Source organism: Zonotrichia leucophrys, chromosome 19 (assembly GCF_028769735.1).
Source record: "Zonotrichia leucophrys gambelii isolate GWCS_2022_RI chromosome 19, RI_Zleu_2.0, whole genome shotgun sequence".
NCBI lineage: Eukaryota > Metazoa > Chordata > Aves > Passeriformes > Passerellidae > Zonotrichia > Zonotrichia leucophrys.
Window position 1 is genome coordinate 303477 of NC_088188.1, and position 136232 is coordinate 439708.

The window sequence follows — 136232 nt, forward strand, 5'->3', positions numbered from 1 at the left end:
ACAGGACAGAACAGCCCTCCACCAACATATTCCCTGGCAAAAGGCACTCAGCCAGACTGGCTTTTCCAGCAGCACCAACCACTCTTTTTAGGTGTTACTGCTGCCTTTCTGCAAGTGCCTGGCACTGACATACAGAAGAGGGTTCATATTCAAGGGCTGCTTTGTGAGCTCCAGAGCTGAGGACAGCATTGCTCCTGCCTCAGTACACAGTGCCAGGAAGACAGCATACACTTCTGGGAAAAATCTAATGCTTCTGGCAGTTTCAAAGGAAGAGCATCATGAGGGCATAGACAAGCATTAGTCATGTTCTGGTGGGGTGGGGACATGACTAAAAACTAGCAGGATAGTCCTGAACTCAGCCTGTGGGGAAAGAGAGAGTTCATCTTCAGGGCTGTTCATTTATTATCTCCAAGATGGCAAGAAATTCACTTTCAATGAATATTAGTATTGTGCACTGAAGTACACGCAGCTTGCTGAAAATAACCAACACATCTTAAAGGGAATGAAAATCATACTTATTGAGAACATTACCAGCTGGATCATCAGTCAACTGTATTTCACTGGATTTGAGGTATTTTAGTAGCCCCCACATCCCTGTTCTCACCCTGATCTGCTCACAAGTCAGGACACATACACCAAAGAAATACATGGAAAGGGTGGATGCTTTGAGCTCCTCACTTGCAGCTTCTGGGCCTGAAAAATGTTTCAAGCTGTTTTCTCCACATGCGTTTTCCCAAGTCACTTATTAACCCAATAGTTTGGGGTTTTTTTGAATATTTTAAATATTTTGGAATGGGTATTACAGCCTGTCCAAACACTCTCTCTTCCCAGGTATAGAAAGGAGGGCTCCCACCTTGCTAACTTCTTCAGCTCATTGTTGATATCACGGTTGAAGGGTTGGATGCACTGAGCTCTGGCCAGGAAATCCCGGGATTTGCTGTACTCCCTCATGTAGAGACAAGCCTATCATGGAAAGAAGTTAGATGCATCACAAGATAAATACAGACCTTCTGCCCTTCTTCAGGCCTCGTACCAAAACAAACTTTCCTGCAACAGAGAAAAGTAATTCAGGAACACTCCAGGAAAAGCTCCATGTGACACATTTCCAGAGAGCCAGACTTTGCAAAAGGGCAGATGCAGACAAACCACCTTGACTACTGCAGCAGTCCAGAATTCAGAGATTCCCCTCAGCTCATTCTGGGCTCCCTCTACAGACAGGCCAGGATGTTCCATGATGATTTATTTGCCCACCTGGCCACACCTGAAGAGCGCTTTGGCATTTCCTTGGTCCATCTCCAAGGCCAACTCCCCGTATTTCAAAGCTCGGTCAGCACGTTCCAGTTTCAGGTAAGTGAGTGAGAGATTCAGGAACAGCAGCAGTTTGGAAGCGTTGATCTGGCTCTGCTCTGCCTTACTGGAAGAGCTGCGGCCCAGGATGGAGAGTGCCTGAGCAGAGAGGGAAAATCAGCCAGTGCACAACAAATCCATCATGGAAAGTGAGAAATCCATCTCATCCAACAGCTACACCCATATTTCTGGTCACCTAGGTCACTAAAATGTAGTAACAATCAAAACTCCAAATACAGGGCATGGCATCCTCAGCATGACTAGTCATGCTGACCATATGACCACAGGCTTAGAAACTTACCATGGAAAGCAGAAGAATAAAATAAAAAGAACCCAGAACTCAGATTTAATATGGATATCTTACAGGATAAATATGGATATCTGGGAAGAAGGCAAGTCAAATTACTTTAGTTTCAAAAATTCAAGCAAAAGCAACTTTGAATCATCTCTACCTCTGAAAAAGTAGCAGATGCCTTCCAGTTTGAGAATAACTGAGCATTTACCCTGCCAGGAGAGGCTCAGACTAGGAAAAAGGATTAGGGGGGATCACCTTCTCACTCTCTACAATTCCTGGACAAGAAGGTGCAGCCAGATAGGGGTCAAGCTCTGCCCTCCGGTAGCTGGACAAGACAAACAGCCTCAAGTTGCAGCACAGGAGGTTCAGGTTGGATACTGGGGAAAATTTCTCACTGAAAGTGTTGTGCAGCCCTTGCACAGAGGCTATTCAGGGCAGTGGTGGAATCCCCATCCCCAGAGGGACTTAACAGCCCTGTGGATGTGGCACTTGTGGACATGGATTAGCGGTGGCCTTGGCAGCTCTGGGAAACAGTTGGACTTGGTGGTCTGAGAGAGCTTTTCCAGCCAAAATGATTCTGTGACTATTCTTTAATTTACCACTGCTGCTCACACAAAACCAGGTGTGCAAGCCCTGTTCTGAAGTAACAAACTATGCCTGGAAAAATACCATAAAGTTATTTGATCTCTAGCCTGTACCTGTTGTGGTGAGCTAAAATAATCCCTTCTTCCAAAGCTTTCCCAAAGCACATCCCACATTTTCCTGGTGCCATACCCTCTTGTATCTGTCCTTGGCAATCTTGAAGCACTGCTTATAGAAGAAGTAGTTGCCAAACTCTCTTTCTGTGGCTGCCACTTTCAACACCTTTTCCAGAGGAAGTCTATCCCGCTGTTCCTGTGTGAAGAAATATCTGAATTTCAGCTCAAACTAAAGAAAACAGGCAGAGAACTCAGACAGGACAGTCCTGAACAGCTCCTTCCTATTCACAGAGCAGAAGCCAGGTCCTTACCAAGGCCAGGCCACCACCATGTGGTATCTCCCCAGCCAGGCTGAAACATTACAGTGTTCTTGTGCTGATTATTCCACTAAAGAAGTCAGGAAGCTCCTCAGGCCTAAAGGGGGACTGAAAAAAAGCAGGAATGTGTTCTTAAAACCTGCCCAACTCCTTCAGCACACAGCTGAGTTAACACAAATGCTGACACTGGCACAAAGCTGCTCAAAACATTCCACTGCTATAATTGCTCTCAGGCCATCTCTGGGACAGCCTGACACTCCCAAAGACAAACAGCAAAAGAAAAATCCCAATAATCATTTAAAAAAAGATAAAAATGGAGGGACAGGTTTTCTTCTGGGTCTGCAAGTTGGAACCAGCTCATAGAGAGGGGTCAGTCAGACAAAATGGGTAGGCAAGGAGGGAGAACAACAAGTCTGGTTTGGGGGAAAATTTACCTGTGCAGGGGCTGGAGGAGCTCCCCCATTAGCTTCTGCCTCCACTCACTGACCCACAACCACAGCCCAAAGCCCTTGACATGGAAAGGCGAATTAACAATAGCACTGTAACTCACCAGGAAGGAAAGAGGGAGCACTTGGGAGAGGAGCCAAGAGGCAAAGGGTGGGGGCTGGTGGGGCACTGGGACACTGCAGACTGAAGAGGGTTGTAACAGTCAGCTCATTACTGTTCCTTGAAGAAATTCCTGGAAGCTGCTGCCCTCTAGTGCAACCATGAGGTTTCTGGTAAAACTAAAAATAAATGGGAGCCATTCCAGCACAGAGGAGCAAACAAAGGCAGATCCCGCCTTCTCCCTCTGCATGGGAGGGCAAACAGAGAGAGACATGGAGGGACACAAAAGGCAGGCATGTGGATCAGGGCAGAGCTGGGAACCCAGGGACTAGATACTTGCACCAGCATCCACGTGAACACATGTAACACACAAGCCACAGCAACTGTGAGACAGGACAATGGTGGTTCACCCTCCAGATTTCGGTCTCAAGCCTTATTAAAAGAACTCACACAAGTCAACTCAAAGAAGGTGTCGCACTCCTCTGAGTCTATGAAGTCCAACACCTCCACCTTGAAGAGGACCGTGGTGTTTGGGGGGATGGAGGGAGGACAGCCCCGCTGGCCATAGGCGTATTCCGGAGTGAGGACGAAGAGCGCAGCCTCTCCTTTGGTCATGGACAGCAGCCCGATCTCCAGCCCCCACAGGGTGATGTCTGTCACAATGAGGGGTGGGACATGTGAGCTTCACCAACACCAACACCCTCACACACCAAACAATGACTTCTCCTTAAGCCTGATGGAAAAAAAATCCCTGGGAGCTCCTGTCTCAGCAACTACAACAGCCGGTTGCTCCAGAAAGGATTATCAGGGGTACTGCTGCTGTGGGACTGAGCACCTGGCATTGCAAATCCACAGTGGGATGAATTGGAAGGGGCTTTAGAGATGATCCAGTCCAAGCCCTGCCACAGTCAGGAACACCTTTCCCTACACCAGCATGCTACTAAAAGGCCTGTCCAGCCTGGAAAACATCATCTCCTCTCAAGAGACTTAAAACTACCTGAGGGCAGGTGGAAAACACCTCCCTACCATTCCCAGGCAGAGGGTGAGCAGGTCCAGATTCCATCTCCCACGTGAACCAGGAGGATTTTGGACTCCATAAACAAGTGTTAAAGGTTTCAAACAACCCAAAGACACCAAACAGCATTTAAACTGAAATGCTTTAATACAACCCCAGAGCCCAAAATGCCTTAATACAATTCCAAGCCCCAGGACAAAGTTTGTGGCTCAAACCTACCTTTTCCAAGTTTCATCAGCCTCGGATACTTGCTGTTCCCATTTGAACAGAAGAGCTTATTCCAATTTCCTAGGTACCCAGAGTACCTCACTGTACAGCCCAAAGCGAGGAGTGGGTAGAAAGGAAAAGCAAGAGGTTGATTTCATATCCCATAACAGCAACATCAGGAGCACACTAATAGTTGTAACCACCCAGCTATCCTGCTTCTCCTTTTCCGTTCTGCTATAGAACAGCAGAGGCAGCAAAACCCCTTCTGTTTTACACCAAAAACCTGGTCACATCCAAGCAGTCAACTGCTGTGTGTTTTAGCATCATTCCCAGACAAAGCAGCTGCTTCACAGTCCTGATCTATTTAAGAGATGTGATTTCGCACTTTTAAGAACTGGAAACTTCAACCGAGCAAATTAAAATGCCCCAATTATATGCAGAAATATTTAAAAATAATTCCCTAACCAAAGCTGGAGCTCTGGAAAGAGGAACAAGAGGAAAAATGTACCACTACCCCAAGCTCTGCATCTGTAACTACAGTTCTGCCTCAGAAAATACACTGTAATGGGCTCTCTTGACACAGCACCAGGGCCCTGCACTTCAGGAATTGCTTCCAACTTCAAACTTCTCTGTGAGCACAGATGGGCCCTAGAAATCCTTCATTCCTCAAGGTCAAGATGCCTTTTCATTTAGTGTGTCAGCCACAAGAAGTTAAACAGGGTATCCCAAGTGTTAAAACACTGATAAGGAGAGGAGACAGTCTCTGAAACAGAGACACGGCACAGTACAATATCAGCATTTTTAAGTCCTTGTTGTGGTTTTTGCCAGCCCACCAGCATGTCAACATTACAGCCTTGGGGGATTTTCCCCCACAGGCTCTGCCCTGTTTCCCTCAGCACCTGCTCCAGGTCCAGCCACACAGACCAAACCTCTGTGGAGACAGAGGTGACAGAGATGAGCACCAGATCCTCACTCCAGCCCACACTTCCACGGATTTTCATGTTCTTAGTCCTGCTGAACTTAGGCTAAAGGAAACAATTCCTATTTAAAAGCTGCTCCGGAGATGGTTACTGGTGCCTGAACTACCAGTGAATTCAGGCTCAACATTACTGCAGAGCACCCTGAACCTCCCCAGGCAGCCAGGCCGAGCACAGACAGCCTCACTCCAGGACACCAGCCCTGAAGAGACTGCAAGAATTGTGGAATGGTTTGGGTTGGAAAGGACCTTGAAGATCATCCAGTCCAACCTCCTGCCCATGAGCAGGGACACCTTCAAGCAGAGCAGGTACCTTCAGCATGGCCTTTAACATTTGCAGGAATGGGGCAACTTGTGCCACAGAGTTGGGACATCCCTAACAGGGGTGCCCGGCCCTGCCCACGAGAGCTCTCAGGGCCCACAGGAGACTCCGGAGGCCCCAGACCCGGCTCTACCTGCCACGGAGGCGGATGGGGGCACGGGCTGCCCGGTGCCGGGGCGCAGCTGCTCTTTGCGCACCCCTCCATCGCCGGTCAGGTCCTGCAGGGGTTGGAGAGACTCCGAGGCCAGAGATAAAGAGGGTGTCGAGGCCGGGGTCGGTGCTGGGGTCGGCGCCAGAGCCCACACCGGAGCGGAAGCCGGGTCCGGGTCCGGGTCCGGGTCCGGGTCTCGTCCCCCGGCCCCGAGCCCCTCCCGGCCGGCGCCGCCCGCCATCATGGCCGCGGCGCCTCCAGCCAATCACGCTCCGAGCAGCGGCTCCGGCCCAACGCGCGGCTTTAGAGCCACGCGGGAATGGACACGCGCCTGCGCAGCACCAACGGAAGGCGGAAGGGCACGGAGCGTCGCGGTGCACGCTGGGGGATGTAGTCCGCGGTGTGCACTGCCCTCCGCATTTTGTTAGAACAAAAACCCCAAATCAACCCAAAACTCAAAACCCAAACCCGACCCCCCACAAAAACAGACGATCAAAAACCCAACCAAATAACTATACGAAAAAAAACCAAGCAAAAAAACCCCAAAACCCAAACCACAACCCAATCAAGCAAAAATCCAAACCAAAGGGAAAACAAAACCAAAACCACCCCCACCACCACCCACCCACCTACCCAACCAACCAATCAAAACCAAAACCCAAAACAAAACAAAACCCAACCACCCCTAAAGCCCAAAACAAACCAAACAAAAAACAAACCAAAACAACAAACAAACACCCAAAAACCACAACAGGCAAAAAATCCAACGGCTTTGGAACAAGTTGGTAAGTTTGGCCTTCTTCAGGCACTTGAAATGGTATAAATGCAAAACTAACGAGAATGCAAAATAGTTGCAGAAATAAGCGCATATTCTTGAGAATTTTTGAGATCACTACAAAAGAACATAAACCCAAGTTTTTTATTCACAGAAGGTGGGAGGGAGGGAGGTGCCCACAGCCTGTCCCCAGTCCCCCTTTGGAAAGAAGGTGCTTCATCCTCTGCTTTGCTGCATCTCAAAGACCTTCAGTGCAAGGCTGGCTGACAGCCCCAGGGTGATCCTTCCACCACCACATTCCCGAAGCTGGACGTTCCTCAAGGAGAAGCCAGGACCATCCCCAGCTCCCCAGGAGATGCTAAGAGGGAAGCCAGGGCATGGGATCATTATGGGATTTGTATGAGGGATGCTCATAAGCCAAACACATTGATAAACCCAGAGTTATTATATGAGAAACTATATTTTTTCACAATCAGACAAAATAATTCCTTGTGCCTTGCCCCACGCAGTTAGAGCACTGTTTGGTTTCCTTCTGTTTTTTTCCAAAAGCATGACAGGTTTTCACCACATCACGAAAAAAACCCACAGGTTTAACAAAAACAAAAAAAAAAACCAAAAAAAAAACAAAAAAAAAAAAAACCAGAAATTGTAATTCATAGCAAAGTTAACCTAGTGCTTGGCTATTGTGAGATGCAAAGCTGTGTTTCGTGTCAGGTACAAACAGGCAATGTGTATTTGTGAATGCAAAATGTGTGGATACCGACAATGGGAAAGCTGTGCATTCTAATAATAACTGAGGAAAATAAAACATGGAAAAAGGCCTTTGAATCTATCTTTTGTTTGCAATTAACCCTGGTTGATTTAGGAGCATTGGAATTAAGGTGTTAAAGATGTTGCTTTTTGCTTGCATTTAATCCATAAAAAGCTCTGCAATAATAACCTTTTGAAGTACAATTTTAGAATATTACTTGTATCCTTGAAACTATAGCTTTGGAATATATATAAAGGAAATATGCTTATCTCACGCCTTATTGAAACAGAGAAAAACAGCTTGAGAAAGGAAGATGAACATCACCTCAAGGGTTTATGGCTTTGACCAAAGGGAAGCTGGACATCACTGTAATGAGATTTATTGTCTCTGCAATTAAAAGGTGGACACACATCTGGGGAGCTGGACCCCGCCAGATGGGATTCGTCTTTCTTCTTTTGGAAACTGGACTGTCACCATCTGGGGATATTCCTTTGAGATACATCCTGAGAAATTAAAATCACAATAGTGTATAGAATTGTGATGTAATAATTTGGAATAAAAATTGCTGATGAGTAAAAGATTGGAAATAGAAACTGCTGAAAAAAACTGATGGGTACCCCTATTAATTCCTGTAACCATCAATTATCAGTGTGCAGTTGGAGGGAAAACTTCCCCCACTGTACCCAGCGCTGTATTGCTCATACTTTACCATATTAAATAATAAGTTGATTGCTGCTTGAATATTGGCCTAGTCAAGCTTCTTATTCATAACACTATCATTTGGGTCTCTGGGAGGTGTTTCTCTGGGAGCACCTGAGGCTGGTCCCTCTGCTTGTGCTCCTGGGATATCTCGTGGACAGCTGAGCTTCCCTCGGTTCAACCACAGCAAGGGTGACACCAGCCCCGCTCAGGCCACAGCCTCCCCTTTCCCTGGGGAAGCAATCAAGTTCCTCACTTCAAGTTCATTTTCTTCAGTTTCAAGGCCACATGTTTGACTTGCCCAGGAGTCTGGCAGTTCTGTCCCAACTGCAAACAGCAGGAAAGGCAGTGCTGTGAGGCTTACAGCTTGGAAACACACTGCCTTGTGCTCCCTGGGGCTGATGGGAGAGGCTGGGATTTCAGCTCACATCTTTTGGGGCAGAGCATGGAACATGGAGACAAGTTTCAAGGGGGTGAAGCTCTGCCTCAGCTTCCCAAATCCAGCCCCCTGTCTCCAAGACAAATGTGCTTTTCATGTTTTCCTTCTGCTCTTAGACATATCACTTGAGTGATGCCAGTCTTTCTGAGGATGTCCATGGGCTGAGATAACCCCAAAGAGATCTGTGGGAATTCAGACAGGGTCAACACTGGGATTTTTCAGCGGAAAATCTCTCCTGGCTGTGTTTGAGCCCTGGCACACAGGCAGGACCCCACTGCATTCTGACATCCCTGCCCAGGCCAAGGTGGGAACAGCTTAGGGGTGACTGCTGACACCTTGGGCAGACCCAGGACACATGGCCAGGTGTGGGCCAGGTGTAGCCACAAAATCATTATGGGTTAAAATCACCATTTGAGACTTTGTTTGGAGTTTTAAGGATGGGTTTGCAACTGTCTGTGCTGCTGATCTTGTTCTTAGAACAGGACTGATCTCCTACCAGTGTTTCCCAGCCCAGATCTGTGTGGGAAGGTGGCAGGATGGCTGAGAGGATGAGCATTGACAAGCTGGAGGAGCAGCTGCTCTGTCCCATCTGCCTGGGGGTGTTCAAGGAGCCCCTGATGCTGCAGTGTGGGCACTTGTCCTGTCAGCCCAGCATGCTGTCCCTGCCCGGGCTGCTGGAGGAGCAGCCCCTGTGCCCCGTGTGCTGCCAAGTGCATGCAGTCCCCTGGCACCCAGCACTGTGCTGGCCCGTGAGGGCAGAGCCCACCTCAGAGTCTTGCCCAATGCACCCCACAGATGCACAGGCATAGAATCATGGTATGCTTTGGCTTGAAAGGGACCTTAAAGATAATGTCATTCCACCCCCTTTCATGGGCAGGGACATCTTTCACTGTCCCAGGCTGCTTCAAGCTCCAGTCAACCTGGCCTTGGGCACTTCCAGGGATGGGCCAGCCCCAGGTTCTTTGGGCACCCTGTGCCAGGGCCTTTTCACCCTCACAGGGAAAAATCTCTTCCATTTATCTAACCTAAATTTCCTCTTTTTCAATTTGAATGCATTTCCTCCTGATCTATCTGTAGGGAAAAGAGGGTCTGGGATCAACAAGTAGCTCAATATGAGGTATACATCTTGTTCTCTTTATTGCTAACTGGCATGCTCTTATATACCATTGCCAGCTATTCACGTGGCTTAAGCTTACATATTATTGGTTACAAGTGGCTGTTCAGGTGCCCTAACCAGTGCTATGATTGGTACAGGCCAGCTCTTCATGCTCCTGCTTATTTCTGCAATATTTCTGCCTTGCGGTTTACAGATATCCTGCTGGCACATCCTGCTATCATGGTGCAACCAGCCCACTTCCTCTTATCTTGTGGTCCAAGGGCAATTCAAGGACTCTCTGCTAGCTTCAGGCCTGGGTTATGCACCCCCTGCAGAAGCCTGTGTCCTTTCTTCTGCAGCCAAGCCTCTACATCTATTCAGTTCCTGATGAAAAGTTCAGTTCCTGAGCTTCTTTGTAGCCCCCTTCAGGTACTGAAACTTTCTCTTTTCCAGACTGAACAGTCCCACCTCTCTCAGCTAATCTCAGTTAAGGCTGTGACAGAGTTGTCCTTGAAATAAACAGGGCCAGGAGACTTCTTCTCCTTTATAATGCCTTTATTAATAGTGATCAGCTCAGGATTGGGCGGCTCGGCAGGGCTGCAGTCCCCGTCGCGTCTCCCAGGGCGACTCAGAGGAGGAGGATATGCGCAGCTCTGTCCACTAGAGGCAGAGCCGGGGGATCCAGTCCTTGTGGGAGCTTTTTAGGGCTTGGTGTCCCCATCAGATGTTAATCCTGTGACCTTCCCAGGTGGCTAGTCCCGGCGTTGGGACCACTCCTTGCTCAGGGCGAGAGGGACTCCGCATCTCTGCAGGCTCAGCACTCGGCTCCTCATGTCCAGACACCACTTTAGTCTCTCAATTCTTATTTGGCTCGTTGTTTTTGGGGTTTCCTCATTGCATTTCGAGTCGGGGTCCCACAAAGCATTCTGGACTTTGGAGTCACTTTGCATAACCCCCCCCACCCTCTCAGGTGTCTTCACTATGCTAGGAAAAGAACACCTTAGCCTCGGGGAAGGGCCATTACCTCGCCCTAGTCAGGGCTTTTACTAATATAAAAGGAGCGATAAGCTACAAGGACCTGTGATTACAATAACAAAACACGCAGGACCTTGGCAGGGACAGAGATCTGGCTGCCTTTTTGTAACTTTTTCTCACAAAAAAATATTAACCGAATTTTTGTTCATAACAGTCCTCCTGTGGAAACCGTGGTGCTGCACAACAAACTCCATCAGTACAGGAGAGTCCTTTCCTCTAAGGGCACAAAATGTCAGCCTTAACCTCAGCATCCCCATCCCCAGTCTACCACACTGAAACACAGCTTACCTGCCAGGATGTCCCCGCAGGAAAGCTCTGTATGCCTGAAGAGGGTGAGCAGTGAGTGTTCAGGGTCTTTGTGGCTCATCCTTCCAAGAGAGCTTGAGGTGGATGTGTTGGTTGCTGGCTGACACAGGGACCCTCTCTGAGAGAGCAGCACAGCCAGAGCCGAGCAGGCAGCCGCGGTGAGAGGCTGCTGGAGAGGGAAATGGGAGTACAAAAAGCAGCTGAAGACCTTTGTGCAGGCAGCAGGTCAGCCCTGGTCTTTCCAGCTGCCCAAGGCTGTGAGCTGGCATGGGGGACTGTGTGCCCAGTTTGCTAGGGAGGGACACTGCCCAGGACCAAGGGGAGCAAGGAACATGAAGGGCTGAGCCACTCTGCACACAGCCCAGCAGTGGCTCCTGCAAACTGCAAACAGTCACCAGGGACCCACTCCTTGGGCCTGTCACCAAAATGCACAACCAGTCTATGCCAGTCAGAAGTCAGGGAATAAAACACCACCACCAAGGTAAATGTTTGCTCTTGCATTCCTGCCAAACTGAGGCTCCTGAATGTGCCTTTCCACAGGTTCAAGTATTGTAGAATTATGGAATATCCTGAGTTGGAAGGGACCTACAGGATCATAAAGTCCAACTCCTGGCCCTGCACAGACACCCCAATAATCTCACCTTGTGCCTGAGAGCGTTGAACAGTGCTGCTGGAGCCCTGGCAGCCCTGGGGCTATGAGCATTCCCTGAGGAGTCGTTCAGTGCCCCAGCACCCTCTGGAGGAAGAACCTTTTTCTGATATCAAACTAAACCTTCCCTGACAGTGACAGAGGTCGAGCCATTCCCCCAGATCCTGTCACTAGAATGAGATTCTTACACCTTTTGATTGTTCAGGTACAAGATGATTGATCCCCAGCACCCACTGCTAACCCTTCAGACCCTGCAAAGCAGCTCTCACCTGTTCCCGGATCCAGGTGTCCCTGGAGCTGGTCGTGCTGGAGTGACTGATCCATCACACCAGATGGCTCGGGGACAGTTTCAAAGCCATGTCCAGGTTGCTGGGATACTGCCTTATGGCTGTTCTGGGGTGTCCTTTACCCTCCATATACAGTTCTGAGCTTCCCGGAGCAGATCCGTCTTTCTCAGAGCAGATCCCTTTCCTGGAACAGACCCCTCTTTCCAGGGCTGGGCATTCTTTGCTCTGTTTGAGTGCAGCATGAGCACCACCAAAGTCTGCAGCAAATCCCCACCAACCCATCACCCACAGGCTACCAAAGGGTCTAACAATCAGTGGTAATGTCAGTGTGCTTCCACACGCAGGGACCGGATGGGGTGTCCGGGGCTGGCGACCAAAGTCACTGGGGTGGTAGAGATGGCTGGCTTGGCCGGGGTAACCAGGATGGTCAGGGTGATTGGTCGGTCAGTGTGGCTGGGATCACCAGGATGAACAGGGAGGGTGACGGGGGTCACTGGTGTCACTGGGCTGGTCAAAGTCACCGATGATGGGGTGGCCGGGATGATGGGGGTGACCGGGGTCATTGGCTGGCCGGGACGACCAGAGTGGCCGAGGTCATTGTGATGATGGGGTGATCGGGGTGGCCAGGCTGGGATCACCGGGGTGACCGGGTTGGCCGGGGTCACTGCGATGATGGCGTAGCCGGGGTGGGCCGGGCCCTTCCGCCCGCGCGGCCCGCCGAGCAGCGCCCGCACGGTGCCCGCTCCGCCCCACGCTCCCTGCCCGCTCTGCCCCGGGCACCGAGCCCGGAGCGGGGCCGCGCTCGCCCCCTGCGGCCCGGAGGCCCCGGCGGAAGCGGCGCGGGGCGCACATGGCGCTGTACAGCGCGGCGGCCGCGGTGCTGGCGGGGCTGGAGCGCGGCGAAGGCGGCCTGAAGAGCCTCGTGTACAACAGCGGCTTCCCGGTGCGCCCGGAGGGAGCGGGGGTGCGGGGCGGCCGGGGTAGTCGCACCCGGGAGGGCGGGGGGAGCCCGGAGCCCGGCGCGGGCCCGGCAGCGCTCATCGCTGGCTGCTCCGCAGCATGTCCGGCAGCTGTACGCGCTGGTGTCCGAGACCCTCCGCTACGCCTCGGTGCTGGAGAAGCTGCTGGATGGAGCCGCGCTGCTGCAGGCCGAGAAGAAGCTGCCGCCGCAGCTGGCGAAGGTACGGCCGTCCGCGGAATCCCTGGGCCGCGGGGCCGTGTGCTGCAGCCGCGCCGTCACGGATGCGCAGAATCCCTGGGTCGCGGTGTCCCGGAGCCGCGGTGGCCTGGGGCGGCGGGGCCGGGCTCACCTCGTCCCCTCCCCGCAGGTCTTGGTGTATGACCTGCTCTTCGGCAAGGGGCTGAAGTGCGGGGGCCGGTGGAAGGCCCTGGCCCGGCGGCACCGGGCGCGGCTGGAGGCCGAGCTGGCGCGCATGAAGGTGCGGCACAAGGTGAGCCGCAACGAGGACCTGCTGGCCCCGGAGAAGGCAGTAAGCGCCGCAGGTGAGTGGGCTCGGGCTGGGTGGGCACCCTGTGCTGGGAGCAGTGGGGTCTGTGTCTGACCTGTCCGGCCCCTTGCAGCCTCCCAGGTCCCACGCTACGTCCGGATCAACACCCTGAAGACTTGTGTGGACGATGTGATCGAGTTCTTCAAGCGCCAGGGATATACCTATCTGGGCAAGGCAGTCAGGTGAATGTTTCTTTCTGCTATCCCACCTTTCCCGGAATGTCAGCAAGTGGGATGAGGTCTGGTGCGTTGAAGGGTTGCTGAGCTTGGTGCTAGAGTGGTTGGGTTGGGGTCTCTATCACTCCCCACTCTTAGATGCTGCCTATCTGGGTGCTGCCTGGAGCTGGTAAGGAGCTGTGGGATGAAGGGATTTCTCAGCCTGGGCTCTGCTGTGAGCAGTGGGATTAGGACTTTGTATTCATGCTCCCTGTGTCTCTTGGACAGTGTGGAGGAGATGAAGGCCCTTTCTGGAAAAAAATTCATGTTGGATCTGCATCTTCCGGAGCTGTTGGTTTTCCCTTCACAGACAGACCTCCATGACAACCTGCTGTATACTTCAGGACACATAATTCTGCAGGACAAGGTGGGGGAACTGGGGAGCAGAAAGTTGCAGAGGCAGGAAAACTGCTGACAGGGATGAAGGGTGAGCTCCTTTCCACAGCGGCTCAGCTTGCTGCAGCATTTAAGTCAAAAAGAAGCTGTGGGACACCCCTGGGGCTTTGCTTCTGTTCTTTGATGGTTCAAGATGAAATTCTGGGATATAAAATCCCTGTGGGAGTTGGGAGGAGCAGGGGGACTGTGGGTTGGGCAAGGCTTTTAGTGGAGTGTGGTGATGGCCTTGGCCCTGTGTCATGGTGGTCCTTGTGACTCCACAGCATCGGCCCTGCCTCCTGAGGAGGGGGCAGGTGTTTCTGCCCACCCCTCTGATGGTCTTTACCCTCTTGCAGGCCAGCTGCCTCCCTGCCTTCCTCCTTGGCCCTGTTGCTGGCTCCCATGTCATCGATGCCTGTGCTGCCCCTGGAAACAAGACGAGCCACCTGGCTGCCATCCTGAAGAACAAGGGGTGAGGGCAGAGTTGTGTGCAGGGGTGGAGGGAAGGGAGGAGGTGGCCCTGGTCCCCCTGAGCCCACAAGAAGGTGGCAGGAGGAGCTACAACCTGTCACCAACTCAGGTGAGCTGGTCACTTCTGGGCCACTGGAAGGACCTGAGGGGACATGAAGTCTCATAGGGGTTCACTTCCAGCCCCCAGTCCTGGTCCCGTTCCATAACCCTGCCAGAGGGGAGGCAGCTCTCAAGGTCTGCCTGCCCAGTATTTGAGTGTTCCTGGAGGCCAGGTGGTCTGTTCACGGCTTGTCTTGGGCGCTTTCAGACAGATCTTTGCCTTTGATGTGGACCCCAAGCGCGTGGCCACCATGAACACACTGCTGACACGGGCAGGGGTCACTGGCTGTCAGCTGGTCCAGCAGGACTTCCTGACCGTGGACCCCAGAGACCGCAAATACAGCAGGGTAACCCACATCCTTCTCGACCCATCCTGCAGTGGCTCAGGTAATGTGTGGGGCTCCAGCTGCTGCCCTGGAACTGGGCTGTGGGTGTGCAAACCCCGGGTGACAGCTCCCGTCCCGCAGGGATGGTGACGCGGGGGCCAGGGGAGGAGGCGGCCCCGAGTGCTGAGCGCTTGCAGGCGCTGGCTGGCTTCCAGCGCCGTGTCCTCAGCCATGCCCTGAGCTTCCCAGCTCTCCAGCGCCTGGTCTACTCCACCTGCTCCCTGCACCAGGAAGAGAACGAGGATGTGGTGCAGGCTGTACTGCAGGAGTGGGGCTCGGCCTTCAGGTGGGTCTGGCTTAGGGAGCCTGGGGGGCTGTAGAGCAGGGTTGGTGCTGAGCCCTTTTCCATGCCGCAGGCTGGTGACTGCCTTCCCGTCGTGGCCCTGCCGAGGGCTCGCGGCCTTCTCTGGAGCAGAGAGCTGCCTCCGTGCTTCCCCTGCAGAGACCCTCACCCACGGCTTCTTCGTGGCTGTGCTGGAGCGGTGCAGGGAAGGGGCTGCTGCCCCCAGGTGAGGGGGGCTGTGGGGGCTGCTTCTGGGGGGCACCCTGGGGAGGGTGTTAGGGGGTGTTTGTGGCTCAGGCCGTTTGCTCTTGTCTACAGCTCCCTGCCTGCAGCAGCCAAGGAGAGCCTGCAGCCAGGAGAGGGAGCAGAGCCAGGAGCAGCTCCCAAGAAGAGGAAAAAGCAGCGGGTGAAAGAATGAAACATTTTCTGGACAAACCCCTGCACAGCTGTGGCTGTGGGGAACACATACTGGCCTGAACACAAGTCAAGCTCTGTGCTAACTGCAGTCATAGCGAGAATTCTGTAATGCTGGGGACAGAAGTGCCAATGCTGGGACCACCCTGGTGCCAGGAAGGGGCAACTGCTCACCCAGGGCTGCCCCTTGCAGCCAGCCCCTGCCCCAGGTTTGCTCCCAAGGCAATCCCCACTCTGCACCCTGCAAGGCTGGGGTCCTCCAGCTGGATTAAGGGTAGTTTATCATGTTACCTCCTGAAAAAAATTCACTGTAGGGATGAAGTAGATTAAAAGTTTCTCTCTTTTTGCTGTTTTTTCCAATGTGTTTGTGTAGTCCTGCCCTGAAACTGCCACTGCTCATGGTAGAGGCATAGTGGGAGGGAAAAAGGTGAAATAATAATAATAATCCTCTCCCTCTCTTTGAACTGGGGGAGCAAGGACACATGAGCCAGAGGGTGCTCCACCTGAACCCCACTAGCACCACCCTGCCCTGGGAATTCCAGCCCCAGGAAACACACATGGGCACAGCCAAGTGAACACAGTTCATTTTATTTTAAACCGGAGACATAAGAAGCAGGGAAACAAAAATTGCACATTCACACTAAAATCCTCATCAGCCACACCAGGAATGATCCAAGTCTTTAGTCAGTTAAAACCCAGCCTCTCCCCAAGCACAAGGGGCTCTCCCAGCAGGGCCTGTGTGACAGGGAAGGGACAGCCTGGCTCCTCACAGGTGTGTGGGACTACATGGGGCAGCTACCTGGGGGCAGGACCCAGAGTCAGGGTGGCCTCAACCTTGTCCCAGCTCATCCCCATCTTCTCAGAGCTGACCAGGCCAAACCCTGGCACCTCAAGGATGAGGAGCAGGTGCTCTCCTGGCCCAGAATCCTAATGGGCACAGGGAAGGACACCCAAGGTCAGTCTTTGCAGGCAATAGCCCCTTGCCCTCTGCTTCCTCCAACCCCAAGGACACATTTTCCCAGCTTGGCTGCTCTTGGTCCACTGCACCCACAGCCATGTTGGTGGATGATGGCCAGAACATTCCCATCAGGACCTGGAGGTCCTCTATGTCCCCTTACTGCAGGGCTGTGTCCCCTCTGTGCCACATAGAGCCCATCAACTGCCCTTTCTGTGGGGAGAGATGTCTTGACCCTGGCACTCAGCACCGTAACATCAAGGCTCCTGCTCCCCACCCTCAGAGAAATAATTAAAAACTTTAAAAAACGAACAAAAAAAGGTTTAGTCACATCCACATACGTCACATTTAAAAGGAAGGGGATGATGAACAGTGGGGGGAGCATGGCAGAGCCTGCAGGATGCAGCTGCCTTTCCCAGCACAGTGCTTTCCCACAGGCACAGGCAGGGTGGGAATAGCTAAACACTAACGGCTGCAGGGTAGGCAACTTCACTGAACCAAGCTTGAAGGAATTTGAAGGCAATTTAGCTTAAATATAAAAATAAATTTTTATTTTGTTAAAAAATGTTTAAATATTTGTGATTTTTTTCTTTTTTTTTTTTCTTTTTTTAATTTAGACCCCAGCAAACACACACACTCACACGGCTCGGAGAGTAAAAACCCAGCAGCAAAGCACTCCTGGGAATGGAGTGCCCATCCCTCAACAGGGACAGGGCAGGGGGTGGCTCTTTGGTGACTCCCAGCTCTGGCAGTCTCTTCCCACAAAAGCTCTAAGGCAGGGAAGGGTGGGAATCTCACTCCTGGCTGGATGGGGACAAGGGAAGCAGCACCACAGTTCCTAAGAGCTAGTAAAGTCCACTGGGATGAAAAATGAAAAACAACTTGGATTTGGGATGGAGGGGAGAATGCATCTGCTCTGGCCTCCTTCTGTGAGCAATTCCAGAGCCCCCTGAAATGTGGAAGAGAGGAGAAAGAGAGAGGAAAAGGGAGTGGAGAGACTGCCATAGTTGGAATCCCCTGTCCTAGCTGCCTTTTAGTCACGACATAGAAGGGACAACTCCCCAGCACGAGCAGCCACGCAGTGATGCTACTGTTAACACCCAATTAGCCGGGGCACGTCTCCCCCCAAGGACTGCTGCCCCCAAAAAAGAAACTCCAAACAGCAAATCCGGCATAACCAACATGCCGCCACACACACGGTTTAGCTCTTCCTCCAAACTCGATTCAGTGAGCGCAGGAACAGGAGCACGGATAAAGCAGAACTGGGGAGCAGAGTGGGAGCAGCCCACAGCCCCACGAAGCAGCGGAGATGGGAGAGGGGTGGGGGGACCCCCATCCTCACCCCGTGCCTCCAGCGCAGGTCCCAGGCTATGGCATGTCCTCAGCTGGAGGTAGCAGGACATCAGGTCCCAGGGGTGTCACCCAGCTGCACCCATGCCAGTCAGCTGTGGCACCGAAACAGAGCCAGGCTGGAACTCACCCTGGCTGCAGGCATGGGACCATGTTCACCAGCCCACAGGATGAACAATGGGAAAGATTCTGGGACCTGGTGAAGACGGTGTCTGACAGGAACTCGGAACCACGGCATGTCGCCAGCCAAGCTCTGAGTGGGACAAGGCCTTGGGGCTGGCTGAGGGCTGGGGAGGGGCATGGAAACAGCTACAAGAAGCAAATGGGGAGAAATGTACACATTATTAAACAAGGCAAAATAAATTGAGGGAAAGAACATTGTGGATATGTACAGAGATTTGTCCAGTCTTGGGTCTGGAACTGTTCAAGTAACAAGAGTTTGGCTTATCCTTGCATGGTATATCCAGTGGGTGTCAGGGATGGGGGCTGGTCCCACCACAGGGACAGCTCCAGTCCAGAGGCCTCCACACGTGAGCCAGTGGAGCCCAGCAGCACCAGGGCTACTTTTTGCGGGTGTGCTGCCTCCGTGCCTGCAGCCGTTGGCGAGTGCCCATCTTGGATCCTGCCCCGATGGAGAAGGTGGGAGTGGATGAACCTGGAAGCAGAAAGGTTGCTCAGGTTGCTAGAGTCTAGCATGTACTCCCTGAGCCGTCTCCCAGAGAACACCTGGCCCTACCACTGTCCCCAACCTAAGGGGACACCGTGACCCATGAGCTCCCCAAGGCTGGAGCATCAACTCCCTCCTTACCAAAGGAAGTGCCGACTCCTCCAAAGCTTGAGGCAGGAGTGCTGGGTGTCCTGAAGGAAAGGGTGCTGCTTCCACCTCCCACAGCTCCAGGGACAGGCGTGCCCTGCCCAAAGGTGGGCACTGAAGCTCCTGGAAAGCAACAGGTCACTGTGAGACAGGGTTGGCAAAGGAGAAAGTGCCTTTGGGAGCTGGTGGCACCCAGAGGAGGCACAAAATGCTCTATAGGGGCTGAAGCACCACAGTCCATCCCCCAGAACCAGCCTCTACTCCTGAAAAGCCCTTTTAACGCAAAAGTTACATTTTCCAGATAATCTCTGGACTCTATGAACAGCAGGGCCGCACAGAAGGATTTGTCAGAGAGGAACAAAGACCTTGACCTTGCTAGATCAAGGAGTTGCTCACTGTGTGGGTTTCAGTTCCATGGGAGCTGGGAATATCCAGCGAGGATCTCAAGTGTTAGGGAAACCTAACAGTTTTGCTGTTAGGCACAATCCATGGAGCAGTTGCTGGTTGGCAGCATTCCAGCTCACTAAGGTGTTCCAGGTAGTTCTTAAGGACTCAGATGACCTCAGCTCCTGCAGGATACTTGGATGGGCAAAGTCAGGGAGCTGGTGCCTTCAGAGGGGCCAATGAGCAGAGTTTAGGGATTCCCCTCCCCAGAGGAGCAGGATCACTACAGGGAGTGATGGGAGTGCTTTCCCCTTGTACAGCAAGGCTCTGCATAGCAGGAGCACTGGCCTCACCAGGGCTGTGGACCCTGGGCACCTTGGCAAGGTCCATCAGAAATATTCCTGCCCAACTCTAGATCCTCAAGATGGCCTGTCTGCCCCCATCCCATCCTGGAAATGTTCAAGGCCATGTTGGACAGGGCCCTGAGCAACCTGGTCTAGTGGAAGGGGTCTGCCAATGGCAGAGACATTATCTTAAAGGCCCCCTCCAACATGACCCATTCCATGGCTCCATAATGACTCACCTCCAAATGCAGGCTTGCTGTTGGGAGTGCTGGTCATGGTGAAGGCGAAGGGTGTGCTCTGGCCCTGCGCTCCCAGTGCACTCTGCGGCAGAGATGAGCCGAAGGGCGCTGCTGCCGGGGCTGCCCCACTCTGCCCAGCCCCGAAGCTGAAGGCCACAGCTGGGGACCCACTGCTGAGGCCCGGTGTACCCATCCCAAAGGCGCTGGTGGAGGGGCCTGGCTGGGTGCTGGCCCCAAAAGTGAATGGAGATGGAGTGGTGCCAAAGACACTGGCACTGGTGCTGCTGCTTGTGGTCTGGGTGGTGGCACCAAAGCTGGATGTGGTGGAGGTGGCTGTTCCAAAAGAAAACACTGAGGTGGTGGTCCCAAATGCTGCCTGGGTGCTGCTGGTGCCAAAGGAGCCCTGGGCACTGGTTGTGCCAAAGGCTGGCTGGGCACCGCTGCCAAATGGTGGCTGAGCCACCGACTGTGCCGGGGAGGCTCCGAAATTGAACGAGGGGGTGAAGCTGATGGGGCCAGCAGCAGGCTTGCTGGTGGGCACCTGGCTCTCAGCAGCCCCAGTGCTGAAGGTGAGCTGGCTCCCAGTGCCAGGGTACGGTGGCGGTGGCTTTGCGCTGGCTGAAAAGCTGCCAAAAGCTGAAACCGAGGAGCCGAATGTCGGTGGCGCTTGAGCTGTGGTGGCTGGGGCAGAGGTGGTCAGTGTAGTGCTCCCAAATATGCTAAAGCCCACGGTGGTGGCAGCAACTGTTGAGTTTGAAGGTACCTGGCCAAAGGCAGGGCCTCCTGGGACACTGGTGGTGGCAGTGACTGCAGCTGGAGGTGGCTTCCCAAACTGGAACACAGGCCCTGAGGGGGTAAAGCTGGTTTCTGTGCTGGGAGCAGAGCTGGAGAGGCCTCCAAACAGGAAGGGCTGTGTTGTGCTGGTGGAGGTGGCAGCAGTGACAGTCACACTAGCAGCAGGGCCAGCGGAAGCAGGCGGGTTCGGTCCAAAGCTGAAGACAGGTTTAATGGTGGCATCCGTGGAGGAACTCTGGGTGGTGGCAGTTGTAGCTGCAGTGGTGAAGATGACGTTGGGAAGACCCGTGATTCCTGCCAGAGCAGCTGTGGAGGCAGTTGTCGGCTCTGAGGTCGGCTGTGCCGCAGGTTTGAAGGCAAAAGGAGAAACTTTTGCTGGAGATGAAGCTGCAGTGATGGTGCCAAAGATGGGCTTGAATATGGAGGATGTGGAGGATGTTGAGGCAGGGCCTGAGCTTACGGGCATGGTGGCTGTGGTGGAAGTGAGAGCCGTGCAGACTGCTGCGTTCTCACTCTTCGGCACAGCACCGAAGATGGGTTTGAAGATGGGGGTTGTGGTGGGCATGGCAGTGGCTGCGGTGGGCACAGCCGTGGATGCAGTGGGTGTAGCAGTGGACGTGGTGGGCACGGTAGCGGCCGCAGTCACTGCTGGCTGGCTGGCTGGCGGGGTGTTCAGCATCCCGAACAGGATGCTTGGCTTTTGGAAGGAGGGAGGCTTGCTGGGCGTCTGGCCCAGCTCAGTGAACACAGGAGAGGCCAGGCTGCTGGGGGGTTGCACCACCAGGGCAGTGGGAGCACTGGGGGAAGGTGTGCTCAATATAGGCACAGGCTTGGTGTCAGCAGAGATGGCAGGCAGAGAGCTTGACTCCAATGATACAGCAGGAGCAGGTGGCTGTGCAGCTGACGGAGGTGGCTGGGATGCTGCCACAGTTCCAGTGGAATCTGGAAAGGGGAAAGAGCTTATTTATGGACAAAGGGACACCTTTAGAAGCCCACCTTTCGGCCTTGGTACTGACCTACGGCTGCAAAGGCTCCCAGAGCTCCCATCACACCTAGCCCTCCACAGTTACCATAGCTTCCAGCACGACCAGGGGCTCAGCTTCCCCAAAGGTGTCCCCTCAAGCCCTGAATGCTAGCTCTGCTGCCAGCAGAGCATTTGAACAGGTGGTTTTGGTCAGCTGCTTCATGCAGAGACAACGAGGAGTTCCTGCTGCACCTGCCTGACTCTGCTGGCATTCCACTGTGCCAACTCTCCTCCTCTGCCTCACCTGGTGTTGTGGATACAGCCTGGCTGCTGTGCATCTTCTTCAGACTGTCCAGAAGTGAGGAGCTGGCCAGGGCAGGAGCTGTGGAGGCAGGCATAGGCCCAGCGGAGGTCACAACAAACACTGGCGGCTTGGACACAGGCATCGTCTCTGCAGTGGTGGTGGGGACTGCATCTACAGGGAAACAGCAAGATATCAGGACCCACAACTGGCTGTGAGGAACAAACCCTTAGCAGAGTTTCCCAGCAGGCAGGGGAGCTGCCCCTACACCCTACAGCCCTGGGCAACCTCACCCAGCACCACAAAGCATGAGATTTCTTCAGCTGGAAGGCATCAAGAGCACCCCCAGACCCAAGCTTGCTCTTACTCCTCCACATTTCCAGCCCATCCTTACCAGCCTTATCCTCCAAGACACTGTTGAACCACTGCAGCACTGCCTTCTTCTCTGCATCCAGGTCCTCTGAGGTGACGGAGTAGCCCAGCTGAGGTGGTGGGGGCTGCCAAGAGAGAGCAGCAGCAGCTTAGCTCCTTCCCAGGGAAGCGGGCAGAGCCTCTCTGAAGGTGTGCTGGCGACTGTCTGTGGTGAGCCCTGTGAAGCAGGTGGTCCTGCCGCAGCTACTCGGGTCCCGGACACTGGTGGGCCCCCGGCGTGGCACTGAGGGCATGGCAGGCCCTCCCCAGGCCATTACCTGGTCCGGCAGCAGGCAGCACAACCACGCACAGCCCACCAGACACTGGGGCTGGGGAGAGCGTCACTTCCCACTCGACCAAGGACGGGGCCTCCTTCCTGAGGGCAGGCAGGTCAGTGCGCCCCCAGCCCTGCAGAAATTGCAGTGAGCACATTCTATTGCCAGAGCGGGACCAAAAAGGCTGTGAGACAGCAACATACCAGCACTAGCTGGTCCCCACGGAAAGATGACAGCAATGGGATCTTCCGCTTGCGCTTCCCACTGCTCCCCGAAGCAGATGGTGGGCTCAGGGAATTCTGCTTCTTCCACACCGGTGACTCCACACCTATAGAAGGAGACAAGTTAGGCCGAGCTCTGGGCAGAGAAGCGTTCAGTTGTAGTGATGGGTCTGTCCCTTCTGACCCCACTCTGGGTGGCCTGACCGAGGGCAGGGGCATGGGCATGGTTTTAAGCTGAGGACAAGGTTGTGATACCCTGAAGAGCAGCTTCACATCCAGGAGGTCTGTGACATGAGGCTGTTGGGGCTCTGTGGGGCAGTGGCTCCTTCCAAGCTCCATAGATTGTGCCAACATGCTGCCTTACCCAAACCACGTGCCACAGCTGGCACTGAATTATGGGGCCCATCTGCCATGGGCACAGAGGATTTCCTCTCCACTTTAGCTGAGGAAGCATTGGAATAAGCTCAGACTGGAATTTGGTCAGAGTACTACTCATGCCACTGCAGTCTGCGGATCAAGGCTGACACCTGACCCATGCTGGGTTGGGAGCTGGAGCTCCCTCTTGCAAGCCAGTTCCCAGGCATCTGCTAGCACCCCAACACTGTCAGCATCCCCTTGTCACTTGGAAATCTCACTAGGGCAGTCACTGAGGGCAGAAGTGCCACCGCCTTGGGACCAGCACATGCCAAGTTTCCAGGTGACCCCTCAAGCCAATCCCACTGCCGACCTCAACTGCCTCCTGTCCTGCTCTCTTGCTTGCACTGGTGACCTGGGTGCAGTGTCAGGGCACACCTACACTTACCTTTCTCTGTCTGCAGCTCCTTGTCTGATTTCACTGGGGTGGAAGCGTTGGAATGCTGTGACTCTTCTTCCCTGTGTAAGCAGGAGGCACAGTTACGGTCAACCCTGGGCCCAGCCAGCCCTGTCTGCAGGGAGCAGGTTGAGACTGACCAGGCTGAAGATTTGCAGGAGTATTGCTGAAGACTTGCAGGAGTATCCCTGGTGTTTATCTGCCTCCTGCAAACAGATCTCAAGACAAAAGCTTTGCCCAACTCCAGGCAGAGGAATTGCTTCCTCCTCCAGACTCAGCTTGGTTGAATCTGTGCACCCTCCACAAGATGAGTCAGCCTCAGGAGGGTAGATGGCAGTCACTGCCCCTTGCAGGTTGGGCACATCCAGGTGGTTGTGCCAGTTTTAGTTCTGACATAAGTTCAGGCTCCTCTGATTTCGGAAAGAGGAGAACACAGGCTGTGCTCCAAGGCAGGCACTAAAATACAGATCCTGGGATTTGACTTTGACAAGGCAAAAATCAGGGCCTGTCTCCTCCTAATGATCTGGCAATCCTGGCCAGGCCAATGCCACCAAGCACCATCACTACTGTGGCAACCTGTGCCCTTAAATCTCTGACCTTAATGGGGAGTGGGCCAGGGGTGACACAGCTTAGACACACCACAGCATGGCAAGGTGACAGGGAGACCAACTGACACAAGTTTGTCTCTACACCACTGTGTGTAGGAGAGGGGCCTGGACTGTCCCAGCTCCAGTGGAAAGTGGGATTTGCATGCTAAGATGGCTGGGAAAGACCACTCTCTTGCTGGCCATCAGCTGATTACCTGGCTTTCTTGAGAGGCCACTCTGGTGTCTGGGGGCGGGAGGATGCTGGGCTGGACAGAGGGGACACGCTCACACCTCTTCTCTTCCACAGCTGGAATGCAGAGAGATACCAGCAGTAACTTGGCATGGGTCTGGCAGAGAGTACAGGCCCCCTGCTCTCCCACAATAAGTCCCATTGCCCAGGGCCATGGTTGTTGAGCCCAATGAGCTCAGAGCTTCTCCTGCTTCACCACCACTTAAACTCCCCTCCACATTTTAGGGAGCACAAAATCGGGCCACCCTAAGCTGAACCCACATAAGGAAAAAGCAGCCTCCAGGGCCTTTACTGCCCTGACTGAGCCCAGGGAGGGAGTACACTGCTGGGCACCTGCCTTTGTGTGACACAGGTGTGTGACACAGGTGGTCTCTCTCAACTGCTTTGGACACCCTTGTGTGTGGGGCTGCTCTGGCAGGAGGCAGCACCTCCTTGCCAGGGGTTCAAAGCAGACGGATTCCAATACAAGGGTGAGGCTCTCTGCAGTCCCAGCAAACCCTTCCCTCCCTCTGCCTGGAGCAAATCTTTCCCCACACAGACAAAGCTCCAGTAGCCATGGCTTTCTGTCCCTAGCACATCTGCAAGCCCAGCCAGGCCACAAGCAGTGCTCCATCACCATCAGCAGGTGGGAACTGGGTCAGAATGGGAACACATGGCTCCCACACTGCTGACTCCTGCTGAAAAGATGTCAGCACAGCAACATCATTTTTTCCTTCACCTGGATCTATCCAGTCTAGCAGACTGACCAAGAGGCAGGAGAGAGGAGAAAACAGTCTCTTTCTTGGTTTGGTGTAAAAGCAGCAGTACAGCTCAACCTGGGACTCCTCCAAAAATGAAATAATTGCTGCTTGGCCCATGGCCCACAGCTCACCTGCTCTCTGAGGTGGTGAGACTGCCAAGCTAAGCCACACTGGGTCCAGACACCCTGCCACATCGCTGTCTCCTCACGAGCCCAGAGCTGGGATTACAAGGGTGATCCCAAAAGAATGCCAAGATCCGGTGTCCCTACCTGTGAGAGGCCCCGGCTGGAGCTGTAGGAGCTGGCGATGGCGTTGCGAATGGAGCTGGGGATCCCGCTGGCGTAGGTGTTGCTGAGGGAGCTCATGGAGGAGGTGCGAGACCTCTTGTTGGAGCAGTCATCTGGGTACTGGGAGATGAGGCCCCTCTTCAGAGAGCCTGGCCTGGAGGGGGATGAAGGTTTGATGAGCTCCTCACCGCTCCTGCCTTTTCATACAGGGCAGGTGGAGGAAGGAAATCCTGCTTAGAAACAACTCTCAGCAGCAGCACAGCCTTGCTGTCACAGGTGACAGACTCAAGCCACAATCACAATCCCTCTTGCTCTGCAAGCAAAACCCAAGCCCCCTTTTCCAGACATCCCACAGACATTTGCTCCCTCCCATTCCAGGAGCTGCTTTTCGCTGTTGGGCACTTACTTGGGTATAAGAGAAGCAGGGGCACCATTAGCTATCAGTGGCTCAAATGCTGACTGCCCACTTCCACTGCTGTCGTGGCGCCTGTGGGAAGAGAGTGTGAAAGCCTATGACAGTGTGGAAGCCTCTCCCAGCCTAGGGAAAGGCAGGCTGAGCACCCAGAGAGAGATTAAACCTTGCTTTTTTCCTGGCACCCAATACTCAGGACAGAGCTTTTCCCCACCTACACCCTGCTGCAGATTTTCTCTCCCTATGGGCCTGTCCTTACTGACTCTCACCCCAAACACCAGGAGCTCATCCAGCTGCCTGTTTGGCATAGTAGTTCCATGTAAAAAAAAAATTGCTTAAATCCATTACTCTAAGCCAAAATACTTCTAGAAATGAGCTGCTCAGTTTTTCTGAACAGACTTGAGCTCTGACCTCTTCCTAACCAATGCCCTGGACAGTTCAAGTAAAAAACTAAGTTCCCCTCCCCATTATGATTTCATGAGGATCTGAAGTGTCAAAAGACACCGTGCTGTAAAGTGGAACTGGAGGTGTAGGACAGCCCTGTCACTTGGCCAAAAGCTTCCCTCAAGCCCAGGGCAAGCTGACTCCAAGGCACAGGTGGTCCCACACTCTCCAGCTGACACAGCTCCTTTCTGTCCACCAAGTACACAAAATTTTCTATCCACAACCATTCCTTGTGCTTGCCAGACATTAATGCCTTCAAAATTGGCTTTTATGGCAGAGCTGTGTATCGACATATTACAAAAACAGTTTAAAGAAAAACACACTGAACTGATTCTGTCTGCGCACACATTCTGTTGTCCTGATTGGCTCCTGTGGGGCTCAGATCCAATGAGCCAAGCATTCAGAGATGGGAATTCAGTGCTGGAAGAGGACAGTGTGCCCTGCTTTACCCTGCTCTGCTCCTTGGGCCACCTACAGCAGCAGCCCTGGGGCAGGACAAAAAAATGCCCCAGTCTCAGCCCCCCATCCCAGCCCAGATGGAAGAGCCTCCATGGACACAACTAGGAAGGACAAGGCAACTTTTGGAGCAAGTCCAGAAAAGACTACCAAATTCAGTAAGGGGACTAGAGCACCTTCCCTGTGGAAACAGGCTGAGACATCAGGGGCTGCTCAGCCTGAAGCAGAGAAGGTTGTGTGGAGATCCCAGCAGCCTTTCAGGATCTGAAGGGGTTTGCAAGGAAACTGGACAAGGACTGCATCAAGAAGTGCCGTCATAGGACAAGGAGGAAAGGCTTCAAATTGAAAGCAGAGTAATTTAGACTGGATATACAGAATAAATACTTCCCTCTGAGTGGTGATGCCCTGGAACAGGCTGTCCAGACAAAGTGTGGCTGCTTCATGCCTGGAAGTGTTCAAGGCCAGACTGGACAGGGCTTGGAGCACCCTGGTCTAGTGGAGCATGTCCCTGCCTATTATAGAGGGTGGCACTGGATGACCTTTAAGATCCCTTCTAACCCAAATCATCCAGTGATTCTAGGAAAAGCAGGAGGGTGGGATAGCAAGACAGTGCTGTGGCTGGGTGGTTGGAAAGGCTTTGGCAGACCACGGTTCTCAGGATTTGCTCCCTGTCCTTCCTATGGACACTGGCAAAACCAGAGCACCCTCCCTCCTTCCAGCTCAGGGATGGAAGTTGCTGGCCTTGAGTAACAAAGGCAGCAGGGTCTCACTTTCTCTCGTTTCACCTCCTACTGCTAGATCAGCTCACAAGGGAAGCGCTTGGAGCACTCCAAGTGCAATGCTTCCACCTGGTAATCCCATCTCTCCTGGGAGCCTGGGGTTGACGGAAGGACAGAGCCCACAGCAGTTACCAACATTTCCCATTATGCTTTCTCAGTCTTCAAACCCCTGTGAGGAGACAAGCCTGTTCCCATCTAGGCTTCCCAAAACACATCCCAGCCATTCAGGGGAACACACTGGACCCACACCTAGACCACATTCCTTCGACTGCAAAGGAGGACTTTTCAGATGCAGCACGAAGGACTAGGTGATGGATGGGGTGTGCTTCCTCTCTGCAGTTAACTTCTCACAGTACTTTTCCAGCCCTGACTCCAGGTCTCATAGGGCCTGGCATGCTCTGGGACACATCCCATTGGTCACCTCTGGAGCAAGAATCCCAAATGTGACTTTCCCAACACACTGTCTGCAACTTGAACAGCTCCCTTTTTACCTTCTTTTGGTCTCCTGATCATTCTCAAAAGTCTGGTCCTCCTCCTCCTCCACAGCCCTTTTCCTGCTCTCCCTGATGGCATTCAGCACAGTCTCCTTCGCACATGGGTCAGGGCTGCTGGCGGCTGGGAAGGCCAGAGGTGAGACCAGCTGTTCTAGACTGTGGAACAGAGCACAGTGAGGTGTGAGACAGGCTGGGGTCCCGGTCTGATCCCGCCGCAGAAGGGAGGACATAGCTCTGCCCTGCAGCCCTTCCCGGAGGTTTGGACAGCACCATCCCCCCAGGCACATGGCAGCGCTCAGGATGGGATGCTGCTCCCGGGCACAGCACAGGGGACTGAGCGTTCCCCACAGGGTGTCCTGGTCCCCACCGTGGCTGACAAGCGGGCTCCCCCAGGTGTGTCCCGGTCTCCCCCGTACTTACGCTGGGGATCGGGCAATGCTGACGGCTGGCGGGGCGATTCTCACGGTGACGGGGCTGCGGAGCGGCCCGGCCCGGCGGGCCCAAGGCGTGCTGCGGGGGGAGCCGCCCTCCCAGCGGGCGGCGGGCAAGCACAGCGGCACGGCCGGCCGGGCCTCAGGCAGCGGGTACCGGCGGCGCGGGGCCTGCGGCCGGCAGCGCGGCACCCTGTGGGGACAGAGCGCGGTCAGCACCTCCGACGCGGTCTGGGGCTTCCCCGCCCGCTCTACCCCGATCTTCCCCTTGCTTACCCGGGCTGCGGGCGACGCGGCGCGGCCCTGGCGGCCGGGCCCCCGTTGGCGGCGGCTTTGCCGGGCGGGCGCGGCGCGGGCGGGCCGGGCCGCATGGCACACCAGGCGCCCGCCGCGCCCAGCGCCGCCGCGCCCAGCAGCGCGCCCCGCAGCAGCAGGCAGGCCAAGGCGAGCGCCAGCGCGGCGGCCACGGCCAGCGCGGCCCTCACGGCCCCATCCCGCCCCCCGCCCGGCCCCGCGCCCGCCATCGCCGCGCGCCCGCCGCTCCCGGCGTGCTCTGCGGGGCGGGGGGCGGGCGGGGCGGAGCTTAACAGAAGGGCGGAAGCTTCCTGAGTGGGCGGAGCTTAGGGTCAGCGCGTACAGCGGAGGGGGGGCTTAGGTGGAGGAAGGCGCCCAGCAGGCGGGGGCTTCCAGTCCCAGGCGACGAGTCCTGCCAGCATGCACGGAGAGACCGGGGCCCCATGAGTAGGCGGAGCTTAACGAGAGAGGCGGGGCGAGCGGGGCCGGCCCTCTTGCGTCAACGTGGGGGCCGGCTTTATGGGGCGGAGCTTCTGGGGGGAGTGGCGCTTCCAGCTACGCGGGGTAGGCGGGGGCCGCAGTAGGCGGGGGCCGCAGTAGGCGGGGCTAAATGGGCGGGAGCACGGCCAGCCCTGTCTCCGCGGGCTCCCGGCATGCTGTGCGCGGCGCGGGCGGGGCTCAGCCCGGGACCCCTCATGGTGCTCCTGTCTTGCTTTCTCGTTCCCCCGCCGGGGGCTCTCCCCTGTCATCCATCTCCCCTGTTCCCACCGGGACCTCTGGGCTTGCCCCAGCCCCATCCCTTCCCCACCGCATCTCCCCCCACCGAGCTTCCAATCTCCCCATCTCCAATCCACAGTCCTGTTTACCATCTCTGTGTTCCTGTCCTGTCTCTAACAACCCCGCAACATCATTCCAGCCTCTGTGTTCTGCCCTCTGCCCCATCCTATGTCTCTCTCCCCACCCTGTGCCCTACAACCCCCCTATACCATTCCAGCCTCTGTGTCCCGCTGTCCCAGTCCCTGTCATATATCGCCAGTCCCGATCTGACTTTATGTCCCACGTGCAGGAACCCAGCGGCAGGCACATTCCTGCTTCTCCCCAGTCAGCACTGTGTCCAGCCTGTCCCCTTGTCCCGGCTGAAGGGTGCCATTGCCACCATCCTGCTCTGGGGACAGGGCTGGGAACTGTGGGAAATCCTCTCTGGCTGTCCGAGCCTTTGGGCTCCTCAGGAGACATGGCTATCCCTGCGGATATCCCGCCCCACTACCAGGCAGGGACACCCGCAGGGAAAATGATCGGGACAGTGGCTGCTGGCACAGGGCTTTCTGCATCCCAGGGGTCGAGGTGGCCCTGGCAAGGCTGGAGGAGACTAGGTGCCACCCAGGTGGGTTAACCATGCGTAGGAGGGGACAGTCCTCTGAGATCCCTGTCTGTGGACTACGTGGGCTACCTGGCTCTGCTGGGGTGACAGGGTGATCTGCATGGCCTCCCCACAACAGCATTCATCCTCCCAGGAAGGGAGGACAAAGCCACCCACGCTCCTCGGGCGGAGCTGGGACCACATCCTGCTACCCCCCCCAGCTAAAAGAGGCGACATGCAGGCTGGCTGTGGGAACACGCAGGTGTGGGACAGTGGGGGCAAAGGCAAGAGGTCATCACCAGAACAACACCTGGGTCACCTCGACACCAAGTGATTTTGGGGGCCACTGAGCACACTGATGAGGGCAGAGCCCACAACCCCCTTGTGACACAGGTCCCCTGTGTCCCCCCTTCAAGTTGCAGGGCTGGGCTGAAGGCTTTATTGAAAAATCCAAAACAAACAACATGGTCATTATCATACATTGAAAACCCGAATCGACCTGCCCTGCAGTGGGGGGGCACCCCCACCGTCCCCATCACCAGCTGCCATCACTGGGGACACTGCAGGGACCCTCTGCCCATACCTGGCTGAGATACAAAAGGGACAAGTGGATTAGGCTGAGAGCAGTGCCGCTGTCCCTGAGCCCCCACTGCCACCGTGACCCCCATGCCGCTCCCGGGCCCCAAGGCCTGAGGTAGTTGGGCGTGCAGGCGAGACTCCCCCAAAAATGCGGGGAGGGTTTTGGGGCTCCCTGTGTCCTGCAGGAACGGGATGGTTGGTATTGCATTCAAGGGGGGGCCAGCACGGGCTGAAGATGGGGAAGCAGCAGAAGCCCAGGTCCCTCTGGCACACGGAACAGGTGCTCTGGCATCAGGGCAGGGGGCACACGGGAACAGTGGCACCCTGCACGCTGGATGGCTGCGTGGAGGGGTGGCAGCTCTGAGGCCATGGCAGTGGCACGTCCCACTGCTCCAGGTGCCAGCTGGGTGCTGGCGGGGGGCCTTGCTGGGAAAGCACGCAGTGACAGCCCAGCCTCTTCCCAAAGGGAGAAAGGCCAAATCCCATCCTCAGCACCTCGAGTGGAGGGACACTGGCCCCAGCAGGGGCACCAGCAGGACTGTGGGGGATGGGGACATTGCTGCATGGTCTGACCTCACTGTCTCCACTGCAGCGAGATGAGCTGGGGGCCCAGAGGTGGCTGATGCCCCCTGCCCTCTGAGCCCCCTGCTCAAGGCACAAAGGTTCCCTGGCTGGTGCCAGCTCCATGGCCACCCCTGCCCACAGCCACACTGGCCCTGGTCCCCCTGCACCCAAGAGGGTGGCGATGACACCAGGATGGCACCAAAGTGAGCAGGGACAGGGAGCTGCTTACTCTGGCTTTGGGGTGCTCTGGTTTTGGGGCACCCTGGCTTCCCCCCAGACCTTCTGTGCTGCTGCCCTAGAGTCACCCCCTGTCCCTGGGAACTAGTGGCTTGTGTGGTGGCACTGTGGTGGCCCCAAAGCCACACCCAGCACCTTGCGGAGGGTTTATTGCTGGCATGAACACAGTGAACTGTCAGGGCAGAGCAGCCCAGTTCAGGGGGATCTGGGAGGCCTTTTGGGGACCTGGAATGAGGGACAGGAGCTCATAGCAGCATCCCTCCTGCTGCAGCCCCTTTCCTAGCTGTTCCTAGCACCCTGTGTCACCAGCCAGGGTATCCCCCATGGGAACACCACCTCAGCCTGCAGTGGCCAAAGGCACTCAGTGTCCCGCTGAGGGGGAGCACACTTAGCACCAAGCCCAGCAGCACCCCAAAGGCTGTCCCCCACCTGGTGGCACCCCCGGGGCTGTCAGCATGCTCATTCCCAGGGCGGAGGGACATTCATGTCGAGCCAGGGGCTGGATTAAGGCTGGAAAAGCAGCTAGAGGCAAGAGAAGCCTGACCGCTCTCGCTCAGCCAGAGAAGGCTCTAGGAGTTCCCAGAATCTGTGCAAAAACAAAACTAAAGGGTTAAAGACCCCCGTGTGGACACCTCCCCCCACCCCAGCACTCTAATAAATACAGGTGCGCTTCGCGCCTGCGCCCCAGCCCTGGGGTCTCGCTGGCGGCTTGGCTCTGGTTCTGGAGGCGGCTCCTGGGGGAACACAGGGGATATGTGCTTCAGGGGGGCTTCTGCACCACTTCCTTGGGGTTCTTCTCAACACACTGCACCAAGTGGGGTCCCAGGGGTGTCCCCCACAGGGTTCCAGGTGTCCCCTGTGGGCTGCTTCTACCACTGGTGCTAATCTGCAGCTGTAAGTGGGAAGACAGGGTCAGGGGTTGCGCTGTCCACTGGCATCCCTCTGCCCCATCCCTCTAGGACCACAAGGCTGCTCTAGTAGCACCTGAACCCCCTGCCTGGAGATGATGTAGATCCCACATGATGGGGTTTTTCCTGTGGAGAGACCCCGTAGGACTTGCCCACTATGTGTGCCAACTATCCCCAGGCTTGTGGGGGATGCAGCAAAACCTTCTCATTGCCATGGATGGCAGGCAGGGCTTCTCCATCCTGCCCCACCTTTTCCAGGAGCAGCTGCCCAGCAGGAGCAGGGCTGGCACCACTCACCATCCTCCTCCCAGCCCTCCGCCACGCCAGCCAGCTCGTAGTGCTTCTTGCGCAGCTCCCCCAGCTTCTGCCGCTCCTTCTGCAGCTGGTTCTCCAGCTCCAGCACCCGCACCTGGGGACATGGCCAGGACATGCCCACCCCAGCACACAGCTGGGCCAAGCATGACCCTTTCACACCCGTTATGCCCCCAACATCAAGCCCAAAGACCACAGAGGTGCATCCCATGAGTGTTCCAATGACGAGTGGACCTGGGGAGGGGATGGAGCTCAGGTGGACACTGCTTGTGCAGACAAATGAAGGCACAACAATCTGTGTGGGCATCCCAGGCAGGGGAATTCCCCAGAGCTGCCCCATGCCAGGCAGAGGTGGGTGCTGTGGGCAGTGCACTGGGGGCAGGGGTGGCCACGGGCTGCTATGTCATGATGGGAACAGCATCGGGGAAGGATTGAGGACTAAGAGCATGTGACTCCTCAGCAACCCATCTGTTGCCTTCACATTTTGGGCTTTGCCGTTGCTTGTGCTACCTGGGGGCAGCTGGGCATGGTGATCGCAAATTTGATGCCCCACCTCAGGCAGCCTAAGAGAGACTTGACTGGCTGTGTTTCTCAAAACATGGGAATCCCCTACCTGTGAGTCCATCTCCTGACGCTTGATCTGGGTGAGTGTCATGCTGGAGAAGTCCATGCTATCTGTGGAGAAAGACACCACCAGGCCCCCTCAAGCTCTGATCCCCCAGTCAGACTCCCCAGCAGCTCCCATGCTGCTGGCAGGGTCTGGTACCATGGGATATGCAGGGAGGAAGTGATGGGCAGCCATGGGCAGAGACCACAGGGGCACAGCCAACCAAGAGTGGTGAATGCCAAGATGAGAGGTTTTGGGGCAGGTTTGTGCTCCAAGCATTAGGACCAGAGAAAACAGCCTCAAGAGGAGGTTTAGGTTGGATAAAAAGGAAAATTTCTTCATGAAAAGGCCTGTTCAGCACTGGCAGAGGCTGCCCAGGGTATAGTGGAGTCACAATTCCTGGAGAGATTTGAAAACCATGTAGATGTGGCACTTGGGGACATGGTTAGTGGTGGGGGAACAGGTAAACTCAATTGTCTTAGCTTCTCCAACCTTAGTGATTGCATGACTCTAAGATCCCTGCAGCCCAACACTTACCTTTCTCCTCCACTTGAGACCTCCCAGCCTTGGTGGAGGCCACCACACTGGCCGTGGCCTGGTTGACACCCCGGGAGGCTTGCTGGAGCTTGCAGAGGTTGGCGCTGTCTTTGTCTGCCTTCACCTGGCAGGACAGTGAGGAGGGCGTCACACCCCGCCAGGCGAGCAGACCAGCCCCAGGATTTGGGGTGACCACATGGTGTCCCAGCTAGAGGCAAGAGAAGCCTGAACCATGGGAAGGGCAGCAGCCTTGCTCCTACCTTGGAGGCCGCCACCAGCTGAGCGGTGCTGGCCGCGATCTCACGGGAACAGACCATCAGCTCCTCGAATGTCCCCTTGCCTTGCACTACCAGGTCAGCAGCATCACTGCAGGACAGCAAAGAGGAGCTGGAGCATCCTCCTGCCACCCATATCCCCTCCCTGTGATGATGGCAGGACTCTGCCATCCTCTCCCTGCTCTGGTGACAGTGGCACTTACACCATGACAGTGGCACCCCACCCCACTGCCTTGGAAGCAGAGATGAGACCCTCGGTCCAGCGTGAATTCTTGGCATAGAACTCCTTGGGGGATGCTGCACCCTGCCGTTGGTAAAGGCACAATTAGTTACTTATCACCCCCAAACCCTTGCTCTGGGGGGAAAAAGGAGGTCAGGGCGTCATTCAGGTTGTGTGTGGGAGGTGGGGACACACTGAACTTGGGGGCTGTGGGGTCCCCTGTGTGGGAAGGGAGATCAGGGATCACCACGACACCCCAGGAACCATAACCAGGGTGAGCGCCCCTGGGGTCAGCAAGGAGCTCCTGGCAGCTGGTGGGGAAGTCCCAGCAGGACAACGGTTGGAGCAGCATGTCCCAACAAGTGCATGATGACCCCCAGCTGGACAAGCACCCCCTTGCCCCCACCCCTGTCCCAGCTCACCCGTCCGCTCTCCACGATCTCTCTCTGGAGATCCTTGGAGGCCAGGACCAGGACACGGATGGCCTGCATGAGGCCTGTGCAGGAGCCCAGAATCCTGTGAGACAAACACCACTGAGTGCCCTCTGTGGAGCAGCTGCCCTGCCTGCAGCATCTGTCCCCATCCTGCCTGCCTGGCTCTGTCCAGTGCTCTGATCATCACTCACCTCTCATTAACTTCCAGTTGGACCCCAGTGTCACCAGCCCGTGCCTTGCTCAGCATCTCCTGGTTGAAGGGAGAGAGGCTGTACTGAGCCCAATGTGTCTCCCTGGCCTCTACAGTGGCCCCAGCAGGCCCCCAGCATCGTGCCTGTGGGCACCTCTCTGCTCGTGGTGACCCTCACCTCAATACGGGCAGATGCGACTTCAATGGCCGCGGCCGTCGCTGCCATCTCCTTGTCCACTAGGTCACCCAGCTCCTCCTGCTTGACGTCCAGACCTCTGGGATGCAGCTCCTGGGGACAAGATGGGATGAAAGAGACCATCCAGGAGCATCACAGTCCCTCTGGCGCTGCCTGCCAGGGCCTGATCCCATCCCACTAGCCCTCCTGGGTCACCCACCTCCCCAATGGCGCTGATCTGGCCCAGGCAGGCTGTCACCAGGCTGCAGTCAGCACTTGCGACCTTCCCTGGGTCTTGCAGGGCGCTGAGGTAGCTCACAGTCTCACTGCCACACTGCTTGCACAGCTCCAGCAGACCTGCATAGGCAGCATGGGGGGCTGAAGGGGCCATATGTTGGGGGAAGATGTCTGGTTCCTACCCTAGACAGCATCCTGCCTGTGCTGGCCTCTGCCTGCCCTGGTTTCTGCCCACTTCAGCACCCTACTTGCCCCAGTATCCTGCCCACCTTATCCCAGCATCCTGCCATGACCCCTGCACACCCTGACCTCTGCTCACCCCAGTATCCTCTTTGCTCTGGCGCCTTCCCTCCCTGACATCTGCTCACCCCAACCCCTGCTCACACTGATCTCCTGCCCATCTTGGTCCCTGCCCACCGAGTCCCCTCCCCACCCCAGCCCTTGCCCACCCTGACCCCTACCCACCCACCATGCTCACCCTGATCCCCTGCCCATTCTGACCCCTGCTCAGGGGTCATCACCCCCAACCCCTGGCCTGGGGCAGCACTCACGGTCAGCAGGCTCCACAGGGGCCACATGGGAGGTCGCACTGCCCTGCAGGAGGGTGTTGCTGACCAGGTGGGCGAAGAGTGCCAGGTGGGGCAGCAGGGAGCCCACGGCTGCGGCAGGACAGTGGGCACAGGCCTCAGCCCCCATTGCGCTGGCCACCCGCCCCGTGTGGCAGGGCTGTCCCTGTGCCCAGTGCCCGGGGCTGCCACCTCTCACCTGCGCCATCCAAAAGGTACTTGCTGTGTGCGTCTCGCAGCCGCTCTGCGCACTCGGAGGCTGCCAGCGTCTGAGACAGGAGGCAATCTGCAGGCAGACAGGAGGCAGGGCTCAGCTGGGACCACAGGGAGCAGGCGGCCTGTGATAACACCAGATTTGGGAGCAGCAGGGGCATCACCTGCTGAGCCGGTGCAGCTGATATGAGCAGGATCCTCCATGCGAGCCAGGGCGTCCTGCACCATGCACTCGGCCTGGTGTGCAGTGCTCTGCAGCAGGGACAGCCGCTCCTCAGCCAGGCGCTGCTGCAGCGCCCGCTCTGTGCTCTCCTGCTGGGCCAGAGCCGAGCTCAGAGCCCTTGCTGGGCCACTGGGCACTCCCTGCACCTGGCCCACCCAAACCCCTCTGGTCTGGCCAGAAGGAATTGGCAGGACCCTTGTGGTACCTTGTCTCTCAGCTGGGTCTGCAGCATCTCCAGCTCTGTCCTGCTGCTCTCCTGCTCACGGGCGAGCGTGTCCCGCAGCTGCTGCAGCTCAGCCTGCAGAGCTGCCATCTTGTCCCTGTGCTGCTCTGCTGCTTGGCTCAGCCTGTCCCTCTCCTGCTCCAGGCTGGCAATCTGAGTGTTCTGCTCTGCTCCTGCCTGGTGGGGCATGAAACAGCAGTTGGGGCTGTGCTGAGGATGAACCCTTCAGTTTGGGGACCCATTCTTCATCCAGGCTTGGGCCACCCCAACTGTCCCTGCTGGGTGCACCATGGCCTGCACAAGCACAGCTCCCTACACTGAGCAGCACTGATGATCTTATCTGGTGAAAACCGAGGCTCCTGGGAAACTTTTTCAGTTTTATCTGTGAAAATGCATTTTTATCACAACTGTCACCATCCTGATGGAGGAGTGGATGCAGGGTGCTGCCTCTGCCCCATCCCCATCCTGCTGCCGAGTCTGCCCACCTCATAGTTGGGTGACTGCAATTTCCTGCCAGCTTCTGCCTCCTACAACAAGCCCAGGCACCCCTGCTGTCTTCCACAGCTCTGTGGGCATGGGTTAACCTCTGGCACATCTTGCAGTGTGATGCTACACTGCTACCTGGGCTTACAGCAGAGACAGAGCTGCTGACTGACCCTGTTCTTCCAGGCATTTTTATTCCATGATCCCTGCTGCTGGAGCCCATTACTCCACATACTACCACACTCCGGAGCCTGAAACTCCCCTATGTGACATCAAACCTGCTCAGAAGTGGCAAAGATGATGACAGGGAGCTAGTTTTCAGGCCAGTGGTGGGTATCATCTCTCAAATGGTTAAGGCCTAGCTACCCAGCCCAGAAGGATGCTCTCACCTGTGTGCTGGACTCCAGCGTGCCCTGGAGGACCTGCAACTCTTGTCTGCTGGCTGCCAGCTCTCGCTTCAATGTCTCCAGCACCTCCGCCTGCTCCTGAGACTGCAGCAAGGGGAGAGGTTGGCGGCACTGGTCCCCCATGGGGAGCCCCTGCTCATCCCTGGTGTGTCCCCCACCATCCCTACTCACCTTCCTCTGTGCCTGCTCGCTCACTCGCTGGAAGGAGTCCTCCAGCTCCTTCTTCTCCCGCTCCACATCGCCCTGGGCCTGCCTGGCCACTGTAATCTGCTTGGTCACCTCCGCATTCTGGCAACATCAGAGAATGAGCCGAGCAGCCGTCGGTATCAGAGGGCATGGCTGGGAGAGGGGGTGCTGAGGGGCAGTTTGGGGAGCCCACCTTGCGCAGCAGGTCAGCGTGGTTCTGCACCAGCTCGCTGTACTTCTCCTTCAGTTTGCTGTACCGCTGCTCGTTGGCCTGTGCCCGTCCTGCCATGCACACAGGGACACAGAGCTGAGCACCTGAGACCCCCCTTGCCCGGGGCTCAGCCCCACACCACGCCAGTGCTGGCACTCCCTGCTCACTCTCAATTTCTGTCAGGCTCCGCTGAGCCTTCTCTGTGTCCTCCCGCTGCTTCTTCAGCTCCTCCAGCTCTGCACGCAGGAACTCACTCTCGTCCTGTGCCTGCTGCTTCAGGTGCTGCTGCTCGGCCAGCTCAGCCTCCAACTCGCTGGCACGGCCACGCAGCTGCACTGCACCCCGTGCGCTCTGCGGGGACGGGTGGGGGCTGATGGTGCTGTTCAGTGCTTGCCAGGACTATTCAATGCCCACTGGTACCATCCAATGCCCACCAGTGCTGGCCAGCAGCCCCCCTCCATGGGTATCACCCTGCCGGCCCCCCCCCACCTATTTGCCCTGCATCTGGGCAAAGCACAAGGATGCTAGGCAGTGGGCCTGAGCCCACTCCCTGACAGCCCCCTGGCACACCTGGGGACCCCCGTACAGGGGAAGCCACTGGGAAGAGGGCAGGACAGAGATCTGGTCACCGTCTTGCTCACCCACCTCAGCCTTGAAGTTCTCCAGCTCCTCCTTCAGGGCTGTGATCTCCCCATAAAGCTGCTCAATTAGCCGGTCCCTAGGAAGGAGAGACATGGGATACACTCTCAGTGCCTCGGGGACATAGCCTGGGAGGGGAGGTGTCCCCTGTGTCACCATGGCTGCGATGCCATCCCAGACAGGGAGCTCCTGGTACCATCTCGGCCATTCTGCAGCATTGCCAGGATTGCTTACTTGTCATCCTTGTTCATCCCGTTCTGGCTGTTAAAGTTGAAGGGGTCACAGCTGAAGGAGCTGCCAAAGATGTCATCAAACTTGTTGTCAAACAGGCTCTGTGGGAAAAGCAGGACAGACCCAGAGTGACCCCACTACCACGTGGGAGTCCTTGTCCCTCTATGTCCCCAGTGTCACTGCCAAGCCAGCCTACGAGCTGCCTGGACACCGGGGCTGGTTCCCCCTGCTTCCAGGACACAGAATGTGACAAACTTGATGAACATGGGCCATCTGTGGTCCATCCCCACCTAACTGCTGGAGAGAGAAGATCCCCAAAGCCATGTCACAGCATGCTCCTTCCTATCCTCACTCAATGCCTGAGGACAACCCTTGGTGGAGAGGAGGGTGAAGACCTAAAGGTCTCCATGGCAATGCTTGAAGACAAATCTCTCCTTTATCACTGGAGGGCACCACACCACTGAGCAGCACTGGGAGAATTCAGGATAGTTCAGCCCCAGCAGCACCCAGACAGGACATTCAGCATCCTGATGGGGTAAGCAGTACCCAGATGGGACATCCAGCACCCAGACAGTCGCCCAGCACCAACCTATCTCTCTCTAGTGACACTCCCCAGCTCCCAAGGCCATCCCCACTGTCTCAGCCCTCACCGCTGCATGTATTGAGAGAAACATCCCTGGCTCAGAGGCAGAGAGCCCCCACCATCCTCACCTGCGAGGCTGCGTCCATCTCCACCAGGTCTGTGATGGGCTCACTGTCCGGCGAGGACGCCTCGGCGGGGATCACCACCACAGGGCTGATGTGCTCTGACAGTGCAGAGGCACGCAGGAAATTGGGAGGGTTCTGGGGAGGGAGTGGAGCAGGGCTAAGGTAGAAAGACTGGCACTGCTGCTGGACTGAAGGCACAGTTGGTTAAAATCCTGCCCTGGAGCCGAGCTGGCCATGCCTTGACCCATGAGAATGGAACCAGGACCCACAGGGATGGAGTCAGGATGCGGAGGAATAGAATCAGAACTCATAAGGATGGAACCAGGACCCACAGGGATGGAAGCAGGACCCGCAGAGTTGGATCTCAGCAAGGGCTATGGATCAGTGAGAGAGGAGATCCCAGCTTCCAGTCAGAGGGCAGCTACATCCAGTTGGATGCCACCCAGTGAGGGATAAAAGAATCCTCAAGGCCCAGGAGCCCCACACTGCCACCAGACCTAAGAAGCTGGGAAAGGCAGCAATAGGCTTTTCTGGGCCTTTTGCCAGTGCCCCCAGTGCTGCCCCTGGGCACAGGGAACATGGGGACTGCAGGGTCTCACCTCTGGCAGCTGCGGGATCTGAATCAGCCGCTTGAAGTACTGCAGGTTGCTGGAGCGGTAGAAAAGGTCCTTGAGCCTGCAAAGAACAGGGAATGGTTAGAGATGGTTCTTGTTCAACCTGGACAACCTCTTGCCTGGCCCCTGGGGGGTCACCCAGCCACTGTAGTGCTCTAGAAGGGAATGTGATTTGTGCTGCCACCAAACTCCGGGCAGGTCCTGGAAGTCTTCCTGCTGTTGGAGGTTTATCTCATAAATCCCAGGCCTGATGGGCAGGGAGAAGGACCTGGAACTTGAACGACCTGGTCTAGTGGAATGTGTCCCTGCCCATGGCAGGGGGTAGTACCTGATGACCTTCAAAAGTGCCTTCCAACCTAAACCACTTCCGACCTACCCGAAGTTATCGGGAGCAAGGGGGCTTCTTGCCTGGAGCCAACACCCTCACCTTCAGTTCTTGCAGGAGCACCCTCCCCAGAAGCAGGGTACCTCCCTCCAGTTTTGGGGAGGAGGGACAGTAGCCAGCCACACCACTCCTAGCTCCCACCTCTCCCAGTCAGCTGAGCAGCCCAGTCAGGATCTTGGCACTGTTGATCCCTGTCCCAAGGTTAGTCTCTGTGTGGTTAGAGCATAGTCAGCACTGCTATCTGCTCTTTTGAGTTTGTGACCTCGAATCAAGCCGTCTCTCAGCACAATGATATCCTCCCCTGGCACCATGACATCCCCTCCCTGCTCTTGGTGGCCAGTTTTTGTTTTGGTTACTCTAATCATGTACCAGAGACCACAGCAAGTCCCTGCTCACCCATTTTTGATCTCAGTGCCTTGGGAGCACTCCCAGAGCACCAATGCTCTGGGTCTGGGCACTTACTTTCGGAACTGCTCCAGGAAGCGATCCCGGTGGCCCTGCAGTGTATCTGCTGGCAGACCTAGAAGCAGCAGAAAGCACAAATGTCAGCGGGTGTCTTCATGGATCAGGCAACAACCCATCAGCACAGCCACGTGGAGACAGCTCTTTCCCAGAGATGGCCACCCTCCCTTGGGGGTCCGACTACTGCACACAGTGTCCTGCTGCAGGAGGGGACCACACTCCACACTCCTCAGGGCAGAGAGAAGTGTGGGCTGGTGGCTGCCATAATTCCAGATCCTGAAGGATATGGGTTTTGCCATGGTGACTCCCTTCACCCCCCAAAAGAGGTGAGGGAAGAGGTGGTGGTAAACAGCCCAGGCTGAACAGAGTGGTGGACCCAGTGCCTCCCTGTGTGTACCCCCCGTCAAAGGCAGTGGTGCTGGGGACACTCACAGGAGTGGAGCTTGAAGAGCAGCTTGACAGTGTAGTCATAGAGGTGGCTGCAGTCCAAGATCACCTGGATGAGCGGGGCCAGACGGCACTGCCCTGCTGCTGTCACTGACACTGAGCGTGACATGTCCAGAGAGCTGAACACTGCAGGGAAGGAGTGCAGCATCAGATCCGGCAGCAGCAGCATCCCAGGGTGCCACACTGTGTCTGCCAAATCCACAGATGTCATCCAGAGCAAGACACCCACTGGCCCTTAGGGACACAGCCTGCCGCCCTGCAGTTTGTGAGCTCAGTGGGAGGCAAAATTCCCACCCAGGTCTCCCACCCAGGCCTGCGAACACTCCAGCCTGGCACCATAGGCCTCCAACCAGGACTGAGCCCCAGCCATGTCCCTGGGCAGAGCTGACACGCGAGCCTGTGCTCTGCCTGTCACTGTTGTCCCACTGGCCACTGGAGTGTGCTGGGTGTGCCAGATGGAAGATGCTCCAAAACCAGCTTGGAGCAGCTGAAGACCATCTCATTCCAACACCTTCCACTAGACCAGGGTGCTCTAAACTCTATCCAACCTGGCCCTGAACTCTTCCAGGGATAGGGCAGCCATAGCTTCCCCAGACAACCTGTGCCAGGGTCTCGCCATCCTCACAGCCAAGAATTTCTTCCCAATTTCCCTCCTAACCCTGCCCTCTGTCAGTGGGAAGCCATTCCCCCTTGTCCTGTCACTCCATCCCTTGTCTGAAGTCCCTTTGCAGTGCTCTTGGAGCCCCTTTAGGCACTGGAAGAAGCTCTAAGGTCTGCCTGGACCCTTCTGTTCTCCAGCTGGACACCCCCAGCTCTCCCAGCCTATCTCCAGAGCAGAAGGGCTCCAGCCCTCAGAGCATCTCAGTGGTCTCCTCTGGACTTGCTCCAGTAGCCCCATGTCCTTCCTGTGCTGGGACACCACGGCTGGAGGCAGCTCTGCAGGTGGGATGTTACTTAAGTGGGGCAGAGGGGCAGAATTGCCCCCTCACCTGCTGCCCATGCTGGGGGATCAGCCCAGGGCATGGGGGGTTTTGGAGCACACATGGCTGGGGCATGTCAAATTCCTCATACTCCAGGACCCCCACATCTTTCCCAGCAGCGCTGCTCTCCATCCCTCCATCCTTCAGCCTGGATTGACACCAGGGGTTGCCCTGACCCAGGTGCAGCACCTTCTACTTTGCCTTGAACCATAATTCAGGTGAGGTGCCCATAGAAGAGCTGAGCTGTGATGGCCTCAGCCACCATCCCCGGTCAGAGCCTCATCCAGCTCGGATCAGCCCCACCAAGGGGCTGGACCCCAGCAGATCTCTCACTCCACCACGTCTCAGAGTAATGGAGGCCTTTACCTGTCTGGAAGAGGTTCAGCTCACACTCCAGGTAGTCAAACATCTCCACCGTCAGCTGAAAACTAGGAAACAGGGTTGAGGATGGTTGGGGACTGTCTCCAAGGACACCCATGAGGAAGGGTCCTGTCCCTGCTTGGTCATGCTGCTGGTGGGGTTGGGCAGATCGTACCACCCACCTGCACCCACTCCCTCCCAGACCTTGCCCTGCCCTGCACTCACAAGTTATTGACATCATTCTCCCCAGCCTCATCAAGCTGCCGGTCAGACATCTGCAGATTTCCAGGGAATCGGGGATTCTGTGGGGAAAACAGGAGTCAGGAAAGGGTTCCAGAAAATCTCCTGGTCTGGCCACAGCTCTGGGAGCACCGGGGCTGTGATCCTGCAGCCTCAAAGTCAGCTCTTGGATGAGCCAGGGGAGAGATGTGGGGGAAAAGGGAGGTTGCACAGCGTCTCTGAACCCTGGGTGACCGCAGCATCCCTAATCCACAGCATCTGTTCTCTTCCCAGCAAGAGAAGCTGATTCTCCCTGGGCTGAGAAACCTGCCTAGCGGGGAGCAGATAGTGCTGCCAGCAGAGAACTGGAGAGGATGGAGATATCTACCCCAGGGGGTACCTGCCCTGGCCTTTTGGGGAAGGTCACATCACACTTCCAAAACAGGGTGATGGGCACAGAAAACACCTCTTTCCAGCAGTTTTCCATCTAGGATAGCTGAGGGAGAATGGAGTGTGTGTGTCTCCTACTACTTGTAATCCACCAACTCCCAGTCCAGCCCAAGGTGCCCTGGGCTACCAGGAATCCTGCCACCCCTGAAGCATTGGTCCTTGGGCCATTTTTGATGGCCACTGGCAGATTTGGGAATATTTCATGGAGGCAGCAGGATATCAATGCTGGTACCCTGCTGTCACCCCAGTGCCCACCCCTTCCTACAGCCTTTGCCACAGGGACAGGGACGCTTACCTTGATGTGAAATTCCATCTTGGTTCTCAGCAGTTTGAGGTAGATGCTGCAGAGCTGACCGTAGCCCTCGCTCAGGTGGCCCTGTGGGGACCCCAAAAAGCTGCTGAGATCCAGGGCAGGCTGTGAAAAAGCCTTCTGCTGCAGAATGACTGACCCCTCCCTTATCTCCCCAAAACCACAGCCAAACCCTCCTCACTAGCACCTGGATCCAGACTGGCTCAACTGAAGGGATTTGGTCAGACCTTCTCATCACCTTCTCTGCATGTTTCAATGCTTCATTTCACTGTCAAAGCCGAGTTTTTATTGGGTTTTGCCATAAAACAGGAAGGAGGCATTTGATTTTGGTGGAAGGGAACACAGAATGCTACTGAAACCCAGCCCAGGTAGGTGATAACAGCCACAGGTCAGCCATGGCTGTGCTCTGCTTCCTGGGAGAGGGAATCCCCCAAGCCTACACCCCCCCCAGCCTGGCCACGGCACCCCCAGGGTCTCCCCACCATGGCTGGCAGGGTTGGTTACCTACCCACATCCTGCTCATGTCACTCAGCTCATTCTTGTATCGCACAGAGTCTTTCAGGACCTGGGGGAATGATGGTTACAGTCAGTAGGCAGAGCACCAGGACACAGTGTTCCATCCTTGGAACCAGGAACTGGGTGATAAATGGGAGGTCTTGATGCATTCCCAACCCTTTACTGCCACCACCAGCCCCGGGTGCCTCCAGTTCCCCAAGGAGGATCCTTGCTGACGGCTCCTGCGCGCACGCCATTGCAGGTGCTGAGCAGTTTCCCCTGGCACTGGCACTGCAGATGGCACTGGGGTTTGAGGCACTCCAAGTTTTGGGCAGGGAGGGCTCTGGCACCCAGGACTGACCTGCAGAGGGCACAGACCCTTTGGGAGAGCTCCAGCAATGATGTACCCATAGGATTTACCCACAGGAGGGCACCAACCCTCCAGGACGGCTCCAGCTCCAGGCCCTGCTCAGGACTGACCCCTGGGAGACCAATGACCCTCTGGGAGGACTCCAGTCCCCACCCCAGGACAGACCCCCCAGACGGACCCTGACCCTCCAGCACCTTCCATCAGCCGGTGCAGCCCTGCAGGGGAAAGGATTTGGCCCCAGGCTGAGCTGCGGGCACTCACATTGGAATGTCCATCCCGGAGGAGCTTGTGGAAGACGTGGCAGAACTTCCAGCAGAGCACGGCGTTGCCGGACAGCGGCAGCCGGTTCACCACTGACCAGAAGGTCTGTGCTCCCTTCTCGTGGTGCGTGCCCAGGATGCACGGTGCTGGTGGTCAAGGAAGCACTCCTCTGCCCTTTGCTGATGGAGAATGGCCACCCAAAGACAGCTGCAGCCAGAGTGGCCAGGCCACCACAGGGAGCTAATGATGACAGGCATTCGCTGTCCCCAAAGCGGCACAAGCCACCCTCTCCCTGCCACCAGCCCTGCTCTGGGAGCACCATGGCACGTGCAAGGCTGGGGCTGTGCCTCTGCTGAGCCTTCCCAGGTGCCTGCCTGGGATGCTGGGGATCCACTTTTGGTGGCAGCCTACTGTGGGCACCTTCCCCTCCTGCCTTCTGCAGGGATGGCAGTGCTGGGAGCACCAGCCTGGGCACCTACCAACATTCAAAGGCTGTGACAGCAGTAGCAGGGACCCTGTGCCATGCTGGAAAAATATCCAATGTTAATAGCCCCCAGCCTCCCCAGTGCCCTGGGCACCTCTCCCCACACATCCTCTTGATGCTGCCCCTTTTCCAGGCAGCCCCAACCTTGCTCCCACAGTCCCATGGCCAGCTTTGAGAAGGATATTCCTGGCATGTTTCTCCTTGACAGCCACTTCCTGTGCATTAATGGCCTTATTGATGCTGACGGTCTGCAAGAAAGAAGTGATGGGGGGGGTGAGATGGAAAAGGCTGAGGCTCCCTCATGGTCCCCCCTCTTGCTCACTGAGACCCTCCAGCTCTGCAGTGGCTGGGTTCCATCCAGGTCCCCAATCCCTGCTTGTGCCAGATGGATGCTGACCTTTCCCAGATGCCTTTCTGGGATGCAGTTGGCATCCACCAGGTTCAGCTGCTGCCAGGACTCATTTACTCAGGATAATAATGAAGCAATTAAAGCAGTGCCCACAAAGAACCCTCTGCTGCCCTCAAAGTGGTGAGAAAGGCAGAGGGAGGACAAATTCCTCCCCTGCCTTTGGATCGTGGGCAGCAGCTGGCAGCTCCTACCCCACTTTTGGGGTGCTCAATGGGGAGGACAATTTGGGGGGGCAGAAAAAATTGGGCAATAGGATGGCAAGACCACTGCCAGGGCTGCCTGGCAAAGGTCCTGGCTACTCCATGGATTAGAGGGACAGGAGTGAAACCCACAGGTAGCACTTGCCATGCAGGTGTTGAGGACTTGGGGAGTCCACGCTGAGGAGCCTTGGCACAGCCAGCCACCGTTTACCCTATGGAATGCAGTGGCAGCCACTGGAACAATTTTCCGGCAGGATTTCTAACTCTACCCCATTTCTGATCCTTCATGGGGAACACAAAGATGCCAACTCAGGTTCATCCTCTCCCCAGGCTCCATCATCACCAAGTGCTTCTTCCTTGGCACCTGCTCCAATGAACATCCTGCTGCCAAGGGAAGGAACCGCCTGGCTCAGCACTGCCAGAAGCAGCTCATTACTGATATAAACCAATTAAAGTTGTGAGAATAATTTCAATGCCTTTCTCACTACAATCATTGCTGCAACCCTGCTTCCTGGTCCTCTCCTGGTGGCCCCACGTGGCTTCATCTATATGGACTCCAGTGAGTCTGTGCTGAGCAGGGCTGGAAGGGCCCACAGGAGCCTGAAATGTGGTGGAGTACAGCCCAAATCCCCCAGGAAGTCCCTCTGCCACCAAAGCATGTGCCAGCTCGAGCAGGAATGATGACAGCCTGAGACAGATGAGACCCCACCCACAGCTGCAACCCAGCCCTGCACCCCCAGCCCAGAGCCAAGCACCCCCACAGCTGAAACTGTGTCTGGATGTTCCAGGTCTGCTGCAGGGATTCCACCGCTGTGGGGTTTGCAGCCCTATCCCTACTGGCTCTGGGTGGTGACCGTGGAGGTGACCAGTAAGGACCATGGAGGTGACAGAGGAGGTCACCAGCAAGATGCAGGAGACTCCTGTTGAGATGTCAGGGGACCCAAACTCTTATCAGGAAAACCATAAAATTAAATTTGGCATTAAAAAAATGCCAGTCTGGATGACCATGTCCTAGAGGCCTAGAGCAGGATGCCTGCATCCCAACATCCATCTGGGACACATGTCATGGATCCAGCTCCAGGGGCAGCTTGTCCTCATTCAAAATCCCAGTCTTCAGCCCCAAAACCCCCAAGACTGTCAGGACAGCTGTGATGAACCAGCTGGCACAGCGACAAGTGCCAGGATAAATGCACATTCCACCTCAGAATGGAGTCCTGGCCCACAGGGAACAAGCCAAATGCAAAGCCAGAGCTGGGGAGCAGAAGCTCATAGCCAGAAGTGGGATGCAGGCCCCACTTTCCCAAAGCGGCTCCTACTGTCCTTGAACGACCAGAACAGGGGTGGACTCCAGAGGAAGCTTTGCTGTATCCCTGGGAAAGCTAGAAATGGAGCTCCCAGTTGAACTGCTCTTTCATGTCAGCTTTTGTCCAAAGGAAGGACACTTTTTTCTAACTAAGGAAGCCCCAGTGACCTCCAAGAGTGAGAGGACACAGTGGGAGGACGATGGGGGCGGGCAGCCCTGGTTCCAGGCAGGGACCAGCTGGAGCTTCCATCCCCAAGTTCCTCAACTCCATTTGAAGCACACACATCCATCTGGAAGGCAGAAAGGTTTCCGAGGAAAAGCTGGGTGTAGTTGTGGCCAGCCCACTTTCACATTGCATCCCCAGGAGTGCAGGGTGGGGGTCCCATCCCCAGAGCCACCTGGCGGCTGCCCAAATTGCCATAATCAGTGTCTCTGGCAGCGCCCACATCAGCAAACTGGGGGAGCACAGAGCAGTATCAGGAGACCAAGGCTAGAATTGTCACCTCTGGGGGACAAGTAGGGTCAGGGAGGGTGATTTGGCTGTAAAATTGGGTCAGAGCAGATGGAAATTCGGGGCTGCCTGGACAGCAAGCCCAGACCCCTTCCCCCCAGAGGGTCTTTTACCCTGACTCAGAGATGCCGCTCCCCACCACCATCCCACACCTGCAGCTGATGGAATTTTAATTATGAGCTTCCAACCTATGGAGGTGACTTCTGACCCAGCAGGACACATTTGGGCAGCACGGCCGGCCCCGCTCCAGTTTCGTGAACAGGGCAGGGGACACTGGACAGCCCCACACCTCACCCCGCTGCTGGGACAGGAAACCCTGGAGTTTCCTCTTGTGCAACGGGCCAGGAAGGAAGCAGGAGGAGAGTCCAGAGGGGTCTATTGCAGATGGAGATGTGTGAGCGTGACACTGCCATCCGGTCAGCCCTGAAGAGCCACAGGGCCACAACTGGGCTCAGTGGGGCAGGATGTGGGGCAAAGCTGTGCACGGGGCTCTGCCAGGCTGGGGAGTGGCTCCATGGGTGCTACAAGGGCTGAGAAGGCTGCAATGGAACGCTGCAAGCACTGTTAGCTTTCCAAGCGTCACTAGAGCAGGGTGAGGAAACCCCACCGATGTGTGCATGGAAAGGCACAGGCCATCTGGGAGAGGAGCAGTCTGGGACTATCTATCCCCAAGCAATGACATCTTTCCAATAGTCTTTTCCTCCCTCTGCAACATCAAGGGAATTCCCAGAAACCTGTGGAAGGTCTACTGCCTGACAGGCCACCATACGGCTTGACAGGCCACCACAGCTTTGTCCCACAGGAATTCCTAACCCCTGATCTGGCCCAGACCTTCTCACATGGAGATGCCACAGCAGGGCAGAGCCATCAACAGCTCCACACGAGGGTGACCCATGGACCAGGTCTCATGTCACCTCTCCAGACATGTATCTGCAGGCTGCAGACACAGAAGCCCAAAACTCCATGGAGGAAGAGAGTCAGGATGACAGAGGCTTTCTGAGCCCTGACACACACTTCCCTCTGCCACACACACCCTCACTCCCTGCCAGCTCTTCCCAGATTGCTCTCTGAATGCAAAATTTCCCATTTGAAGGCAAAGAGCCAAGCTTGGCTCAGGAGCAGCACAACGTCTTCCTGCTTCTTTCATTTCCAGAAGGAAACGAGTGTTGATTAAAGAATCCAGAGCTACTGCAAATTATTTGGACAAACTGAGTAAGTCGCAGTGCAAATCCTCTTAATAATGCTCCCTCATTTCTTCTTAATTCCTTTCTATAAATGGAGAGCTGGGATAGAGCCTACCTCTGGAAAACTGCTCACAAGCCCTGCAGTCACAGGAGCTTCAGAGAAGGGAGCGAGCAGGAAGACCTGACTACAACAAGCCTGGAAGAAAAATCCATGGGCTTAATTAAAATGCAAATCCTAGTAAAGCAAAGCTTAGCTCAGGCTCTGGAGGGTGTACAGAACATGAGAGCCAGGCAAACTCTTCCAAGGGCACATCTTAAGCTGCGCCAAGGGAAATGTAAGTTGGATATTAGGAAAAAGTTTTGTACGGAAAGAGTGATAAAGTTCTGGAATGGCTGCCCGGGGAGGTGGTGGAGTCCCCATCCCTGGGTGTGTTTAAAACAAGACTGGATGTGGCACTGGGTGCCAGGGTTTAGTTGAGGTGTTGGGGCATGGGTTGGACTCAATGATCTTGAAGGTCCCTTCCAACCTAGTCATACTGTGAATCTCTTTAAACATCACCCAAGGAATAGTTTTGTCCAGCAAAATCCCGGAAAAAAGCCAGCTGGGTAACACCTGGGGTAGACAATGCTCCACTGAGGACTGGCAACAGCTCCTGGGGACAGCTGGGGTGGCTGCGGTCCCCCCGTGCTGGGCACCTGTGGCCTGAAGCAGCAGCAGGAGCAGGAAACAAGCCTGGTTTTGTGCCTGAGAGCAGCTGGAGGGAAAGGGAGGCAGGGAGGCAGGAAAGCAATGCTGGCAGGCCTGGCTGGCCACATGGGATGTAAAACCCAGGGATGTATTTCTGTGTATTGGATACTACTGGAATACTTCTTCCACTGGAGGCTCTTACAGAGCCTCCAGTGAGTATTCCAACTGCCTTTCCACTCAGTCCCATAGGCTTCTCGAGAGCAGGGAGTCAGGAGATGTGAAAAATACCTTCCCACCACTTAATCCAGGCTATTTGGCTGCATCTGCTGCTGAATCCATGAGTGTGGAAAGCAAGTGCTCCTCTCCTGGCTGGCTACATTGTGGAGCTGCTCTGGGGATGAAGCCCTTTGTCCAGGCTGTGTGAGCATATTCCAGAATACATTGCTGTTCTCCTCACCTCCTGCTCCCTCCAGATGAGAATAGGTCCCAAAATGATACAAGCCTCAGATTTCGCAATGCTGAAGCCATAAAATCAACTATTTTCCTCAAACCAACAACATATTTCAGTGACAGAGACCTGAAAACCTCACTGCATCCACTGGGGTCACTCCCAGTGGTGGTGGCTCCAGATGTCCCTCTCCAGGAGGAGATGCTGATCCCACCAGCCCAGATGCCAGCAGAAGGAGGATGAAGGTATCCAGAGACAGCCCTGAACCCCAAGTGATACCAGTGTAGGTGTCTGGGGTCACCTTGTCCCACAGTCTGCACATGGAGCACCCCAAAACAGAGTGACCCGAAGATGGCAACAAACCCCATGAGCCACGCTGGAATCCAAGGCATCGCCACGACGCTCTTCTTGCAGAGACCTTGCTCTGGCATTGCTACCTCCAGCTCTGCTCTCTCTCCTGAGGCCAGGAGGATGATGACTTTAGATCAATGACACCACCAGCCCCTCCAGCACTCAGCAATGCCTGATAAAGGAGTGTTATGGAGCTCTTCCAGCACAGGTGGGGTTTCCTGGGAAAAAAACACCTAGGCCAGGAAATGGAGTGATGGTGTGAGGTTCAGAGGTCTCTGAGCACAAGCAGACATGCAAGGCGTGAAGCTGATGCCCAGCTTCTAGCATGCCTTTGCCTTAAGGGCTGTAGTGCTGCTATCCCAGCAGCAAAACCAAAATAAAGTTGCAGGATGCCCATTATTGTGGAGAGTTTTGTCAAAGAGTGGCTTGAGGAGACAGGACACAGCCGAATCAATTTGGTAAAGATGTCCTAACTAGGGCAGAGGCCTTTTTGCAGGCAGGGTGTCTGTTGGGAATTTAGCTGACTAGAGAATGGAAAAGTACAAGGCTGTGGCTAATTCCAAGTCCTGCACCTGCAAGATAGCGTGTCCTTGGGCCTAGCTGAGTACGGTAACGAGTGGACAGAGGGATGTGAGAAACAGAGAACGCAGGCCCAAAGGAATGAGGAAGAGCTGATGGTATAGTTTAACCAATAGATCGCTTGGCTTACAGAATATTCATAAACTTATCACTTGCTGTATAAGTGTCTGATGCTTTCTTCAATAAACGGGACCTGTTGATGACCATCTAGTGTCCTGGTCTCCCTCCTCCGACACATTATGTCCATTTGGAATGTGCCCACTCCACCAGCTCCCAGTTCCTCCTGAGGGCAGCAGAGGTTGGGATCCACAGGAGGCTGCACCCATGAGCTGTGTGCAAGCACTTGACCCACCACTGGCTCTTCCAGAGCCTCCGGTGAGAATTCCAAGTTCTACACCATCAGGAGGGATGGGGTAGGATGAAACAGTGTGATCCAACAGCTCTTCCACCTTGGAGGCAAAGGAAAGAAGGAGGACAGCCAGCCAACCAATCTGTGGTGGATTCCAAGAGTCCCAGTGAGACACTAGATGCCAGCAGGGGAGAGCTGGAATGATCACAGGGAGAGTTTGGCTCCCAGAAACAAGAGTTTACCACAGTGATCACATCACTGCCCACCACAAGGAACCAGCACCTGGAGTGCTGGGCAACTAGCCTCCTCCAGCCATAAATAACTTATGTCGTTTAATTACTTGGACACGGAATTTTAAAATTCAGTTAAGGGAACGTAGACTTTTCTTTTACACAGATAAACCTTAGGGGGAAAATGATAGTAAGAAGAAATTTTGGGGAGAAGAGCTGACAAAAAGCAAGGCTACAAAATCCAGATCTCAGAGGGAACAGCTGGGGAAGCTGACACTGTAAAGTTCAGAGCCCAGGCTGCTGCTGCCTGGCACTTCCAGAGCACAACCAGAGCCCATCACAGGGAGCTGGATCTGAGGAGAGGCAGAAATCCAGGGGGGCCCCCAGGATCCCCATCCCTCCATTACAACATGCACATTTGCTCATTACTCTTCTCACTTAATTACTGCTCAGGGCAGTCAATCCGTGCCCAGCTGGCTTAGCTGCAGCCACAGCCTTTCCCATGAGCTGCCCCAATAGTCAGGCTTTTAATTTTAAAAGGGGATTTTATGCAAGGATAATCTCTTCCAGCAGTGGTCATTTCTGTCTGGGGGGGGGGGGAGTGTGGCCATGTCTGACAGGATCAGTCCAGGAAGGTCTACCACCACCTTCAAAAATTCCTGAAACATTCCCAGTCATCATGACCAGAGTCTTCTGCTTCCCAGTAGATGCAAATATTTAGGCATTTTTTGGAACAGGAAGAGATAAAGGAGTGAGGATGAAGGATTTGGGGAGCAGATGCAAGGATCTCATCCAGATATGCATTTCTATGATCAGCTACCACCCAGGACCCAAATTTCTTGAGAAGCATCACCCCAGCAGGAACACAGCAGCTCTTACTGTCCTAGCAGGATATTCTGAAATTAAGCTCAGATCTAGTGTTGGTGGAAACTGTTCCTTGCAATGCTTCTGGGTGAGCAGCAGCTCCCAGGAGCAGGATGGGGCATCCCCCTCCTGTTATCCCCCCAGGATGTCTGGATCTTCAAAGGGTGCCAAGCGCAGCCATGAGCACGTGGACCCAGTGCTGCATCTGAGGGACATGCTGGAGCACCGGGAAAAGCCAAATCCCTCTTCCCAGGAGAGCGGAACATGCTCCCTGTAGGAGCAGTCCCTAAAAACCCGCTTCTTGCCCCCAATTTGTTTTCATTCCTTCTACCTGGGCGAGGGGCAGTCCCCATGGGCCAGAGGAGCTGTGACACTGGGCACAGGGACACAGGTGCATGGAGATACAGGTGTGTGGGGACACAGGTGCTCCTGGGGCCATGGCAACATGGATGCATGGGGAGCGCTGGTGGGGACACAGATGCATGAGGACACGAACGCTCGTGGGGATACAGGTGCATGGGGACACCAACACTCGTGGTGACACAGATGCATGGAGACACGAACGCTCGTGGGGACACAGATGCACGGGGACACGAAGGCTCGTGGGGACGCGGGTGTTGGTGGCACGGCCTGAGCCTGGCCGAGCCGGGGACTGGGGGAGACGCCTCACACGGACGTGCGGGAGCAAACCCAGCCCGGCCGCAACCGCACGGGAGGCTCCGCATCCCCACGGATTCGAGACCCCCACACCCGCCGGCGGGTCCCGCTGCCACACGAACCATCCCCGCTCCCCTTGATGTTCCTCCGGGAACTGCCGGTACCGAGGGTAAAGAACTTCCCCGGGAAGGAGTTTCCCTGGATGCGAACCCCGATTCCAGGAATGAGCCGGGAGGGGCGCGAGGGTCCCGGGGGGCGGCCGCGGCCCGGCACTTACCACCTTGCCCAGCTCCATGGCGGGGGCTCGGGGCTCGGGGCGGGCTCAGCGCGGCGCGGCGGCGGCGCCCATGGCGGCGGCCCCGCGGGGCGGCGGCGCTCGAAGCTTCTGCCGGGCAGCGGCAGCGGAGCGGGCGGGGCGGGGGCGCGCTCCCGCGAGGGGCGGCACGGCCGAGGCGGGGGCGCGGCCGCGGCGCTCGGCCGGAATAACAAAGGAGCGCTCGGGGGGCGGGCGGTGCTGCGGGACGCCCCCGAGCGTGCCGCCCCCCGCGCCCGCCCACCCCGGGGCAGCGGCAGAGCGCAGGAGAGGATGATGGCCAGAGGGCTCGCGGGTGGGGAGCTTCGCATCCCTCGGCGCGGCCGCCCCAGTCCTGCTGCCCTACTGCTAGATGCGCGACCCCCACCCGAAGCGTTGCCCCACTGCCACATCTGCTGCCCCATCCCTGGCCTCCTGCCCCATCCCCTGCCCCGCTGCCCGAGCCCTCTCTTACTCCCTGTCAGACTCCCTACCCCGTTGCCTGCCCCTCATCCATTCCCTGTCCTGCTCCATCCCCTGCCCCATCGCTGTGCCTGGGGGTGAGGCTACACCGGTGGGTCCGTCTGGCACCTCCGCAGAGTTCCCTTGTTCCAGAGCCTATTTGGCTGCTAGCATGTAGGTTCCAACAACAAGAGCAATTAAACCAGCGTAGTAAAAAGCCCCTGGCCAGAGTCAGTCCCTCGGGCAGGCAGGAACAGCTCGTTGACCACCATGACCACCCCACCAGGGGACAGGACAGCATCCAGGCAGGAGGATTTTGGTTTTTCCCAGCTCCCCCTTGTGCTCAAGGAATATTTTCTGATGGGAAGGCACAAAAGAAACCGAAACCATTCTTCTGTCACACAGTGAATTTCCTAAAAGCAACCCCAAGCGCCAGGGCCCTTGGCTAGCCGGTGGAGGAGATGCTTCAGGGCCTGAAGAACAAAGTGCTGCTGTGAGGCCAGCCCGACCAACACACTAATCCCTCGGGATTACTGCAGTCTAGTCACGGCTCAGCCACTTACTCTGGGATGATGATTTGGCCTCTCTTAATGAGATAATAGGATCCCACATCCCCAAGCAGACAGAGCCCTGCCACCCCTGCACTCTCCCAACACCCAGCTCCACAACCACCCAGTTCATCCCAGTGTTGGGGGAGCTTTTAGGGTGAAATCCAGGTCAAGTTTTCATCAGGTGGTTGTTAAAGGCATGTGAGATCCCTGGGATGGACAGATGGATGGAGCACTGCTTGTCTCGGAGCACACAGCTCACAGGTTTTTTGCTGGACTAAATGTGTTTTGCTAGAGCAGATGGTTTCAAGCAGCAGCCAAGTTCCTTTGGGAGCAGAGTCTGGATGCTGCTCTGAGCCTGGGAATGAGCCCGGATCAGTGCTCTGCAATCAGGGCAGGCACCTGCCCCTGTGAGGGGTACCTGCTCCTGTCACAGGTGCCATCATGGGCCTGGCTTTGTGCCCTTCCCCCAGTGAAGCCCCACAGCGAGTGACTCTCAGCTGTGTTCTCAACATGAAAAGTGAGAGCCTGGATCCTCACTAACAGCCCACCTCCCAGTATAGTGTTCCCCCAGCTTAAAGGGATCGTGGAATTAATTGATTTCCCCTTAGCTGGGTTTAGCATTGCTCTGAACTTAGTGCCACGACCCCTGCTGCCTGCTGCCCCAGGATATGCTGGAGGTGCAGTCCAGAATTTCCAGGGCACCATCTCCAAAGTCACAGAGAAGCCAAGCCACAGCTTCCAGAGGCCACAGTGCTGCAATTAGCACTTGGTCGTTAAGTATTAATGGCTCATTTGCATGAAGAGACCTTAAGGCAGGTATGCAAAGAGCACAGCCAAAACCAAAGAGGATCTAGACTAAACCCAGTCCCTCCCACATGCACAGGATAGATGGGACTTTCTCTACAATGCCACCTGCATGAAAAATAGCCTCTGAAATAATAAGTAGGATAAATCCAGTTTTTCAGAGCTTCCGGTGACATGCTGTAATGCCACTGGAACCTGGTTGCAACCATGCCAGACTGCCCACCCCCCACTCACAGGCTTTGTGCTCCCAGCACTCCTGCTCAATCCCCCAAATTAAAATCAGCTAATCATCACTAAGCTTATTCTTCCAAATCAAGCTTCCAGACCAGCTCCCCTCTGAACAAAGTGCTCAGCTCAGGGGGAAGGTATCCAGGGACTCCTGCAGAGCCAGGACAACCAAGTATTTGAGGCCACAGCTGCAGTGTGGTTCCTCATGGCTGAGCTGCTCCAGCTGGCAAAGTCCAGAGCTTGGATACCACCAGGATGCACTTTGGGCAAAGGCAGAGAGCTCCAAATCCACCTGGCTTCACAACATGGGAGGGGCTTCAGCCAGGGAGCAAAAATCAGAGCCAAGGCAGCTCGAGGAGAAAATCTGGAAATTAACTTAAAAGCAATTTTGGAGGGGTCCTCAGAGCAAAGGGAAACCCCAGTTTCAGAGAAGCCAGGAAAGCTGGAAGCACCAAGCAGGAATGACAGCACCCAACCAATCCAGGGCTCAAGAAAGGCTGGTGCAGCCTATGGGGATAAATCCCACTTCAGGGATCCACTGAGGTGGAAGGAATTTCATGCTCTTCCCAAGGGGGTTCCTTGCTGCAGTTCACTGTATCACTGTGAGGACACAAGGGTGAAGAGGCATTCCTGGCCCCAGGGTGCTCTTGGGTTATTCCCAGGCGCTCTCATGAAGAGCAGGGGATACACAGAGTATCCCAGTCAGATGTGCAAACCCACACACTTCATCCCAGGCTCCAGCAAATCTCTCCAGGGCTGCATCCTATATGAACAATTTGGGATCCACTTGCAGAGGCCCTAGCAAGTCTCTCCAGGTGGGATGGAGGGAATTAGGAGGGATGCACTGATGGGGCTGCTGCACAACTGCAGGGCATCACAGGCACTGCCTCCTCCGGGGTAGGAAGGAGCCTTTCCCACAGGGAAGAGGGAAGGCAAAGTGAGGGCTGCTTCCCTGAAGAACCAGGAGGGAGGCAGCTCCTTGCTTCACCCTGTCCTCTGAGAGCCTTCATTCATCATCCTCCAGTCTGATCTGGAGAGCTGCAGGTCCTTCCTCTCCCCCTGGCAGCGCTGAATCTCCCTGGGTGCTTCACTGCAAGTCCCTTTTCCCCACCCTGGAAGCACCCTCCACCCTCCTGCAGCTCTGTGACTCTCCTGCCCGCTTCCAGGATGGGATGTGTGGCCTGGATCATGATGGATGAAAAAAGAAGAGACATTCAGCATTTTCCCCCACCTGCTGGAGGCTCTGCAAGCAGTTTTTAAACTCTATTTCAGTAATCACCTCTCATTGAAATGATGGGAATTAGGGTAAAATGTCTCAGCAAGTGTGGCCTTTTGTTATTGCATCCTAGAGAGGCTCCTCAGAATGCTCCCTAAGGCTTTGGCTTTTACATCTCTGATTTCTGTTGGAGCAAATCTCTGCCTGAGCTGATGCTCAGGATGAGAGTGGGAAGCCTGGGCCAAGCTGCTCCAGGGAGCATTTACGTGCCTCTCAAAGGTCTCCTTCCCTCTTTTTTCCTCTCCTTCTGTTCATTTTACCAGGTCTAAAAATACTCCACTAAAAACCATCTTCCTCTGCAGCCGCCTCCCTCCTAGATGACTAATAATATCTGTTGCTCCTTCTTGATCTCTCTGTATTTCCCAAGTCTTCCCCAAGGGAAGGAACCAAATCAGGCCTCAACCAACTCCTTGGATTCAGACTCCTAAATTCATTTTCCTCAGAGAATGGTATTTTTTCCCATTTTTTCCAGTGTAGCAGCAGTTTAAACCCACCTCCCCAGCTCACAATAAACTAATCCTGCTCCACGGCTTACACCTGCCCAGTGCTGCTGAAGCATTGTTGTGATATGGGAGCTCCAGGATCCTGGCATTTTCAGAGCTCTAGGGAGACTAGCAGGTTCACTGGGAAAACCACCAAGCACTTGGAAAACTATTTATTGTCTGTTTTTTTTCAGGTTTTAGTTTTTTCCAGCAGCTTTTCAGCCCTGGAGCACTCCCTGCGGTGGCTGGGTTAGGCTGGGTTTGGTGTCTGGTCCTTGGAGCTGGACGACCAGCACTGGCTGTGCAAGGAGCTTCCATTTTAGGGGCAGGGGGTGAATGCTGGGCACTGGGGGTGTTTGGGATAGTGGGACTTAGTGGGGAAAAAAGCCATTGCACCAATGTGGTGACAGCAAGTTGAGTTTTCCCTCTGAGTGGGATGTTAGAACACTGTAACATGGATTTGCTTTTCTGCACTGTTCCAGGTCTTTTCAAAACAGAGCCAAGACATGCACCAGGCATGCTCCCTACTGCCAGCACCACATCATGGATTAGTCAGGATACAGGGATGGAACAGTACTGGCAGGAGCTGGAGGTGTGATGAGTTTCTCTCGACTCAGATACTGCAGTACAGCCAGATCCCTCAGGGCGCAGCCCACTGTGATTTTCCAAAGAGATCCATCAATGAACAACCTTTGGAAAACCCTCATGCTGACACTGCTGATGTAAAAAATGTCCCCAAATGGTCACAGTCTTGGTGAACCTGCTATTTCCAGCCCCAACCCTGCACTGCATAGAGGCAGATTTAAGGGGTATTTGGCTGCTCCAACACTTCTGGAAATCCCCCTGGCCAGCTAATGCCCAAATACCTTTGCAAATCCTTATTTAGGAAAAATATCTGCTTGGGAGCAGTGCTTAAAAAGCTCAAGGCCATTTTCAAATCCATGTAATGCTGTAGTTTCCTGGACATGTGAAAGTGAGAGGAAAAAGCAGATCAGGCTGAAGCAGGCACAGGGCCAGGGCCGTTGGCTGTGCCCAGGGCTGTGCTGGCATGGAGTGCCAGGGGATATTTCAGCACCAAGCTCCCCCAGCTGCTCACCACGACTAGACCAGCATGGAAAGCAGGGAGGAGAGCAGTCCTTCCACATCCCCCCAGGCAGGAGATCCAGAAGGGCTCCCAGGGCCATGGAGAGAGAGGTGTGGGTGAAGCTGCTGCTAGCCCAGCAGGGAGCCAAGCTCCATTATCCCTCCCACCTTTACAGGAAGCCGCTTAGTTGGGCTGTCAATATAGAGATTTTCTTGAAAAAATACAAACAAACAAACAAGCAAACAAACAAAAAAAAAACCCAACCCCCCCCCCCCCCAAACCAACCAACCAAACAAAAAAGCCAGGTTCATGGTGCCATTATTGATCATTTGGTATTTTTAGCTCCCTGTTCACTGTTCAATCCATCCTTGTTGGTGTTACAGCAATCACACAGCCCTCTGGAACACGGCTCAGTGGGGCTGCTACAAGGTAAGCAGAAGCTCAGAGAGCAGCAATACAATGCCAACAGGATTAAAAATGCAAGAGGGAAAGAGAGAGGTGGGATGGGATAAGAAACATCCTCCCCCTTGCTGCTTCCAGCTCCTGACAATGCTGCAAACCAGAGGCAGATGAAACTCCTGTTTCCTACCTGGTGTGTAGGGCTGGGAACCCATAGAAAGGATGAGACTGATCTGAGTGGTGCATCAATGGGCTGGAGGGAAGGGAGGGCCTCAGAGGGAGCTAGACAGGCTGGAGCAGTATGTCCATGGGAGCCTCATGAGGTTCAGTCAGGCCAAGGCCAAGATCATGGACCTGGGCCAGGGCGATCCCCAGTGCCAGCATAGACTAGGGAGCTCTGCAGGGACCCCAGAAGTCTGGGAGGATAAACACCCTCAGCATCTCTCTCCACCCACAGGGCCATTAACTCCCATCAATGGCCCCCAACGTTGTCCTCTCGTCTCTAGTTGCAGGACTTCCATATCCTGGATCCACTGATTCCATAGTGATTCAGGATTCAGTGTATTCTGCCATCATTGATTTCATAAATGGATGGATGGATGGATGGATGGATGGATGGATGGATGGATGGATGGATATGACCCTGTAGAGGACTGGGGGATTCTGGTAGGTGACAAATGGGACATGATCCAGCCGTGTGTGCTGGCAGCCCAAAAAGCCAAGCATCTTCTGAGACCCCCCTGGAGCTGCCTGCACCTCTGGGGTCCCAGCACAGGACAATGATGTTAAACTGAAGAAGGATGGAGTCAGGTTAGAGATGGGGAAGGAATGCTCAACCATGAGGGAGGTAAAGGTGAATCAAGCAGTGGGATGTAAACCTGCACACTCCAGCTCTATGTGACAACTTGCTCCCCGTTGCAGATGCCTCCTGGGTCCCCTGCAGCCCCATCCCTACATGCAGGTTATCTGGGAACCCTCCTAGGAACCCCAGGCTGACTCTTCCTTTGCACACACACATTGCTCTGCTGTGGTGTCACTTCCTTCTTGCCTCACGCTGGCACCACTGAGATGAGCCAACGCCCAGAAGAAGGAAGCAGGGTCAGCAAAGAAGACAGCTGCAGCAGGAACTGGCTCATCCTGCCACATCTGACCCTCAGGGCTCCCTGGGCTCCAGTGGACTGGAGCTCCAATATCACCCACCACCCTGCAAGCCCCAAAGGTTAAAGCTCTCCCCATCCATGGGGATGTTTACCCCCAGCCATGAGTCCACCCATCAACAACCCCCAACTTTGTCCTCCTTTCTCTAATTGCAGCCCTTCCATACTTGTATCAGTGTCACCAGTGACTCAGAAGATGGTTAATAAATCACAGAATTCCAGAGGGATTTGGGTTGGAAGGGACCTTAAAGCCCATTTCATTCCACCCCTGCCATAGGCAGGGACACTTTCCACTGTCCCAGGCTGCTCCAAGCCACATCCAACCGGGTCTTGGACACTTCCAGGGATGGGGCAGCCACAGCTTTTCTGGGCAACCACCCTTGCAAGGAAGAATTCCTCCCTAATACCCAATCCAAACCTACTCTCTTTCAGTTTGAAGCCATAAAACACATCTCCCACTCATTTCCTTTTAAAGTTGCCAAGTTCTGCCCTGGAGACTTCATAAGTGGGGAGCTGAGGCTTCACACGAAGCACAGTGCCAAAACACATTCAGTGTCTGCCCTCAGGTGCCTCCCTCCCTCCCCCAAAGCATAGTGAGGCCCTTGGGAATCTCCAAACATTTGCCTTAGGTGATCCCTCCATTGCCCCATCAGAGGAATCACTTTAATTATCTGCTTTTGGTTGCCCCTTGAATTGAAACAGCAGAGCCTGGCAATGCCAAGTGTGGTGCTCAGCTCAGTGCCCAGCCCATAACCACTTCCCAGGAGCTTCCTCCACCTTCTGCTGAGCTTTATATCCCTGTGAACCCTGACAAGGGAGCAGGAGGCTGTGTGGATGCTCCAGTACAGGCACACACACCTCAGCATCTCTCACAAGTCCTAAATGTGAGCGGTTTTGTTGCAGATGTGTAGCAAAAGGGGAACAAACTCGCCTGAAGTAAAACCACTGGATGCAATAGGTTGGGAAATGCCACAGCATGTGTTTTCCCTGCACCAGACCACGTCCTACAAGGCCAGCCTCTGGCCAGCCCCTGTCTGCAGCCCCCTCAGCAGTGCTGGGGCTATGGGGGGGATGTGGGTGCTGGGCCTGCCTCTGGCTAATAGGCAGCAGTTGAGGTATTTATAGGAAATATGCAATATACATCTAGCCTGGGGACACTTTCCAGCCCTGAGCTTGTCCTATTTATGTGCTGTGTGGTTGCAGGGGGAGGTCAGAGCACAGCAAGCAATGCTGGCCCACAGCAATGCTGCCTCCTCCTAGTGCTCCCACAGGTTTGGCTGCTTGCTTTGGCACCAGAGGCCACTTCCCAGCGCTCTCCCCCCACTCCATTACCGAGACCCCGTCCAGCACCCCGTGTCCCAACCAGCTCCTCCCCAACAGGCCTTGGAGTCATGGGCTCTGGAGAGCTGTGGGTTTGCAGAGGGGCCAAGAGCTGCTCTCCCTCCCAGCAGACCCAGCAGGACTGTGGTGCCCAGTTCAGGCCAAGGGGGAAATGTTGGAGCAAATAGGTGCCCAAATGACAGATAAAAATGACACAGTAAATTCCCTGCCCAGCATTCCCTCATATGCACCAGTGCCAGGATGAAACTCCATGGGTGAACCTTGAGGGCTGGAGCCCCTCAGCTTTGGAGCCAGGCTGGAATACCTTGGGATATTCACTTGCAGAAGGCTCTAGGGAGACCTTAGAGCCCCTTCCTCTGCCTAAAGGGGCTCCAAGAGAGCTGGAGAAGGACTTTGGACAAAGGCCTGGAGTGACAAGACAAGGGGGAGTGGCTTCCCACTACCAGAGGGCAGGGATACATAGGATATTGGGAAGAAATTCTTCCCTATGAGTGTGTTTTGGCCCTGCCACTCGTTGCCCAGAGAAGCTGTGTCTGCCCCACTCCTGGCAGTGTCCAGGGCCAGGCTGGGTAGAGATTGGAGCAATCCGCTCTAGTGGAAGGTGTCCCTGCCCACGGCAAGGAGTGGGGTGAGATGGTCTTTAAGGTTCCTTTCAACCCAAACCACTCCAGGATTCTCTGCTATGCAAGTTCAAGCATTCCTTGCACTCTTTTAGTAGTCCCTGCTCCCACATCCAACATCTCTGCAGTGCCTGTGGCTGCTCCTGCACAGGTGATGCTCCTGCAGGAGGCTCATAACTGAGAGCACCTGGCAAGCTGCCTGTCCCCTGGTAGAAGGTTCAGAAGGGCCTGGGGAGCTGGCAGGGCTGGAGAAGGGATCTTTGCTGCGACCCGGGTGGAGCCCAAGGTGGAAAAAACCCGACACATAAAGGAAACTGTGTTTCATGTGTAATTGCTGCCTGTGTGAGATGATTGAGGAGGGAATAGCAGGAATGATTCCATGAAAAAGGCTGCAAAATCCCTTCCTGACATATAAATATTTCATTTTCCTTGTGTGGAAATAAACACCACTGGCTGGAGCACTGCCAGCATACCCTTAGGCTCACCCAGTCCAAGGAGAAGGGTTGCACTGTTCTGCTCCGGCCAGCCCCAGTACCGAGGCTGGAGGGGCACTAAGAGCATGAAACCCAGCTCTGGGTGTGGAAAACATGCCTGTGCCTACTGGAAGCATTGGGAAAACGGATGGGAGGCACTTGGAATAAGCAGAGATTACAAGAAGCAGTTCTGTCGGGAGCTTTTCTGGCAGCAGGGGACGGCCCCTGTGCTGGGAGCCACTGGTTCCCTGTGGCATGGGGGGCACCCCCATGTATAATTCCACAGTGGAATGGGCTGGGCATGGACGGCTGTGCCTGCCACTGTGTTCCCTGCCTCCTCTGGCCCTTATGAGCAGGATCTTCCACACAAGGATGAAGGTGGGAGAGGGGTGCCTGAAGGGCTCTGCACCTCAGGGATGTCCCTGCTAGAGTTCATCAGGGCAGAGGGAAGGGCAGTCCCAGGATTTCCATGTCATTCCAGGAAAACAGGGGGTTTAATGTGGGAGGGAAATCTCTGCTCTGGAATGCAAATCACAGGAGCACACACAATACCATTGACACTGGCAGAGGCGCATATGGGACACCCAAACACGAGGAATTGGCTCTGAGAGACACTAAACAGACCCAATTTCCATCTTTTCCAGCAATTCAGCAGCTGTCAGGCGCTGCAAGGTGAGGCCAGCCCAGCCCAGGACACGCTGGTGCTCATACCCCCAGCTCAGTCCCCACCCGCACTGGCACATCCTCCTGCTGGACACACACTGCACAGGGAGGTGACAGGGTTGGGCGCAGTGACACAGGGACACGGCTCCCGGGACACAAAAGCCACAGGAATCAGAGTGGAAGGTGATGGATGGCTAAGCCAGGCACCAGCCCCAGCACTGTGGGAACTGCACCCAGTAGTGCAGCAGTTTCTTCTGTGGAGAAAATCCTTTGTGCTCCAATGACATTCCGGGAATCAGGACTTTTTTTTTTTTTTTTCACGTTTCAAGATAAATAAAGAAAAAATGTGCAAGAAATCTGCTGTATGATATTATCAGAAACAACCCAGAGACATCCAGGTCCTGAAACACCCAGGCTGTGGGACCAGCTGGGGATTACTGTGGAAGGAGATGAGCACCATCCTTCCCTCCAGGGCTGGGAAAGATGGAAATACCCATGGGAAAAAGAAGCAGAAGACTTCAACCACGGCTACACACCCTGTTCATGAGATGCTTGCTATTTCCCCAAGCAGAAATCACAGCACTTCCTGCTGCACCTGGAAATAAAGAATCCCTTGGAGGTGCTGGGAATGGGTACCCAAAATTTGCTTATTATCCAATGAAAGGGCCTGACGGACTTTACCCCTCTGATGGGAACCCATAGTTCTTAGTATTCCCACCACGTGAAAAGTTTCTTTTTCCTGCTGATGGGAAGAGAAGTTGGATTGCAACTACTCCCAGAGTTAGTGAATGCCACAGAAAAGGAGGGAAAAGGGTTAAAATTATAAAAAATCTAATGGAGACACTGGCTAATTGTCTTTTCCATGTGATGGCTGATTAGAAAAAAGATTGGTTTCAGATTTGATCCCAGATCTATTTTTCCCTGGCATACCCCATTCCCAGCTCACAGAGACACTGGTGCACACACACGGCACTCTGGAGGCTGACAGACAAGGGGCAGCAGGCAACCAAAGTGGTTCTGTGCTAAAAGAACTCTCGAAGGGGAGACTGCAGCTAGGGTGTGCCCCACATTGGTATGCAGATATTAAGGGATTAATGGAAAAGTCTAGATGAGACACAGTTAATTATACTCTGCTGCTATGGGAGAGAGGAGCCGACCCCAGGATGCTGGGGATGCTGTGCCAGCACAGCTCTGTCCACGTGCCCCTGCCCTAGCATAGCACCACAGCAAAAATCCCAGACAATAATGGGCTGGAAACCACAGGTTTTGTCCAACGATTTCTCCTCTTTCATTTTCTCTGGTTTATTTGTGTCTGTGCTGCTGCCAAAGCTTTGCTTCCCTCCCCATAGGCAGAAATTGCTGGATATTTAGTCTGAGCTCTTTGCTCACCATTCAGAAGCTTTGGCTGGTACCTGATTGCTCCTCCACCCCCTGGACACTACCAATTGCTCAGGGAGCTCTCCTGCCAAACCAGCTGTGTTGAAAGGTAAAATCTGAGGGGTCACAGAAAACACAGACAGGGATGACAGACCCCATTTGCTGGGAAAATCATCCCAAGGGGGCTCAGTGGCTGGTGTGAGGGCACTGGAAATAAGGCAAGGGAGGAAGAGGATCCAGCGTGAATGGAAAAAATGTGGATGGTTCCCAGTTCTCTGCCTGTGGCAATGGGACTCTTCAAATTTGGACATTTCAGCTAAAAAAATAAAAAATCTGGAATGCAGGAGCAGAGAGCAGCCCTATTTCCAGCTGCAACTCCTCCCTGTGTGCTTGGCCTCCAAGACGACTCAGAAATTCAAGGCACTTCTTCTCGAGCTATAAAAAGAGCTGGAGTGGGATGGCAAGAGCCAGGACAACAAACAAGGGAGCAGTTTGCCCTCCTGTTGAGGACATGAGTAAAGCCAGGAGAGGGTCTTGCTCAACCCACCTCTTGAGGCACCCCCAAGGAAGGAAAGCTGTGGGGCACAGCAGAAATTCCAGGCTGGATCCCACCCAAAATGTTGTCTGTGCCGTGTCCCAAGGCACCCCACCACCTGTCACCCCTCCTGTGTGAGGAGAAGGTCTAGGACTGGCCCCATCCATCACCCCAACACAATTCTGGGTTCCTTGTGCTTGGGAAGGATCAAAGGTACCATGGTGAGCAGGGACAGAGCATGGAGTGTCCCCTGGGATCACAGGGCGGAAGGAGCTCCACCAAAACACAGCTCCCCTTTCCCCAGGCTGCTGAAAGGGTTAACAGCCCCACCTGCTCCATGAATCCCAGCAGGACAGGAGGGACTATGTGAGTTCCAGGGGACCATAAAATTCAGCAGACTCAGGAATACCCACCTTTGCCTTCTCCAGACAAGTATTTACCTCTGCAGAAGCAGCCAAACCTTGCAGACTGTTGGAACATTTCATTCCCATTAGTAAAGTGCACAAAACATTCCTGGCTGGAAAAACACCATCAGGTCACTGACTGGGAACAGTACTACCCCGAGAGATGAGTTCTTCAGTAGCTTCACTGACATAGTGCATAAGAAGCATCTCTTCTGGCATAGCCATTCCCAGCCCACACTGACTTCTTCAACACCCAGAAAGTCAAAGTCTTCCTCTGCCACTACTTCAGCATTCCCTTAAGACCTCAGAAGATGTCCTCACACCACTAATTGGTGCTGTGGGACCTTCCTCCTGAGCAGTTCCAAGGGTTGTAGAGCTGGACTGGGTAGATCATATGGAGCAACCTAAAGCTGGCACACTTGGTAACCATGGTTCAGGATGAGAGGGACAACAGATGGGACAAGAGGGCATTGCCTCAAGCTGAACCAGGAGAGGTTCAGGTTGGACATCAGAAGGAATTTCTTCACAGAAAGCATTGTCCAGCATTGGAAAGGGCTTCCCAGAGAGTTGGTGGAGTACTCACCCCTGGAGGTGTCTAAGGAATGACTGGATACGGCATGCAGAGCTCTGGGCTGGGTGACAAAGTAGGAATCAGTCACAGACTGCACTTGATGACCTTGGAGGTGTTTCCCAATCCAAAGGATTCTGTGATGCCCATGGATCAGCAAGGTGAGGGCCAGCACCAGTGTGGCCTGCTGCCAAGCCCATGGAGATGCCAGAGTGCTGATCCATGCTTTATTCAGTGGGATGCAGAGGTTGCATTTAGTTCATTTAGAGGTAGGATGCAGAGGTTGTGGATGAACTGTGATTCCACCAGGATCAGGCTGGGGATCTAAGGGCCATATCTGGTTTGTGCAGAAGATGCCAAATGCTCTTTTCAGCAGCTAAAAGAGCCTTCCTGTGCCCAGGTGCCTGATCCTGGAGAAAGATGTCTCTGCCCACGGCAGGGGATTGGGACCAGATGATCTTTAAAGATCTTCCAGCCTAACCCCAATGTTTTAGAACAGTCTCTTAGCACAAGGAGCTGCCTTTTCAAACTGCAGAATCTCAGTCCCTTCTTTGGTGGACACTGCTCCAGCCTGACAAGCCTCACCCCAATGGAGAGCCTGCCCTAAGGGTTGGTTGTGGCTGTTGCTGTGTGATGACGATGGGATCAGCTCTGGATCTGCTGCAGAATCAGACCCTGGCCACGGCTTCCAACAGCATCCTCAGGCCAACACAGGGTGTCAGTCCCAACCATGGGCTGGGCTGGGAATGTCCATCAGCTTTGTCCTGGAGCCTGTGCCCTCCACATGCTCGGCACTCACTCATTGACCCCCTCCTGCCTCTTGGCTGTGAAAGTTTGGTGCTCCAACAAAAAGGTACATTTGTTCCCACCAATGCAGAAAGTACCAGTCCAGGGGCTGGGAACATCATGGACTGAGGAATCAGGCAGCTCCAGAGTTGCTCTAGCTGTACTCAGCTCATAGGGAGGTTGCCAGGCTGGTTTGAGGGTTTGGCCATGAAACTCAGGTTCAAGGGGACCTGGCTTGCCCCAATGTGCCATACTCAAATCTTGAGGTGAAGAAGATCCTTTGTTGCTTGGCAGTGGAGCAAACTAATAAAACTCTGCTGAGCTGTAGCTACTTTATTCCCAGACTTCCACAATTTTAGATGCTATTTTTACCTAGTCTGACTGGTAGCCAGCTTTGTGTGTGATATAGGGGTGTTTTCAAGCCAGGTCTTATAAGCTCTTGGAGATTTATATCACACTCAAGATAGCTCAGCTACTTCAGATGGCATAAAATTAGCAGGATGGCTTCTGTGGCAGTGTTGAAAACAAAAAAGTTTTAACAAAAAGCAAAATAACAAAACTCTTTACAAAAAAAAAAAAAAAACTAAGACAAAAAGCTCTTACTCCTAATAAAACACCTCATAATAACAATTATTTCTTTTTGTTATCTTCTTTTTCTAATAAATTACTTAAGTGAGACCTTTTCTGTTTCTTTCTCAGTTTCTGTCCAATTAACTATCTTTAAGTTTGAAGAAAAGACCCTAAAGCTTTATGAAGTATCTTTCTCCCTAATTAAAAAGAAAAACTTTTAAACTTTTTTCCTTTTTTAAAAAACAAAAAATAATTTTATCACTCCATCAACAAAAAAACACATTCCTACACGTGTGATGACACTAAATCCCAGTTTAATACTATCAGCCTGTGCCCCTCCCTGGTGGGTGTTTAGTCCTCTTGTGCTAAGTGCTTGCCATGCAGGAAAGAGGAAGCTTCCATCAGAGAAAGGGACCCTTTGGGAGAAGTGGCCTCTTTCAGCAGGGCCAGCCTGAAGACTTGCTGCTTATTGTCACCATTTGTCTCTTTTATTGGAATAAAAGACAGATGTGAGCAGCTCAGCACTCTTGAGTGGCATTGTGCTTTATTTGAATTAGTAGATGCTGGTTGGAAAATAGTTTTTTTCCATGTTGTCATGGAAGTGAACAAGAACACAGGGTTTCGTAAGTGCAAACTGTCTTACAAGGTGCTTGTGCCAGAACCCCAGGGAGACCCAGGAATTGGCCCCTCTCCTCCTAAGAGCCCAGAAAACAGGGGATGGCATCAGTGGGGAGAGCTCAGCAGTCATGGCCCACTGGGCCTAAAGAGCACAAGGAAAGCGTGAACTCACATAGCACAGAATACTGGAGGGGTTTGGGTTGGAGAGGACCTTAAAGATCACCCAGTTCTACCCCCAGCCATGGGCAGGGACACCTTCCACTAGAAAGATGACCAGGCTGCTCCAAGTGCCATCCAACCTGGCCTTAGACATTTCCAGGGATGGGGCAGACACAGCTTCTCTGGGCAACCTGTGCCAAGGCCTCAGCACCCACACAGCCAGGAATTCTTCCCAGAATCCCATATCCATCCACCCTCTGTCTTTCTGAAGCCATTCCCCCTGTCCTGTCACTCCAGCCCCATCTCCAAAGTCTCTCTCCAGCTCTCCTGGAGATCCTTTAGGCACTGGAGGGGCTCTAACATCTCCCCAGAGCCTTCTTTTCTCCAGGTGAACACTCTAATCTGTCTCAGCCTGTCTCCAGAGCAGAGGGGCTCCAGGCCCCAGCACATCTTTGTGGCTTCCTCTGGACTCACTCCAACAGCTCGACTTTAATTTCTGGAATTGTCCAAAGCCAGGCTGGACAGGACTTGGAGCAACCTGGTCTCTCTCTTGGAGCACCTAGTCTAGGAAGGTGTCCCTGCCCATGGTAGCTGAACTTTAGAGGTGCCCAACCCAACCCTCTCGGTGAGTCCATAATAAACTATTCAGTGTCTGTGTACACCTTTGAGAGAATAATTCACCTTTCTACAGTGGACTGGGATAATTTAGTCTGCCCTGTGATTAGCCTGGAACAGCACACCATGTATTCCAGCTGTGGGCTGGACTTGCACATCCGGGCTAAAGCACCGGCTGTGCTGCCTATTCCTGCTATTTCCCCTATTTCACCCAGGGAACAGGCTGTCCCCAGAAAGTTTTCTTATTTGGTGACTGCAAAATAAATCAGCCAAGCTGGTGGCAGGGATGAGGGCCAGGATCCAGCCCTTCCTCCAGCCCTCATGCTGCTGTATGAGTCCCAGCTGCTGACCCTCTGTCCCAGGTCCAGAGGGTAAAGAGCCAGCAGAGGGTGATGGGATGAGGATGAGCACAGAACCCAGGTGCTGGAGCTTGTGCTGCAGTGCCATGTGCCAGACAGTGCTGGAGCAGGTGATGCTCATCCCGGCCGCATGGCACGTACATGGGATGATGCAATGGGCTGCAATGGGCACCTTTTCCCCATCCTTGGATTCTCAATCTTTCAGCCAAAATTGTCCCTCGTGCAGCTCCAGCCCCTATTCAGAGGTTTTTTCTTCTGGGAGAGCAAAGCTGGCATGAGTCACCCCCTCCTCATGACAGATGCCCACATCCTACATGCCCTTCCCAACTGCTGGACTTGGGTCATGGCCAGGGGCAGCAGAGGGGACCACACTCAGTCCTCTGATAGGGAATTTAGTGAAAACTCTGCTTTCCTGGCTGTTTCTCTTCAGCTCTGCAGATGGATGGAGTTAAACTGGATACATTTCAGAGGGCAAGAAACCCCCTGCAACCCTACCACAGGACATCCTTGGTGGGGAAATACATGTTGAATGAGAGGGAAAGGGGTTTTTGGGGCAGCAACATCCCCCAGCATCCCCATCTTCCAACTCAGCCTCTGGTGCAATTCAGGGCAAGGTCCCCCCTTGCCACCTGGTGGTCCAAAACCATCATGTTTTCCCAGCTACAGAAGCTCCTGGACTCAGCGGCAGTACTTTCAGCACCAAATCTATTCATCCTCCTGAGGCTTAGCTGCTTCTGGAATCAATCCCCACATTAAAAAACTCAGATATTTCTGCATCTAAAATAGATATTTCTATATCTAAAAAAAACCTCCTAAACTCCTCCATCCCTGCATGTACTAATGAGAAAAGCAGCCCCATATCTGGTACAAGGCAAACTATTTTCTTTCCCTGGGGATGGAAATAAGTTTCTAAGAGGGACTCTCTGAAAAGAGACAAGATGACTCATTACCTCACTGCTGAAGTTGCATTCAATCCCCAGCACCTCTAGTTCCTAGTAAAAGCCAGGAGACCAAAAGCACGGGGGTTCACACAGCACCAACCCCAGGAGTTCCTTTTCCTGGAGATGAAAGGGCCATGAATGAATTCCCTGCACCACCCACTCCCCCAGGATGGGCTCAGCTGCCATCAGCCCTCACTCCCCACAGCCAGGAGCTATTTTTTCCTGTTCTTGCTAGTGTCAATATGTTTCTTTAAATATCTTTTCAGAGAGGCTGTATATATATAGCCCCACTCTGGTGCTTTGAAAGGAGCCTCATTTCCTGTGTAAGAACTGAATTTCTTGGCAAAACTGCTGGTGGTTGCAGCATCTGAACCACAAAAATTGGGTTTTTTTCAGTAGTAAATGGTATTTCCTTTGCAACTGTGAGTTGGACCGAGCTGGGTCTGATCTGAAATCAGCTGGGTTGCTGTGTTTGGAAGACACAGGACCATATTCCCACTTATAAGAATGATGGGAGAAAAGGATGAATTGCATTAATGGGGCTGTGATGGCAGTCCAGAGGTGGCACAGCCCATGGCAGGGACAGGATGGGCACAAAGCTGCTTTTAACCTGCATTTGGCTGTGAAAAAGTTGGGATCACATATCAAAAGGATTTATTAACTGACACTGAGGGAAGAAAAAAAATCCATTTTATTTGCACCTAATACTTTTTCTTTTGCATCATCTCTCTGTATCTGGTTTTAGAGAAGGCTCCTCCAGCAGCAAGGTAGGGAGCAAACCAGCTTTGCAGCGACTGAGGGATGGCTCATACTAAGGACATTAAAACCTTCCTGAGGAGATGTAGCATCAGCTGCATTCAGAGTTTTGCATCTCCCTGACATGGAAATGCCACACTTTCCCACTGGGAAATCCTGAGCAGGAGGGTCTGATATCCCCAGCACCACCCTGGGCACTCTGATGGCAGGAGAGGAGACGTTGCCAGCAATCACCTTCTGCTGCAAATATGTCTTTGCAGGGTAATTTCTGAGTCATCAATTGCTTTTATTGTTGCACACAGTCCTAAGGACCCAGTGTGTAAATGTGCCAGAGGTAGTGGCACCTGTGGGCAGTCCAAGTGGTGTCTGTTCCCCTTTGCTACTCCCTGAATTTCCCAGAAAAAAAACTGCAGCCAAAGAACCTAAAATGTAAGATGTTTAGATTTTCAGCAGAAATTTTAAAGAAGTGTCTCCTCCCAACCCTCACCCTTGTCAGGATGGACCACCCTTGGAATTGTCCCTATGGCAGAGACCATGCTGGCCATGCAGCCTCATTGGCTGGTACAAAGCTCCAGCAGCCACGAGCTCTGGGAAACAAACATGGAATTTCTGCAGCTCCTCCACAGCTCCAGGCACTGTCTCCACCTCGTGTCCTCATCCCTGGGGCACAGCACGGACTCAGGGCAGGGCAGCCTGCAGTGGTGTGGGACATGATGGCTCCTGATGGAGCTCAGCTGGGCACTGGAGCAGTGCTCAGGATGGGGGACACAAGAGAATTATTTGGTGACTTTGCAGCCCAGGAGATGATAACACACCACCACAATATGCTGCCTCCCTTCCACCCAAAACCCACAGGGCAGGGACAAGGACAAGGACAAAAGATCAGGGCATGTCCTGCTGCAACTTCAAGGGCACTTCTCTCAATTTTGATGTCAGAGCATTTTTGCCCCATCCAGTGATGAGTTTACAAAAAGAAGGAACAGATTGGTGCAGGAAGAGCTGAGCTGTGTAAGGATCTTTCCACACCTCCAGCCTTCCAGGAGTCGGCTGCTGCTTTGCTTGGGAATGTCATGTACCACCTCTGGGAGTCTGCAGTTGCACCTGCACTGATGCCCTGCTGGGAATGAAGGGAAATATCCCATGGCAGTCCAAAACATCAGTGAAGGAGCAGGAGAGCCTGGGACATCACCCCTGGAGCATCATCCCTGCCCTGCTGAAGTCCTGTGTCCTTCCAGCTCTGATTTCACCCTCAACACTTCAGCTCATCTGATTGTTGAACATCCAGTCTTTGCCAACTTGTTAAGCACAGAAGGAATTTCAGTCCTTGGCTCCATGATGGCACAAAGATGTCTGCTGTGGACAATTACAGCGTGGAAAGAGGAAGAAGGAAGGAAGGTCCCAAGGAGGGAAGATCCCAAGCACTACCCCAAACAAAGAAGACCTTTCCTGCAGAGCTCCAGCTCCAGGACATGCCCCTTTATCCAACCAGGAGAACTTGGAGGGAACGCAAACATTAGACACCATATGAAACAGAAACATTTATCTTAAAATATGGCAGAATTTTCACTTTCTGTGTTTTTTCTCCTCTGTTGGTGACCTTTGCTGTGCCCAAAGATTTGTGCCGAGATTGAGGTGATGAATGGTGAATCACCACATGAAACACCAGCAAAGTGGGAACAGTCACTGCAACACTCATACTCCCATGGCAGGGCTGCACCCAGCTCATCCTGTTGGCAGCAGAACTGCAGGATTTGGTGTTCCCATTGCTCAACTTCCTAAGAAAACCATCAGCATTAACAGAAAAGGAAGACGGGAGTCCTTGGCTGTGTCTTGTTCTCCCTGAGCTCCTCTTGCCCAGCAGGCAGCAAGGACAGCATGAAAGGAACAGCACATCTGGGCATGTCCTCAGGTTTCCCACATTTGCACTCCCAGGAAAATCAAGATACTTGAACAACTGTAGGAGCAGAAGAGAGGCCACCAGGAAATTTATTCCTGTTTGTCTGCAAGCCAACAGATGAAGGCTGTCAGGGCAGAGTCGTTGTGCAATGTAATGAACATCATGGAAGCTTTCCACCATCAAAACATCCCCTCACCATGGAAGCACTCCAGCACCTGTTTACCACCACCAGACCTCCCCACTACGGGGGTGTCCTACCACCACCACAGCTTCGTAGGGTGCTCTTGTTCTTCCAGACTGAGCTCAGACCACAGAAATTAGGTGCTGCCAACCCAAGCAGGTGTTCCTCAGGCTCCCCAAAGACCCATTTGGACACACTTTCCGCCCTTTTAGCCCAAAATAGGCTTTGCAATGCATGTGCTGCTGCCCTGAGACAGCCATGATTGGAGGGGAGGGAAGGAGTCTGTACCTGCTGAAAACACAGGGAAATTTTTCATTTTAAAGCCATTTAATAGATGAAAGTTTTCTTAAAATAAGTCACTTTCAAACAGAAAAAACCCCAAACCCACAAAGTTTCTCTTAAAAATACCTCAGAAAGAAGAAGTTGGACAAAAACTGTATGACCAAGACCTAAGGGGTGCCTGGCAAGTTCTGTAAACTGCAGAGAGAGAATTATGAAAAAAAAAAAACAAAAAAACATGAGGAAAAGAAAATGAGTTAGAAAGGGAATTGTGTGGAGCTGAAGCACAGAAGAAGGAAAAGCCAGACAAGGCCATGCTGTGTCATCAGTCTGGAAATCAGATGAGGAAGATGAAATCCAGCTCGCCCCCTCCACTCGGCCCCTTCCGGGAAACCACGAGTGCAGGGGGAGCCTGGAAGAGCTCCAGGCCCACAGGGCTGCTGCTGACACAAGGAGCCACAAGGTTCCAGGAGCAAACCAGTTCCATTCCTACCTTTAGCAGTATGAGTAAATAATTGATGTCTGAGGTAACCTGAGCAGGAAGGTGAGCAGAGCCCTGCACATGATCCTGCATCCAACTTCAAAGCCTAGTGGGTTTTCTTCCTGCAAAACCTCCTGAGACATGATCCTTGATGTTGATTCCATCCCTAAGCCATCTCTCACCTGCTGTCCCCATGCTGGGCCCATCCAAGTCTGCTCCCACTGGTCCCACTTCTACCCTTGCTTCTGCCTCAGTTTCCCTTCCTCTCCTGCAGTAGGTCTGGACAGCTCTGCTTCACTGGTACTTTCCATCCCTGGTCATGGAGCACAGCCAAGCTGTCCCCATCTCCCTCTGCTGCCATCCCTCTTCACTTCCCCATGCCTTGTCCAGGCATATCCCCAGCTGCTCCAAGCACATCCTTTCCCCAGATCACCAGCTTTTTCCACCAAAGCACTCCTGCCACCCCTCCAGCTTGGCTGCCACCTTTCCTTTGTGCAGGACACCAATCCATCACCTACAATCTGAGTGAAGGGCCCCATCCAGATACTCTGGATGCTGCTGAGGAGCAAATTCTGTCTGCTTTTCAACATATCAGTGCCTCTTCCCAGGAGCCACCTGCAGGGACAGACCCTGTCCACACCTGGGGTCCCTGAGTGCCACCAGAGCAGAACCCAGTGGGGTGACTGGCCAAAGAGCCACTCCATGTCCCCTCCAGCCAGTGAAGACACAGGCTATGCGTGCTCAGGATGGTTCCAAGGACAGGGTGGCACTGTCCTGGGCATGATGCCCGCCTGTGGCTGGGCTTGGAGACCCAGCAGCTCAGGCCAGCGGGTGAATGTTCCCCAGCTCCGCCGGCGGGGAGGCCAGGATGAGCGGACACTGCTGGGCTGGAGCAACCCGGGTGCCACCGCATCCTGATGTCCCCGGGTGCTCTTCTAAGGCCAGGATTCAGCCCCAGCCACGGGGCCCGGGGGGTCCCCATCCCTGTCCCCCCATTGCGACCCACGGCCCTCCCGGGAGGGTGGGGCCAGCCCCGCCCCGCCCGTCAATCTCCACCCATCTGGTCAGCCCTGCCCACTGGAGCCAGCCCAGCCCGCCCGGCCCGGACGCGCCCACCCGCCCAAGCACCGCCACTTCTGCCAGCACCAACCTGCTGGGCAACGGGAGCTGTATCCGCCCCGGCTCACCTGGCTGACCGCGCCCACCCTGGCTAACCCCGCCCGCCCGGCACGGCCGCGCCCCGCTGTACCCACCCCAGGTACCCGGCGGACCATTCCCATCGCACCGCGCCGCAGCCTGGCCCGGCCCCCTCAGCTGCCACCTTCGGTTCCTCGCCGCTCGCATCACCCGCCCCGCCCTGTCCTGCCCGCACCTGGGCGCGCTCGAAGCTCTCCCGCTCCGCCTCCAGGCCGCCGCCGCCCGCCCGCCGGCTCAGCACCTTGGGCAGCGGGTTGGACACCTGCTTCATAGTGCTGCTCACGCGGTCCATGGCTGCCCCGGGCCCGCCACCGCCCCGGCCCCGCCGTCCCGCGCAGCGCCGCCGCCGCGCGGGCCCCGCGCCATTGGCCCGCCCACCTGCCACTCACGCTGGGGCACGCCCCGTGGGCGCCACCCTTCCACCCGCAGCTCCGCCCGCTGGTGAGATTTCTCGCTCTCATTGGTTCCCGGCGTGGCCCCTGGGGAGGAGCAGCCGGGAGGCCCAGCCCCTGCGTGGCAACCGCCAAGCTCATTGGTTCACCTGGACGCCAGTCAACGCTAGCTCCTGTCCCCCAAGAGTCCCCCGCCCATTGCTCCGCCTTAAGGGGCCGCGCTCTTAGCACCGCCCACCCAGGCTCTGCGGCCACGCCTTCGCGTGGTCCCCTGCTGTAATTGGCTCAGGGCCCTGCCGCTCAGATGTCGGTGTCCCGCCCCGCCCCTCACCGGAGCGGGGCGCGGCGCCCCCTGGCGGCGATGGCGATGCGGCTGATGCCGGGCCCTCGGGGAGATCGGGCCGCGCTCGGGGCTCGCCGGGAAGCGGCGGGCACCGCCGCGGGGTCCGCCGGGCCCGGGGCGCCGCTGTCCAACGGCTCTGAGCCGCGGCTGAGCCATTCGGGTTCGCAGGCCGCGGGGGTCCTTACAGGTTGTCCGTGCGGCCTGCGAGTCTGCGGCCCCTCAGCCGAGGCCAGAGTGTGACCACGGGGGTGACCCGGCACCGCTGTTCCCTCCCTGCTGCCCGTCTCAGGTGCAGCCCGGCCACTCTCGGAGCTGAGCCCCCGGGCAGTGGCACTCGGGGTGTTCGTGGCTTCCCAGCCCTGCCTGGGGCCGGCGGTGGGGAGGCGGCTCTGTCAGCTCGAGCAGGGCCCCGGCAGCCTGCGGAAGGGCTGTGTGAGGCGTTGCCTTGGTGGAACCGGGCTGGGGGTGGGAGCTCTGGAGGGGGGTGATGCAGGCACAGCTGGCAGAGCCCAGCAGGAAGAGTGTAGTATTGACAGACGGGCAAAATGAGGTTGCAGGTGTCTGAAAAAGAAGAGAGCAGAGGTGACAGAAGGATTTTGCTTCCTCTGAACAGCTGGACTGTGTTTTATTATAACCTGATCTGAGCCTGTGTCTCTGGTGCTGTCACTTGGATCAGAGATTTTTGTAGAATTAGATTGGATATTGGGAAGGAGTTCTTGGCTGTAAGGGTGGTTGAAGCCCTGGCACAGGTTGCCCAAAGAAGCTGTGGCTGCCCCATCCCTGAAGTTATTCAGGCCACATTGCACGGGGCTTGGAGCAAGCTGGTGTAGTAGACGGTGTGCCCATGGCAGCGGGTGGAACAGGATTGTTGGAAACGATACAACTTATAAGTTTTTAAACTAGCTTTTTTTTTTTTAATCAGGGGTTTTGTTCATCTTTGCCCAGGAAGGAAATGGAAGTTTCTTTTCAAGAGACTGTTCCCTGGGCAAGACCTGATGAGCTTAACATCTCGAGGGACTGGGAGCCACCAGAGGATGCACAAGAGGTAAGCAACTATTAATGAACATCCACACCTGAACATCCTTCCTTGGTGTGTTGGAGACACTTGGTCTGGAAAAAGATCATAAGAGAAGAAAGAGGACTTGATTAGCAGCTAAGGTGAAGGGATCAATAACCAATAGGAAACCAAATTCTAAGAACTGTGTAACTTGGGACCAATAAACATTGAACCAGTTAATCTCTCTGAGTTTTGACTGTATAAGTATGTGAAAAGTCTAGAAAAGAGACGTGTGATGGAAATATTTTCTTTGCACAACCCAGTGTGTGGATGAAATTACTTCTGTTGCACAATCTGGCCAGAATATCATCCTGGCCAGAATAAAATAATGCTTGAGTTCTCTAACATTAAAATTTGTTGGAAAGGTTGTGTTTTTCCTGCTGTTTCAGTGACAGGATGAGCTTTAAGTTTCTTCCAACCCAATTCTGGGATTCTCTCAACCTGGTGAATTGATGACTCCTGTAATTTTGACCAGGACTACCATCCTATTCCAGAGGCGAATTTCTCACTTGGAACATTTCTGCAATACTGGGAGAAATTACTTTTTTTTTTTTTTTTTGTGAAGGGACTGAAAACTGAATCCCCAGGTACGGCAAATGGGCTGTGCTGGGGTTGTGCCAGCTGGGTTCCTGCATCCTTAAAAGCAGATCATAACAAATCAATGACTTTGCTCCAGGTAGGGAGGAGCTGTGCTGGGATGATGGGGCAATCTGGAAACAGCTTTTTAGCATGTGGGCTGTCAGGAGCTCTTGTATAAGCAATTCTCCCAGCATATCTCTCTATTGTGGCTTTTCAGCTGAAATAATTGCCACACCAGGACCTTCCTGGAGCTGCCCAGCAGGGTATGCGACAGGCTGTTTGCATCACAGGCCTTCCCAGTCCCTGTGCATTGGATATCAAATCCCAGCTGATGGGAAATGGCCTGCATAGAGCAGCAAGGCCATTCCTCCCACTGTGGCTTGTCTCGACTGCCTGTCTGCATTGTCCTTAATGTACTTTCTGGAAACCTGCCTCCTTCCTTGGGGCTGCTCCCAGGGGAGGTTTAATGGGTTTGATTCATCCACTGTTGCAGCAAGATGATTAATAATTGAAGAAATTACGTCATTCCTGAATAGAGATGGATGAAAGGAAGAGCAAAGGAGAGCACTGGACAAAGGACAGCGGTATCCTTGTGACCTCTGCCACCCTCCACCTCACTCAGAACATCCTGCTCCTGGAACCCATGGCAAGGGACCACTAGGCTGAGGCCTGGTGTAGCTACGCCCTCCTACTGAAGAGCAGAGCCACAACCTCTTTTTCCCTAGCCAGGGGTCAGTGCTCACTCTGGGACCTGGGCAGGAGCAGAGGATGGTGCTTGGATATGGGACAGAACAGGCTGATTCTACTGGCTGCTCCTGCCTCCCCCGAGAATGGGCTGTAACAGGATGGAACTGGGATCCAGCCCATGAGTGGCTGGTCAGACCACCCTGGGCTGGCCCATTCATGCAGCATCTCTGCTGGAACGTGCTGTGGGGCTTTGCAGGGATTTGAGAGGCTCCTTTCCAGTGGGAGAGGATGCCTTGTTTTCAGGTAGCTGAGAGGGGGAGGCACAGAGCTGTTCTTGTGAAGCATCTGTTCCCCTGTCTCAGGTTCCACGGGGAGATAATGGGGAAGGGCTGAAACTGAGCAGGGTATGGAGGTAGAGCAGGTTGGGCTCTTCCTCCCCAGCAGGTCCTTTTTGGAAGCCATGGCTGGGGTTCACCTGCTCTGAATGCTCTGTCCTCACTCCTGTCCAAGAGGCTGGACTGAAGGGTGATGGCAGAGCCCTTCATAGGAGTGTCTGGCCTGTATGGGGACAGACATTGTCTGGACATGGAGAGGACAATGTGTGCCCTCTCTTCTTTTTTGCTGAGCAGTATGTGGCACCCATCAAGTGCTGCACAGGCCAGGCAGGTGGGACTGGAGCTCATCCTTCCCCTGTTGCAGGGCTCTGTAGGGCAGTTTCCTTTTCCTGCTCCATGCCCAGAAGCTCCTGTCCACAGGACCCTAAAGGGTCTGCTCCCATTCTGTCAGGACATCCTTAACCCAAAGGGGAAGGACGAGTGGCAGGAAAGGGGCCAGAAGGGACTGCATGGGCTATGGGCCCTGTCTGGGGCTCAGGGATGCTCCTTTTGCACGGGCTGGGAGCTGGAGTTTGTTTTTACAATTCCCTCCCCAGCCAGAGCTGGAGAGTCCCAGGGTACTGCTGCAACACAGATCATCCTCCTGTGGCCTGGCCTGGGCTTAGGGAGAGCACAGATCCCCCTTGTTTCAAGAGGAAAACAGAATCACAGAGCTCCACAGTCCTTCCTCTGTTATCTCACTGGCTGTGCCAGAGTGGGCTGTGCTAAGATCCTGCTGTTTCACCCTTGGAGGTGGGAAAAATGGATCCCAAATGGATCCCCTTCAGTAGGCCCTTTACACATTCCAAGGCACACCATCCTGATCACACCCAAGCAGAGGAGCAATTCCTGGGGCCGTGTCTTGAAAGGGCAGTGGCTATGTCAGGCCTTCCATAAACCAAATCCTGCAGCCCCAGATGCAGCTCTGCCCTGGTGATGGGATAATTTTCTCAGACTCTGGGATAAAAACTTGTGAGCCAAAGTACCCAGCTGGAAAGGGCAGGGTAGTGGCCCAGACTCAGCAGGAGGGTCCTTGGGGAGCAAAGATTGTGCCAGGAGGAGCAGGCATGGGAGCATGGGGAGAATTTTCATCTTTTGATCCTATGTTTTGAATGCTTTGGCAAACAGATGTTGCTGCTGAGTCTTTGCTTGTGCTCCCAAAGAGACCCTGGACTGCTATGTGGGGCAGGGACAGTCTTGGTGCAGGACCTGGGAGAGCATTGGAGAGCATTGGAGTCTTGGGAGAGCATTGCAGGTAAACAGTCTGGGACTGGGAGAGGGTCTTGGAGAGGACTGCTTGGCTAAGGTGCTTGAGGTCCAGTGGGGCCCTCACCTCTGTCCTCTCTAGGTTTCCTACTTGCCCAGGTGTTACAAGGAGGGCTGTAACCCCAGAACATCATCTGCTGTGTTTTTTGCACAGAAGCCTCAGCAACTGCCTCTGCTTGCCCAAGAATTCAAAAGCAAAGCTGAAGAGGTTTCCAGTTGGATCTGCAGGAGAAGACCTGAACTCCACTGGGACACTGGGCTGCAGGGGCAAATGCCTAGGTGAGAAACCAGCTCATGAGCAGGACCTGGAGGTGGGAAGTGTTTTTGCCACTTGCTGCACAGCATCCCCTTGGCATGGCCAGCAGGTCCAGCTGGAGCACTGTCGAAGAAAGGGGACCAGGACACCATATGGTTCATCACAGGCCCTCAGGTCCGCTCCCGGTCCCTCAAGTCCCTCAAATCCTTCAGTTTATTGAAGAAAGTATCAAACACTTATACAGCAAATAATAAGCTTATGAATATTCTGTAAGCCAACCAATAGATATTGGTTAAACTATACCATGAACTCTTCCTCATTCCTTAGGGGTTACATCTCTCTTTTCTCATGTCTCTTTCACTGTTTGTTATCCTACTACAGCTAGGCCCCAAGAACACGCTATCTAGCAGGTGCAGGACTTGGAATTAGCCACGGTTTTGTACTTTTCCAGTCCTTAGCCAGCCAAACTCCCAACAGAGCACCCCACCAAGCCCAGGTCTCTTCCAAGGCAGGACATGGCAAGCCTGATTTCACAGAATCAATTGGTTGGAAAAGATCTCTGAGATCATCAAGTCCAACCTATGACTGATCACCACCATGTCGATTAGACCATGGCACTGAGTGTCACATCCAGTCATCTCCAGGGATGATGACTCCACCACCTCCCTGGGCAGCCCATTCCAATGTCTGATAACCCTTTCTGTGAATAAATTCTTCCTAATTCTTCCTTTATTTCTGTACTGGGAGCTTTGGCTGCCAGAGTTGGATTACTGAGGAAAGGATTTCTGTGTGAGACTTGGGGTGTGCAGAGTTGAGTGTGGGAGCTGTGTGCTCATTGCAGAGCAGTCTTGGGAGAGCACAAGGCAGGTACTGCAGCAGGGCATGAGCATGAATGTGGAGAGCCAGTATATCCCTGTCTTCCCTTTATGATACAGGAAACATTCTGGCTCCCTACAACTCCCTGGCAGGAGGGTGGAGCCAGGTGGGGGTCAGGCTCTGCTCCTAGGGAACGAGTGATATGACAAGGGGAAACACCTCAAGTTGAACCAAGGGAGGTTCAGGTTGGATATTAAGGAAAATTTTTTCACTGAAAGAGTGGTCGAGCATTGGAACGGGCGGCCCAGGGCAGTGGTGGAGTCACCATCCCTGGAGGGATTTAACAGAAATAGAGATGCGATGCTTAGGGCTACAGTTAGTGGTGGCCTTGGCAGTGCTGTACTCAATGATGTTAGAGGTCTTTTCCAGCCTGAATGACTCCATGATTTCTATGTTTTTCCATGATCCAACATCGACCAGTACTCTTGTCAAATGTTGTTCTCAGGATTCCTGCAACTCTATGGCCTAACTTGCAGATGTCCCCTCTACCTCCAGCTGCTGACAACAGGCGGCAGAGTGTGCAAGGACAATGCAGCTGTCACTCTGGTACTCGGCAGCCTCAGGTGCTACCCGTCTCAAACCCAACACCAAATGGTTTTCTTTTCCTTTCTCTGAACTGTGGCTAAACCTGTCGTGCTGTGCTGCAGCTGCTGGACAAGTCCTGATCTGCTCCAGGCCAGTTGCTGCTCAGTACTGAGGACATTGTTGGGGAAACAAAGGAGTTGTGGCAGAGGCATCATCTGGCTGTCCTAGGAAGTACCACCACATTTCTGTGAGGGCCACATTCCAACATGGCATCCAGCCACATCCTGCTCTTTTAGACTCCTGGTCACAAAGTGAAGCTTTTATAGGTGCCCTAAGTTTGTCTTGGAAAATTGCATGGACTGCAGCAATTTATTTCTGCCTTGCTGTGTGCTTAGAAACTATTGGAGTCTTTCTGCTGACATTTACCAAAAATATTTCTATGGAGGCACATCCTGGTGTGCCTGTAGATTTCAGTCCAGGGATTTCAATGCAATTTTGTAAGCTGCTCTGTAGCCCTGATGGTTTTGTTGGACCAATGGTCCTGGAGAATCAAAGATGAACAGTCACAGAGGATGTAGACTAAGGATCCATCTACATCAGCCTTGATACCTCTAGATGTGGTCACAGCAGACCCCTTGAAGAGACAGATCAATATTTGTACTGCACCCTGGAGTGTGCTCCCAGCTTCCAACCATTCTCATTTTCCAAATCTTCTCAAGCTTATCACCCTGGAATCCAAGCTCAGACTCAAGAAAATTTCCTTGTCCTCACCATGTCCCTTGGCAAGGAGCTCCTCATGTGAAGAGCTGCCTCCTTCTGTTCCTTTTGAACCTTCCTCTTGCCCACTCCATTGAATAATCCGTGGCTCCTGCTCTGGGGTAGTGAGTATTCGCGTTGTCTCTCTTTCTAGGCCACTTATCATCTTGCAGACTTCAATTCAATGTGGAAAGTCTCAATTCTTCTTGAAAATACTTCTTCTCATCTGAGATCTTGCTTGGAGCTGCACCACCCTGGGATCACTGGCCCCAGTCATTTTCTTTCTGTTTCCAACTGGTTTGCTCACAGTTAAACCCAGTTTCCCACATTAGTGATCCAGCAGCTCCCAGGAGCACTGTGATAAAGTGATCCCCCAGACACGGTCCAGCCAGGAGGTGGTGTGGTGGAGCAGGCTACCCTCAGGGTTGAGCAGAGGTTTCCTCCCACATCCCCAGCCTGTCCTGGTGATGGATCCAAAGATACTGTGTTTGGTTTCTATCTATAGCTGAAGCACACCATAAGGCGGAGGTTTTACAGACTCCATAAATAGCCACTATTTAGGATGAATTGTATGGAGGAGGTTTTAGAAATCAAAATATTTAGAGGTTTGCATTATTTGTCTTGGTAGGAAGGAGCAAGAATACAGAATCAGAAGGAACAAAGTTGAGGAAAACAGTGAATAGGGGAAATAACAGAGGTGTCGAAACCTTCAAAAATTCCTTTTGGTTGAATGGAAGCAGGAAATACAGCAAGGTGTATCTGAAAGGAGAGAGAATTCATTGACAATGTTGAGGCACAATGGTTATATTCCTGCTATAAAATACTGATTTTTCAAAACAAATCTTGACATTTCGATCAAACCTGTAGCTGAATGTTGTGGAACATCCTGAACACTCAACTAAAGCTGCTCTGAGCTGGGCTGTGTTTGTGTGAGCCACCAGCGAGGAGGCTCCAGCTCATTCCTCAGTCTGTTCTCCTCCTCTCAGTTTTATTCTGGTCCCTGTGTGGAGATGTGTCAGAACGGTGTAGGGTTGGTCTCAGTGGGAATTTGTGCAAGTTTGTTTCTGAATGTATTGGCAGAAATGAAAAGAGCAGGGGATGGAAGGAGTAGATGTTGGTGACACCTGATCTTGGAGGACTTTTCCAACATTAATTATTCTGTGGTTCTGTGATTCTGTGACTCACACTGAGCAGTTTATTAGCACTGCTCAGAGAAGACTGTGACAGGTTTAGAGGTTGCCACTGACAGTAACTGACCGCAAAAATGTTGGAGTCTCTTGACCTCCCTCCCCACTTCAGCCATATTTATAATATTTTCTTGGGAAAAGATAAAAGTTACAGTTGATGTCATTTACAGATTCGGTGGAATTTGATTAAATTTAGTTAGTAGCATAAATAGAGGTGAGAAACATAATATGTATTTCTGAGTTAAGCAAAGTTCAGCTTTTGATTTCTATCTAGATCATTCCTTTGACTTAGTTTTCATTAGCTGCATTGTTTTCCATGGAGTCTATCCACAGCACTGCTGTGTCACTCCATCTTTTGTTTTATATTTGCTTTGATTTCAACAGAGAATTACTGCAGTGCCTCTGTGTTGCTCCATCCTTTGTTCCATGTGTCCCTTGGAGTGGTGCACCAAGCTCCATCAGCATTCCTGCTTCTAAGGTATGCTGGCAGTTTGTCCCTGTCCTTGCACTCTTTATTGCTTAGCTTTGGCTTTCGGTCTCCTCACACCTTTCTTGTCCCACTCTGTGCAGTGTGGGGGAGAGTGGATCCATGATGGTGGTAGGACTTCAGGCCCTTGGAGGTACCAGGTTTCATCCCAGTATCTTAATGGGCTTTGGAACAGAGATCAAGGCAAGTCATGGAGCAGGAAGGATCCCAGAAGAATCCTGCGTTCGTCAGCTGTTTGGAGCAGGATATTCTGAGTCTTCTTCACAAGTAAAACCTCAGCCGTGAATCTCACTGTCTCAACTGACTCTCATTCTGGGAGTTTGGCCCCTTAGCAGGAGCTGGGATGAAAGCAAGCAATCCATGGAGAAAGAGCTTCAGAGAAGAGAACAGATGTGCCCAAGCTGGGGACTGGGCTGTGATGGCTGCAGAGAATCCATGGGCTGTATGGAGCCTGCCTGCCTGCCGTGGGAAGGGGCAGGTATGTCTCTGCTAAGGAAGTGTCTTTCCAGGAACCCAGCAACATGCCCTGTGCTCCCAGGGCTCAGTGGGCAGGTCCTCCTCAGCTGCCCACTCCCCAGGCTTGTAGCTGCATCTCCCTAGCACCAAGGCATCATGTGTGGTGTCACCCAGGCTCAGTTTTGTTCATGCTTAGTACAGGGTGTTGTAGTGAGAGAAAAAGCTTTGTGTAAAACAAACCCTGCCATGGCACAGCACCCTGCACCCTCCAATGAGTGTGCCTCACTTTTCCATGGAGTTCAGTCTCCTGAGATGTGCTGATTATCTATCACATGCCCTGGAGCACTTGGGAGCCCCAGGCCTGCAATCCACCCTTCCAGGCAATATCTTAATTTGCCTTTGATTTCCTCTTCTGGCTTCCTACAAGGAAACCCACTTTGGGTGGGGGATTCTATTTTGTGATCATCCTCCTCCATAGAGGAGCAAGACCCCTTTTGTTACTGGACCATGAGGAAAGGCAGCCTGCTCCTGTGGCTTTCCCATTGTGGTTGTGGTTGCCCAGCACCCAGACACATTTTCTAGCACTGTGGAGACTTCGCTCTTCCTCCACTTTCTTGAGGCTTTGTCCACAAACCTTTGCCTGGAAAACAGCAGAGCCCTTCTGGAGGGATGTAACATTTCCAACAGTTTTTCTGACAGTGCAGAGACACCATTCCCATCCTAAGCAACATATGCTAAATCAACCAGTCTTTTCTCTGTGCTTGTTTGGCAGCTGGGACAATGACAGAGCAGAGTCAGGAGGATGCTAGTGCTACACTGCTGGAATCAAATAACCATCTTTGTCAGCTTTGCTTTGCTAACATAGTCATCAGCTCCTAAAGTTCACTGTGGGCATCAGTGGCCAATTCCCATGTCCATGAAGAACTGAATACAATTTTAGCTGTCACTAGTATTTGAGAAGCTGTGATGTAGCAGAACTGGTTCCCCAAAGACTTGTTGCAAGGGATGCTCAAGGACATAAGAGGAGCCCCAGATCTGGGATTGCACCGTGCTCCACCCTCTGCTCAGCACATTTATGCACCAATGGCCTTTAGAGTCCCACGGAGGAAGCCCCCATGTCCGGTTTTCGGCTGTTTGAAGGGCCTGGAAAGGCCCGGAGTGGCCTTGGGGCAGCCCGCGTATCAAAGGACGAGAAGAGGCTTCAGTTCTTCTTTCAGTCTTTATGTTTATTAATTGTTTATCTAAAAGATTTTCTTTCGGCCCGACAGAGGTCTGCTCAGCAGCCAGCCATGAGCACACTCTCCTGCCCTCCGGACAGTCACCTATCTTTATACCCATAGTTACGTGTACAATATTTATCATTTTTCCCCAATCCTTTTCATTCTTATTGTCCGGTGCACTTTCAGTAATGACCAATCCCAAAGTGCCACCATCACCACAGAAGATGGAGGAGAAGAAGAAGAAGAAGAAGAAGGACAGGACACGCCCCAATTCCTCCATCTTACTTCTCTAAACCCCCCTGTACAGAAATCCTAAACCCTGTGTCTCACCCTCTAATTAACCAATCCCTTCACCATTCACCCCGGTGAAATCCTCCTATCCTCATACAGGTGTCGTCTCCCGTGTAGGATCAAAGTCCAGCCACCAGACACTTCTGGCAACATTCCAGGACTCCCGAGCCCCCCAAGGGTGGTCTCGGTGACTCGGCACCTCAGTCCTGAGGTGCTGAGATCCCACACCCCCAGTGCAAGTGGGACCCAGCATGGCTGGGTGGGCACATGGGTGGTCAGCCTGACTCTCAGACTTTCCCCGCTCTAGTTGCTATGGCAGAGGTGAGATCTCCTGTTTGTCCATGATGCAGATGTTCTGGGAAACAAGGGCGTGACAACCATGGTTGACCTTCATCCACTGCTGTGACTTCTAGGCAAGAGGTCCACCTACTGATCTTCCAAATTACCAATTCTACGTTTTCTGCAGAACCCTTAGTTCACGAGAAATGAAATGACAGGTCATATCCTGTTCTGTGTCCACCCATGGTATCTGATGGTATCGTACCCTATGCCGTGTCAGGACACTGCTGTCATCAGGGCTCTGGACGGTTTCCTCTGCAAGGCTGTGTGGTATCCTTGACACTGCACTTTTTCCATTGTGTCATGGATTTCAGCAATGTTTCCATCCTTGGTTGCTGTCTGCCTATATAAAGAGGGCAGAACCCAGGGATCCCACACCAGGAACAGTGAGGGACACTCTGCGACAGTCCAGCCTCACTCCTACAATTCACCTCTACCCAAGAGGACCATGAAGACCTTCACAGCAGCCCTTTCTGTACTTTTTGTGGTTGTCTTCTGCCACCAGGCCACCTCCTCTCCAAGTGAGTCCAATCTCTCCAAGGAGCTGTCTCCTCTTTCTGTCTGCTGTATAAGGTCTAGTAATGCTTGGCAGCTCTCTCTTACTAGCATCTGCTGTAGGAAAAGAGAAGCCTGTCTTACCTTGGCTCCCTGATGGAAGATGGCTATGGGGGGAGCCCACTGTGGGAGCAGCACTTCCTCCAGTGAGAATCTTCTCATCTTCTCACCCTACTTCTCCCCACTGGCACTTTTCCTGGTCTGATGTAACAGAAAACTTCTCTTCCAGTTTCTCTCCACTCTGGTCCCTGCTGTGTTGAGTACAACCCCGGACCATTGCCCTTGAGCCGTGTGAAGAATTATGTGCCCACGGGCAGCCACTGCTCCCAGCCAGCTGTGATGTAAGTACATCTTCTGCCCTGCTTGTCCTGACAGTGTAGGGAACCCCATATCATACTTCATCCTGACATGGAAAAGCACATGGGCAAGGCTCTCCCATGTGCGAACAGCCTGGGAACATGTCAGAGGGCAATCCCACATCCTAGACAGCGAGTTTGTGAACCTCCTTATTAGATTTGAGCTAATAGAGCTTTTGCTGGTCACCCCCCTCACCCCAGATAGGGGGACCCAGCCAGGACGGTGTCCCAGATGTAGAGATGTTGGGGACAAAGCAGTTTAAGTGCAGAGAGCAGGACACCTGTAAGGACATGGAGTCACTCCCACCCCATTTCCCTAGGGCTGTTTTGCAGCCTGTAGAGGTGTCTGGTGGGTGTCACTGTTGGCGTGGAGCAGGTGTTCTCACTCTTCTCTCTGTCTTCCTTTCCTTTGCCTGGATTTCAGGCAAAAAGGATTCACTGGATTTCCTTTTCCAGATTTACCACCATCAAGAACAAGCTGGTCTGTGCCAACCCTAATGACAAGTGGGTCAAGGACATAATGAATCAATTAAAGGACAATAAGCACAGTGGATAAGCAATATCCTGCTCTCTCCAAGCACCACTTCTGCAGGAATGTGCTCTCATGGACACCTCCAAGACATAATCTATTTTCTCATTGCCTGGGAATTTGGCAGGGTATTCAACTCAGTGTTTAGCTCTTTTATGGAAGGCTGTGCAATGCTGGTCTTAATTTATTTGACATATTCAGTGAAACTTTTCATTCTCCATTGTACTGAAGGTGTTGAAGTTATTTTTGTATAATAAAAAGGAGCAAAACTTGCAACTTCTCCCAGTGGTTCTTGGGATGCTCCACAGAGACTGGGGTGTGTAGCAATGGTTGGAAGGGGGTCAGGGCTGACACTCGAGGGTCTGTGGATGATGGGGTGACACCTGGCTGTCCCCCAGCCTCTCTGTGCATGCAAGGGAGAGCACTTCTCATCCTGCCTGTCCCGCCTGCCTCCTTGCCGCGGCACATTTCCAAACTCCTGGCTCTTAGCAGTGGGTGGGTATCACGGGGGATGTTTTGGCACAATTGTTGGTGGGGCGAGGGGTCCTTTACCTCGGCCAACATCTCTGGTCAGCGGGCAGGTGCCTCAGGGGCTCCACGGGCTGCTGAGCTCAGCCATCACCAGACCCAACCCCATCTCCACCACCGTCCCGGCCCGGGGCTGTCTCTGGCCACGGGTTAGTTCTGGTGCTTCCAAATGTGTCCCGCTCTCCCCGCGGGGTTTATCTCCGGCTTTGCCCCGCCGGGCTGGAGGCAGTCCCAGCCTTTGGGACTGGCTGCAGCTGTCCCGGCCGGTGCCAGCTCCTCCCCCCGGCAGCACGGAGGCTCCGGGGCCGGTACTATCCGGTAGCGAGGCCGGCTCGTCCTGCAGGCTTTCATGGCACTGCCCGTTCTTCCTCGCCGTGGGGCTGTGCCAGCCATGCCTGCCTGGGAGCCCGCCGTTGCTGGCTGACGAGGGCCGAGGGAAGCGCCCGTGGAGACCAGCGGGCCACCATGGCGCTGGCAGGTGCTCTGGAGCGGCTGCAGGAGGAGGCCATCTGCCCCATCTGCCTGGAGTACATGAGCGAGCCGGTCAGCATCGACTGCGGCCACAACTTCTGCCGAGGCTGCATCGCCAAGCACTGCCAGGACAAGGGGCTGTGGGCCGACGGGCCCTTCTCCTGCCCGCAGTGCCGGGCCTCCTGCCACCGCAGCGGCTTCCGACCCAACCGGCAGCTGGCCAACATCGTGGAGAGCATCCGCCAGCTGGGGCTGCGGGGCGGCCTGGGGCCCGAGCTGGAGCCGGGGACCCCCCTGTGCCCCCAGCACGACGAGCGGCTGAAGCTGTTCTGCGAGGAGGACGAGGAGCCCATCTGCGTGGTGTGTCGGGAGTCGCTGCAGCACCGCCCGCACACCGTGTACCCCATCGAGGAGGCGGCGCACGTCTACAAGGTACGGGAGGGTGAGGCGCCGGGTCCCTGCCCTGCCCGAGGCGCTCTGGCACGGGGCTGTGCGGCCACCGGGACCCCAGCAAGCTCAGTGGCATCGCTGGCAAAGCAGAAGGAGGGGTAGCGCAGACCGTCACCTCTCCCCCCAGCCGCCCTTGCTGCAGGGATAAAGCTGGACCTGCCTTATCTTCCAAATTGTTGGTGGAGCCAGGCTCACCCCGTCCATCCAGCTCAGGGATGCAGCCTGGCTCCCTGCCCATTCACAACCCCTGGAGAAGCTGAGCTGGTGGGTCCCAGAGGACATTTTGCCCTGGTGGAGGGATGCTGGCACCCAAATCCCACATCCCAGCTATGATGCTGACAGTGCCACCATCCACCCTTCACCCCAGCGCTGAAAGAGGGCTGTCGCTTTGGTCTCCAGAACCTTAATAGTGAGGAAAAACACAGGGGAAACCTGCGGAGCATGGGGAGGGTTAACACTGAGCTGAGTGAAGAGCACAGCTGCTTTGTTTGGGTGCCAGTGCCTGGCACTGCCTGGCACTGGGTCAGTGTCCCCCCCCCAGGCAGGGGAGACTCAGCCAACTTGCAGCACTCAGCAGGTGCTGTTGGGGTGAGTTGAGCCCATTTTTTCTCTTTCCAGGTCAAACTCCAGAAATCCCTGGAGAGTCTTTTAAAGGAAGTGGAGGAGGTGAAGAAGCATGAGTCAGCAGAAAGGATGAAAACCCAGGAGTGCAAGGCAGGTGCCTGTCTTAATTCTTAAAGAATGAGCTTCAGAGATATCAGGATTTAAGAAAAAAACACCCTGAATGATCTTGTCTGGGGATACAGATTTATCATTGTCTCCAGGCTGTGTTCTGCTGTCACATGTGTGAGCAATGCTGGAAGCCAGGCTCAGTAGCCGTGTGCAGCTCTATAAAAAGATTTGCAAGGAGCAGCATGCCAGATTCCCTGGAATATTGAGAAACTTATACTGGTTAACAATTAGACATGGGCTATTTTTTATTGCCTTTTGTTTTACAATGTGCTTCAGTTTCAAGCCAGGCGTGAGCTGTGTGGTGAGCTCCACTTCACAGCAACAGGAACCAGAAGTGTTTTCATAAGAAAAAAAACCACTTAATTATTGCAACTCTATCCCACTCCAGACAGTTCTGGGAAGAGCAGATGCCAGCAAACAGCTGGATTTCAAATCTCTTAGAGTGAAAGATGGAAGGTAAAAGTAAATGCAGAAAAGGAAATGAAACTGCTGGATGAGTTATCCAGCCCTGATTTTGAGCAGATGGTTAATCAGCTCTGGCAGGGAAGACAGGTTTCTCTGAATTCCCCTAGTTTTTCGCTCAGCTCCCTTGCCTGTGGCAGTCCAGACAAATGGTGGTGGGTTTCAAGGATGTTCCTATGAGCCCTCTGCCCACACTGGGGGAGAAGGACAGAGACTGTGAGAGCTGTGTCACTGTCCTCCCATCTGCCTGAGTCAAGGCTCAGGGTCATGGCTCAGCTGCCTCCAGTTTGCTTTGGTTGTGCTTTTATAGCAAAAAGAGCCAAGATTCCCCTGTGAGTGGTAGGGGGAAGAAGCTGTCCTGGCTTATCAAGTCTTCATGACTCAGGTTCAAGTACTTGGATGGGGAAAAAAAAAGAAGTTAAATTTCCTTTCCTTTATCTTCTTAATTCTGAGATTTCCTGACCCAAGCCCACTGCAGAGTGTCTTTCTGCAGCTCCAGGTTTCCAGCCAGCTTTTAGGGATGAGGTGAAAAGCCCTAAGGCACTGGCAGACCCTGCCAATTGCTGGTTCTTCACCTTGTAGTGAAACCTGGGGAGCCTCCTGGGCTCTGCCTTTCCATCTTCCACAGCTCCAGGGCTTCCTTTACATGGCAGATAGAGACAGGATATGAGGGAACTGTCTTAAACTAAGAAAGGAGAGATTTAGATTAGATATAAGGAAGAAATTCCTCCATGTGAGAGTGCTGAAGCCATGGCTTCTTGCCCAAAGAAGCTTTGACTGCCCCATTCCTGAAAATGTCAAAGGCCAGGCTGCACTGGGCTTGGAGCAACATGGTCTAGTGCAAGGTGTCCCTGCCCATGGCAGGGGGTGGAAGCAGATGATCTTTAAGATCCCTTCCAACCGAAACCATTCCATGATTTTGTGACTGTTCTACCTCTTGCTCTTAACTGGGGATTTTCCCAGCATTGTCCACCTACCCAAGCAGTTTATTAGCCTGGATTTGGCTGGAGGTTTGAGCTGTAATAAAAACCTACCCTGACACCTGAGGGCACCTCCTTGCAGCCCAACACATCCCAGACCTCTGGGGTCCAGCTGAGCAGAAATGCCCCAGGCAAAGTCCTGCTGCTGGTAAACCAAGGATGCGCTGCAGGAATTACAATGAGGTGGAAGCACAAGTTTGCCTCTGGCTGTTTTTGAATTCATGCACTTTTCACAAAAATGCAGTATTTTCCCAGGGCCTGGTGCTGGACGTGGATGCCGGAGCATCTGGCTCTGTCTTGGCTGCCTGGATAACATTCATCCCATGACTCTTCTTATCCCAAGGAGACAGTAAAGAAAAAGCGGGAGAGGATTGTGAGTGAGTTTGGGAAGCTGCATCGGCTGCTGGCTGATGAGGAGAAGCTACTGCTCCAGAAGCTGGAGGAGGAAGAGAAGCAGATTCTGCTGCTGATCAATGAAAACTTGGCCAGGCTGGTGGAGGAGAAGTGCTTGCTGGAGGAGCTGATCCTGGAGATAAAAGGGAAGAGCCAGCAGCCAGCTGATGGGCTGCTCAAGGTTAGGCTTTGCCACCAGCACCACTAACTCAGCCCTGGTGCCTTTGTCACCTGGGTGGGTGGCTTGGCCCAGACAAACCCAGAGTCATTTTTGTCTTCTTCTAGGACATGAAAAGCATCCTGAGTAGGTGGGTGATTTTTCCTGATAGGTGCCATGATTATTCCTGGTAGGTACCATGATTGTTCCTGGCAGGTACCCATGGTTATTCTTGGCAGGTACCATGCCTGTTCCTCCTACTGTCCTGGATGCCTCCAGGCTTTGAGACAGATGTTTGCATGCGTTCCACAACAGCCACCCCATCCTCCCTGCCCAGCATCTGCTTTGGTCCTCCTGGGGTAGACGCAAGAGGGACTGAGACAATCCCTCAGAGGTTTTCCAGGGGCTCAGAGCCACAGCCTTGCATGGCTTGTGACATGTGAGCTGCATCCCCTCCTAAGGGATGTGCTGCCCAGTGGCTTTGTTCCTTCCTTCCCCAGGCCTGGCATTGCTGCTCCCTGTGTCGTTTAGTTCTGATCTCATTTGGATTGCCAATATGCAAGTAATTATCCCTAATGCTCTTCCCAGCCAGAGCTCCAGGGAGGCAAAGGGCAACACAAGGGCATTGACCCCCTTCCCAGCTGGAGAGGGGCCATGGTGCAGGCTACGGATACAGCTCAAGGGCATCCCTCCCTTCTCAGGTGTGAAGGGGTAAAATTCCAGCCCCCCAAGGCTGTGTCTGTGACCCTGAAGGAAAACTACAGCATTCCTGAGCGCTGCCTGGGCATGAGGGACATGCTGAAGAAGTTCAAAGGTGAGGGGGCAGCTCCTGGCACATTTGGGTTCTGGTTTTCCCCGGTACCCTGGGGCACAGGGAGATTTTTCCAATAAGCTTTGTCCAGCTGCTCCAGGTTTGTGCACTGATGAGTTCAGGCTGGTTTCATGGTGGGAAGACCTTTGTTGTGGTCTTGAATGGATAGTGAGGGGACCCTCCCAGGATGTCCCTCGGGGGTTTCAAGCACCATGTTGCCCATGACGTCTTGCTTTCAGACCTCTTTCTGAAGCTGTGGAACTGCCCTCCTTGGCTTGGCTCTGCAGCCTGACACCAAGTATTTTGATGAGGCTCATTTTCTGTGTTACATTTCCCCACTGCCAGGCAGTGCTGGGATCTGTGCAAAACCACAAGCAAATAACTGTGGGATGGTTTGGGAGAGCTCAGCATTCAGGTCATAGGCACCTGTTTGTGTCTGTACCTGCAGAAGCCTGAAGCCTTGTCCATCCTTCCATCCTTCTCTCTGTTCAGTGGACGTGATTCTGGACCCAGAGACAGCACACCCAGAGCTCTCTGTGTCTGAGGACCGCAAGAGTGTCCGGCGTGGGAGCAAGAAGCTGCTCCTGTCGCTCTTTGACAGCCCCAGGAGGTTCGGCAGCGCCCCAGCCGTACTGGGCAGCCCCGGCTTCTTCTCTGGCCGCCACTACTGGGAGGTGCAGGTGGGAGACAAGCCCGAGTGGGGCCTGGGGCTGTGCCGAGAGGCGGCCGGCCGCAAAGGCTCTGTGCTCTTCTCCCCCAACAATGGTTACTGGGTGCTGCGGCTGCAAAACGGGGGCACCTACGAGGCCCTGACCGTGCCCGTGTCCCCCGTGACCCTGAGCGTGAGGCCCCGGCGCGTCGGGATCTTCCTGGACTACGAGGCGGGAGAGATCTCCTTCTACAACGTCAGCGACCGCTCCCACATTTACACCTTCACTGACAAGTTCTCAGGCAATCTCCGGCCTCTCTTTTTCTTGGGTGCCTTTTTGGGGGGCAGAAATTCAGAGCCCTTGGTGATCTCCTGGGTCAGGGACCCACAGGGGACTGGATGCATCATCTTGTGAGAGTGGCTGCCCTGGTTTGTCACTGGTGGGCAGAGACCTGGGAGCCCAACCAGCTTCTCCTGGTGAGTGGGGCAGCACTAGGGGAAAACGTCAGTGCCCTGGTGAATGTCCTGACAGGATTCTCACATAGTTCTGGCTGCTGGGGTGACCTGCCATGTGTGACACCCACTGTGTGCCATGTGTTGGGAAGGCACTTTGCAGCAGGAATGTGCCATAACCCTGTGTGCCACTAGTGGGGACAGGGGAGTCCCCTGATCACTGATGTCCTGATACTCATCTCACAGGCTGCTGGAGCAGTGTGTGTGCCCAGCCTGCCATGTAGTGCTGATTTTGTTGTGAATTGTATTGGAATAAAGCAATAAAGGCTTGATTTGGGGAACCTTGTGTGGTTAATGGTACGACTGCTGCTACTCTGAAATAGCTCAGAAGGCAAAGGGTGCTGCTGGACCTGATCCTCTCCAGCCCAGAGGATCCTTGAGAGATCCCATTGTGGCATCTGTGGGACACAGCAGCACTCTCCAGGCAGGGATTTGGGAGTGACAGATGCCTGTGTGGTGGCTTCACCCCAACCTTGTGGTACTGGGGCCTGGGGTAAAGAGAGAGGACATCTGTTTGGATGTGGGTGGTCCCTGGGCTGCTGTCTCTGGTCCCCTGCTCAGGAGATCCCTCCAGGTCTGTCAGCTCCAGCCCCTCCACCCCCCTCAAAACCCCATGAGTGGGAAAGCTCCAAGTGTGGGGAGTTGCCCATTGCAGGGCAGGGGTACTTCAGGGCTGCAAGATCCAGGGAAAGAAAAATAGCCCAAACTCTGTCTCCAGTGTTCACCCTTGGTCTGTCCATCCCCTGGTACATCCCTTCTCCAAGGCTCTTGCCAGGCTGCCCCAAGGCTCTTGCCAGGCTGCCAGTGTGTCACTGGAGGAAAAGCTCGTCTGAACCTGAGTGGGGCCGTGATCTCTTTGCACAGGGCCAGGAGGAGGAGACACTGCCCTGGGTGCACAAGACACTGCCCCATGGCACATGGGGTACCAGCAGTGCCACCAGCCCTGGACTACCTGCTGGGGTAGCTATGCAGTGTGTCCTTCAGACAGGAATCAAGAGGCTGCCTAATTTGAAGTCCAATTCAATGCAAATAAAATGAGATTTGGTAAAATGTAATCTGAGATGCTCAGCACAATTTATCATAGAGTCCTGGATTGGTTTGGGTTGGAAAGGACTTTAAAGCTCATGTTGTTCCACCCCCTGCCATGGGCAGGGACACCTTGCACTATCCCGGGTTGTTCCAAGCCCTGTCCAACCTGGCCTTGGATGCTCCCAGGGCTGGGGCAGCGACAGCTTCACTGGGCAACGTGTGCCAGGGCCTCCCCACCCTCAGAGGGAAGAACTCTTTCCCATATCCCATCTAGCCCTGCCCTCTGGCACGGGGCAGCCATTCCCCCTTGTCCTGCCACTCCAGGCCCTTGTAAATTGTCTCTCTCCAATTCCCTGCAGACGTCCTGGATGATGCTTTAGGAGTCTTCTAGTGAATAAATTGTCTGGACTGGGAGAGCAGTTCCCCTTGACTGAGTTTTGCTGTGTTTTGCAGGGTCCCACACTCCTTCAGGATCTTTCTTTAGGTGGCTACACAACAGAGAGGACAGACTAGTGAGACAAGCTCAGCCACAGCTTTGCCACACCCCAGGGAGGAGAAGGATGATAGGTCCCAGTGGGTCCTGCAGTGCACTGACACCCTGAAGATATTACATGGAGATTATGATCTTACAGTCACTCCATGGAGAAGTTTATGGAGCCTGAGGAGATAAGAAAGGACAAACTTCAAGGCCTTAACAAAGAGCTGAAAGCAGAGGCAGTTGGTGGAGGGAGTGGTGAAGACAGCCACAGAAACCTGTTGTGCAGGGAGGGAACCAGGGTAAATGTCACTGAACCAGGAGGGGGAGGAAGTGATGGAATAGAAATTGTCCAGAGCAACCTGATCCTGGCAGGTGATGGACAAGTGGCACTTGCTGCAGGCCTGGGTGGGTAAAGGGTTTCCAGAAGAAGCAGAAGAAAGTGCAACAATTCAGAAATCTTGCAAGCAGGGGAAGAAATGAATGAGTAAAAAGGATGTGAGCTCACCCCAATGCAGCATCCCAAGTGTTTCTAGCAATCATGAATCTGCCTCCCCCGAGAAGGACAGTGGAGGTCAAAGGTATGAGATAGTTCTGAGTAGGCGCCCAGATTGTCCATCTGGTGGACTCTGCATCACGTGCTTCTAAGGAACTGCTTGGCGCAGATACCAGTGTGCCCTCTGATGCCCAGGCTGGTTGGCAGCTGGAGAGCAGCTGGGAGCACTGGGCCCTGGCTTTGGGAGCTTCCTGCTGCCTGAAACTGATCCTGGGGTGATTTGCAAGCAGGAATTCTCTCTGAGCCATGGCAAGTGGAGTTTGTCGCTATCCTCGATGGCAGTGCATTGATGTCTGGCTGTGGCGTCCACACAGACCTTGTCTTGCAAGGACCAGATCCTGCTCAGCCTCATCCAGAGGGAATGGCTGCACAGCACAGCAGAGAATCACAGAATCATGGATTTGTTCAGTTTGGAAAACACCTCTAAGGTCATGGAATCCATCAATTACCCCAGCCAAGGACTGTTCTGCTCAAGGGGTGTGGTTTGGCTGAAGGCAAGAATCCCTTGAGATACCAAACCCGGCAGAGGGACCATGGATTGGGTGTTACTGTTTTTCTGAGCAATCCGTAGATTAAAGTAACACTTTAGGCATTGGCCCCCGGGGCAGTTTCCTCACTCCCAGGCACTGGCAGTGTCCCTTGTTATGATTCAGCACAGTTAACAGACCTGCAGATTTAGAAATGTGCTTTCTAAAAAATGTTGCACCCTTCTCTTCTAGAAGAAAATGCTTCATCATCTCAGAGGGATGTGAGTCATCGTCTGCATCTTTCTAAGAACTCAGCAGAAATGTTCTTTTGGGTTTTCCTGGCCACTTCTGCCTTTTGTGACCCATGAGAAGGCAACAGCCAGGCACAATTTCTTCTGTAATACTTAAATGTCTTCCTTAGTCCTGGGAGTCTGGGATATTGCACCACTTTAGGAAAACACTACTTTTGTATGCAGCTTACAAACCCATCCCCTTTTACATTATATTTTTGGATTCTGGTGCCTCAGAAGTGGCACACCCCTGCTCATGGTGTCTCTGGGAAGAGCTGTTCTGGAGACTGAGCCTCCCGTCCCTGTGGCAAACCAGGGCCCTGGGGATGGGGAGGAAGGTACAGAATTGGCACTTCTGGGTGCACAAACATTTTGCCTTCAGTGTGTCTAATTCCTCTCTGAAAAGTGGAGAAGTAAAAGCTCAGACCATGAACATTGTCTGGCTTCAATCCACACCCCATCAGCACAGCCCTGCTCCTCCTTCTGTGAGAATCTGGACTCCAGCCTCCAATTCCTCTGGTATTTGGTGTGCCTCAAAATGCCTACAAAGCAAATATGGAAACATATGCATATATAATAATAATATTCTTATCATAGTAATGATTGAATTTTTGTTCTCAGCTAGGCTTGCCCAGGACTTCTGTCAAAAAAAAAAAAGCAAACAAACAAAAAACAAAACAAAACAAAACAAAAAAAAAACACCCAAAAAAACCAACAAAAAAGAACTTTACCAAACAAACCAACCTGCACAAAACCAAAAAAGAGAATTGTTTTTATATACATTGTACAAAACATTCAGTAAATTCAACACTCTGCTTTCAGGATGGATAGTTTACAAATTCCAAACCCCTTTAACAACATTGTTCTTGTTTTGATCTGAATCCAGAGAAAATTCTGCAGAAAACCACCCTCCTCTTGGTCCCAACTCCACTTTTCATCTGTTAAGCTTAAGGATCCCTTCCAGTTCAGCATGTTCTGTGACTCTGGTGTCCACCTGCTTGAGCACCCCATGAGAGTGTTCATGGGAGGGATGAACACCACAATTGCCTGAGCCCCGGGCGTGAACTTCCTGGGGAGACAAAGCTCTTTGCCATGAGGGTGGGCAGGCCCTGGCACAGGTGCCCAGAGCAGCTTTGCTGCCCCAGCCCTGGCAGGGTCCAAGGCCAGGCTGGATAGGGCTTGAAGCAACCTGGGACAGTGGGAGGCTGTGGCAGCAGCTGTCTGGCCACAGAGAGCAGCACAGCTGACCCAGGCATTGTGCTGGGAAAGGCTGTGGGAAGATCAGAGAAAAGAATGATAAATAATTCTTATGTTCACTTGCTGCCCCTGCTGTTGTGAACATGTGGAATGTGTTATGGAGATTTGTCTGCCAAAGGGTGGTTTCTTGATTGGCCACTGGTGATGGTGTTTGAAGGACCAGTTGGGTCCACCTGCATTGTAACTGTCTATAAAAGCAATGGGTTTCTTAATGAGAATAGTTTAATAAAGTGATTGATCAGCCTTCTGTGAATCATGGACTCAATGCTAATTATTACCAGGCTGGGGGCCTGCAATGACAGAAGGTGTCCCTGCCCATGGCAGGGGGTGACAGGATGAGCTTTGAGGTCCCTTCAAACTGAAGCTATTCCATGATTTTATGATTCCATGATTCTGTGACCCAAGGATTGCATGGTGTGACAGTGTCATTGCATGCTTCAGCTCTAGCAGCAAAATCAGCCTCAAGCAGCTGCACAACCACAAATACATCCGGGGCCCATGGCAGGGTGACCTCTGGGTGAGGATCTAAGCTGATGGTGCCACGGGTAGTGCAGCCCTTGATGCTCTGAGCCACTCCTCATCCTCTGCAGAAGGTGATCAGCTCTCACCTCTCTGCTGGGGGTGTGCAGCTGCAGCTCCTCACGCTTTTCTGAGCTGTCACACGCAGGCGGGTGCAAGATCAAGAAAGACATGAGTAATTCTGGGCTCCTGCAGGCTCCCAGAACAGCAGTGAGGAGCCAGCTGAGGTACCCTGGGGTGGAGGGGGAGGGCTGTGGGAGGCTGGAATGGCCCTGGGTGCTTTGGGACACTGCCCAAGGCAGACAGCCTGTGTGCCGCATTGCCCGGCTGGATGGTACTCACTGGATCACGCTGTGCCCTTCCACGAGGAACCTGAGGCTGTGGGACTGCTCCCAGTGCCAGAGAGGCAGGCAGGGCTTGTGTCCAAGAGGGACTGTGGAGGCTCAAGTGATTTTGGGATAATCCCATCACAGCTCTTCCCCCTCCTGTCTCCTGTTCCTGCTGTTCCCTGGATGAGGGCAGCTCTGGGCACTAGGCTTTGTGCCAATCTCAGTCCTCAGGGTGAATCTATTCAGCAGCACCCAGGGTGGCTGGTACTCAGTGGCCAGGATGAGTCTGCCTTCTGGAGCTGGCCCTGGGGTGTGCAGGGTCTGGTGAGTACAGGCTTTCACCAAAGCCAGCCCCTTCACATGCCAGGGGCAATGCCCATCTAAACCTCCCAGCCATGGGCTCCCTGCTCTCCCAGCAGCGTCTCAGGGAAGGGGGCTCTGGTCCTGCTCTCTACCTCACTTCCCTCCTGTCAGGGTGCTATTTTAAGCTGGATGCTGTCAGCACTGGCGTGGGATGACAGATGGGATCCGCAGGGCCCCGTGGGCTGAGGAGCCAGGGCCTGCAGCTCCCCGAGTGAGGAGTGATGTGTTCCTTCCTCCCTCAGACACACCCACGGCCCCCTGATCCCTCCAGCCCCCCTGATCCTTCTCTCTCTGCTCACCACCCACCCTCTGCTCAAGGTCCCCCTCCCCAGGGCTGCCTCTGCCCTGCTGGCCTGTGTCCCACTGGTGTTCCTGTTTGAAATCCCAAATCCAGCATGAGAACGCAGTGTGTTAAACTGAGCATTGTTCCGTGGAGTGCACCAGAGATCCAGGCAGGAGGAACCCAAATACTCTTTGCTGATCTAGCAGATCCTGTCCAGAGCTGATCAGAGCATCCCAAACACCATCAGTGGTGTGGGAAATGACATTAAGGACATGGGAAATACCTTCACTAAGGGGGGCTCCATTTCCTTCAGCTCCAGGGGGGCACCAGGGGAGATGTTCCCTTGCAGGGGCAGGTCCTGCCCTGGGCTGGGGTCTGGCATGGTCATCTCTGGACAGGCATCTCCAGAGATGAGCAGGTTTTGGAGTCAAAATATTACTAAGGGAATATTTGCCAAGTTTCATGTCCCAGACAAATGAGAGCTTAATGAAATAATTCTAAAATTCTTGCAGTGAAACATATTTTTTCCACCCTCAGGTCTGGAAATAACTGATCCATTTTATCTGTAGCTCTCAGAAAGCTTTCCCTAAAACAGCCAATATGTTAAATTTCAGCCCCTAAAGGTAATATTTTGATTGATTGTAATGGGGCCAGAAATGGAATTTAATGAGCTTCCAATTGTCATAATGAATGGAAATTAAATACCTTAGAAAAAGCTTAAGACAAGTTACCTGAATGTAATCCCTGCCTTTCTCACAACTCCTCCTTCATGGCTTTTCTTGTTACTATTTTGCAAAACAAGATGTTCAGACACAGAAAGCTTGTAGAAGTTTTGACAATGTAGAAAAGGAAATAAAGAAGCTGCTGTCACTATTTTAATTTCAGCTATTGTCACCCCAAAGGATTGTAACAGAGGCAAACACAGAAGATTCTTACAAAAATATTTATTTATTGGCATCTGAATTTAATTTTATGTAAAAAATATAGTTACTTAAATACAGAAATTATAATCTGAGTCTACAGGCAAAAAAAACCCCAAAAACATATTAAATAAGTTTTTTTTTATCTCAGAGTTATTGCACTTGATCCCTCCCCTATAAAAAATTAAATAGCACAACATTAAGTTGTGTTTTGGAATGTTTTCAGTTTCTCAGCTAGCTCTAAATGACATTGAAGCCCTTCCAGTGGACCCCAGCTGGTGACGCCTGTCCCTCCCGGCAGTGGGGACAGGGAGCAGCTGGCTCTGCGCAGGAGCTCAGTCCAGCTCCAGCTCATTCACGTACTGCTGGACCCAGTCCTCCCTGGGGTTGGCACAGACCTCCCGGCCCTTCCTGGTGATGAACCTGTGGAGTGCAAGGAGGTCAGGTTTTGGTGGGAGAGCACTGAATGGAGGATCACAGAATCATAGAGTTATGGAATGGCTTGCTTTGGAAGGCACCCTAAAGCTTATTCAGTTCTACTCCCTGCCATGGGCACGGACATCTTCCAGTAGACCAGTTTGTTTCAAGCCCATCCAACTCAGCCTTGGATACTTCCAGGGCCAGGACAAGAGCCCTGCCCAAGTCCTGCCTCTCCCAAAGATGAGCAGCTCCATGCCTTGCCCATCCTATCCAGAGGCCGCCAGTTTTATCTGCAAAGGGGTAGAGCAGGAGCAGCATATGGCTTTTGTGCTCCAAGCATCACCTTGTTCTTCTTGTCTATCCCAGCTTTCCTTCCTTGTCTTTGGAAAAGGGCCTTTCCCTCCCTGGCTCCTCAGCCCCAAACCACCCTGCCCCGGAGGAGGGACTCACACGACAGCAGGCTGGGAGCACTGGCTGTTGGTTTCATAGTAATCCTTCACAAAGGTGCGGGGCAGCTGCCGCGAGACGTAGGAGAAACAGCAGGAGGTTGGTGGGTCGGAGCCAACTGTGAAGGGCAAAGACAGTCATGAGCAGTGGCAAGGGATGGGGGGACAAGGCAGGGAGCTGGGATTACCCATCCCTGGGTCTAGGGGACAGGGATTATGTGGAGGAGGAAGAGAAAAGATGGGGTATTTTTTCTTCTTCCTTCAGTTATTTCCCTGTTGGGTTCACCCTGAGCTGGCATTGACACAACCCATGCCACCAGGCAACACCTCCCAGCCCAAACCTGGCCAGCCCTAGCCTTCCTCGGGGTGCCCACATTTGATCCCTGTAGCAGGGCTGGGGGCATGGCTGTGCTTTTACTAAAAAGGGTAGCAAACCTTTAGCTTTTATGCTAATGGTCTTTGAGCTCTTCTTGTCCCATAACCCTGGAGCACCTGCCAGAAGATGCTGGACAGAGGGAGGGACCCAGAGTGGAATTGCTATCAGAAGGGGCTGTCCCAGCAGGACACCTCTCCTGTCCCCAGTTAGGGAAGGTGAGGAGACCCTGGACTTACGTGGAGCAGCAGAGGTCTGGTAGCAGAAGGCAACGATGAGGATGGTGAAGGCAACCACAAACACCTTCATGTTGCTGGAGAAGTGGTGGCTGGAGCTGGAGCAGGCAAGGGTAGCTTGGAAGCCTCTTTGCTGTCTGATGCTGAGACCATCAGCAGCCTCTCAATTTATGGAGCGAGAGGTCTGTGCAGAGCTTGCGTAGGCATGGTGGAATTTCCACCAGAGTGCACTTGTGCTGCAGTCCCGTGATGGAACAGGGCAGCCCCAGCTCCGGAAGAGTGAAGCTCCCTGCTCGATTCAGTGCCTCCCCAGTGACACAGGATATGAAACAGTCACTGTGGCTATTTCTGCTTCCATCATGCCTGTCCCTTAGTAAGAAGTTCCTCTGTGGAGGTTCCTGCATTTGTTAAGTCTCCTCTTACCCAACCTTCCTGGCAGCTTGGAGGAGAGAGTGTATCCATGAAAGAACTGTGCTGGAGGGCCCAGAAGCATTAGTGGGATGAGGCTGGCTAGGGAGAAAGAGACTGAAGTCTCCTTTACCAAGGATTCTCCCATATTTGCAAAGCCCCTGGTGCCCCAGGAGCAGGAGGTGGGAGCTGTCACCAGTGTCCTGCGTGTGCCCCCCATGGCTGGAGGTGCCTCAGGGCATGTCCTGCAGCTGTGACAGCACTGCAGGCACTGGCATAGGTGGTGGTGGGCATGAAAGAGGAATCTGAGAAGCTGAAACTCTCAAGTTTCCTCCTTAATTTAAAGGAAAGGAATGCTGAGATGGGCTACTTGTTATCTCCTGGAACTGCCTGATGTACCCCAAGTCCTATAAGGAGACATTAAATTGCAATTTAATCAAACCGTTGCTTTTTTAAAATAAAGATTATACAGTTGCATTTCAAGAGTTACTGGTAGTCTGGGGATGCAGAGAGCTGAAAGAAGTGTGGATATTTGTAACCCTGAGGATGAGGCAGAAAGAGTTCCAGGAGCAGGGTGAGGAAGGAAACAGTGATTCTGAAAAAGGAGATTAACTGTGTGGTGAGAGCATGGACAGAAACTAGGATGGTGGGAAGAAAAGGTTATCCTGTCTGAGCTGATGAGGGAAAATGACCACAGACTGGAGAAGCAGTACAATGTGTCAGAGAGAGGAGCAGCTCTATGAAGGCTGGGCAAGGGCTGAGACAGGGATGGGTCACTGGGAAGAAGCCAGCACCCTCCACACAGAGAGCCATGGATCTCTGACAGACTCCTGGGGAGGAGAGGGAAGGCTGGGCAGGGAGGTGATGAGAGCTCTGGGAAGAGCTGAGGGCTGTCCAGCTGTAGTGAGATGTTCTCAGAAGGAGTTCCTGTTCTCTAGAGGAAAGCAGACATTCCTGGGGAATGTCTCCATTTTGTTATTTGGAGTGGTGCTGTCTTGATAGATACTTCCTAAATAACAGTAGAAGGTTTATAATGTAAATGGAGAAACGCAACCTCACCCTGGCACCTCTGCACTCCCCCAGCAGCGCTGGGTACTGACTCATCCTCTTTCTATTAAAGGTTTCCAGTTACTGCCCCAGAACCTTCTGTAAACAACCTGGTGTTTTCTCAGTATCCTTCAGCTCTCCACCAGCTGTGCTGAGTTAGCTCCATGCTCCAGGTGGGCAGGGAGGGCTCCAGAGGACCAGGCACAGGAGATGCCCCAGACTTGTCCCCAGCCTCAGGGAGGCTCCTGCTGGGAGCTGTGTCTCTCAGTCAGGCTGGGGAGGGCAGATCTACCCCATGAAGCAGATATGGCTCTTGCCAAGCTGAGCATCCCCTTCCATAGCTGATCTGGCCCATTTCCGTATTTCCCTTTGCAGAGAGGCACCTTGCAGGCTCACTCATCAGTCTATATCCCATTGCCTCACTCTGTTTGTCATCTTGCTTGTCTCCAAACATCCTGGGAGGATGAGGAGAGTCTGCCTCCACATGCAGGGCGCCCAGCCAGGCAGGAGGTGGGACCCTGGTGTTCCGAGGGACCCAGCTGGGCCAGGAGGGAGGGAGCATCAGCTCCCCTGGATCCTGTCTGGCTGCTCAGGGAATATGGATGTTCATGGATGTAGGAGCATGGTTTGCCTCTGAGCTGAACCCTCTGACTGTGCCTTCAAGCATCTGTGGGTTGCACCTGGAGATCTGGAACCTCCAGCCAAGCACTCCCGTCCTGCTCCTGAGGTGCACAGTGCCAAAATGTGGAGAATGTTCTGCTAAAAGACGAGTTTCGTGGAAACAGAAGAATTAGTTTGGGATCTGATTTGATTATTCTAATGTTTTCAATGAGAGATTTTTCCTTTCAGGCAGTTGGACACCTCTGTGCCTTAATCCCTTTGTCAGCAAGCACATCCAATTATTTTAGACTCTCAGGGCCTATTTTGAAATAAATAAAAGCAAAAATTTCCTAAGTCAGTTTAGGATCAGTTTAGTTTAGGTAATGTGTCTTATAGGGGACTGGTAAGGGCTGAAACTTTTCTGCTGCTGAGAGCCAAAAGTAACCCCAAAGCCGAAGTCTTGGTTTCTAGGAATTCTTCCTTAGAAATCTGGTAAAAGATCCTGCTCTGTCAGCTCATGGCCAGCTGGATGGAGGTGGGAGGTTACAGTCATGCCAGTGATGTCTGGGATGCAACATCCTCCTAAAAAATGTTTTCTTACCCATTTCCCACATTCTAATGATGATGAAAAGAGAAAGTCATCTCTTCCAGCTCTTACCCTTTTTAGGAAGGGAGGTTGAGTGTGTCTCAGATGAGGAACCATCTTCCCTGGGACATGCCACATGAAGATGGCCATGGAAGAGTGGGAAAAATGGGCTGGAGCATCTCTGGGGGGATTAATTTAATTACACAGCAAAGTGGTGGTGTAATGAGGAATTTTCCCATGAAGTGGTTCCAGAATTCCTGACCCAGCAGGCAGTGCATGGAGTCAGTGGGATCTGCCATCTGAAGGAGTCTGGTTGATGTTGCCCTGTTTTACATAGAGGGATATCATTGAGGTTTTCTACAAGTCCCCCAAAAAACCCCAGGAGAAAGTGCTAAGTAAAGCAAAATAAGTTCTGTCAGAAATAGGGAAATTCTCTGTCTTGAATGAAAGGAGAACCTGGAAAAAAACTGGTGAGACTGGGTGATGTAAGTTGCTATTTATAGCAGGGTTTAATGCTGAGGAATTGGGATTTACTCAGAAAAGGAAGTCATTAAAGATGTCCTGAGTTCGGAAATTGCCCCTAAGCCAAGGTCCACCAGCCCTGCAGCAGCTCCATACTGCCCTGCTCCAGCTCCAGCACTGATGGCATTCCACCAGCATCCAGAAATTTCACCCGCCCCATCCTTGACACTGCTGGAGAAATGTTGGAATTTTTTAGATGATGTCACATCCTGGAACTGACTGCAGTAAGAAGCTGTGCCTGTGGGAGTGCCTGGGGAGCATCTGTCTCCAGTGTGGGGGCTCCAGGGGGAGCACGGCCGCCTCGGCTGGTCACCTCTGGCTGGTGCACAGAAAACACTTGGTTTCCCCTAAGTCATGTCAGGACAGGAAGCTGGTCACAGCTGATAAGAAATGTGTATCTCGCTAAAGGTCCCATTCTTACTCCAACAAAGGCATTTTACAAAATAAAATATTCTAGGGAATACTCTTCTTTCTAATGGCTGATGCCTCTGATTTTTCCTGGCCTTTCTTTTGAAGCAGAGCAAACCAAAGAAGATGAACTGTACAGTATTTCAAAGAAAATTAAGGTGAAATAAAAAAAGGTCTTTGCTCCACAACTCTCTCCATTCTTGGCATGAAAAGAAAAGAAAGAAACAGGGGAAACCTGAGGTTTCGCAATTTTTGAGCCTTAGGGAGGTGACTGTGGGGCTGTGTCCCTGGTTCACCCTGACTGCTGGCTCCAGGGACTGGGACATACCCAACCCACCCCCTTCAGCATCCCTCAGACCCCAAATGTCTGGGAGGACCAGAAAAAGTGTCTCTGCTGGGGCTGCATCCTCTGCCCACCTTGCTCAGACCATTGTTGAGTCCCCCAGAAAAAAGCAGGGAGGGCCTGGCTGAAAATTCAGAGTTCTGCTGGGATGGAAGCTAGAAGATGGTAGAGTTAGAATAGATATGAGGAAGGGATTCTTCCTTGTGAGGGTGGGCAGACCCTGGCACAGGGTGCCCAGAGCAGCTGGGGCTGCCCCTGGATCCCTGGCAGTGCCCAAGGCCAGGCTGGACATTGGGAGCACCTGGGACAGTGGGAGGTGTCCCTGGGGTGGAACAAGGTGCTCTTTAAGGTCCCTTCCAACTCAAACCACTCTTTGATTCTATGATTCTATGAATACCAAACCTACTTTTTGATGAACCCAGTGGGCCTTGCCTGCTTTTTATATTCAAGGAAAAATAAAAATAAACAAGACACTAATAGTTTTCATTTTCATTGGTGCTCCTGCTCTGCAGCATTCTAGGCATTTTTGGGTGGGATGGGTGAAGGTGGCCCCAGGGATGTCTGGCTGATCCCCACAGATTATAACCACAACCTCCTCTGAGAGCAGGGATAACCTTCAAACTTGTGTCAGGGCTATTGCCACAGCTGGAGAACATCCCTGATCATAGAATCATTGAATCATTTAGGCTGCAAAAGCCCTCTGAGGTCATTGAGTCCAGCCATCCTCCAAGCATTACCAGAGCCACCAGTAATGCAGGTCCCCAATGCCATATCCACGCATGTGTTAAACCCCCCCAGGGCTGGGGACTGATGGCCCCTGGCCTCCCTTGTGCAGTGCTGGCCGCTCTCTGCAGGGTCCTGGCAGGGCTGTGTCACTGTGGGGAGCTGTGAGCCCCAGTCCCACAGTGAGGTGTGAGCTCTGCAGCTGCCAGTGAGCAGCTGTGCTCAGGCGCTGCTCTTTACTGGCATCACGATTCATTCAGAGCTGTCAAACCACTTCCCACGTGTGGGGCTGTTTGATGGTAGGGGTGCTCAGCAGTGTTTCTCTGAAGTGCAGGTCCTGTCCTCCCTAATATGGAGGGTTTTTCCACCCCAGCTGGGTTTGTGCCCTTCAAAGGGGATATTGTCCAGCTGGCCCAGCTGGCATGGGATGTGCCTGGCACCCGCATCCCCTGGGAGAGAGGGGAGGGCTCGGGGAGCTTTGGCACTGCATGCTGATTGTGCTGTAGCTCCACAGCCTCTCCTGCATCCCTTCATGGCCCTGCAGCCTCCCCCTGTGGGCCTCTGCATCCTTCCACAACCCCCACAGCCTCTCCTGCATCCCCCCAGCACCTCCACAGCCACAGCATCCCCATCCCTCCATTGCCCCAGGGTTCCTGCATCCCATGGGCACCACACAGAGATGTGCAGCCACTCCTTGGGGCTTGGTGGGGTCAGTCTGTGAGTGGGAGTAGAGGGACCTGGGCTCAGTCAGGGATCACCTGAGGGACAGTCCTTTGACCCCCAGAGCACCTCACCTCTGCCCCAGCTGAAGCCACCAGCATCTCCCAAATGGATCATTCCCCTCCCCAGAGCTTGCATCCACTTGTGGGCCTACGGAAAGAGGAGAAAAGGCTACAGGAAGTAACAGGAGTGGAATAATAATTCTTCCTGTGCTCCAAGGTCCTTCAGTGCCAGGGCTGGGATAGCGCAGCCCCCACACGTGAGCTGTGCCCCAGGGGGAGGCTGACAAAGGCCCCCATCAGCCTGGGGAGAGCCCTCACCCATGGGAAAAGTACCCCCATTCCCCTGCCCTGGCTTCTTGGCTTTGTGACCTGTGTCTCTAGGCAAGGGCAGGATTTCAGGGCAGCTTGGAGGAGTTTGAAAGCTTCTGGGCTAATCCTTGTCACTGTTTATACCCCAGGGTGAAGACTCAGCAGCCCCATAACAGCCTTTCCCTACACATTTCTCCTTTGAATAATTTTAGCTTTCTATTTCTACCCTGCCTGCACCAAAACAAACCTCATAACCCAGTTGAGTGAGGCAAAAGTGGTAAACAATGGCTTTTTTCCAGGAATAATAAAGGAAGCTTGGGAGGGGTCAGCTAATGACACTTAAACTGCAGGAACTGCAATAGCAGAGAGCTCTGGGATTTGCCAGAGAAGCGAAAACCAGTGGACAGAGCAGAAAACCGAAAGCAGAAACCAGAAGCTGGGCCCAGAGGTCAGCAAGGGCGGCTGGTTTGAGATGGCCGTGCCGAGCTCCAGGGTGGCAGCCAGTGACCTACAGCAGAGCCCGGCAGGCGGGGGCACGGTGAGGGCAGGAGCTGCCCCCTGTCCCGGAGCCTTCCCGGCATTCCGGGGCAGTGACATTCCAGCTGACAGAGCAGCTCTGAGGGCACCCGCTGGTGGCATAACCTCCTCCTCCTCCTTCTCACATTCCGCTGTGCTTTCTTTCCTCTCAGAGCTTCCAGGTGAGAGACAGAGCTGCAGGTCCCATGGCAGCCACCACACCTCCCCATCCCCCTGTGCCCCACGCACATCATCAGCCTCATGGTTGGTGCCTTGCAGGCAGCAGCTGGTGAGAAGAAGGTGCGAAGTTGCCATGAGCAAAGCTGTCACCTGCTGGCGATGGGGTGGTGCCAGCCACAGGGCGCCTTTCTGCAGCCACAGCCTTTGTCACTGCTCCATTCGGCGCTGGCGTTTGTCACACCCAAATGTGACTTGCAGGAACAGAGGAACGTAAAACTCCCACTGTTGGTTTCTGAATGAATTATTTCCGTGGCAAAAAGCCATAATTTGGGGTTCTTTCAGCAGCAATTCAGCCGCAAGCTGGAGCCACTTCTTATTCTGTGCTGAGCTGATCAGACTTACCAAGGGAGCAAAGAGCTGATCCTGCCAGACTTGCTTCTGGCAAAATCCACCACTTTCCCTGATATCCTTGTCAGGACTTACAGAGACTTTGCTCCCTCTAAAAGCACATCCTTGGCCTCTCTGGTAAGGTCCTTGCCAGGATGAGGATGTGCCACAACCAGCAGCACCAGGGATGTCATGCAGGACCAGACCATGAGGGAAAGGAGGGATGCAAAACAAACCCTCCCCATGGAATAAGCATGGGAAGGAGCAGACCAGTCTAAGGAACCTCCAAGCTTCTCCTTTCAGTCCCTGCCAGGGACAAGGCAGCTGGTGAAGGACAGTGCCTCCATTGCTCTCATGTGCAGCTCCAGGGTAGCCGAGCAGGGGGTTTAGAGTTCCGGGAGAGAAAATCCAGGCTCAGGAACACACCCAGAGAGGACTGAGTAGCCTCTCTGCAGTGGGGGGTGACAGAATGTGGCAGGAGATCAGAAGCTCAGGTCAGCCCTCTTCCTGCTCCCCAAGCAGCTGCCCTGAGCTGTTGGCCTGCTGAGACTTGGTCTCTCCCATGTCAGGCTGGTTGTCCCCCACTTTCATCTCACCTCTTTGGCCAGGAAATCCACCTTCTACCCAATGCATCTCTTGGACAGAGTGGCTGAGGCTGGCAAAATGTCTCAGGAGTGACAAACCTCTTCTGCTAGGGAACTCCCTGCTCTCAGGTGAAATCCTGACCTTTGGGATGCCTGTGACTGCCAAGGGCAAAGTGATAAAGGGTGGATTAGTGAAACAGCAGTGAGAGAGGCTGAGAATGGGCTCGACACTGTCCTTGGAGGGTTGTGATCTATTGCAGAAAGCTAGAGCCAGTCAGCAGCAGGGAAACCCAGGGATCGACACTGGCTAGTCCTTAATATGTTTATGTCCTGGCTGATGGGACAAAGGTCACCCTCAGCGAGCTGACAGGTGATTACACACAGTTGGGAGGATGGCTTGTCACGTGAGAGGGACATGCTGCCATCACAGAATCATGGAATGTTTTGGGATGAAAGAGACCTTAAAACCCAAGCAGGTCTGTCCCCCCTGCCATGGGCAGGGACACTTTCCACTGTCCCAGACTGCTCCAAGGCCTGTCCAACCTGGCCTCGGACACTTCCAGGGAGGGGGCAGCCACTGCTTCTCCCTGGAAGCAAGCTGCTCCAGGGTCTCACTACCCTCACAGAGAAAAAATTCTTGCTAATATTTCATCTCTCTTTTTTTTTAGTTTAAAGCTGTTTCCTCTTGTCTTATCACTTTTGTCCTGTGTGAAATCCATGGAGACCCCATCAGGATGGAGAACCTCATGAAGCTCAAAAAGAAGTGCAAAGTCCTGACCCTGTGAAGGAACATCCCCAGGCATCAGTACATGGCAGTGCTGAACAGCTGGAAAACAGTTTGGCACAAAAGGACCTGGGGCTCCTGGTGGGCACCAGGCTGGACATGAGCAGCAATATTCCCTTGCCACCAAAATTCCATCAGGCTCCTGGGCTGCATGAGGAGGAACATTTACAGCAGGTTGGAGGAGGGGACCCTTCCCCTGTACTAAGCATTGGTGAGTCTGTTCCTCAAGTGCTGAGTCCAGTTCTGGACTCCCCAGGATTAGAGATGTATGGACATACTGAGACAGTCCAGCAAAGGGCCATGGAGATGAAAAAGAGATAGTAGCATTTCTCCAGGGAGGAGATGCTGGTACAGTTCAGGATGGAGAGGGCTCAGAGGATTCTTACCAATGTATGTGGAGCAAAGTAGATGCAGCCCAACTCTCAGTGGTGGCCACTAACAGGACAAGAGGCAACAAGAAATTCTAATCAAACACCAGATAAAGCTTTATTGCACTCTGAAGCAGGCTGTCCAGAGAGGCTGTGGAGTCTCGCAGCCCACAGGACATGGTCCTGGGCAGCATCTCCAGGGACTGGGCCGGATGAATTCCAGCCCTGCGGGTGTGGGGAGGCAGGCTGAGTGCTGTGGGTGGCACAGAGCCCTCATTGCAGCTACCCTTGAGCTCTGGGACAGCAGCTCAGCGGTCTCTGGCAAACATCCAGCACACAACGGCACGAGAGCACTTCTGTGCTGTCTGCTGGGGTTTTTTCCAGAGCTGCGTAATCCTAGGCAAACATTGTCTTTCCCTACATAGCCTCATAGGGAAAACCCCCTCTAGAGTCCAGTGGGACCATTATCCTTTTTGTGGCCAGGCCACTTGGCACATTTTAGTTTCCTTTTCATTTGAATAAAGCAAAAATGAATGCTGAGTCACTTGGCATTGTGAGGGACCATATTCCATTCTACCTCGTTTTTTTCTGTTCCCTCTAATTCCCTTCAGCTGTTTCATTTTCATGTCATCCTTTATCATCACCCTGGAATTTCCATTTCGGCTGCTCCCAGCTGCCTCCAGGACTCCCTTTTAAAAGAGGGCCGAATCCAGCTGTTGCACACTGAGCTGCATCTTTCAGAGCTTCTGCTCCTGCCCTGACAGCCCTCACCCGACGGAAAGATGAAGGTTTCTGCAGCTGGATTGGCTCTTCTCCTCATTTCAGCCTCCTTCTCCCAGACTTTCTCTGGACCAGGTGAGTCCTGCTTTTTCATTTGTGAAGGGAGAACAGATATGAACCTTCCATATTATTTCTCCATTGAGCTCCCATGACAGATAAGTGGGAATTTTTCAGCATTTTTGCCATTCTTCACTCTGCCCAGACATCAACTGCATGTAGGAACCCTGGAATCAGAAAATCATCCATCTGTCCATCCATCCATCCATCCATCCATCCTGGGCTCAAAGTACTTATTCCTGGTTAGAATTGAGAGATTTCAGCCTCTGTCCTGGGGCTGGAGGAATTGTGGAAGTGAAGCTCTGACCAATGGCAGAGTGAGAATCTCACAGCACCTTGATACTGCTTGGGGCATTGGACCAGATGATCCCCAATGTCCATTTCAACCCTAATTATTCTCTAATTTCTCACTACCTTCCCTGCCAGCACAGGTCCCAGAGCTCACATTGTCTTCCTTTGCCTCTTGTAGCTGGACTGGAGATCCCAACCTGCTGTTTCACATACAGCCAGCACAAGCTGCCACGGAGGCTCATCCAGCACCATTACAGCACCAGCAGCAACTGCCCCCAGCCAGGCATCGTGTGAGTGCCAGCTTGGGACAGGGACAGCACTGGGGGTGGGGGGTGACCAGCTCTGCCCTGCAGGGGGCTGTAGGAGCAGAGCAGGGAGAGGGGAATACCGAGGAGAAGGGGCTCTCGCAGGGTTGCTGGGGATGCTCGTGGGGGGGTTCCCAGGGATGCTCCTGCAGGCTGGGGAGCATCACGGCCAGCTGCTGCCCTCAGCATCAGCACAGGGCAAAACTTCTTGCAATGCTCAGAGCTGGGATCCAGGCTCTCCCAGGAAGCAGGTGTGAGCAGAGCTCTAACATGTCCCATCCCTGTTCCACAGGTTTGTCACAAAGGAAGGCCGCCAGGTCTGTGCCAATCCTGAAAACAACTGGGTCCGAAGCTACCTGAGAATTCTGGGGCAGAACTGAGCGAAGCAGTGTGGCAAGAGTAGCTACTATCAAGTTATGTTATCCTGAGCTCCAGCCATGGAGCAGGACCCTGGGACAAGAGGAGCCACAGGAGCATCTGCAGGTGCCCCCAAGGGACTGCTAGAAGGGCACCTTGTGTTGGGGGCTGCTGCTCATCCTTGCTTGCACAGACCAGGCTTCAGCCTCATCCCTCTGCCCACCCCCAGGCCCGTGGGACTGCACCTTGGCTGTTGCATTATTTGAAGTTATTTAAGAAATCATCATATGGGGCGGTCAGTCCTTTTTTTTCCGTGGATGATTATATTATTTATAGGGGGGTGACAGGGAGGGTATTTCTAGGAGGGTGACCCAATGTTGGATGATGGAAAATCCTGGTTTAAACATGTCAACTCATGATTCTGGACAATAAAGAATTTGGAGAAAACCTTTGCTTTTTCCCTTTTACGTGCCTCTGTGTGGTGTTCACCAGCACACACAGAACAAACCTCTGAGCCATCTGAGCCTCTATAGGACACGTGAAGATGGGAAATGGTTTGAGGCAAACCCATAAAGTTTCCATACTGCAGACTCAGGAACAGCCTCCAAAACCTCATTCCCCCCCAGCACACACCCCCAGTCCCCACATCCTCTACAAAATTAGAAGTGTTTATACCCACATGAGGGACTTTTGCATTCATGAATCTGCTCTCTACACTCCCAGGCACGTCGCCCCACACACCCCACATCAAACTGATACTTGGGTGTGCAGCAATGAGACCAGCAGTGCTGGAGAGGGACAGGGACCCCATCTTTCATTCTGACCACCCCAATGAAGGTTGTTCCTCACTTTCCCACCTGTAGAACAAGGGGAAAGGTTCAGCTCTTGGTGTAGGGGTAAAACAACCAGCAGAAAACCTGCTGCACTTGTTCTCAGGATGCAGCTTTCCATGGGAACATGAATGGGAAGGAGCAGGAAAGGCACAGTGCTGGGCACACCTTGTCCATGGAGATCAGGCTCAGAGTTCCTTGACATCTATACTCCGTGAAGAAATCCCAAAAGGATTTGGGTATAAAGGAACTTAAAGCTCATCTCATTCCACCCCTGCTGTGGGCAGGAACACCTTCTACTGGACCCTCATGGTCCAAGCCCTGTCCAACCTGGCCTTGGACACTTCCAGGGCTGGGGCAGCCACAGCTGCTCTGGGTGCCTGGGCCTCACCACCCTCACAGGGAAGAATTTCTTCCCAATGCCCATTCTAAACAGACCTCCTTCAGTGTAATACCACTCCTCTTTGACCTACAGCAGCAGGCCCTGCTAAAAATTTTGTTCCCACCCTTCTTACAGACCCTTTCCACTGCCTCCATAGCATAGTCCAGAGCTGGACTAGCCTTGCCCACATCTTGTTCTTCCTAAAGCAAAAAAGCAAGCTTTCTCTTAGTGTTTATTTTTTTCCCCTGCAGTTATAGGTCAGATTTGGCAACTCTGAGGCTGGGAAAGCACCTCTGTATTGTCTTGTGATTTCTCTCTAGTCTTGTGTTTTCTGGGCAGGAAAGCTGGCTGTAGTCAAGAAGGTGATGAACACCCGAGGAGCAGCATCCCAGGCAAGGACAGCCCAGCCCAGGAGCATTCTGTGCCCCAGGATTTGGTGCTGGGGCCATACATGGGGAGGTGCAAATCTGCAGGGGGTGTATCCTGAGTGTGGCTGCCTCACTGTGCTGTGAAGCTGTGGGGCAGAGTGGTTGGTGGATGGACAGGAGCAGGTGAAGATCCCAGGAATGGGGTGCTGGATGTCTCCACTACCCCTGAGGACATCCCAACCCCAGGTTTGGCACTGCAGAGCAATACAGGAGCCCCAGATTGTCCCTGCTCTGGGACTCGGAGCTGAGAGGGGATGGAGGATGGATGTTTTGGAGAAAGGGAAGTTGAGGGGAGTACTGGGGAAGTTGAGGGAAGTACATCCCATGCCCAGGATGCAGGGACAGGCTGGAGAGGCTGGATCGTCCAGTGCTGCAGCTGCCTCCCCTCAGGACGGTCCCTGGCTGTGTGCCCAGGCACTTGTGGGAATTTCCCTCTCAAGCCTTTCTGGTTTCAGGTTTCAGTTTCCAGTTGCTGGACTTGGGGAACGTCTCCTTCCCTGCCTGCAGTGGCAGAAGGCATCAGGAGATCAGAAGACCTTCATGGTCCCATGGGCAAAACACTGGATAGCCTGGTTTTCTCTGGCCTTTTTGAGACACGAACCCTGTGGCTGTTCCCTCTCTCCCAGCTTCACTTGAAGAAGCCCTGGGAGGAGAAAGGTGCCAGGGACACCCTCAGTCTCAGTGCTCACATTTTCTCCCGGCTGGTCACTGCTCCCAAACCCATAATGAACATCCTGGCATGGCCTCTCCCTGCCACTCCTGGAGAGCTGATAGTTGGATCTGGGCCTCACACCTCAGCCTCTTCAATTTCTGTCTTTTCAACTTGCACTGGCCACTTTGTCCAAGAATCCTTTCTCCTAAACCCACCCATTTATACATCCCATCCTTGGTGCTGCCCTGTGGAAAGTGGGGGCTGGATGGATCAGGCTAAGTGCAAACATTGTCTGCGTATCTGCCCAAGTCCTGGTGGGAACTCAAAGGTCTCTCTGCTTGAGCCTTGTTCCTCTCCTTGTTTCTGCTTTTCTTTCCCAATCCTGCTCTGCTCCAGGTGAGCCACAGACCCACCCAGACCCACAGAATCACTGAGGCTGGAAAAGACCTCCAGGATGGTGGCTCCAGCCATTCCCCAGCACTGCCAAGACCACCCACGTCCCTAAGTGCCACATCCACACATCTGTTACACTCCTCCAGGGATGGAGACTCTGCCCCTGCCCTGGGCAGAGGTGATGGTGAGCAAGGAGAGGTCAGGAGACAACCTGAGTATATGCAGAGCACTGTGGCACCAACGGGGCTTGGGGCTGCTTTACAGACAGTTTACTCACACTGGTTTTCTGTCCCTCATAACCGGTTCTGAGGGACACAGCCCGAATTGTTCCCATCCTCTGCAGAGCTCCAGCAGGGAGGTGGGACCAGCAGTCTCATTTTCTACCCACAAAGTTACCAGCCAGTTTTAATTGTCAACCGCAGGCTGATAAAATGCTTTTGTTGGTTTTACTTTGTGCTTTTTAAAACAAAATCTTGTTTCCTGCCCCAGGAAGCTGCAGAACAACAGTGAATTGGCGCTTGTCTTGCAATAAACATTAACAGAGCATCCCAAGAGTTTAGCCTGGCTCAGGCTACATTCCAAGGGAGCCTGTGCCAGGGATGTAGTCCTGGCCATCCCCCTTTCCTCTCACCACAGGGACACCCCTGAATCCTCACCCTGAGATTTCCAGGCATTTCTTTGCCAAATCTGCAGTGGCACAGCCCCACTAGCTCCCAGCCTTGGGTATGATGTGATGGGGAAAAGGGCTGGGAAGAAGTTCTGGCTCCACATAAGTGCAGGAACTGGGAAGGGCTGGGAGGTGCTGGGGCTGGTGCTGCTGTGGTGCTGGGATCAGGGAGGCCAAGCAGAAGGGAAGGCTTTTAGGACTAAGAAGGCTGGGGCACTTCCAGCTGAGAAGTTGGGTTTTTCCCCTACATCCCCGAAAATAGTTTTAGTGGGGTCCCCATTTTCCAAACAGGAGAGGAACAACCAGTGATGACACAGAGAGAAAACAGCTTTATTCATTGGCACCAGCACAAAACAGCAATTTGAGAATGCGGCTGAACACTGTGGTTCCACAACAAGCATCCTGTAAGTAACCAGGGTACCACTTCCTTCTCTAGGGACAGATCTTACTCACAGCATCTATTGCACCGTTACAAAATTCAGTAGGAAAATTAATCCTGGGCTCATAAAACAGCACTCAGAGTTAATTCCAACCCACAGATAGCTCTGGAATGAAATCCCCCTCCCATTCTAGCAGTGGAGGCACAAGGTGGGGCTCAGTTTAGCCACATCACACAGCAGGGCACCCCAAGATGGGTCTGCAAGGCCAAAAGGTCTTCAGCATCATGTCTGCCCGAAGTGTAGCTGAATTATTGTGGACAAATGACACCTTTGCAAGGCAAAACAAACTTCCAGGGTCCTAAGGTGGCTCAGCAGGTCCTGGTGCTTGGCAGTAGCATTTCTAGGTCTGTGCCAAACTCTCCTGGGTGGTCTGGCAGGACTTCTCAGCTTCCAGTGCTCACTGCAGCTCCAGGCTGTTCACGTATTCCTTCACCCACCTGGAATCAGGGTTAGCACAGATCTCCCGCTTCTTCCTGGTCACAAACCTGGCAAGTCATGAGTTCAGGGGAAAAGGAGCATCAGGGACTGGGGTCATGTTATTGAGTCATCTCTCACAAACTCTCAAGCATCCTTGAGCTGCAGAGTGTGCTAAAACCCAGGGGGAGATCAAGTCCCTTGGGAGACCCTGCCATGCTCCGATATCTGTCCCCTTGTCCTGTGCACAGGTGAGCCCGGGTGCAGTGCGGAATGTTGTGTGGATTGAGTTCATCAAGCTCTGGAAGGTCCTGCTGCCCCCTGACCTCCTTCCCATGCCTTATTCCCAGCATCAGGACAGTCCAAGCAGACCAAGGGACCACTTATTTCTCAGCTGAGGAGGGTGAGGGCTTACACAGTGCACATGGGACCTGGGTGGCTGCTCCCTTCCCCAGTGTGGTGCCTCACAGCATCCTGGCCCTGTTGGATGTGAAGCCAGGAGCCCGGAGGCTGGCAGAGCCTCCCCCCAGGGCCTGGGCTGGTACTTACACAACTGCTGGCTGGGAGCACTTGCTGCTGGTGTAGAAATACTCCTGCACATGACTCTGAGGCAACTTTCGTGAGATGTAGCTGAAGCAGCACAAACCCATGTCAGACCCCACTGCAAGAGATCAGGAAATCCAGCCTGAGACCATTACTCAATAAATTGTACTTTCCTGGCTGACACCACAGGCAACCACCTCCGTAATCAGCTGAACTGTCCCTTCTCCTCCTGTTTTCCCTAAAAATCAGCAAGAAATTGCTGTGAACAGAGAAACTTGATAAAAAAATATTGCTAGGATTGTTTGTTAAATGTTTTACAATAACATCCAGGGTAAAAACCCCTATTGTTACCCTCCACCCCTAAGGGCCAGCAAGAAAATGAGGGGAGAGGAAACCTGAAAACTTTTATACCAGTAAAATTCATCCCTTAAATAAAAGGATATTAGAAAGGAAGACCAGTTGAAATAAATCAGGAGAAGTTATTCAAACAGGTTTCCAACATTTGCAGCTGACTTTTGTGAGTTCTGCTCCAAATTGCAGGCAGTCAGAGCTAAAGTCCATCCCAGGAGAGCAGAGGATGCTGTACTCACATGGAGCAGGAAGGGCCTGAGAAAAGAGGTGAGCAACCAGGATGATGGAGAGGCAGAGTCTGGAGTGTGTGGAGATGTTCATCCTGGACAAGGATAAGCAGAGGCAGGATCAGAGCAGGTTCCTCCTGTGCCTTTTGTGAGGTGCTGGCTTAGTCCTTGCTCTTTATAGGGACAGTGGCCAGTCAGTCAGAATTGAAAGCAAACGTGGAATTTCCAAAACATAATAGAGCTGATGTCATGGCACCTTTGCCTCAGAAATACTGAAGAAAAAAAAAAAAAAAAAGAAACATCTGGCTGAGGAAGTAGCAGAATAGCCTTTGTGTGAAGGGAGGTAAGTGTGAGCAAATCAGCCTCCAGTGACCAAGACAGGATATGAAACCACCCTTGAGCAGCAGGTTCACATGCATCATCCAAAACAACTCTGTTTACCAAAGTCACCTCAGCACCCCCACAAAAGCACCAGGAGGACCCAGCTCAGTCTCATCTTCAAGGAACCAGGTCTGGGGGTTAGAGGTGCTCAGAACCTCAAATGGAAGGTGCCGGCTCCACCAAGGGGTCCCTTCTCCAGTGCTGGGTCTGGGAAGTGTCCAGGGTGGATACAGGGGTCAGTGAGGGCAGCGTGGACAGCAGGAACACTCAGTCTGGAGAGTGGCTGTAGGTCCAGGTTGGCAGCCTTGGCACCATCAAGCACAGAATTCTCAGTGCTGTGCTTCCAGGGTGGGGCTGTGCCCTCCAAACCCCTCCCAACAATCCCAGCAGGGGCTGGGCTGGACTGGGAGTCCTGTCTGGATGGGCTAACTCTGCAAAGAGCATCTTCTCCAAGCGCCAGTGGGTTTCTTCAGGGTGGGATGCAGAGGGCAGAGCAGGAGCTTCCCCAGCCCAGGGAGCTGAGAGGGACCAAGAGACCCCAGCCCTTGGTGCCCACCTGCAGTCATGGAGGTCATGGCAGGGACTGCACAGAGGCCCCTGGCACTGCCCTGGCCGTGACATGATGGGTTCCCCAGGATGTTCCAGGGAGCATTTCCCTTTTTCCATCTCTCTACTTTGTGACTGGCCCCCATTTTGCCAGCTCACAGCCTGTGGTTCCTCTGGGTGTTTCCCAGCCCAGCTGCTGCTCACAAGGTGCCACGAGCTCGTGTTTCCCAGATTTCCTCACTGACCCTCATCCCCAGGGCTGCAGAGAAGAGCTGCTCTGCTGCCATTCTCCTTCTCCTCCACTGGCCTCATGGGTCTGTGGGGGCACTCAGAACCTTCCCAGTGTCCCCTCCACCACAGTGTCCCCATGGGTGGGGACCAGGGCTGCAGGAGGGTCTCCAGGGCTGTGCCAGGGACCCTGTTGGGGTGGTAGGAGCTCATGGTTTCTTCCAGGAGGCATCCAGGTGCTGTCCTGAGGACCCTGAGGACTCTTTTGAGCAGGAGCTGGAGCTGAACCAAGTGCCTGACATCATGGGGTTGTCACAGACACATACTGCTGGCATTTTGGGGCAGCACAGCAATGTGCTGCAGGTATTCAGGCTTTGCAAAGGACACAAACTCAGCTGGAATTTGCCAAGGGACTCTTCCTGTCAGAGATGGGGAGATGGATTATTTATTGCTACTGCCATACTGTATTCCAGAATTGGTCTGGCTAATTGATGTGAGCATTTCTTATGCCCCAGATCCATATAGGGTGTAAAGTAAGGCAGTGGAACTCACCCTCATGAGACAACTCATGCAGTTGTCTTCTCAGCACAACAACAACAACTGCATTTTGTGCTGAGCCTCATCTCCACTGCCCCAAGGCTGATCCTGGGGCTGGGATTTCTCTTTCCAAGAAGCAGTGCCTGTAGAAAAAGTCTGTTTTTATGTCCCCCACCTGCCTTGCCACATGGCCCTGCAAAGGGCTCCAAGAAGCAGCTGCCATGCTGTGTCACCTCCCAGTCACCTGTGGCAGGTGGCAGAGATGGAGACTGTCCTGCCTTGGGATGTGCAAATGAACTGTTTGGTGTTCCCAGATTTGCTGGCAGGTGAAGGAACTGTTACTGCCTGTGACATGATATGTGACAGGGCCAGATCAAGATCTCAGAAACCACAGAAAGATTCTGATCTCCCAACCGCAAGGCAGCCAGAGCTCACACTCTGTCATGGCTGGTAAAGGCAACCGAAACCATGACATCTGATTATTGCTCTCACAGCGAGGTGTGACTTCTCAGCCCTGCACAGCCTCCCCCTTCCCTGTCCCAGACATGCCCAAGGACTGGCACAGTCCTATAGGATCATCACACAGCCCAGCCCTGCCCCTCGCTCGGAGGCTTTGCCCTGTGCAGGGTTTCTGAAGGTGCATTCTGCAGCCCTGGCCCTCAGAGCAGAGATGTCAGAGGTTTGGAAAGATGCCAAGTCATTTATTGTAGCCCCGTCCTTCCTCCAGGCCACATTACCCAAAGCTGCCTTCCTTTGCCTTCTCCTTCTCCTTGAAGGGCAACTCCCCAAGGAAAGGTGTTGGCCAAGGTGGCACCTGGGATCCACCTGGCTCTGCCGAGGAACCTGGGAGGAGATGGTGGCACCACAGGGACCGGGGCTGGGGGATGCCCAGAGCCCCACTGGGACCCTCTGACCAGGCCACGGAAGGGCTGCGGAGGGGCACCACGGTGGGCTCTGGCCTCAGATGGAGACGGGAGCTGCACTGGCCATTTTTTGGAGCTGCATGGCACAAGGCAAAGCACGGGGAGGTTTCTGCAATCTGTGTGCCTCGATGCCTGGAAACCAGGGAGGTTTTCTCTCTGTCCATTCACCTCCCCTCCCAACCACAGGCGAGCATCCAAGGAGCGCTGGGCCCTCTGCTGTCCTCCGCGGGAAGCGTTCCTGGAGCCCTTCCACTCCCCTCCACCTCAGCCCAGGGTCATCCCTCAGCCGAGGAGCCCTGGAGAGGCCGCCATGCTCCCCTCTTGGGGTCTCGTCCCTGCACACAGCCCAGGAGCTCCCTCCCCTGTGTCAGTGCTCCTTCCCCTTGAATCAGAGCCCTGCTGTGCTGGGAGCTGCAGGCACAGGTGGCACTTGTACTTTCTCCGTGAGCCCTGGGCTCTCCCTTGTGCTTTTTGTCCTGGGCAGCAGTCTGCGGCTCTGCAATGCCCTGTCTTCTGGCAGTAAACCCTTGGGGAGTGGGGGGACCATTTCCAGCCCCTCTCCATCTCCCTGTTCATCAGGAAGCCACTTTTTGTTCCCCTTCCGTGGGACAAAGGAAGACACAAGTCTGTACTCCCCCTAAGGACTCTCTGTAAAAGAGAATCACTTACTGGTTACCTGCTCTTCACAGCTCCAGATTAGGTTCCAAAAGCCGGCCCCAACCAGCTGTTTTCTCAAGACAAACAGGATGACGAGGTTACTGTAAAACTGGCAGGAATGGGGCTCCAGACACACTCCCTGCCCAGCACCAGAGCTCAGATCAGTTTCCCTTGCCCAGGAAAGGCCGTGCTGACACTCAGCCTGTCCCTGCACTGCTCTCTCCCAGGTGACTCTGGGGAAGCTCGGGCTGTGCACTGGGAGTCAGTATGGTTGTGTCCATGACACTGCGCCCAGGGTGGTGTGTGTCACACGAGCCTGGCAGTGCACAGGGGGCAATGATCCAGTAGCAGCAGGCAAACCTCCCTGGGGAACCACCAGAGGATGTTACGCTTTTTTCTGAACCATTTGCTGTCACGGCCTTCCCCAAACCTGCCTTCAGTGGTGGTCAGTCATGGCACTACCATCTTCTGCTTCCCTGGCCTACAGAGGTGGGGTCCCCTTGCACAGAGGGGCTTCCCAAAGCCACAGGCATCCCTGCCAATTCCCCCAGAAAGGCTGTGACATCCATCCTCTCTGGTGCTCTCCTTTAACTGCGGGGAGTAAGTGTCCCTGTCGCTTCACGGCTTGGTTGATGCCAGCAGCAGGTCATTCTAGTGCTGGCCACTCGTCCCTGGTGGTCACCAAGGAGTGACCCTGGTGGTCCCGTGGTCAGGGTTTGGCACTCTCGCTGCTGCGGCCTGGGTTCAATTCCCAGCCAGGGAAGGGGTTCCTGCAGCCACCACAAGTCCCAGTCTTTTACTGGGGAGCTGTGCTGTCCTGGAATAGCTCCTGGAGTTCAGTTCAGGGTTCAAAAGCTCCCAGCGTGTGGGGCTGGGTCAGGGTGGCACGGATTTTGGGGGGTGGCAGCAGCCTCCCGTCCTCCCAGCGCCATCAGGCAGCAGCTGCCAGTGGGACAATGCCCCTGTGGGGGGCGTAGGGAGCAGGGTGTGACAGGGATGTGGGGGCTCACAGCCAATGCCCCCATGCCGACCTGGGGAGGGGTTTTACACTGTCTGATGCAATACTGGGCACTGGGGTGGTTTATGTCCCCTTCTAACGCCATGGCCACGGCTCGGCCCCAAATCTCCCAAATCTCCCAAATGCTTTGTTGTGCCAGTCAGGAATCGTTGGAAGGGAGGGAATTGGCATGATAAACAACATTACCCTGCCCCTCCAGGATCTGCTTCTTATCAGCCTTTGCCCTTATCTCTTTAAAACATTTGAGGCATTAGTCTCTGGCTGTCAGTGCCACAATAAATCCCAGGGCTCTAACAAAGTTCATTCGGTCACTGCAGAGGGATGGCTGTAGGGAGCAGGGTGATGGGCTTTTGGGAGCAGGGGGACATGGCTGCAGGGAGCTGGACAAAGGGTGGCAGAAGGCTTTTTTATAGAAAGCAAGGTGACACCTCTGTAGGGAGCAGGGTGACAGCAGGTAGCAGGGAACAGTATCACACAGCTGTTGGGAGCAGGATGACAAGGCTGTCTGGGGAGGGGACATGCTATTGCAGGATTTCTTCCTGTGATAAGAAAAGCTGCAGGGCTGCTCCTCTGAACACCCTCCTGACCACCTCCTAAAGGTAAAGAGTCCCTGGAGATGGGGGCCAGAGGCAGGATGGGAACACAGGGTCCCCTCGAGGGAGTGTGACTGCCCTGTGTCTGTCTGTCCCTCCCAGGGGGCCAGGGGCACAGGGACTGACAGTAAAACTCCTTCTGTGAGCAGGACTTGAACCCATGTGGGGAAACCCCAGAGGATTTCAAGTCCATTTTAAGCCTTCACCACTCGGTCATCACAGCAGCTTGCCCAGGCTGTGTCTGCAGAGCCCCTGGCTGAAACCCTGCCCAGAGGCACAGCAGGACCTGCTCCCACTCTGGACATGGATGCTGCTATCCCTGCTTCACATCCAGCCCAGGGACTGCTGATCATGCTGCCACCTGCCCTGCACAGAGCTGGTAATGGCAGCTGGGCACTGGCCACAGCATCAGGGGAGATGGCATGGGGGATGGACATGGTGGGAGGTCTATGTCCTGCCTTATCTCCTTGTATCCAACAGGAAACTTGTCCCAGGACAACTGTTCCCAATCTCCTTTTCTAGCCTGGAAATATCCCAGCCTTCTCCATCCCCTCTTCCCTCAATATCCCTTTTTTGCCTCTGTGACAACATGTCCAGACATGGCTCTTGGAGGCAGCCTGAGCCATGGACCTGGAAGGTTCTGTCCTGCAGCTGGGAGGAGATGTTCCAGGCTTCTGTGGTTCTCACCAGGTTTCTGCCTGCATTTGGGCTTTTGGAACAGGGGATTTGGAGAAAGGAGGAAAAGGTGGCTGTCAAAAGGAAATGCTTGCTGAGCAAGGTTTGGTAGCCACTTGGCCTCTCCTTTGGAGCATAAATCCAATTTGGAGGGCAGTCCTAGAAGCACTGTCCTTGGTTTGGGTGGGAGCTGCCTTTGGGGACTCATCCTGAGACATCCAAAGCCCTCCCTGAGTTCCTGGAGTTATGTCCAAGAGCTGTACAAGAGCTTCCCTGTGTCACTGGCTCTCCATGTCCCTCACATGGGGATTTATCAGCAGGGACTTGCACATTACCAGATCCCAAAATGGAGTCTGGAGTGGTCCACCATGATATCAAAAGGATGGGAGGGTCCAGACCACAGTGGAAGGACCTGGAGATGACCAAAGTGGGAGCAGAGGGTCCTGGAGAGCAGTGGCACCCTATCAGAGAAGGTTGAAGGACACTGGACCTGAAGAAAAGAGGTCTGAGGGGGTTAAGGAGGTTGAAAGGTGTGGTCTGGAGAGCTCCAACAGAAGCATCTGGAGGAGACTGGAGGACACCATGGTGCCCAACTGTTTTTGCAACCTGGCTGGACTCACACTTTGGTTTCACTGGTCGGAATTGCCCCAGTATTCCTCTGAGTCTTTCATCTTATTGACTTTTTTCTTTATCTAATCTTGTGTCGTTGGCAGTGAACAGCTATTTTCAACTGCAATTCTTGTCATATTTACAGACAAAACAATCTTGCCTGGTTAAAAGAACAGGATGTGTTTACAGAAAAGTCTGAGTTCAACAGAGAGCTGACAGCTCTTCTCTTGTAACAAATGGCACTTTGCAGTATTATGCAATAGAGAAAACCACAGGGTGTGTCATGAGACAGAGCTTCTAAATCAAGGAAACATTCAGACTCTCATTTTCACCCTTTAATCTTCCAAGTTTCAGAAAACAGTGACAGCCCTGCCTGAGTATCGACTTTGCTGGACACAGCACACAGCTCTCACCATTCCTGAGGACAGGGAATGCCCAAGCTGTGCCAGGGCAGGTTTAGGTTGATATTAACAAAAATTCCTTCACTGAAAGGGTGGTCAGGCACTAGAACAAGTTGCCCAGTGCAGTGGTGGAATCACCATCCCTGGAATTGCTCAAAAAGCACTCACATGTCTCTTGGGGACATGGGTTAGTGGTGGCCTTGCCAGTCTGGAGGAATGGATGGATTCAATTGTCTCAAAGGGCTTTTCCAATCTAAATGATTTTGTGATTCCTTGATTCACTGTTCCCTCCCATCCCTTGATGCAATGTTAAAGACACTGCTCTCACCATGAACTGGTGTGTCACTGGTTGCAATGTGTGGGCATAGGATGATCCAGAGGAGCCTTGGAATGCCAGGGAATCCCTGCAAGCTCTGTCCATACAGACATTCCTTCACAGGGTTAAACACTGAATCAAGCCACAAAATCTGTGATCCCTTTTTGCTTCTATTCACATATTCAGTCTCTTAAGAATTTAAGCTACAGTCCAGGAAAAATCATCCATAGCTGTGGATGACTCCCATATTTCCCAGCTGTGGGGCGCAATGAAAACTGAAGCGGGACCTAAAGGCTCTTCCACTCTCTTGCTAAACCTCTGGAGTGTTTGACGCTATGTGTTCTCCTAGGGTGTTCTCCAGGCTTTCCAGGGGCCTGACAGCTGCTTCTGCTGGGTCCCAAATTTCCAGATAAGGTAGGAACTGATTCCAGAGCAGGAAGATCCATGGAAAATGGAGAAACCATTCTCCTGCATTCTGTCTTTACTCCTGCCAGCCCCATCTCCAGAGGAGCCATCTCCCACCTTCCTGCCTGAGCATGGCATCACAGTCTGGAAGAGAAGAGGAAGGGATGGAAGAAAGGTTTGCTAAAGGATGGGGCAGGAAGAAGTTTGGTTCCTGAGGAGGAGCTGAAGGTTTTATTCGGGGAGTTTAGTCCACAGAAAGGGAAACAAAGCTTCAGCCCCAGGGGAAGCATTGTTGTTCTTATGGAAGAAGTGTTCTAGCTGCTGCTCAGGACTGGGGTCCCCTTGCAAGATGAGCATTTTCTGTGCATGGATGCGCTGTAGCTTGTTTTGGTGTGCGTGTGGTGGGTCCTACCACTGCTCTGGAAAGTCACAGATGCCTCTCCAAGGCTTTCCAGCCCTGGACACTGCACCACCTGCTTGAGGGAGGTCTGGAAGGAGCCCCCCCCTGTCCTCACTGGTCTCCCCAGACCCTTGGGCTCACCTGGAGCACCTCCCAGGGCCATGAAGCATCTCCATGGCAGGTGGGGAGATGCACCAAGGAGGCTTCATAGCCTTGGGTGTTGAGTCTTTAAAGGAGAGCTTCCAGAAGAGGTGATAATGACACCCCTGGACATCACACAGCTGAGGACACCCCTGAACACCTCTGTGGTGCCACCTCTTGAACATCCCTGGCTGTTGCTGTCACTTATCCATAAAAGGTTAAAGTTCCCTCTTGGAGTTGCAGCCTTTCTATTTTTAAAGCTGGACAATCTGGTTTTATTAAACATCACCACTATGCTGCTGGGAAGTTTTTCTCCTCTAGTTGCCCTACAATTTCTGCACTGTAACCTATTACTTCTCAGTTTTATCTGTGTTATCCTGCTCACTACATCCCTTTATAAGCACTGCCCTTCATCTATTGGAGCAGAAGATGCACTGGATACAGTTATGTAAACCTGTGCCCTGGACAAGGACAGATTGGCTTGTACAGGCTATTGGCTCTCAGTTTGTAAATAAATCCATGGTTTCAAATATAGGAAAAATACACCATTGGTGGGTGAAGAGGGAACTTTGTACATCTGAAGTTGTACCCAATTTAAGTCCTTAATCATTATTAAACTTGAGGCCTCATGGTTCACACCTAGGATTTAAATGTGTCTCTGTCACCTAAGGCCAGGTCAAATGGGGCTTGGAGCAATCTGGTCTAGTAGGAAGTGTACCTGTGCATGGGATGGGGTGGAATGAGATGACCTTTAAGGTTCCTTCCATCTCAAACCAGTCTGGGATTCTGTGATTCTATGATTTCTATGAAAAGAAAGCTGAAGGAGCTTGCAAGAATATCAGAGGTGTCAAATGAGGAAGGGTAGGATGGTAGGATGTTGCCTTTTGCTGTTGGGATGGGAGTTAGGAATGCAGTAATAAGCTCTTTCTTTCGTTTGTGTTGCTGGAGTTTAAGGAACATTTGTTCCTACAGCTACTTTTTTAGCAAACACCACCAATGGTTTACATAGCTCTGGGGTGAAGATCTGCATCCTGAACAGGACCAAGAAATAATGCTAGCAATACCAAGAGCCTGAGAGAAAAGAAACCTGCATCTTCTCAAGATAGAGGAGATCTGCTGCTTGGTCAAATAAGTAATGGGTAATTATTACCCTGGTCACCTGATGTCTTGTAAACTGCTGAATATACATTGGTCTTGGTGAGCAGGACACCCTGGGTTTTCTGGGGCCTCCAAAGATTGCACTGGAGCACCCCAAACCCCAGCTGGAGGTGACAGGGGAGTGCTCACCTTGGGAGCTGCCCTTAGGCCCAGCAATGGACGGGATGTGAGGGCGGCCTTTGCCTCGCAGGGCACTGGGGCCAGGGGAGCAGCACGGGGCTGCCTGCCCTCCAGGGCCTGTGTCCTCCAGGGCGGACAGTGCTCCTGGCCAAGGGCAGTGAGATGTAAAGGAAGATTCCTTGTCTGGCCTGGCCATTCCTTGCCTTTGGCCTGGCAGTCTCAATGGCACCCCCTGAGCTGGGACTGAGGGCCCTTCCCAGCAGTGGCACCAGTGACCCTGCCAGGCTCCCCACACCCCTCACCAGCTCAGCCTCAGTTCCCCAGAGCAGAGTCACAAATGCCTGCATGCTCAAGATGATTTAATCGTGGTGTAACAACTGAATAACAGCTTGAGTTGGTGCCTCTGAGCAGGGATGCAAACAAAGGAAGCCCAGGCCTTTAAACTCCCCCAGTCCAAGCAAGGACAGTGTGCAGCCATCAGCTCCAGCCGTGTCTCTGTGCCTCTCACCTGGCTGTGCCCGGGTCCCTGCTCCCCAGCTGGTGCCACTGGGACTGCCTGGGTAGGCAGACAGGGAAGGTTCCTTAGGAGTCACTATGGGAAAGATACTTGTCACAAACACAAAAAAGTAGCAAAGCCACCCAGCAGGTACCTGGACTTCTGCCCATGCACGTTTTGCAAGGAAATCTGGATAGATAAGGTGGAGCACCTAGTAGGGTGATCAGAGTCCCTCTGGTACTGGGGGCCACCTGCTTTGGATTCAAACTTCTCTTTAGGGGAGAAATATTGACTTTGCATTTTCAGTTTCTGAAAATCTGGCGATCATATTCCTATTTTTTTTCTTTTTTTCCCCTGACAGATTTACAACAACATATTTTTGGTAGCAGTTTCCTTTATTATATATGCTTTTCTTTTATTTATTTTGGTTAATAGGAGCTGTGAAAATATTTGAACAGTAGGAAGGATTGGCTCCCTAATCCTGGGAGGTTTAAAAGGCTGATTGATGGCAAGAAAATTCAGCATTGTCTTTTGTTATCAGCGTCACCAATGTTCAAAGGATTAAATTATTTCTACAACCTTGGTCCACTGCAGTACAGTCCTTTTCTCTCCTGCGTATCATGGAATCATGGAATGGTTTCTATTGGAAGGGACCCTAATGTTCCTCCCATTCTGCCCCGTGCCATGGCAGGGACACCTCCCACTGTCCCAGGCTGCTCCCAGCCCTGTCCTTGGGCACTGCCAGGGATCCAGGGGCAGCCCCAGCTGCTCTGGGCACCCTGTGCCAGGGCCCGCCCACCCTCACAGGGAAGAATTTCCTCCTAACCCTCTGTCATAATTCACATTGAAACGAAAATGACATCACTTGGCCCAAGACTTTGTTCCTTTCTAAGTATTGGCACAGCTATAACTTTGGGATTGTCCATACTTCTGTCCATGTGATTTTGCTGGAGACAGCTTCACCCTGCTCTGTACTACTGCCTCATTCCTTGTCCACTTTGTGTCATCCCTAATAATCAGCAATTATTTTATAGGAATTTCCAAATCCCTGATGGGATACAACTTTGTTTTGCCTGGACACAAATAGTGGCAGGCCCACCATTCACACATGCTGTATGTGGACCTTGGGATGCCCCACAAATGCATCAGCAAAATGATCCATTTCTGTCTTCCCAAACCTTCACAAATTCAACCAACAAGGAAAAAGAAGCCAAATTCCACCATGGTCTTTAACCGTCATAAAGTTAAGCTGACCTCTTTCACGTGCAGGAAAGAAATATGTGTCTTCATTCCTTTCTAAACTGATTTTTCAAGAAGGAAGTCAGAAGGAATGGAGAAGTGTACACTTTCTAGATCCTTCCAGGAAAGCAAACCAGCAGATATTTCCTCTTGGCTCAATCTGGTCCCATTTTTTTGGCCACACCCATCTTAGATCCAGCAAATTTCTGCCCTGGTGCAGGTGTATAAAGAACTGATTTCTCTCCCAGCCCTGCCAGTGCTGCAGAGAGGACAGGTAAGATCAGTGAATTTTCATTCTATATCTGCATTTGATATTTCTGTTGTGGATATTGGTGCATTCCACAGGTGAACCCAAGGAGATGGGAGGCAGAGCAGAGTGTTGGGACCTGGTGGTGCTTCATTCCTCTTTCTCCCCTGATGTGTATTTAATTTATTGTGAGAAGTGAGCAAAGACAGCCTGATTTATTTCTCATGCAGAAAATTCCTGCAATACATGTTTGCAAGGAATAAGCAGCTTTCAATCCCCAGGAACATGGTCCAAGAATTTTCATGGATTGTAAATGTAAGATAACTTCTCCCACTGTGAGAAATCTGTTAGTTCTTCCAAATTTTGTCTTTGTCTTGTTATAAACAATTTGAAAATTGACTAAATTACTTAAATCTATTTACAACCTTTGGGCTAAAAATCTCCATTCAGGGAAAGTGCTGTGCCACAGTGAGAGATATTGGTGGAACAGATCATACACATTTCTGCTTTAATGTGAAACAGGAATAGAGACAAATTTCAGGGAGCAGCAGGAGGACTGGCAGGGATGGTTGAAAGTGATGATAGATGTGTTCAGCATCAAGATGGAGGGGGCAGAGAGGGAAGTGTGGGGTCAGGCTCCTTCCCACCAGCTGCTTGTGGACGTTGCCAAAGACAGGACCCCAGGACACCACTGTCTCCCAACTCACCTTCCCAATATCCTGCACCACTGAGGCTGGTCTGTACCTGACTCCTATTCCTTGGCAGCCTCTCAGCCCACTTTGCTGAGGGTCCCACCTTTCAGAGGTGTCCCTGTGTCCTGCCGACCCCGAGAGCCACAGCCCCAGCCCAAGTCCCTCTGACAGGTCTGGACAGAGGCAGATCGATTTTATTCCTGGATCCTGAAAGAGATATTGAAACAAAACATCTCAGTCTGCTCTGACTCCTCAATGAAGCCCTGCCCATTGAGGATTTATGTTGCATTTCTCCCTAGGCACAAATCCAAGGATGACTCTCCTGGGATCCCTCATCACTCTCTGTGCAGTTGGAGCAATGGGCTTCTCGGGCAATGGTAGGTTCCTGTTTGTCCTTTGGCTGCTGCTGTACTGGAAAGGGTGTGAATCAAAACTCAGCTGGAGTTCCCAATTAGACACAGCTCCAGTAAAAAAACTGAAATATCCTATAGATTGATCCACTAAAAATGAAGTTGATACCTGAGACATTCGCCTAAGGAAACTCCCTATTTAACCAACAGCCCATCTGAGCAAATCATCATTTTATGACAGGAAACTTGGGGAAGAGACTGTATCTTTGATTTCTTCTGTGCACTTTCCCTGGGGAAAGGTCTGGAGCCCCAGGAGCAGCTGAGGGAGCTGAGAAAGCTCCTTTTCTCAGCCTGGAGCAAAGGAGGCTCAGGGGCCCTTGTGGCTCTGCACAGCTCCTGACAGGAGGGGACAGCCGGGGGGGTCGGGCTGTGCTCCAGGGAACAGGGACAGGAGCAGAGGACATGGCATCAAATTGTGCCAGGGATTTAGACTGGATATTGGGGAAAATTTTTTCATAGAAAGGATTGGGAAGCATTGAAACAGACTTTCCATGGCAGTGATGGTGTCACCATCCCTGAAAATGTTAAAAAAAACCTTGGTATGTGGCTGCTTGGGGACACGGTTTGGTTGAGAACAAAGCCTTTGGTGTATAATTGAGTATGCTACATTTCTGCTTCTTCTTCTTCTATTTTGTGGAGCAGAGGTCTCAGAGGTGCTGTCAGATTCGTCTCTCCTGAGCATCATTACTGAGGCCAGGCAGTTGGTGGATGCTACATATTTACAGGCCCGAAAAAGGTGAGTTCTTCCTGCATGACAGCCCAAATATTTTAAGGTAGCAAGATTAAAGACATGTGTGTTTTTTCTGTTTTCCAATGCATATTTGTTACGGAGAAGCCTTAGCACCAGAACTCTCTTTGTCATGGCAAAAGGATCCCTCTGATCCTTTTGCCCAGTTTGGCTGGATTCTGGTCCCAGAACCACCAACCATGACCTCCAAGCATTGTTTCCTCACCTACAGTGCCATAAGCATCTCTCACTGGTCCATAATGGTTCAGACATGCTGGACACGTGTGGGACCTCTCCTGGCAGCAGGAGTTCTGCCCCTCTTAGGAAGGACTGGAGTTGTGCAGATGGACACCCTGCCCCAGACAGATGTCAGTGGAAGTCAAACCCCATGTATTCTCTGTGATTGTCCCAAAAGGCTGATCTGACAGTGGGATGATTTTGGAAGGCATCTCTCTCTACTCATCCTACAAAAGTAGCAAGACAGAACCTTGAGACCAGAAAGAGATAGAACAGGAGAGAGGTTGTCCCTCTGTTCACAGAATACACCTTGCAACATAATACATGTAAAATTTTATCCAGACACAGTTCATTGATCTGGATTTCCACAGGATAGAACAAAGTTTATTGTGACAAGGAAGTATGACTGCAAACTTGAAGTAGGGGATTACAGTGCTTTGTTTGCCAAAACCATCTGAGCTGACATGCTAACGTGCAGACAGCCGGTCCTACTGGGCAGGGCCTGCGTGTGACCCTGCAGTGGTGTCACAGATAATTACACCCAGTCCAGCATGACAGAGCAGCTCTGATTTCAGACAAGGTGCTTCTTAGAACTCTTCTATGTTCAGCTTAAAGAGAAAACTGGAGGAGAAGATTGTTAACCCGATGGATTTCCTGAAGCACCTAAAGGACCCCATAGGAAGTACCAGATCTGCAGTCCGTGCCGCTGATTATTTGGAAACTACTTTGAAACTCCTCAAAAGGAAGCTGCATCTCTCTGGGGAACAGAGTTTCAATGTCACAGGTAATGTGATTTAGACCAAAATGTCTTACAAAGAGCAAAGAGCAGGAAATGTGCCACAGCAGGTAGCACGGAGCAGCTCTGCCATGGCCCAAACTACCAGGGATAAAACCCTTCCCCAACAGGAGAATAGATTTGAAGATTTCTCAGAGACAGAGCAGACACCCAGGTGTTTTATTCATCATCTTGGCGAGTGCATCTCTCCTATCCTTGTAAAACCAGCTTAACAATACCTGGAACAAACGTGGGACAAAGCCCACTGGAGACTGTAATCACTGAAAACCCTCCATCTTCCACTTCTGCTCTGCACACCTAGGTTGTGCCACTCTGCAAACTCATTGTTTTGTTCCCAGCTGGGGTAAAACCTTCCTGGTGATGATGCTGTCCACATTCCCCTGAAAAATTGCTTTATGCCCACCCAGTTTCCCTAGTCCAGAGGGGAAGGCTGATCCACAAAAGGATTTAGGCACCAAATTAACAATTCCAATCCAGATGTTTTATTCCACAGCTCCAATTCAGTGGGCTCAAATGTTGACCTAGAACACTGAGAAGCCAACACAAACAAAAGAAGAGGAGGATCAGATGTTACTCTACAGGGTTTGTCTTGCAGACCTGCTGAGCAGGAGACAGAAGGAGATGATTTCCAAGGGCACTGGCTGTGACTATCAGACTCGTTCCATTAAATGCCCAGAGAGGGACTTTTACCGGACCATCACTGGGGAGTGCAACAACAGGTAGGATTTCTGTGTGGACAAGGTGAGTCTCTTTATTCTGACCCAGGGTAGGTGATTTTTGAAAGTGCCTTTCAAAAGGGCAAGAAGAGTGAAATGCTCAGTTTAATGAGCCTATAACAGAGGATTCATTTCTACCTGTGCCTGTCAGGAAAAATATGTAACTTCTTTAAAATATCTTTAAAATATCTTTAAAACTTCTTTAAAATCTTCCTAAAAAAAGATTTGCGCCCACTGCCCTTTAGATGCTGCTTTAGATGAAGGAAAGGATCTTGGGGTGGGGGGCAAGTAAGAAGTTGAGAAAATTTTGAGGCTATGACTCCGCCTCTCATTTTGCTGGAGGCTATAGGAAATCATCCCTCCACTCTTCCGTGGGGATAATACTAATTTCCCCAGCTGATTTAGATTATAATATTCAGCTGTTGATGTATCTCTGTGATGAGTAAGGGTGGGAATCAAATAAGACTTTAATTCTTGGTCCTTCCAACTTTGTGTCTTGTACATCCTTTATCTGAGAAAATTAGTTCTTCAGGGGTTTTTTTGCACAATTTTCCTCCAGGTTCAAAGCTGGGATCATTTATTTCCTGTTGTGCTTTTTAATCATATTTTTTTACCAGAAAATGACCAAATTTCTACTCTGACAATAACAGTCAATGCTCCTTGTCCTGCCGTGTCAGCGCCAGACCCCAAATCTGAGTTGGACTTGCATCCAATGTGCACCTGGCATGAAACAGATGTGCCAGATGTGATGACACAGCACAGCTCTGCAGCAGGGTGCGGGGAGCTCACACTCACTGGGGTGTTCCAGTCTGCTGCCCTGGACTCTGGGGCCTCCACCCCTACAGGGACAGCATTGACTGTCTGCCCAGGAAGGGTATGGAGTCTCTTTCACTGGGGACATTCCAGAACTATCTGGACACAGTCCTGTGCCATGTGGTCTGAGCTGACCCTGCCTGAGCAGGGACATGGGACCAGTGACTCCAGTGTGGTTTGTTCCAGCTGACCCATTGTGGGGTTTTGTGTCCATGCTGATTTGAGGCTCAGGGTAGGCTTGTCCTTGACCTTGTTGGGCTGTCAGAGAGATGGAGGGAGGCTTGAGGAATCCTTGTGGTGTTAATATTTTCCCAAGGATCTTGCTCAGCTTGAGGTGCACACCATGAAAATAGTTTGACTGCAAGGACAGTAATAACAATAGGAACAAGACCCTGGTGGTTCTGAGTCCTTAATATTTGATGGAATTGCTTCAGCTCTGGCACAGTCATTTTCCTAGGACATACTTTTATTTCACAGCACATTGCTGTGAGCACTAGCTACTTCCTCTCATTTTCCAGTGCACAATCATTGAATCATTTAAGTTGGAAAATGTGTCCATGACTATCAAGTCCAACCTTTGACTCATTCCCACCTTATCAACCAGACCAGAACCCTGAGTGCCACATCATATAGATGTTGCCTGAGTTTTGTGCCCACAGGGCCACAGATCATTGGCTCAATCAGAATTCTTTTTCTTCTGAACACAAAATGCTGACTTTAGTAATTCAAACTTTTCAGAGCAGTGCAAGGCAACAACACAGTGGCCACAGCTGCAGGCTGAAAGGGTCTGTGTAAAAACTTCCCCAAGGGGCAGCCATGGCACAGATCCCCACAGAAGTGGAGAATCTTCATCTTTGCAAGCTTCCAGTCCCCAGCTGGACAAGACGTGGCCACCCTCACCATGCTGATGGCCCTGCTGTGAGTCTGATTTTGAGAGCGCAGAGAAGACAGAGGTGGTAGAGAGATTTAGATGCCAGATAAAATTAATGCAGTTTTAACTGACAGACACAATGAATAGAGTGATACAAGGCACCTTTTTTTAAAAAGTTGATTTTTTTCCACAGTCATAACCTTCGTATAATTTGCATCTTGGAGTTTTGCCAGTCTCATCCCTGTTACCAGCGTGTTCAGGCAAGGAATAAAGGGCTGTGAAATGTTGGTCTGTGCAAAGCTGCTGATGTTTGAAAAAATAACAGAAGTTGTTTTTCTGGTGATGCTGCAGAAATTACTCCCACCTGGGGTCCTCCAACCGCGCCTTTGTGCGCTGGCTCCCAGCCGTGTACGAAGATGGAGTGTCTGTTCCCAGAGGGGCAAGTGAAGGAAAGCGCTACAATGGATTCCTGCTCCCGCTGGTGAGAGTTGTTATCCTAATCCAGCCATGAGGAAGGACACTGCCCTCAGTGCACCCATCAGGAAGGAAGCAGTGGCAATATCTGAAGTGTAAATTGCTTGATCTTAGGCAGCTTTTCCACAACTGAGTTATTGCTCAGGTTAATATTTTTTGTTGGAGACAGACATGAGAAAAAGGTTATGGATGCTTTTCTAAGCAGTCTCCAAAGTGTACATCCCAAGGATTGCTGCAGCCAGTGCTCAAGGACACCAGGTTTGTATAAAAAACAAGGCTTGGGAGTTCCTCAGCCATGTCCTTGACTTTCTGGTGTTCACAAACAAGTTTCAGCTGGAACAGGCTTTCCATGAAGCCAGGTTTGGCTGAAGGACTGTGTAGTCTACTTTTACACCTGATTGGATGGAGCTGAGGAATGACATGGAGCTGTGTAATGCCATAACTCTTAGTAATTTATCTAAAATAATCTTGTACATAATCTACCACTACCTGAAAGGACCAGTTGTGGGTTGGCCTCTTCTCCAAGGGAGCAAGTGACAAGACAAGAGGAAATAGCTTCAAACTGTACTAGCTGAGGTTTAGAATATTAGGAAAAATGTGTCCAATGACGTAATGGTTAAGCATTGGAGCAGGATTTCCAGGGCAGTGGAGGAGTCAATCCCTGAAGGTGTTCAAAAACGGGTAGACGTGGCAATTCTCAATATGGTTTAGAGGGAGTGAGGATAATCGGTCAAAGGTTGATGATCTCAGAGGTCTTTTCTGACCTTCATGATTCTGTGATTCTAAGATGTCTCAGTGGGAGTTCAAGTGAGAGGCAACCCCTCCACCGTGGCAGAGACAGTCATATTTTCATTTTGGTTTCCTGCAGGTTCGAAAAGTATCCAATGAAATTGCTCACACGGCCAACGAGAACATCACTGCAGACCGGCAGCTCTCGCTGGTCTTCATGCAATGGGGCCAGTGGGTCAACCACGACATAGACTTGGCCCCTGCCAGTGGGGAAGGAGCCAGCCTGGAGCTCCAGTGCCACACCAGCTGTGCCTTCAAGCCCCCCTGCTTCCCCATTAAGGTACCCTGACTCTCACCTGTGCCACCCTCTCTTACAGCAGCAAAAATGAAACCACAGGGCTTTCTGAGGCATCACTTGGCTTGTTCGCTTTAGTTCCCCCCTGACGACCCGCGGGCGCTGAGCCCCGACACCTGCATGCCATTCGTGCAGTCAGCCTCCGCGTGCAGCCCCGGCGCATTCCGGCGGGAGCAGCTCAACGCCGCCACGTCCTTCATCGACGCCAGCACCGTGTACGGCAGCGATGACGCCCTGGCCAGGAGTCTGAGGAACCTCAGCAGCCAGCTGGGCCTCATGGCCGTGAACCAGCTCTTCTGGGATGCGGGGCTGGAGCTGCTGCCCTTCGAGAACACGACGCACAGCGTTTGTGCGCTCACCAACAGGAGCGCCAACATCCCCTGCTTTAAAGCAGGTAAGGTACAGCTGGGGGGTTTCAGTGGGTCATGATGTTATGAATATGAACAAGACCAAAGTTTCTCCAGAGAATGAGGTTCTCGTTTATTAAAATAGCTACAAGGAATGGAGTGCCCAGGATAAGCCCAGGCACCCACACAGCGAGCCAAAAACCAAACAGTGCGTCTGTCCCCAAGTGCACTGGGTTCTCCCAAACAAAAAGTATCCAAAAAGAAGAACTCTAACCCAACTGAATGCCCCACATTTATAGTCCCCCTCGAGTCCAGGATTGGTGCATTTTGGATCCTCATGATGATTGGTCCATTTCCAGGCTTCTCATTGGTCTTTATCGCCTTTCATTTTGGACCAGTCGTTTCTGCAGGGCTTCAAATGATTGGTCAGATCTTCCATCCAATCTCTCTTCAACCTTGCCTTGCCCCGTCAGACCCATTTCACCAAACCCTGGACCCTTCTGGCACATTCTAATAAGCTCCCCCCGCCTTTAACATAATACAAATAATATAATTAATAAAATATAATTGAACTATATCATATTTTAACTTAACTTTTACCTATAACAATGAAGTCAAAAAGGGACAAGTATCTCTGTGTGGGATCCTTGTAGGTCCCTTCCAACAGAGGATATTCTGTGATTCTGTGATATTTGAATGAGGCACTTCAAGACATGACTACGAAAGGGAATCCTCCTCCCAGTTAGAAAAAAAAAATAATCAAGCAACAATCGATTAATAAACATAAATATTATTTTAACTTCCCAAAAAATTATAACAATTTGTTCTTCCTTTATAAAGTCTTTTCAAATGCATGAGAAATTTTCAATAGAATAGCCACCAGTGTTTAAAACTTCTCTGAAACTTTTTTCATCTACCTAGAATTCACCATTCACTTGAATGCCAATTGTCAGGTTGTCAGTGCTGACTGAGAAAGCTGGGGCTGTTCAGCCTGGAGAAGAGTGGGTTGTGTGGAGACCTCACAGCACTCTCCTGGATCTGGAGGGACTACAGGGAGCCTGGAGAGGGACTGCATTAGAAACTGTAGTGGGAGGACAAGGGGGTATGGCTTCACATTGGAAGAGAATAGATTAAATTAGAT

The 136232-nt window shown here is 53.1% G+C and overlaps 10 protein-coding genes across 14 annotated transcripts in view; 5 read left to right on the forward strand and 5 right to left on the reverse strand.

The window, feature by feature from the left end:
• Nucleotides 1–6184, reverse strand: part of FKBP6 (FKBP prolyl isomerase family member 6 (inactive)) — a 20283-nt gene extending 14099 nt beyond the window's left edge. For 2 of the 3 annotated variants that reach the window (XM_064729467.1, XM_064729468.1), the window contains exons 1-6: nucleotides 5857–6184; nucleotides 4438–4527; nucleotides 3654–3856; nucleotides 2417–2536; nucleotides 1252–1446; nucleotides 854–963 (exon numbers count right to left, since the gene is read on the reverse strand). In XM_064729467.1, coding sequence (XP_064585537.1) covers nucleotides 854–963; nucleotides 1252–1446; nucleotides 2417–2536; nucleotides 3654–3856; nucleotides 4438–4527; nucleotides 5857–6118 — 980 coding nt within the window. In that variant the 5' untranslated portion in view covers nucleotides 6119–6184. The remainder of the gene's footprint in view (nucleotides 1–853; nucleotides 964–1251; nucleotides 1447–2416; nucleotides 2537–3653; nucleotides 3857–4437; nucleotides 4528–5856) is intronic. The other variant, XM_064729469.1, reaches the window with a different exon arrangement.
• Nucleotides 6185–12654: 6470 nt separating this feature from the next.
• On the forward strand, nucleotides 12655–16022 carry NSUN5 (NOP2/Sun RNA methyltransferase 5). The gene is made up of 10 exons (XM_064729466.1): nucleotides 12655–12854; nucleotides 12970–13092; nucleotides 13240–13414; nucleotides 13493–13601; nucleotides 13863–14001; nucleotides 14366–14481; nucleotides 14788–14966; nucleotides 15047–15251; nucleotides 15322–15474; nucleotides 15567–16022. The coding sequence occupies exons 1-10, from the start codon at nucleotides 12762–12764 to the stop codon at nucleotides 15664–15666; spliced, it is 1392 nt and encodes a 463-aa protein (XP_064585536.1). The 5' UTR covers nucleotides 12655–12761; the 3' UTR covers nucleotides 15667–16022.
• Nucleotides 16023–16234: 212 nt separating this feature from the next.
• On the reverse strand, nucleotides 16235–28930 carry POM121 (POM121 transmembrane nucleoporin). The gene is made up of 13 exons (XM_064729568.1): nucleotides 28683–28930; nucleotides 28396–28599; nucleotides 27973–28131; nucleotides 25797–25877; nucleotides 25373–25544; nucleotides 24329–24420; nucleotides 23518–23588; nucleotides 22698–22822; nucleotides 22203–22305; nucleotides 21812–21982; nucleotides 19749–21485; nucleotides 18776–18904; nucleotides 16235–18622 (listed from the first exon to the last, which is right to left on the reverse strand). Exons 1-13 carry the CDS (start codon nucleotides 28928–28930, stop codon nucleotides 18528–18530), a joined length of 3387 nt encoding a protein of 1128 aa, XP_064585638.1. The 3' UTR covers nucleotides 16235–18527.
• A 1489-nt stretch (nucleotides 28931–30419) lies between these two features.
• HIP1 (huntingtin interacting protein 1) lies at nucleotides 30420–74928 on the reverse strand. Of its 2 annotated transcripts, none has more exons than XM_064729462.1 (31): nucleotides 74766–74928; nucleotides 45447–45510; nucleotides 44779–44921; nucleotides 44161–44217; nucleotides 43638–43718; nucleotides 42899–42975; nucleotides 42680–42741; nucleotides 41319–41459; nucleotides 40887–40944; nucleotides 40025–40100; nucleotides 39429–39560; nucleotides 38721–38818; nucleotides 38493–38565; nucleotides 38015–38198; nucleotides 37830–37918; nucleotides 37622–37738; nucleotides 37433–37534; nucleotides 36543–36737; nucleotides 36279–36426; nucleotides 36101–36187; nucleotides 35887–35994; nucleotides 35319–35455; nucleotides 35102–35212; nucleotides 34925–34983; nucleotides 34722–34815; nucleotides 34283–34383; nucleotides 34065–34170; nucleotides 33805–33928; nucleotides 33274–33335; nucleotides 32646–32757; nucleotides 30420–32332 (listed from the first exon to the last, which is right to left on the reverse strand). In XM_064729462.1, the coding sequence occupies exons 1-31, from the start codon at nucleotides 74880–74882 to the stop codon at nucleotides 32322–32324; spliced, it is 3126 nt and encodes a 1041-aa protein (XP_064585532.1). In that variant the 5' UTR covers nucleotides 74883–74928; the 3' UTR covers nucleotides 30420–32321. The 2 variants fall into 2 exon arrangements, with proteins under 2 accessions (XP_064585532.1, XP_064585533.1); XM_064729463.1 differs by lacking the exon at nucleotides 74766–74928 and adding an exon at nucleotides 53313–53456.
• A 434-nt stretch (nucleotides 74929–75362) lies between these two features.
• On the forward strand, nucleotides 75363–87391 carry LOC135455925 (C-C motif chemokine 5-like). Its single transcript, XM_064729470.1, has 8 exons — nucleotides 75363–76370; nucleotides 79151–79277; nucleotides 79443–79567; nucleotides 83273–83366; nucleotides 83459–83853; nucleotides 84604–86202; nucleotides 86466–86577; nucleotides 87049–87391. The coding sequence occupies exons 6-8, from the start codon at nucleotides 85998–86000 to the stop codon at nucleotides 87146–87148; spliced, it is 417 nt and encodes a 138-aa protein (XP_064585540.1). The 5' UTR covers nucleotides 75363–76370; nucleotides 79151–79277; nucleotides 79443–79567; nucleotides 83273–83366; nucleotides 83459–83853; nucleotides 84604–85997; the 3' UTR covers nucleotides 87149–87391.
• Nucleotides 87392–87898: 507 nt separating this feature from the next.
• LOC135455922 (E3 ubiquitin-protein ligase TRIM39-like) lies at nucleotides 87899–93539 on the forward strand. Of its 2 annotated transcripts, none has more exons than XM_064729464.1 (6): nucleotides 87899–88552; nucleotides 89189–89284; nucleotides 91088–91318; nucleotides 91423–91484; nucleotides 91996–92108; nucleotides 92598–93539. In XM_064729464.1, the coding sequence occupies exons 1-6, from the start codon at nucleotides 88115–88117 to the stop codon at nucleotides 93167–93169; spliced, it is 1512 nt and encodes a 503-aa protein (XP_064585534.1). In that variant the 5' UTR covers nucleotides 87899–88114; the 3' UTR covers nucleotides 93170–93539. The 2 variants fall into 2 exon arrangements, with proteins under 2 accessions (XP_064585534.1, XP_064585535.1); XM_064729465.1 differs by having other exon boundaries at nucleotides 87900–88552; nucleotides 91423–91445.
• Nucleotides 93540–99810: 6271 nt separating this feature from the next.
• On the reverse strand, nucleotides 99811–101429 carry LOC135455786 (C-C motif chemokine 4 homolog). The gene is made up of 3 exons (XM_064729249.1): nucleotides 101234–101429; nucleotides 100626–100740; nucleotides 99811–100178 (listed from the first exon to the last, which is right to left on the reverse strand). The coding sequence occupies exons 1-3, from the start codon at nucleotides 101301–101303 to the stop codon at nucleotides 100091–100093; spliced, it is 273 nt and encodes a 90-aa protein (XP_064585319.1). The 5' UTR covers nucleotides 101304–101429; the 3' UTR covers nucleotides 99811–100090.
• Nucleotides 101430–110355: 8926 nt separating this feature from the next.
• LOC135455864 (C-C motif chemokine 4 homolog) lies at nucleotides 110356–111952 on the forward strand. The gene is made up of 3 exons (XM_064729400.1): nucleotides 110356–110572; nucleotides 111024–111135; nucleotides 111443–111952. Exons 1-3 carry the CDS (start codon nucleotides 110500–110502, stop codon nucleotides 111528–111530), a joined length of 273 nt encoding a protein of 90 aa, XP_064585470.1. The 5' UTR covers nucleotides 110356–110499; the 3' UTR covers nucleotides 111531–111952.
• Nucleotides 111953–115302: 3350 nt separating this feature from the next.
• LOC135455824 (C-C motif chemokine 5-like) lies at nucleotides 115303–117088 on the reverse strand. The gene is made up of 3 exons (XM_064729310.1): nucleotides 116847–117088; nucleotides 116263–116374; nucleotides 115303–115784 (listed from the first exon to the last, which is right to left on the reverse strand). Exons 1-3 carry the CDS (start codon nucleotides 116926–116928, stop codon nucleotides 115697–115699), a joined length of 282 nt encoding a protein of 93 aa, XP_064585380.1. The 5' UTR covers nucleotides 116929–117088; the 3' UTR covers nucleotides 115303–115696.
• Nucleotides 117089–131384: 14296 nt separating this feature from the next.
• Nucleotides 131385–136232, forward strand: part of LOC135455714 (myeloperoxidase-like) — an 11463-nt gene continuing 6615 nt past the window's right edge. The window contains exons 1-4 of the mRNA XM_064729145.1: nucleotides 131385–131505; nucleotides 133538–133667; nucleotides 134529–134729; nucleotides 134823–135138. Of these exons, the coding sequence (XP_064585215.1) occupies nucleotides 131408–131505; nucleotides 133538–133667; nucleotides 134529–134729; nucleotides 134823–135138 (745 nt within the window). The 5' untranslated portion in view covers nucleotides 131385–131407. The remainder of the gene's footprint in view (nucleotides 131506–133537; nucleotides 133668–134528; nucleotides 134730–134822; nucleotides 135139–136232) is intronic.

Coding starts and splice junctions, on each gene's coding strand:
- NSUN5 (XM_064729466.1), top strand. CDS start 12,762: ATGGCGCTGTACAGCGCGGCGGCCGCGGTGCTGGCGGGGCTGGAGCGC. Junction 13,093..13,239: donor TGCCGCCGCAGCTGGCGAAG/GTACGGCCGTCC, acceptor CCCTCCCCGCAG/GTCTTGGTGTATGACCTGCT. Junction 14,967..15,046: donor CCCATCCTGCAGTGGCTCAG/GTAATGTGTGGG, acceptor CCCGTCCCGCAG/GGATGGTGACGCGGGGGCCA.
- POM121 (XM_064729568.1), bottom strand. CDS start 28,930: ATGGCGGGCGCGGGGCCGGGCGGGGGGCGGGATGGGGCCGTGAGGGCC. Junction 21,983..22,202: donor TGTCTTGGAGGATAAGGCTG/GTAAGGATGGGC, acceptor GTTTCCCTGTAG/ATGCAGTCCCCACCACCACT. Junction 21,486..21,811: donor GGCTGTATCCACAACACCAG/GTGAGGCAGAGG, acceptor TCCCCTTTCCAG/ATTCCACTGGAACTGTGGCA.
- HIP1 (XM_064729462.1), bottom strand. CDS start 74,882: ATGGACCGCGTGAGCAGCACTATGAAGCAGGTGTCCAACCCGCTGCCC. Junction 38,199..38,492: donor TGGAGAACTTCAAGGCTGAG/GTGGGTGAGCAA, acceptor CCGTCCCCGCAG/AGCGCACGGGGTGCAGTGCA. Junction 36,738..37,432: donor CGCTGGAGTCCAGCACACAG/GTGAGAGCATCC, acceptor ATGCCCCACCAG/GCAGGAGCAGAGCAGAACAC.
- LOC135455925 (XM_064729470.1), top strand. CDS start 85,998: ATGTTTCCATCCTTGGTTGCTGTCTGCCTATATAAAGAGGGCAGAACC. Junction 86,203..86,465: donor CCAGGCCACCTCCTCTCCAA/GTGAGTCCAATC, acceptor CTTCTCTTCCAG/TTTCTCTCCACTCTGGTCCC. Junction 86,578..87,048: donor TGCTCCCAGCCAGCTGTGAT/GTAAGTACATCT, acceptor TTCCTTTTCCAG/ATTTACCACCATCAAGAACA.
- LOC135455922 (XM_064729464.1), top strand. CDS start 88,115: ATGGCGCTGGCAGGTGCTCTGGAGCGGCTGCAGGAGGAGGCCATCTGC. Junction 88,553..89,188: donor AGGCGGCGCACGTCTACAAG/GTACGGGAGGGT, acceptor TTCTCTTTCCAG/GTCAAACTCCAGAAATCCCT. Junction 92,109..92,597: donor CATGCTGAAGAAGTTCAAAG/GTGAGGGGGCAG, acceptor CTCTCTGTTCAG/TGGACGTGATTCTGGACCCA.
- LOC135455786 (XM_064729249.1), bottom strand. CDS start 101,303: ATGAAGGTGTTTGTGGTTGCCTTCACCATCCTCATCGTTGCCTTCTGC. Junction 100,741..101,233: donor CCAGACCTCTGCTGCTCCAC/GTAAGTCCAGGG, acceptor TGCCCTTCACAG/TTGGCTCCGACCCACCAACC. Junction 100,179..100,625: donor TGCTCCCAGCCTGCTGTCGT/GTGAGTCCCTCC, acceptor TGCACTCCACAG/GTTCATCACCAGGAAGGGCC.
- LOC135455864 (XM_064729400.1), top strand. CDS start 110,500: ATGAAGGTTTCTGCAGCTGGATTGGCTCTTCTCCTCATTTCAGCCTCC. Junction 110,573..111,023: donor CCAGACTTTCTCTGGACCAG/GTGAGTCCTGCT, acceptor TGCCTCTTGTAG/CTGGACTGGAGATCCCAACC. Junction 111,136..111,442: donor TGCCCCCAGCCAGGCATCGT/GTGAGTGCCAGC, acceptor CCTGTTCCACAG/GTTTGTCACAAAGGAAGGCC.
- LOC135455824 (XM_064729310.1), bottom strand. CDS start 116,928: ATGAACATCTCCACACACTCCAGACTCTGCCTCTCCATCATCCTGGTT. Junction 116,375..116,846: donor TCAGGCCCTTCCTGCTCCAT/GTGAGTACAGCA, acceptor GATCTCTTGCAG/TGGGGTCTGACATGGGTTTG. Junction 115,785..116,262: donor TGCTCCCAGCCAGCAGTTGT/GTAAGTACCAGC, acceptor ATGACTTGCCAG/GTTTGTGACCAGGAAGAAGC.